The 121896-nt window shown below is 43.2% G+C and overlaps 2 protein-coding genes and 2 long non-coding RNA genes across 10 annotated transcripts; 3 read left to right on the plus strand and 1 right to left on the minus strand.

Annotated features, from left to right (window-relative positions):
• Nucleotides 1–14621: 14621 nt before the first annotated feature.
• LOC142829461 (uncharacterized) lies at nucleotides 14622–18852 on the plus strand. Its single transcript, XR_012903879.1, has 3 exons — nucleotides 14622–14757; nucleotides 17091–17246; nucleotides 18570–18852. It is a non-coding gene; the product is annotated as an uncharacterized LOC142829461 (long non-coding RNA).
• A 21205-nt stretch (nucleotides 18853–40057) lies between these two features.
• NMU (neuromedin U) lies at nucleotides 40058–75591 on the plus strand. Of its 7 annotated transcripts, none has more exons than XM_075930398.1 (10): nucleotides 40058–40536; nucleotides 46003–46061; nucleotides 49329–49379; nucleotides 49480–49539; nucleotides 57617–57646; nucleotides 57751–57801; nucleotides 60297–60371; nucleotides 71384–71437; nucleotides 73777–73813; nucleotides 75294–75591. In XM_075930398.1, the coding sequence occupies exons 1-9, from the start codon at nucleotides 40377–40379 to the stop codon at nucleotides 73807–73809; spliced, it is 573 nt and encodes a 190-aa protein (XP_075786513.1). In that variant the 5' UTR covers nucleotides 40058–40376; the 3' UTR covers nucleotides 73810–73813; nucleotides 75294–75591. The 7 variants fall into 7 exon arrangements, with proteins under 7 accessions (XP_075786513.1, XP_075786520.1, XP_075786517.1 ...); XM_075930405.1 differs by having other exon boundaries at nucleotides 40058–40314; XM_075930402.1 differs by lacking the exon at nucleotides 60297–60371.
• On the minus strand, nucleotides 66436–79873 carry LOC112544188 (uncharacterized). Its single transcript, XR_003087508.2, has 3 exons — nucleotides 79495–79873; nucleotides 73025–73081; nucleotides 66436–67245 (listed from the first exon to the last, which is right to left on the minus strand). It is a non-coding gene; the product is annotated as an uncharacterized LOC112544188 (long non-coding RNA).
• Nucleotides 79874–80128: 255 nt separating this feature from the next.
• PDCL2 (phosducin like 2) lies at nucleotides 80129–120369 on the plus strand. The gene is made up of 6 exons (XM_075930397.1): nucleotides 80129–80286; nucleotides 99255–99375; nucleotides 103545–103635; nucleotides 109348–109491; nucleotides 113570–113778; nucleotides 120108–120369. Exons 1-6 carry the CDS (start codon nucleotides 80281–80283, stop codon nucleotides 120281–120283), a joined length of 747 nt encoding a protein of 248 aa, XP_075786512.1. The 5' UTR covers nucleotides 80129–80280; the 3' UTR covers nucleotides 120284–120369.
• The last annotated feature ends 1527 nt before the right edge of the window (nucleotides 120370–121896 follow it).

Here is a 121896-nt window from a genome sequence, read left to right on the forward strand (position 1 = left end):
TGTGGCCAAAGGCCGGGGGGGGGGGGGGGGAGAAGGATGTTACTGCATTGGTCTGGTGGCAGGCAAGATGGTAAGCCCCGGCCCGGCTGGCCACTCTCTTGGTGGTGAGGCTGTCACGAGTGGTCTCTCTGCACTATAGCACTCCCATGTGCTCACTGCCCCATTGGCCATTCTCACTATCGTTTCCCTCCTCTCTGCCTTCTCCCTTGCCATGTTACAAAAAATAGTCCCATTTTAGAGATTTGGTTTTCCTGGCACAACCAAACCCTGACTTTGCTTTAAGTTAGAAGAAGAGGAAGCTACATGCCAAATTTATTACACCTAGTTCATGCCGGTTAGGAGGAGTTCTTGAGCAAATGGACTTGCAGACAGATTCATAGACAGACATACTCTAATAGATAGATTTCATAGAACTTGTCTTATGAAACATTGTTATGTAGGAAAAAACTTGAACTATTGTTAAACACCTTGGGATACAGTATGCGTTTCAGATCATATATCATTCTTTTGTAAATCTTGGCTGTAACAGGCCTAAATTTTACGCAACATGGATTACTTATATCAGTGCAATGGAAAATAAAAATATCTGTAACTATTAAAGTCACAGAGGAGCTCCTATTGTCTCCAATGACAGGTTAGTAAGTCACCCCAATTAATGTATGAATGGGAAATGTCCAGGGCTGGTAAGTCATTCCTTACTGCTTTGAAGTTCTCCAAAAGGTTTATCAAAATATTTGAATTTTAGTTCCTAATATTAAAATCAGCATAGATCAATGGTGCAATCTAGTATCAATGACTTTTCCTCCTCCACATAAACAGCTACTCTTTCTTTGGACTCCATTTGTGAGTGGTGGCCTTAGGTGTATGATAATGTATCTAAATAATAGTTCTACCGCTCAGTACTTTTCTGCACTGGTTTGGATATACACATGCTAGCTCAGCGCTTCAAAATCAGCAGTTTGATAGTTGGTTAGAGACCATTGTCATTGCAACATGAAAATTGCTTTCACTCTTTCATGTCAGTGATCTAGCACCAAAAGCACTTGACTTCCCATATTTTAGTGTGAATGATTTATTAGACTTTTCCATCACAAAAGAAGGAAGATGAGGGAAAGTGCTAAGAGCTCATAAAACATCCCTGGCTGTCCGGAAGGTGCTCTATCTCTGAAATACCCTCTCAGACTGCATATCAAATCTTCCCTGAGTACACAGGGGAGGAGATTTTATTATACATTGCTCGAAATGAATTTGAGGCTTACATGTAATCATGAAAATTTTAGATGATTTCTACAATATTAAAAAAGTCTGATGTGACATAAGTTATTTACAATCTCCAGTGTGGGATCGTATTTATAATATGGCAAACTCTGTACATTTTATCATAAAATTAATTGTCTAATTTCTGTTCCATTTTAATTACTTGTCCTGTCTAGAGAAAAATCTGAGATGAAATGTGGATCGAGGAGTTAAGAACTCCAGTTAAGAATTTTGTTACGTTGTGAAACTTCCCAGTGTGGCTGGAGAGATGGAGTCAAGTGGACTGCAGCAGTCACAACTGGGACATAGGTGGTCAAATCTAGTGGTTGGAGCAGGAGTTGGGAGTCAAGCCTAGTCAGTTACCAGGAGGTCAGAGTCCTAGTAGGTTAGAAGGCAAACTAAGAGTCAGGCATCAGAAGTCAGGCAGGGTCAGAAGTTGGAATGTAGAGCAGGTGTGGACAAAATATAGCCCGTGGCCCAGAGCTAGCTCACCAAACATTTGGATCCAGCCTGCAGCCCAGTGGGACTATCAGGCTGCTGTGGCTCCACACGCTGCTCAAAGCAGCCAACTGCAGGAGCCAGCGTGTATCTCTGTGCAACACATGCACCTTGGGTGGAGATGGGTCTCCATGCCCTTCCCCCACCCCCAGTAATATCCTCTCAGCCTCCCACTGGCCGGAAACTGGCCAATGGGAGCTGCCAGGCAGTGCTTGCAAGCATGTGCAGCACATGAAGACCCACTGCTCCCAGCGGGTGCCATGCAGGGACACATATGTTGGACCAGCAGTCAGCTACTCTGAGTGGCATTTGAAGCCGTGGCAGCCTAGAAGCCTGCCCAAGGGCCCTACTGGGATGCCAGCTGGGAGCTGCCTACTGCAAACACCTCTCAGCCACAGCCTGCACCTGGCACCCTAACCCCTCCTACACTCCAACTTCTTGTCCTAGGTCACAACCACCTTCTGCACCCAAAGCCTTTGCACCTGTGCCCCAGATCACAACCCCTTCCTTCATCTAAACTCCCTCCCTGACCATGCACCCCTGCCTAGGTCAGAACCCCTTCTTGAACCCAGACTGCCTCCCAGGACACTCCATGGCCATGCAGAAGATGGACAAGTCCTGTCCCTCCCCAGCCCAGTGAGGAGTTGGAGCTTGGAGCCCGCTGGATGAGACACTCCTAGAAGCAAGGGGAGATCAGATTTCATGAGAGAGGGCTAATTTCACAGTCTGGTCCAGGACACATTTTTCACAGCTGTGAAATTAGTAGGGCCCTGTTTATAGACAGGTGTATTGAGAACAAGACTCCACTGTGGTATGCATTTATAAATAGATTAATGGACCGTCTCTGTCCCTAAGACTTTACTATTTAAACAGACAAGACATACAGAAAGTAGGAGAGAGGGAAAACACTTTGTTAGTTCCACAATTATTTTTAATTCTTTGGGGTGGTTTAGTTAGGAGGAGGTTCACTAAACAGATATGAGGATGGATGTGAAGGGAAGTAAGACAGGGGAGACAAGGGAAGGAAGTGTCAGACACCTCCATGTACTTTAAAGAGAGGGTAAAGATTTAAAAGTTTGGGTTTTGTTTCATTTTCTCTCTTAAAAGGGGGTGTAGTATGGAGAGAAGGCAATGGGGCCTTGGCTGTCCTGGAGGCTGGAGGATGCTATTTCCCAATAGAAAAGATGCAGTACAAGGCTTGTAGATTTGTATTGTCTACATTCCAGAAGATGCATAAGTTAAAAACAAATGGTATCTATTGAAGAGAGGGGCACTGGCTTGGTTAATGCTGTCAGTAATATATCAGTCCCTATTTCTGTAACAGGGACATACCATTGCTGTGTTTTTGTTGCAATGCATCTAGCACTGAAAAAACTTGCTGTACAATTTCCAGGCCTTTTACTGAGGGTCAGGAAATGTCATTTAAAAAAAATAAAAACTAATGAGGTCTCCTTTGCAATATCTGTCCCTTGTAGAAGCTCCCAAGTTATTTGAGCATGTCTGCTCCACTAGCTCTTGCCAGACTTCAGGAACTTTGACATGTAATATCTGCACAACAAAAAACGCATGTAAGCAGTGCAAAAAGAAATTAAATTGCATTAAACAATACACTCCCTCAGCCAATATATTAAATATGTATTAGTTATGCCAAGAAAGCAAAGTATCAGAAAAGGTCAAATATTAGTCTGTTGAATCAAGACTATAATTCTGAGATAGTTTTTAGTATCCTACCATATTAAACAGAACAACTTAAAATGTTAAACATGTAAATGAATTATTAGTATTCTAAAGGAAAGACATTCAAACCATGTTTAAAATGGGCATTACTTCTATTTAGATCCACAACTCGTATTATTAAATCCCATAAATAGCCTAAGTATGACAGTGGTAAAAATGTTTGTACTTCTGTGACTGTTTTGGAAATCTCAAAAAAAGAAAAGCATCTCCTCCCTCCGCTGTACCCTTGCTTTCCTTACAGCTTATTGGAGGTAGCATGAAACCCATGGAAATTCATCTCTTTTTAGAGATTTCAAGTGGAGAAGAAAGAAGGAAACATGCTTGCTGGCACAGTGGAAAGCTCATTCTAGTAATGCAGAGTTGCTTCCTCTTTTCAGGTGTGCTTCTTTCATCAGCAAAGATGTTACTGACATGACTTCATACCACTCAGGAACCACTGTTTTAAAACCAGTGAACTGGCAACTACTCAACCATTGAAGTTCCAGAAAAAAAATCACTTAAATATCTAAAATACCACAGCATAGCAGAACTGATAAATAGTGATCTTTAGTTAGTAATCTTCAGGCAATTTATCTGTTAGTAGATGTGTGCATTCATACATTATATTATTTTATGTACAGATATATAAAAACATTATCAGGCCTCTTCCCTTTTGGCCAGTCAGTTCTCACAATGCCATGAGTGGTCTATACTATCTTGATTGCTGCATTACTATTGGATAGAAATTGCAATTCTCTATGGCTATGTCTAGACTGCAGGCTTCTTTCGAAAGAGGCTCTTTCGAAAGCATCTTTCGAAAGAGCCTCTTTCGAAAGAGCGCGTCTAGACTACAATGCGCGGATCGAAAGATTGATCCACTTTTTCGAAAAAGAGCGTCCAGACTGCTGGACGCTCTTTCGAAATTGAAAGCCACCCGGAACTGCTTCTGCCAGGGCATGGGGGCAGCATTTCCTTCCGGGTGCTGCCTGCCTGCCTGCCCTTTGCAGAGACGCGTGGTGAGAGGGACACTCCTGAACACCCGTTGCTCTGCTCCTGCAGCTGCCTTTGCTGTCCCTCGAGGAAGTAAGCAAGGCATTGCAGTGCTGGTTTGGAGTGCTCAGCTTCCTGGGACACCCCAGCAGCTTTTTTCTTTTGAGGTTTTTCGCTTTGAGACCCTTTTTTTTTGGCATGGAGTCAGAGCTGCCCCTGGGCAGGCGATGGCCCCACACCACCATACTGCAGCTGTTGCTGCATCTGCATGACACTGTCATGAGGCTACTTCCCGAGCTGCTCCCAGACCAGAGGTACGAGGGGCTCCTCCGTCAAGCAGCCGCACTGCCCTTGCCTCCAAACTTTTTTGTGGACAGGCGTGTTTGGAGGTTTGACACCAGCTCTGACTGGTGGGACCGGCTCGTGATGGAGATCTGGGATGACCAAGACTGGCTACGGAACTTCCGGATGAGAAAGACCACTTTCCAGGAGCTGTGTACCTGGCTCGCCCCTGCTCTGCAACGGCAAGACACCCACCTGCGGCCCGCCATCCCCCTGGAAAAGAGGGTCGCCATTGCTCTCTGGAAGCTGGCAACCCCCGACAGCTACCGCTCCGTGGGACACCAATTTGGCGTGGGGAGATCTACTGTCGGGGCCGTCTTGATGGAGGTAAGTCATTGTCTGGGGACAGTCACAGTTTGGGGTGGGGGGAAGGGAGACTGTCAGGAAGGGCCAAGTGGAGTGGGAGTGGGAGGGAGCTCCTCCACTCACCCTGAATTGTGGGGGGGGGGGTTCTGAGGAGGGGATTCCCGGGCTGTTTGAGAGGGAAGGTGGGCGGTGGGTTCTCCTCCTAAGAGATAAGGCACCCCTTCTAACATTTTGTTGTCTGTCTCGTTCTGCAGGTGGTGAGGGCCATCAATTCGGAGCTGCTCAACAGGCTCATCTGTCTACCAGATATGGACAGCGTCATGGCCGGCTTTGCTGCCCTCGGCTTCCCGAATTGCAGAGGAGCGCTCGATGGGACACACATTGCAATCCGTGCACCGCCCCATCGAGCAGCCCAATTCATAAACAGAAAGGGCTACTTTTCTATGGTCCTCCAGGCCCTGGTCGACCATCGTGGCCAGTTTTCGGACATTTGTGTTGGGTGGTCAGGGCGGGCACACGATGCCCGCATCTTCAGAAACTCGTACCTCTACCGGAGGCTTCAGGCAGGAACATTTTTCCCCCATCGCCAGTTTGCGGTTGGGGATGTGCACATGCCGGTGTGCATAGTGGCTGATGCTGCCTATCCCCTGATGCCGTGGCTGATGAAGCCCTACACCGGCCACCTGGATGCGAGCAAGGAGCAGTTTAATGCTCGCCTTAACCGGGCTTGCAACCAGGTGGAATGTGCGTTTGGCCGTTTAAAAGGCAGATTCCGGTGCTTGCTCACACGCCTCGACATGGGGGAGAGCAACATCCCTGAGGTGGTGGCCGCGTGTTGCGTCCTCCATAACCTCGTGGAGAGGAAAGGGGATGCCTTCCTACCAGGGTGGGGTAGAGCTGCTGATGGCCAGGAGAGGCTCTTTGCCCAGCCCCGGACAGCTGCCATCTGCCAGGCTCACCGGTCTGCTGTTGGCATCCGGGAGGCCCTCCGGGAGCAATTCTCCAGTGGAGGCCACTGAGACTGAGTGTACTGAGGGGCTTCTGCCTGGGGACTGGGCCCTGGCCCAATAGAAGCTTCCCTCCACAACCCATCTCCTGACCCTGTTTGGATACATCAGTTACACCAGGGTGTGTTTCAAAATAAAATGATCTGTTTACTTTTTGTACATATTATCAAACAATAGTATAAATGTTGCAAACATAACAAATTTTTTTTTCATTTTTGTTGTTGACAAAACTATTTACAATAAAGAAACATTTTGTTGAACCCTTTGTTTAACTGGGGTGATGGGGGTGCTTGAAACCTGGAGGGGGGAAGGGGACTGGAAACCTGGAGGGGGGAAGGGAACTGGAAACCTGGAGGGGGGAAGGGGATCAGGTTGCACGGGGCTTGCCAGATTTCCCTCTCCTGCCTGGGCCTCGTGTTTGGGGTGCTCCACGGCTGCGGGATCGGGTGGTGCACCTGTCGGTTGGCTGGCTGGGGTGCTCTTGGGACGTGGAAGCCTGGGGGAGAGGAGGGCCAGGGGGAGGGAGGGGCTGGGGAACTGGGGGAGCTGGGGGAGAGGGAGGTCCAAGGGGGGAAAGGGATGCTGTTGTGGAAGGGGGGTTTGGTGGGGTGGGGTCATGGGGTGCTGGAGGAGCAGGACCAGGCACAGGAGCAGGCAAGCCGCTGACCTCCCTCAGAGTGGCGCACAGGACCGTGCGCTGCAGGACCAGCTCGTCCATGAGCCCGTCACACCAGCGATCCTCTGCCTCCGCCCTCTCTCTGAGGATGGAGTTCAGCTCCTGCACGGCCTCAACGTGCTGCCTCAGGATGTGCGCATAGACACGCCTGTGTCTGCGGCTCCCATGTCCCCGAGATGGAGATGGAGGTGGGGCTGGGGTGCTGCGGCCCTCTTCCATGGCTGGTCCGGCTGTGGAGGAAAAGAAGAAGACACAATCAGTCCTACAAACTGGACTCTGTAGCACTTAAAATACTAACAGGATGGTTTATATGGGGATGAGCTTTCCTGGGCCAGACCCACTTCCTCAGATCAGAGTAACACGGCTACATTTCTATCACAATCAGTCATGTGTGCAACAGCTGTCCAAAAGGGCATGCCCTCTCCTTGAGACAGGGGAATCAGACATTCTGAAGGTCACACTGTGTGTGTGTGACCTGGGCATCAGCCTGAGCATGACAGGTTTCCCTTGTGCATCACCCACTGTGCACCCACCTACCTCCCCCCCCCCCCGCGGGTGTGACACAACCTCACTGTACTCACCTGCTGCTTCCTCTCCTGCGCCAGATGACGCCTGGGAGGCCTCTGAGGTCTGGGTGACTGGCTCCATGGTGAGGGTCGCCATCTCCTCGCTGTCCTCCTCTGGGACCATGTCCCCGTCTCCAGAGTGCTCTAGCTCCTGCTCTGGAGCGTCCACCATGGGGTCTGCCAATCCAGACTGTACGAACCGCCGTGGTGTGCGTGCTTCTCCACTGCCACCCAGGATCTGGTCCAGCTCGGGGTAGTAGGGGCAGTAGTGGGGGGCTGCCCCAGAACGGGAGCTCTCCTCCCTGGCCTTAACGTACCCCTGGCGCAGCTCTTTGACCTTGGAGCGCACCTGGTCCTGGGTGCGGGGGTAGTGGCCCTTCTGGGCCAGGGCTTCAGCCATGCGGCCATAAATGTCAGCGTTTCGCCGCCGGCTTTTGAGGGCCTGTAAGGCCTCCTCCTCTCCCCACAGCTCCAACAGGCTCTTTATCTCTGCGCCAGACCAGGATGGTGCCCGGCGCTTGGAGCCCTTGGCTGGGTCCCCAAAAGGCTCGGTGGAAGGGCCAGGACGGTCTTGGGGCTGGGACATGCTGCAGCAAAGTAGCCATGTGCTCTGGCTCCTTGTCTGCAACAAGTGGCTGTGAGGGTGCCTGTCCCTTTAAGGAATGGCTGCAGTCAGGAACCACAGACGTGCAACCCATGGCCCAGATTGTCCACCAGGGCTTCTTCCTGGAGGCCAATTCTTTCGAAAGAAAGGGCTCCCCCCGTCCACACTCACGTTCTTTCGACGGATCTCCCTCGAAAAAGGCGTTCTTCCTCGTAAAATTAGGTGTACAGCCGTCGAAAGAAAAGCCGCATTCTTTCGATTTACTTTCGAAAGAACGCGGCTTGAGTCTGGACGCAGGGGAAGTTCTTTCGAAAAAAGACTACTTTTTTCGAAAGAACCCCTGAGTCTGGACCCGGCCTATGTGATACATCAAGATCTCACATGGTTTCCATATTCAGGGAAACACTTCTAGTAGGTCAGTAATCTGGAGAGAGTGCTCCCTTTCTCCTGCTTGTCAAAAGAGGAAATAGAATGGGACAGTCAAAAGAATTCAAGGCTATACGGAGGAACTACAAGGAAACTTGGTTTCTCATTCTGTTGTAGTTTCTTCTAGGAAAGCTGTAGTTCTCAGGCATTTGGAATCCAGTTCTTTCCAGACCTACAAAAACATTATTCCTTCTCTGAAGGCCACCAAACATAACATCCTGCTTCCTTTCTTTTATTTCCTGCACCTTTCATTCTTATTTCCTGCAGCTAGAAGATACCTCCTGCCCCTTCCAGTCTTGACACCCGAGATAGAGGTTGTTGGGTATGTGGGCTTAAGAGCTGTACCCTTAAGAGCTTTTTTAGTTTTCCAGACAGAAAGTGTGGGAAAGAGAAGTTGAAAAAACATTTGGAACTCTGATAGGGTATGTCTACACTACCACCCTAGTTCAAACTAGGGTGGTTAATGTAGTCATACGAACTTGCAAATGAAGCCCGGGATTTGAATTTCCCGGGCTTCATTTGCATGTTGCCGGGAGCCGCCATTTTTAAATGTCCGCTAGTGCGGACTCCGTGCCCGCGGCTACACGCGGCACGAACTAGATAGTTCGGACTAGGCTTCCTATTCCGAACTATCTGTACGCCTTGTGGAACGGTTGGGAGAATTGACTGGTGAGCTGCAAGAGTTTGTTTACATTAAGCATCTGCAGTTCACTGTTCCCTGCTAACGACAGTTGTGGGAAGCAGTGTGGGCTGCAGGAACGTGCTGACCACTGCTTCCTGCAACCCTCATTGGCTGGAAATGGTGAAGTGAAGCCATGAGGAGCTGTGGGTGGCTGTGCCTATGGATGCTCGAGGACACAATTTCTGATGAGCAGGGGTGGTCTCACGAGTTGTGGACTTGGCATGCTCCAGACAGACTGAAAAATGGGGCTGTTGCAAACTGTATTTGCTTTTTGATGCTAATTTTAAAAACTCCTATTTCAAAACACACAGTTGTTACAACTTTTAACAACTGGATCACTTGCCTTTTAGGATTTGTTGCTCCTGCTGCGAACACTATTTTCACTTGTCCTGTAGAACTGAGGTTCCCCCCAAAAAGGCTTAATCAAAACAAGTATGTATTCACATCTACAGAGAAACACTCCAGGACTTGATATAGTAAAGCCAAAGTAGACCTGTAATAGGGACCTTTCTCCATCCTCTTTCCCATGCCCTCCTGCTACTTTCCAACTCATTTTCTCTCTCCGTTGCCTCTTCCCTCTACTTCCTCACCACACCACCATATCTCCCTCCTCTCTTGCTCTTCCTCTCCTGTCTGCCTGACTTTGCACACTCTTAAGATAAAATGACTGTCCACACTTACCAACTTTCTCTCATCCTCTGCTGTCTTGTTTATCTTAACTGTAAACCCTTCAGAATAAGAATAGTCTCTTACACTTGTAGAATTATGTACAAAATTTATATATTATCTACTATATATTTGAGAGCATTTGTGTCTATCTGTGAGTCTGTTTGTTCAAGAGCTCCTCCTATACAGTAAGAGCTAGGACCACCTAATTTGGTATGTAGCTTCCTGTGATCATAACTTAAAGCAAAGTCATAGTTTGGTTGTACCAGAACAATGGGATGTTCATGGAATGTAACAGTTTTTCATCAAACAGAGAGGGAAGGGTGTGGTAGTAGGGACAGTTATACTCATAAATGAGCACAAGGGAAAGTTATACCTCAGAATGAGCAAAGGGAGACAGCAAGTGCCCCAGAACCAGGAAGCAGTTGCTGGCCAACAGCATGACCCTCGTCACTCCTGGGAAGCAGCCACTAGCCAGCCAGCGTGCCCTGCTGGCTGCATGGCCCTTGCCACCCCAGCTGCTTCCAGGGAGCAAGCAGTGCACTGAACTGCAGATGCTCAATGTAAACAAAAGAAGCAACGTGATGAGGGAATCCCAGGAGCTTCCTGCCTTTCATTAACACCATGCAGTGCACATTTAGGATGGAAATGAGTGGTTGCAAAAAGCAGTGGTGTTTTGTGGGGGATGCACTGTGATTTCACAACGTTGTCAATGCCAGATAGCTGTATACTGAGGAGTAATATCTGGTACCTTTTCCAGTATCAAGGGGGATGGGAGATATGGAGCATTGTGTTTGCTCTTTTGCTGGAGGAGGACTCAAGGAACAACCAAAGCAAGTCAAGACAATCAAGCCCCAGGACATAACATTGCTAGACCAAATGGACTCACTGAGCTCTGACGAAAATACTGATATTTCAAAAGAGACTCACAAGTCTAAACAACAATGTAAGGCACCTCAGAGATTAAACAAGCATTGTTAGTAAATTCAGCTAACTGACCGGTTATAACTATTTAGAACTGTGTGTTATATAAATGATGTTCAAGTGTTGTTCTTATTAAATGTGAACAGAGTCTGAAGGAATATTTCTCTCGCAGCTAGTTGGGAAAGGGGAGAGACCCTGGGTGTCTCTATTTACTCCTGCTTTGCTGAGATTTTCTGGATATTCAGGAGATGGGAGTGCTATTTCACTCATTGTAATCAACTTAATTTGTGACCCAGCACCAGTTATGTTTGTATTAAATGTATGGATAGCTAAAATATAGTTACTAATGTTCTTAATTTTGTGGGAATACAGAAAAGCAGGACTATGCTAAATCTGTTCCAAAGGAAAGGGCTCAGAGTTAGCGTAAAGAACCTTGCTAAACAGTTGCTTGACTTTCAGAGCTCTATGAGAGTGTCAATCCTTCAGCCCTCCCCCGCAGGAGTGTCGGATGGGATCTCCCTCATACAAGAGACCAGGGCATCCCGTCCTGGGTTTAATCTAGGCCCCTGTCGGCTTGGGTGTGGGCCTACCTGTGCAATTGGGCAAGGCACTCGGCGCGGTAGCCCATTACTACCTGAGAGCCACTCGTACCTTTCGCTAACCGGCGAATCAAGGGTCACTTCTCTGCAGCCCCTTGGGGCGAAGTCCTGCAGTCTCTGTGACCGGAGAGCACAGTCTCAAAGCACGGAGCTTTGCCGGAAAAAAGCGCCAGTCTAGATGCAGATCTTTTGGAAAATAAAGCCTTTTCCGAAAGATCCCTTATCCCTCTTAAAATAAGGGATAAGGGATCTTTCAGAAAAGGCTTTATTTTAAAATAAGGGATAAGGGATGTCAGGCTCCTGTAGAACTTTATTCATAAGATTAGTCTTTTGTAGTTTGTCATTCCAAATGATGCACATCAAAGCTGTCCTCAACTGATCCAGATTCATAGTGACTTTGCCTCCTGGACAGCTGCTGCTGGCTGTCAATCACTTTCAGCTATGTTTATCAAAGCCCAATGAATTTCATAATAGTTCATATAAAGTGCTCTGGTGGCATTTCTCTGTGCTGACCATCTTGTTTCTGATCCTCTTTGTACAACATAGGTATTTTGCTTCATGTTATTGCTAATTTAGACCACCTTTAGGATGAAGCTGAGAGGAATGTAAAGAGTGACTGCAAAATCTCAAAAAAACTGACTGCTGCAAGACAACACTCAACAGCAGCTGATCCAACCAAATTCATACTATGGGCAGCACCTGGACCCGATTCAGCTAAACTGTTTTTGAAGAGATACAAATATTAAAAACAGGTGAAATATAATTTCAAATGTTTTATTATATAATAGAGTTAAGACTTTATTATATAATACTGTTGTTTACTATCATCAAGTTTTCTTTTTTTTAATTCTCAGGGTACCTTTGAATTGGATTGAATGTCAGATGGTTATAAAAGGAAACATGATTCTGGATATGTATGATTCTTTTGTAAAGCAAAAGAAAAAGGAAGAAAGGAACAAGCTTTAAAAAGATGATGGGTTCTCTGCTGAATTTTATGAGAGAAGATTTGAGTGACAATGCAAGCTCTCCCATCGATCCATCATCATCATGACTCCAGTACTCAGATTCAAGCATTTGTCTACTATTCACTAATCTTAAATTTGTTTTTAATGCTGAGATAGTAAAGGTCAATTTAGAGCCCTACTTCACACTACAAGCCTCAGGACCTAATCTTTTAAATAGTTTGAACACAACATTTTGTAATGTTTCCACTGCTTGTATATAGATTTTTAATGCCACACCTTTCTACTCTGTCAGGCTAAGAGATTTAAGAAATGTCTATGTGTTGCACTCAAGTCACAGCTGCAGGCTAAGCATCAAAGCTTAAAGTTGTTTTCTTATATAAAGCAGTTCAAAAGCTTAGACCTGCCAGGAGAAGAGATGTCAAATCAACACTTGACTTTTGAAATCAGTAGAGTCCAGGGGCATTATGTTGTGTTTGTGTGAGGGGTTTTTTTTAGTTTGTTTGTCTGACTTAGGTGGTGCACAAATAATTAGATTACTATATGTGCCTACAGAGGTAGAACAAGAAACCTAAACCTTGTTTTGTCTACTATTGATCAAGAAGTGCCCATGAGACATCTGAGATACTGAGTGAGTGATAAAGTTGATTGAAAACCTGAGCCTAGTATTTCACATTATTGGGTACACTTATTTCTAAAGTTATCTATTCTCTTAGAAAGTTTTTTTTCTCAGTGGGTAAAATTAAAGTATTATATAATGTCTTTTGCAGTCAGTCAGTAGCAATATACCAGGGATGAATTTGGCCCAATGTATTTAAACAGATATAGAGGAATTAATATATTAAAAGTTACTTTCAGAAAATGATTTGCAACAACAGAAGGCTGCTGTGGTTTAGTTGTTCTAGGGAACTGCAGAACTATGAGTTCTGGGACTATGGGTGCATGGAGTTATCCACATTTCTACCTCATTACTGGAAGCTCAAGTCAGGTTTCTGCTGAAGAAGCCTATAATGCTAGATGTTGTAGGAAGTACCACCCAGTGAAACCATTGTGGTGTCTTCCACAGCCCACTGATTGATTGATTGTCTCATGTCAGGATATAAACCAAGAGGCCTGTGTGATGAGCCAATTGAGCAATGATGCAGAATGTTTCCTTCTGCTCAAGATCTTGCCTTGCTGTGAACCCTGGATACCATTTCTGACCCCAGTTACTTGCCTGTTATTTGTAACCTGATACCTGACCCTGACTTCCTGGTATCATGACCTGGTTTGACACTAACTCTGCAACTTGCATCCCACTTGGCACTTTGTGCCTGACTGATTTTCTGGTATCCTTACCCATTTTGACCCTAATACTGCTGCTTGTCTCCTGACTGCAACTTGGTAACTGATCAATGCACACAGTCCAACCCTGGACTGACCCTGACCGTTTGGATGTATGTGACTTGTATTCTCTGAGGGCTCGTCTTCACTACATGGTGGATCGATGGAAGACACCGTGGTATGTACATTAACTTCAGCTACGCTAAGCACATAGCTATAATAGCATAAGATAGATCAATGGGGGCACTTAGTATAGACTAACCCAAGGTATTGGGATGGGGTTACTGGCAGATATCATTAATGTGGGTAGGAAAGTGTTAACTGAATTACACAAACCCACAGCCTTTATGACTGACTGATATTTTCTGCAACACCTTTACTAAGTCATCATGGGTACATAAAGATCTTGTGAAAACAAGCATTTTTAATTTTCTTATTAGTGAAAGACTAGACAAGAAGCTTAAGGCTGTCATTAGTTTCAAATATTAGTTGCCTTCTCTGTAGCCTGAGACAGCTTTACACTGGATAACAACAGCAATCATTGATATCTGTGGGTACGCCTATACAGCATGCTTATTTTGAAATAAGCTATTTCTGAATTTTTTTTCAGAAATAGCTTATTTTGAAATAGCACGTCTACACTACAGGGAAGCCTCAAAATTACTGTAGTCCGTAATGTGGACGTAATTCCCTAATGTGGATGTGCTACCCGAATTAAAGCTCCAGGAGGCACTGGGAAGTAATTACTTTGAATCACCCTGGGAAGGAGCTATTTTGAAATAGCAGCAGTAGAGCATCCACACTACCGCTATTCTGAAATAGCTATTTCGGAATAAGCATTATTCCTCATGGAATGAGATTTACAGATATCAAAATAAGCCATCTATTATTTCAAAATAATGGAATTGCTCTGTAGAAGCTTGCATTAGTACAATGTGATGCATAGTATCACATGCAATAGTACAAGACCTGATACCTTTGCCAAGAGTTCTTGGGACCAGAGAGCCTCACTTCTTGAGGTTAGCAATCCTTAAATTTTATCAGTGTAATTCCAGTTTTTTTCTTTCACAGGAACAATGGTAGGAACTGGTAGTATTGTCCCAGCATTTGATCAAGCAAACTGCAACTATGTTGTGTGCATTCTGCCACCATGAATTCATAAAGTAGAACACCACCTAGTAATGGTTATGCTGAACAAGCAGGGATTCTGCAGGTAAGGTCAAATGCTAGCCACAGGCGTACCATTTCTGCTAATCAGAATGGGAAGAGAGGTAAGAGAATCAATAAATAGAGACTGAAGGAAAATAAGTAGGTGGACTCCTTGCATTTAGGCACCTTTTTTTAGGGTTGCCAGCTTTGCCAACCAGAGAGACCCAACGCCATTGCCATGAATGGTGTCCAGTCTGTTCAGTTTGGAAAGTTGGCAACTCTACTTTTAAGTGAGATTGTTAGGAATGTTTTCTTGATAAGTAGTTTACTGAAGTTAAGAGGAGTGATGACCTAATAGGGGTCTCTATGAGCTACACTTTTATAAAAGTTAGTCATAAAAATAAAATCAGATAAAAATAGAGTATACTTTGGAGCAGTAGTCTGGAGCTACCCTGAAAGACTTTCCTGACCTCCTCCTTCCCAGTGACCTACTGGTAGTTATTCAATACCATCAAAGATTCTTAGTAATTATTTGGAATGGTCTAAGTCTATTGCTTATGTCTGTATGTGCTTAAATCTAATAAATTGTAGTTTTAGGTAAGAGTGATACAATTAAGTGTAATCTGTCATCAGCTGGAAGTGCTGTGTTCCCATTGATTTATTCCTGACATTGCCTGGAGTGAAACAATTAAGTTATCACTGCTTTGGGATTTGAAAACCTCAGGTAACAGTGGAAGAATCGTGCATAATCTAAGGCTAGATTCTGATATCAGCTTTTAATTCAATGTATTTAGCCTGGATTTACACTTTTGTAAATGAGAGCTGTCACTAAAATAAGCTAGCATGACTTTGGGCTTGATTCTTGTTTGCATTGATTGTGGCTACTTCATGCTACCAGAAAAAAAGGCCATTAACTTACATTTATACTCACTTTATGCTGGCTTTGAAGCCACTCAGCACTGCAAGAGTACATCTACACAGCACCATTATTTCGGAATAACTGACATTATTTTGAAATAACAAAGTGTGCATTTACACACAAGGGGTTACATCTAGACTGGCATGATTTTCCGCAAATGCTTTTAACAGAAAAGTTTTTCCGTTAAAAGCATTTGTGGAAAAGAGCGTCTAGATTGGCACAGGCGCTTTTGCGCAAAAGCACTTTTTGCGGAAAAGCGTCCGTGCCAATCTAGACGCGATTTTGCGCAAGAAAACCCCGATCACCATTTTCACCATCGGGGCTTTTTTGCGCAAAATGGTTCTCAGTTGTCTACACTGGCCCTCTTGCGCAAAAGCATTTGTGGAAGAGGGCTTTTGCCTGAACGGGAGCAGCATAGTATTTGCGGAAGAACACTGACATTAGATCGTCAGTGTTCTTGCGTAACTTCAAGTGGCCAGTGTAAGCAGCTGGCAAGTTTTTCCGCAAAAGCGTATGTTTTTGTGGAAAAACTTGCCAGTCTAGACGCAGCCAAGCAATTATTTCGACATAATGTTGAAATAATATCCAGCCGGAGGGCTTCTTACTCCTGTAACCCTCATTTTACGAGGAGGGAAGGAAGTCAGAGGAGGAGCGCTCTATTTCTGTGTAGAGGTGCCCAAATTTGAAATAAGCTATTTTAACTTAAAGCTACACAATTAGCATAGCTCTAGTTGCGTAGCTTATTTCAAGTTTAGCCCTGCTGTGTAGACATACTTCAAGAGAAGTGTAAAAGGCCCTGATTGCAAATGAAAACTACAAACCAGGCTGTTAGAGCCCTAAAAGGAAGTTAGAATAGTCCAGCACACCCACCACAGTGCACTATTTGCTGGACTGGCACAGAGCTCTGCTCAATGTTTTTCTAAACTTACAAAACGTCTTGTGTGCTGTGAATACTTGGTCATATTAGGAGGGCTGAAAAGGGCTTTTGTACTAGGGCCACAGCTTGTGACACCTAGTTTTTACATAGTGCTTCATTACATGAAATCCTACTGCCTTTATAAAGCTGTAAATACTTCATGATTTGACCCAGTAATTTATTTGGGAAGTGCAGATGCTTGATGCTCATCAGGATTTAGCCTATTAATACACTTCAGTGGAAGCTCTGAGTGAATAATAATTCAGTCAAGACTTTAGGTTTTGTGCCAATTGTTTTGACTATTTTTTAAAAAAAATACCATTCTTGGGCCTATGACGTGGTGAACACTCACTTCTTCCATCATCACAGGAAAATCTTACTGCGTTTCTACATTTTCATTTGATTATGTACTGAAATACAACAGGGGTTGCAAATCTGTTAAATCCTTTACATGGTCACTTTTCCTATACTCAAAGGATTTTTTTGTTTATTTCCTATGGTTTGTGTCCCCTGGAGTCATCTCTCACACCGTGTTTTAAAAGATCTGATCTATCCATTTCAGACACCTCAGAGAACCTGCTGCCTTTTCTGGACTGAATTCATTTGCAGATCAAAAAGAAAGAACTGACCTGTCCAGCACATTGCTCCTGCTTCTAATGGGGGCACTTACTGATTCATCTCCACCTGTGTTACCAACATGCACACCTCAAATCCCAAGGTGAGGAAACATTATGCTGCTCCTTCAATGAATGCCTCCTCCCCTGGAGCTATCAGGGAGGACACCAAAAGTTCCCTAATATATGTACCCCTCTGATCTTGGAAGCACATACATGGAAGGCAAAGAAGACTTATCTTATTCCATGACTTACTCAGGAGAACCTTTTACTTCATGGCTGTAGCTTCAGGAGGAGAAGAAAGGGTATCTAGATGCTGAACTTAATAATTAACATCAGTACACAAATACCTACTATTTAGGTTCAACCGTTCCTAACTGCAAGTTCATAGCCAATATCTTGTCCACTTTCTCTCTTGAAAATAGAATGGCTCTTCTGCTTTCTGCATCTCTAGATTATATGCTAGATGGCATCCACTGTGAAAGAATAGAGAGTGGTGGAAGTGTGTATCATGCCACAATTTTTAGACTACACTAAATTATTTAACTATCATCCTAAAACTAACTGGACTCAATATAAATGAAATTAACTTGATAAAATTTATAAGGAAGATAAATAGCAATTGTGTTGAATATCTGGCCACCACTAGTCTTCTTAGTGAAGATTAAAAGGCAATAGGCATTAACAGAGCTTGACAAATGGTGGTGAAAGCTGCTCGCCAGCCCCACACTGCACACACGCAAGAGCCGCGTTGCGCAGGGCAGTAAACAGGGCATGTGGCTGAAATCTACTCGCCACGGGTGAGTAGATTCTGTAGTTTGTTGAGCCCCGGGTATTAAACACTTCAACCTTCCTGATATCTGTTAGCTCACCTTCCTCTCTGTGCAGAGGATTTACACTTACCTTTGTGTTTCCCTTCCTAATAATGTATTTTAAAGTACCTCATTTTATCGCCTTTAATGTCTCTTGCTAGGTGGGATATTTTATGCCTTAACTTTTCTGATTTTGTTTCTTCATGCTTGTGTTATTTTTGTACCCATCTGCAGGCCCCCCCTCAGACGAGGCCAAGGCTCCTCCCCCACAAGAATTGCCTAGGGCTGTGCCTCTCTTCCCCCAAACCAATCTTCCACTCCAGGGAAAGCAGCAGCAGCAACATCTTTTGATTCAAAGATGCTTTGGATATACCCCATGCAGGTTGCTGGGCCCAGTAAACCCCACCCCAGAACCTGCATGGAGCATGTCAAAAGTGGCTTTGAATCAAAGCATTCTTTTCCCAGAGCAGGCCAAGATACAGCGGCTGGGGCTCCCAAGCTCTGTTAAATCACTATGCCCTCTGAGCAAATGCCCTATCCCTGTGGCAGGCCGGCCCATCTGTATCAATTTGTTCATGTCCCTTCTTTTTTGTAAGATTCCTTTTTGCCTTTCAGGTCACTAAAGAGTTCATGAGGGAATCATATTGGGCTCTTCCCAGTCTTCCTATCCTTCTTTGACATCTGGATAGTTTGCAGTTGCACCTTTAATATTGTTTTTGAAAAACTGTCAGAAGATGAAGAGAGAGATTCCACTACGCTTTCTCTGAGAACTGATGCAATCTACCGCTAGGTTACTGTGGATGAACAATGCAACAATACACATGGTACATCAAGCTCACAATAAAAAACTCTGTGCTGGCTCTGAAATAACTAGACGTAAAATGTAATTGTTTTTTTCTCTTCATCCCACAGTTCATGGCTTCTGAACTGGTGGCAAACAAATACCTCAGTAGCAGCCAGCTAGCAGGGATCTGGCTTGTTGCTTATCCACCTGTAGGCAATTTTAAAGGTTGGGAGGCAGGGGCTACTTTTTTGCTTTTTTGACACTTTCATTGTGCACTGAAAGGTAACTGCATCACTAAGACAAATGGATTCTTTGTTTATTATTCTTTTGTTAATATCCCTTTGTGAGATGCCCCCCCCCCAAGCATTCAGGTACATGTAAATGTTTTTTGAGCAGACCTTTGTAAACCTCTAACACTCAGATGTATATCAACAGGCAAATTTGTTCTAAAACAGAATTTTCAGTCAAATTAGAAATGAAATAAATTTTAAGAAAAAACATAATTACCAAAAATTACACTGAGAAAAAGGTATGCCTATAGGTGGAAATTGAAATTAGCTATCTCAGAATAATTTGTTTTTAGATGTTCAGGCTGGACAATGACCTAGTGAAATCATGCTTTCTAAATGCCACTGAAAACTGATTTCAAACTGCTTTCAGTTTTGACTCAGCAAAAGTAAGTTATTGATGCTAAAATCATTAATAAAGTGACTAAAAATTGAATCATAAGGAACAATAACATAGACAAAACAATTCCCATTATTTATGGTTTTATTTTTTAGGCAGAAGCTGGAGTTAAAATGACTAAAGAATTCTAATTTTTGTCTGTAGAAAGAGTCTCTTTTTTTCATGCTAATTGTGACCCAGAGCTGTCAAGTCTGAGTTGACAACCTATCTCTATTTATTGCCTTCAGTCTGGGGCCATAATCAGCGTTCAGTCAAATATTCTGGATCCTAAACTTTCATCTCCTTCTTTAAGGAGCACAGAAAAATCCTAAAACAAAACAAAACAAACATTACCGCCTCACACAATAGCAAGAACAAACATATCTAAACCAAACCTACTTTTGCTATCAGGGACAAAAGAGAACTCCTGGGCACAAGAAATAAGTGGATCCCAAGACATCCTTGTTCCTTTGCAATTTTTGTGGAGTTCTGCAATATTCTAAAAATAGATTATCGGCATTCGTTTTTGTTATGTATGTTGCTATCCTTTTTTCTTGGGAGAGATATTTCAATTCCTGCACCTGGCACAATCAGGTCCCTTAGCAGCAGCAAAGGGAGGAGCTCCCTTCTCCCCATCAATTCACCTCACCTTTGTCAACATTTTGAAGCGTGTTTGTGGCCAAGATTAAGACCAGCTAATTTTTTTTTGTACAGTAGTGTACAGACATATTAAGGCTGGATTCTGCACCATTGAATTCAAGGAGTTTTGCCAGTGACTTTGATGGGTTAGACCCAAAGATTGCTGTAGAATATGAGGACACTTGTCGACTAGCAACTAGTCTGAAACCAATAACTCATTTACTCTTCGCATAAGACACTAAAGTTATGTTAAATGACGACAACTTTCAGTCATGTTCAGTTTAAATTGAATTTGAACCAGTTACATAGAAGTGAAAGCCTCAGTATCTTAGGCTGTGTCTAAACTACATGGCTCCATCGATGGAGCCATGTAGATTAGGCTGATCGGCAAAGGGAAATGAAGCCGCGATTTAAATAATCGCGGATTCATTTAAATTTACATGGCTGCTGCGCTGAGCCGACAAACAGCTGATCAGCTGTTTGTCGGCTCAGCACGCTAGTCTGGATGCTCCCGCGCCGACCTGAAAGCCCTTTATCAACCTCCCCGTTATGCCTTGTAGGATGAGGTTTACCGGGGAGGTCGATAAAGGGCTTTCATGTCGACAGGGGAGCATCCAGACTAGCGCGCTGAGCCGACAAACAGCTGATCAGCTGTTTGTCGGCTCAGCGCGGCAGCCATGTAAATTGAAATGAAGCCGTGATTTAAATGAAGCCGTCGACGGAGCCATGTAGTTTAGATGTACCCTTAGTGCCAGAAATTCGCAGAGCTGTTGAGTTACTTTATAATACCCATCTTAGTTAAGATTTCATTGACGCCTGAGTAGTGTGTCTAATAATCCACCCAAATGCTCATATATATACCAGAGATTAGAGAGGAGAATTCAGGGGATTTATTACTAGCTTTTTTTCATCTTGAATCTAGATGTTGAATCAAGCTTTCCTCCAAGCAAATTTGATCAGGCATCTGAAAAAAATACAGTAGAGTGTGAAATGAATTTTATGTTTCACAGCATGAAAACCACATTACATTCAACTCAGCTTTGTGTTAAGAAAAAATAGACAAAGATCTAGGAAAGCATTTAGCTAGGCAAAAGCTATGCTATTTAAAAGATATATACGTTTGTGCCTATGACTATGGGAACAACCAAATGAAATTATCACTAACAGCCATCAAAAAGAGAACATAATACATGCCAAGTTGTGTTTTTCCAGGACCTTTCTGCTCCAGTGCAATGGAAGAGAGAAATATTTGTAGTGCCAGCCAGATCCTTAATGATCACGAAGTAAAATATGTTATAGCATACCTAGTCACCTTTCATATAACCTGGGAGAATATCAATAATGTTTATAGATCCTGGCAAATTATTAGAGTTCATCAGCAAAGAAGCAGTAGTGAAGGAGCTTCTGGAAACGGTCTGGTGCTGGAAACCATCCAGGGAAATCTTAACATTCCAGGGGAGCAAGATACAGGAGAAAAAGCACAAACTCAAATGAATAATACAAATACAATACTATTCAACTGAAGGCCTAAAAATTGAAAGGGAGGAATAATACTCTGTGTGTATTAAAATATTAGAATGGATGCAGATGTTTTGGTATTTTCACATTGTGGACTAGTTTTTGTGCTTAGCTGTACAAATCTGAATTTGGTGCCAGGATAATTATAATGTAAATGCAACAGCCTTTAAGGCACACTCTCAAATAATATATTGGTGACTGTGACCTCTGCTTTAAGAAGGAAATGTACACAGGTGTAGATATTTTTATTTCTCTTATTCACTGTCTCTCTTATTGAAAATAAAAAAGGTAAAAGACTGAATCTGTTAAGAAGGAGAGAAAGTGTCCCACACTATCTTCAAAAGAGTGCAGTGAGGAAAAAGGCAGGGGTGGTATAAGGCTCAATAGGGTTAACTCTTATGTTTTGTTTAAAAAATGGTTTTAGACTTATTAATGTTTAGTGGAACAAAGTTCAGGGCCTTTGCACTTTTATGCATAGTAGCAGTGAACAAACCCAACAGGGAAAAGTAAATTCCTAATAGATGTGGCTTTCAATAATGAAAACTCTAACAGGTCTTTCTCAAGTGCTAGGAGTCAGACCTCTCACATATGCCAAATTTTAGGGTACGTCTACACTACGAACCTCTTCCGCACGAAGAAATGCAAATGTTGAGCATCTTATGCAACAGTTCTTGTGCGAGAAGTCTTGTGCACACTGTCATGTGCGAGATGTGCTTTTGCGCAAGAACATCCATGGCAGTGTGGACACTCTCTTCCTCAAGAAAGCTCTGATGGCCATTTTAGCCATAGGGCTTTCTTGCTCAAGAAACCCCTGCCATGCTTCCACACTACCTTCTTGTGCAAGAGCTCTTGCACAAGAGAGCTTACACCTGTTAGAAAAGAACATACCACGTGGTACTGTAAATCTTCTTGCGCAAGAGTGGGTGGGCAGTCTGGACGCTCTGTGGATTCTTGTACAAGAACGGCCATTGTTACACAAGAACCCACCAGTGTAGACATAGCCTCAGGGTGTTCTTTTCCTGTAACAAAAACACTCATGAAACCAAAAGATATGTAACTGTCATCATACTTTCTTGATTTAGGCCTATCGGTAGATTTGTCATCAGCTTTTCGCTTACCACCCAACAAAAACCTTTCCATGTTGTAAGGCTAGAAATTTAAAATAACAGATAAATGTTTTTATAAATGTATAATAATTTATAAAAGAATGGAACTTCACATACCCTCCAAGGACTACTAAAGACATGGTACTAGTAAACACTACGGAGAGTTGGCAGAGACACCAGAGCCATACGAATATTTGCAAAATAAGCCGAACCCGACCGTTTCAGATCACGGGATCAGCATTTAGATATTGGAGACACGTGAACATTTGCAAGAGAAGCCGAGCCCGACTTTTGGTAATCACGTGATCAGTGTCAATGGATTGCTAGTTGAGATTAGGGTTGCCAGATGGTTTAACAAAAAATACCGAACACCCGCTCCCCTCCCCCCCCCCCAAAAAAACCCAAAAAACCAACACAACGGGAAAAATTCTGTCGAGGGGAAAAAAAAGGGGGGAGAGCAAAGTTGTTAAGCAAAAGTTGCATCACTTTGTCCAGTTTGGGACTGCACACTAACCGCCAATGCACCCACCCCTCCCCCGAGCAAGGCTCCCCTAGTGGTCCCCATCCCAGTGCACTCCCCCCTGCCTCAGACCCAGGCCCCCCTAGCACCCCTCCATCTTCGGGCACTCCCCCCCCCCCGAGGCAGGCATCCTCAGCGTTGGGAGCCCTGCTCTAATCAAATCTCCCCCCGCCCCCCCACAGAGCCAGGCACGGAGGAGCAATCTTACTTTTAACGTGGCTGCTTCTGCCACCCACCTCGGCTGACTCAGCTTGCAGCTTGTATGGGAGGCATCACGTGGCCAGCTGCCAGTCTCTGCTGGTTACATGGGCCAGAGTAGCATGTGTTCTGCTTCCACCCAGCCCGGTGCCCCCCTAGTGTGGCACCCGGCAATTGCTCCCTCTTGCCCCCGCTTCACAAGAGTCTGCGGTGCTCCTCACTCCCCTGCTCCTGCCAGATGTGGCCAGGGAAAATTGAGCAGACTGTCCGGAGATGCCGGGGAGACACAAATGCAAGAAAACAAACGGATCCAGCTGCGACCCCCCTGTAAGTTGCTGGAGGTTGCGACCCACAGTTTGAGAAACGCTGCTGTAAGGGTTTGAGCACACACCAGCACAGTGCCTCCTGCTGGTCTATCCAGGAATTAGACCTTCCAACCCTAGAGCATCCCCAGTATCTCACCTGTTTTTTCTCCTCCTCTTCAGGCACCATGACCCTCCCAATCTACAGTGTCCCTTTCCTTGCAGTATTTGAGCTTTCTGTCTGGGAAACAAATTGAGAAAATACCGGGCATAGAAATGTCCGGTATTTTCTAATTGCGTGAGTATGTCTACCAGCCAGGCAGTACGCAACTATGCAGTAGAGAGGGGGAGGGGGGACTGGGGCCGGGGCTGGATGGAAGCAGCAACCTGGGAACTGCGTGCGCCCAGGCCAGCCCCACTGCCCACCGGCTGGTTCTCCCACCTCCTGCTTCCCCCCTGGCCAGCCCCACTCCCCACTAACCGGTTCCCATCCAGCCAGCCCAACTCCTCCCAACCCCGTCCCAGCCAGCCCCATTCCCCTCAACCCCCTCCTGGCCAGCCCTGCTTCCTGCCAGCTGGTCCCCCCCCCCCGATCTCCTCGGGCCAGCCCTGCTCCCCCTGGCCCCCTTCCCCACCAGCCCCACTCCCCCCGACTCCTTCCCAGCCAGCCCTGCTTCCTGACGGTTGGTCCCTCCCACCCCCGATCTCCTCGGGCCAGCTCCACTCCCCTCGACTCCCTCCCGGCCAGCCCAGCTTGCCACTGGCCAGTCCCAACCCCCATCTGAGATCAAGTGTGTCCGGTATATTTTTTAAACCATCTGGTAACCCTAGGCCTATCTAGGCCCTGATTGGCTCTCGCTAACCCTTTTCTGATTGGACCATGGTCCCAACCCTTCTCGGGCTGTGTTTAACCCTTATTTCACTGGAGCAGGGTGACTGCCCTGCTACAAGCCCGTTCATGTTTTTAATAATTATGATTATTTAGCAAGTGAAAACTAAACAAGGAGCCAATTGTGTTGTCATTTATACCATTGCAAGCCCACTAACTCCAATGTAATTCAGAAGACAATTAGGGTCAAAAATTTTGGTGTGATGTTTAGTAGCCTGAGCCATGAGCCATTAGGTTTTAGGGACACTTCTTAATTCCCTGGGCCACGTCCTGAGCTGGTATAAATCAGGGTAGCTCCAGTAAAGCCTTTCCTTAGTAGAACTAGCGTGATTTGTACCAGGTGAGGATTTGGTCCATTTTTTAACTTTAATACTGTTAAAAGCCAGGAATCCTTTTAGTGATTTGAACGCCTTCTGATCCAGGGTGTTCATGACATCGGACTGTATTTTAGGAGCTGTCATAATGAACAATATGAAAATAGAAAAACTCTCTAATTATTATTGTGTATATATATATATATATATATATATATATATATATATATATATATATATATACACACACATTAAAAGCTTCTAAAACAGAGATAGTACAGAGTGAAGACTGATCCTCCAGTCTTTTATTCCAGTTTTATGCCAGTGTAGATTCACTCATTTTAATGGAATTTCACTGGTAACAGAGCAGAGACTCGGACCTGTAATACTACAGCAAATATATATTTTTAAACATTTCTTAAGGGGCTGATGCTGATGTAACTAAATGTTTTAAAATATGTTTTAGGAAGGCCATTATGCTAAGATATTAGGGGGAAAAACTGTCTCTGTTTTTTCTTTCTGTCTGGTTACATTGAATATAGCCTGTAAGATTTTAGTACTTGGAATGGGATGCACATTTCTTTTTTCTTTGTATATTCAAAGTCTCAAATATGTGTTTTGTTAACAATTATGTTGTGTTTGGATATTTCTCCCCTGAACTGACTTATTTTAAATCATTGTAATAAAGCCTTTTTTTTCTTTCCATCCTTTTGTTTTCTTCAATTCTTATTCCTTTCTTTTTTTTCTGTGGCATTTTTTCTCGCTTGGAAAAGGTCATAACATTTCAGGGTGCTCACTTTCTTTAGAACTGCTATGAAACCTGAATCCTTGAGGTAATGAGATGCAGCTGATCTGTCAGTGACAATATGCAGTGAGTGGAAAAGAAATACAGCAAACGTAAAGCAAAAAAGCACCTATCCTCAGTAGCTTATGATAGTATAATGGCTACTCAATTTCTGAACATTCTTGCAAAGTCACCCAAGGGGACAAAAAACATGATTATGTGTCACTTAATGTTATTCTTTTAACTTCAGTAGTGTTTCCATCCTTCATGTTAATGTTATATAGTGATTCAAACTTAAGAAAACTTTGCTTCCTAATAGCCCTAGAAAGTGCTGTGTTATTCTTCAGCCCTTTAGTGATTGTGTGTTGTATGTGTTAGAGCTTTTCCTAACTGAAATTTTCTGGTCATTCTTTTGAATGTATATGGCTTAGAAAAATAATGATTTTCACCGTAGAGGTAGCTAGAATTCAGCAGTGGTATCTGTAGAAAAAAATATGTGGCATGGTAATTTAAATTATATCTGTCTGGTACAAAGGTGCCTTGCCATTAGTGCCTTGCATTTTGTATGGACATTTACCGTAGTAAAAAGAGGGTATAAAATGCTTCAATTCTGAGTATGTAGCATCTTACACTCACTTCACAAATAACTGCATAAGGTCCAGACAGAAGTGAAGTCTGTAAACAAGCTACTTTGTAAAACAAGCTACATCTGAAAAAGCCAGATACTAAGCCCAAGTGTAGTTTGCAGTTCCAAAATTAAGCCCGGTCTTGGTGTCAGTAGGTGGGGCAGGCGAGATAGCCTTTCTCATAGTCAGGCAAAATCTGACTCCCATCCCTCATAGTATGCACTTGGGGTATCTGCTTCCTGGAAGTCTTTGTGGATGATTTCATGGGAAAATACTGTCCTGTGGCTTTTCAAGCATAGAAGAAACAATTTGACCCCATAATATATTATATCCCTTAGGTAATGCATCTCCACATATACTACTGTATTTTCTTTTTAACTGCTTTTGTGATTTGTGCACATGTCATTATCATATTATAAGCAGTGCCATCAAGATCTTCTCTTTGAGAGATGCTTTCAGTTTTTAACCCATTTACAAAGTAATTTAACCTGTATTCCTGAATATGCATTTAACTGGGACATTTCATCCTGCATTTAACTGGGACATTTCATTTACCCTACTACTGTACCTGGTATGAATACATCATTCATTCATCCTTTCTTTTTCTTTTGTGGTTCAGTCCTGTTTACTTTTTGTAAGAGAAATAAACTCTAGCAATTTTAATTATAATTGAAATGATCAGTAAATCTGTTTTCTTAAAGAGATTATCTTTTTGTACAGTCATCTTGTGTGAGACAAAAACAATGTTAAATCAAAAACACATTGCAAATGGAAAATAATTTTGGCAGGATATTCATATTGGTGAAGGTCAGACTGATTTTTCACTATAAGATGTGATATTATTATGCTGTATCTGACAGAAAAAATGAAGCTTTGTTGTCAGATCTTCAATTTTTAATTGCCTTTTGAAAAACAGAGAAAAGAATCTGTCATGATTTTCAGGGTTGTCCTGTTCTTGAATCTTTATCCACATACAAAATATTTCTCTTCCTCTTTACTGGTTATTTATTTCTTAGCTTTATCTGACTGCAACAACTCAGCAATGTCAGCTTTACTGTTCTTTGGCAAGAAAATGGCTGTGCAATGGGTTTACAGTAAATAATCAGTTGGTACCATCTCACTCTAAGGAAAGAGAAAAGATTTATAAAAGTACAATTATACCACTACTGGTGTATAGGTACTGATCTATGGCTCAGAGTGCCCGATGAGGCTGCTACTCTAGGTTCCTCTCTAACCTTGAAACTGATTTATTTACTCAATCATGGCTTCCATGGAAAATCGGTTGGCAGCTACCAGAGTGAAGCCTGTAGCTTTGCGCTCCTACTGCTGAGTCTCTGGATATTGCTTCTTCTCCACTTAGTATTCAGTTTTCCATATTCTAGTCAGCAGTTCAGCTTAATCCAGCCCAAACTTGCCTGTCATGATATCAACTATCTGTTGTGGCTAGGAGCGCAATCAAAATCCTGATCTTTCTCCCATTGATGTTAACAAGAAAAACACCTGTTGTGTGAGGCCAGATCTACACTAGGGGAGAAAGTCAACTTAAGATATGCAACTACAACTACGAGAATAGAATGGTTAGAGTCAATGTCCTTTAGGTCGAATTTCCATGGCATCCCCACTGCTGGAGGTCAACGGGAGAAACTGTCCCATTGACTTCCCTTACTCCTCGTGACCCAGTGGAATACCAGAGTTGTCAGGGGTGCCATCAGTGGTCAATTTAGCAGGTCCTTAATAGACCCACTAAATCAAACCCTGGGAGATTGATCTCTGCAGCAGCGATCTTGAGGTAAGTGGAGACAAACCCTGAAATGGTGCAGGATCTGATATAATCGAATGGGAAGGGACAACCACTGGCTAGTACAGTGGAAGTAATAGTGCCTGATCCGGTAGGTTATTAAGGACGCTGAATGACAGTATCTTAGAAAATTAGGCCCATAACTGGTATAGCTGACTGAAAAGGCTGGGAACCATAGCATTTCCATCCTGTGGACTGACTGAGAATGAGTCTTCTAATGCAAATTACTTTATTACAGCTCATGTGTGTAGCAAATTTAAGGTAAAAAAAGTAAACCTCTGAATGATGTATTATTAAGATTTTTTTCTCTTTTATAATATAGCTTCTGTGCAGTATCTGATGTGTAGCCCGCTCCAGGTTTTTATGAGATTTTAAAGCATTGGTATCCTTAACTATGCTTGCTTTCATGCAAAAAAGTGAAATTTTCCCCCGCTTTATTTAGAAAATACATTAAAATGACCTAGATAATATCAACATTTATGCTATTTACTGGATAGAAAAGACTACAGCATTAAAAGTGATTTAAAATTACTATTTCTATCCTTGTTTTTTCCCTTTATTCAAAAAATAAGCTGTCAAGTAATTTTTTTATGTTTTTCATTTTTTTCCCATGCTGTCATTTGTTCTAGTAAAACTTCTCTTGAAGTCTGAAAGTAAAATTTCTTTCCCACTGATTTTGTCTTTTTTTCATTTGGCAACTATTGATTTTTTTGCTTCTCTGTGTTTCAGGAGGCATTGAAGTTAACAATAGCAGCTTTCTTTTAACAATACCTTTGACTGTCATTGCACTTCTCATGTCGAAGTATAATTGTTTGCACACTAGAATAATCAATTTCATCACACCTCTAGGAATAGTGGTAAACACAGTTTTAAGAGATACTGCAATCCCAGCCAAGTGTGTATAACATATTGTTTTTTGTGTGTTCCACAAAAGCATTGGTCATTTAAAATAACATTCCCAGCAATGGAATGACCAATTAAAGGAAAACTAGCTAAATTATTAAACCCAAATGTTTAATATAAAAGTGTAATTATTTTGGTCTTAATGCACATTAAATCATAAACTCTTCAGGGCAGACAGTGTTGCCTATGTATTTATACAGCCCTGGACACCCTTGGGTACTCATTCTGATTACATCTTTATCCTTATTGGAGCACTAACACAATAAAAGTAACAGATGGTAATCATAGTAACTCCAGTGCCATCTCTTAAAATATAAATATGGACTGGACAGAGGCACCTATTTTTGCTAGCTTTTGTGATAAAAAAATGCCTTTTGAAATGACAGTAGTGGTAGCTCTACTTACATGGCCTTTATAAATACTTTTTTTAAAAGAAGCTAGTAATTGATCATAATCTTCCGCTTTACCTGTTTCTTATAAAGGAATTTATGTGTCTAAACTAAATAGCATGAGATTGACACTGGGATTTTTGCTAAGGAGAAAGTAGATAGTGATTAATGCCAATTCATCCTGACAGGTTGTTCTGAGCTATCATTTTAATTGCACATACTTTATAACCAGCTACATACATACACAGACACAAAAATGTCAGCTAATTGTATATGTGCCATTGGAAGTAAAATTTATGACCTTCACATTCAGAAACATAGGTACCATCACCACTATGACAGTGAGTTAAACTTGTAGTTCTTATTTCAGCCAGTAGTACAGCTTATAAACTGTTGAGCACATTCACTATATTGTTGTGACTTAAGAGCAGTCAGGATCCGTTGAATTTTTAGAAGGAAGGAAATGGATTTAGACACACAAATAATAAATGTTTCCAATCTTCTCTATGAGTGATATTGTCATAGTTTCCTGATGAAATATTTTATTTATTTGATTTATTTGTTTGTTTGTACTGTATTGAATTAAAAAAGGATCAGGATTCCATTGTGCTAGACACTATGCACTTATCTAGTGAAAAGATGGTCCAGACTTCCCAAAGCCTAGATTCTATGACTACGTCTATACTGTAGTCTTTTTGTGGAAAAGCATATGCAAATGAAGCGCAGCGTGGAATATCACTGTGCTTCATTTGCATAAGTAATAATCAGACCTTTTTGCACAAGAGGCAGTGTAGATGGCTCCTTTTTGAGCAAAAACCCCCTCTTGTACAAGAGCTGTTTTTCCTCATTACTGCTCGTTTTTGCACAAAAGCCTCTTACATACATAGCCTATGTAAGATAAGCTTCAGAGAGATAGCCATGTTAATCTGTTTCAGCAAAAACAACTAGGAGCCTGGTGGCACTTTAAAGTCTAACAAATGTATTAGGGCATAAGTTTTCATGAGTATAACTCACTTCCTCATGTGCTGAAGGGAGAAAGAAAGAAAGACAAAAAGAAAAAGAAGGATACAGAAATGACACTCCTGTTTCTTTCTTTCTTTCTTTCTTTCTTTCTTTCTTTCTTTCTTTCTTTCTTTCTTTCTTTCTTTCTTTCTTTCTTTCTTTCTTTCTTTCTTTCTTTCTTTCTTTCTTTCTTTCTTTCTTTCTTTCTTTCTTTCTTTCTTTCTTTCGCTGTGTCTACACCACACAGTTCTTCCAGAAAAAGATACGCAAATTGTGAACCGCAATTTGCGTAGCTTTTTCTGGAAGAGGTTCTCCAAATGTTTCTCAACATTTGGCCCATCTACACTGGGCCCTTTTACGGAACCCTTTTTCAGAACATCCCTTCTTTCTTGTAAAATGAAGTGTACAGAGATGCAGAAAAAATGCATCTGCTCTTCCGAAAAAAAATTCCAGTATCCTGGAAAAACTCTGGAGTCTAGACATACCCTTCCTTCCTTCCTTCCTTCCTTCCTTCCTTCCTTCCTTCCTTCCTTCCTTCCTGAGGAAGTGAGTTGCGGTTCATGAAAACTTATGCTCTAATACCCTAATTAATTTGTGAGTCTTTAAAGTGTCACTGGACTCCTTGTTGTTTAAGCAAGATAAAGTAGTAAACTAACATAGTTTAATGGACCAAGTTCGTTGATAAAAGAAAAGTTTTTGAGCTTACACAGAAGTCTTCTTCACGTTTAGGAAAGGTACTCAGAAGGTACCTCTACATTACAATAAATGACCCACAGCATGGCCACGGCTGGCCAAGGTCAGCTGACTTGGACTTATAGGGCCCAGGCGTCAGGACTAAAAATTGCAGTGTAAATAAGCTGGAGCCCAGGCTCTGAAACCCCATGAAGCGGGTGAGTTTCAAATCCTGAGCTCCAATATCTACACTGCAATTTTTAGCCCCATAGTTCAACCCTCACGAGCCTAAGTCAATTGACCTGAACTCTGAGACTTGGTGCCACAGGATTTTTTTATTGCAGTTACCTGAGTGTCACAGCTAAATAAAAGTTGGAACAGATCAGTGGCTCTCAACCTTTCCAGACTACTGTACTCTTCCAGGAGTCTGATTTGCCTTTTGAGCCCTCCAAGTTTCACCTCATTTAAAATCTACTTGCTTACAAAGCCAAACATAAAAATAGAAAAGTATCTCTTCATATTATTACTGATATTGCTGATTTTCTCATTTTTACCACTTAATTATAAAATAAATCAATTGGAATATAAATACCATATTTACATTTCAGTGTATAATATATAGAGGAGTATAAACAAGTCAGTGAGGGTGTGTTATTTCAGAATAATGGCTGCTATTCCGGAATAACTTTGAGAGAGTCTATAAAGCAAAACCGCTATTTTGAAATAATTTCAAAATAATGGCTGCCTTATTTTGAGTTCTGTAAACCTCATTCTACGAGGAATAGCACCTATTCCGAAATAGCTATTTCAGAATAGGGGCTGTGTAGACAGGGAATAGGGGCTATTTCGGAATAGGGGGCCTCCAACTCTTCCCAGGGTGCCCTGCTGGGCCGCTCTGTCCACACACAGGAAAACTATCGCCCCCCTCTCCCCTGGAGTCCTTAAAGCTGCAGACTCTGCAGACAGCCCTAAGCCACCCTGGAGCTGCCCCTGATTGCATTTAGGCTCAAAATGAGCCACTCTTATGCAGTCCCCCAGCCCCCCACTGCTCCCTGGGAGCATTCAGACAGCTCCCAGGAGCCTGCAAGGGGCTGCAAGAGATGTGCACCTTACTAGTCTGGTGCAGAGGTCCTGGACCTTCTTGAGGTTTGGGGGGACGAGACCAACCTCCAGGATCTCCACACCAGACACAGGAATGCGGAGATGTATGGCCAGATGGCAAGCAGACTGGCATCCAAAGGCCACATCCGCACCCAAGAACAGGTGCGGATGAAGGTCAAGGAGCTCCACCAGGCTTATGCCAGAGCCAAGGAGGGCAGCTCCTGATCCAGGACAGAGCCCCACACCTATCCTTATTTTAAGGAGCGTGACGACATCCTGGGGGGAGAGACGGCGGCGAGTAGAAGGAGGAGGACTAGGACCTGGTTGAGGCCAGCTTCAGCACGCAGCTGACCCAGGAGCCTCCAAAAATCAGTTGTCTTCAACTGTGGGGCCAACAGCCATCATGGGCTGGGGCCAGGTGTGGGGGAACCGAGCTCCACAACTCCCCTGCCCCCCCAGAAGGAGCAGGGCCAAGGACGGAAGGGGCAGGACCGAGGGCAGTCAGTCCTTAGCACTGCCCATAGCACAGTGTAGCATCCCCCGGAGCCCTCAAAGCTGCATGGAGCAGTGCTCTAGCGCTCCTGTGGCAATTTAAAGGGTCCTGGGGCTCTGGCTGCTGCTGCTGCCACACTATGGCTGGGAACTCTGGGCTCCTTCGAAACACCGGACCCCGGGACAATTGGCCCCTTTGCCCCCACTGTCGGCGGGCCTGGTCTTCAACTCAAGTGACATCTTGTTTCCATTCAAACACTCCTTGTTTATCCCGTCCTTGTTATTTGCTCTAGTCATAGTTTGGGGAACTGCAAGTGGGTCATTCCCCCCTGCTGAGAGTGGAGCCCCTGTATGGAATCAATCTTGCAAGGTTCTGAGTGTTATACAAAGCTTTAAAACTTGTGAGTGGTTCCACTGAGTAGGAGTAGTCACATGTTTAAAGTTGTATGTAAGTGCTTTGCTGGATGGAGGTCAGAGTGCTCAGCATCTTGCAGGATTGAGCCCTATCTGAAGAATAGATTAAAATACTTGACAAGACTGCCAGTTTCAATAAGATCTCTGTTCTTAGTGTGCCAAACTCAGCTCAGTGGGTAGCTTCTAATGCAGGGCTGCACAAGACCCAGGGATCAGATCCAGCCCTCCTAACACTTTGATCCAGCCTGTGGACAGCATCTGGCCACTTTCTATTTATATCCTGCTACTCATGCCACCACATTTCCAGATGGTAGTTCAAGCAGCAGGATCCTATTTAAATGGACCACAGCTCCCAGTTGAGATGAACTGCAAGCCCTTTGCTCTGTTTTTACTTTAAACTCTCCAGCCCAGGAAACTCTGTGGGTAGGCCAGGCCCTGCCCCTTCTGTGTGTGGGGGAGGGAGGAGCCCCCCTGAGAAAATTATTGCCCACCCCTTTTCTAACGAAACCAATGATTTTTGCCAAAATGTTTTAGAGTCCTGAAAGCAGAATTTCTCATGTGCCAGGTTTGCTCATGGAGAAAAAGATTTATTATGTATTTTGAGTAAAATTGATAGGGATTCTCAATATCATTTATGTCTTCTGAAGAGAAACAGCATTTCTTAAGTTCTCTTTAGTTCCAGTTCTGAAGTTCCAAATTCATGATCATCTGGAAGACAGGACAGTTTTTAGAGTAAATAGTCATTTTGTTTCCTGTTTAACATCTTATTAGTTATAAAGCCTGAAAACTACGGATCAATGTGAGATTGTTAGTATTTTAAAATAATATATTTTTCATTGACAGTATACTCAATCATTCGTTTCACCAGAGTAAAGCTAGTCAACTAATCTTTCTAAAGTCTCACTGTTGCTGATGTCCCTTGGGTTGTGTTAGACCACAGTATGATTTGTTCATATTCAGACTATGTCTCTGAGGGACCGTCTACACTTCAGGGCAAAAGTTAAATTAAGATACGTAACTTCAGCTATGTCAATTGCGTAGCTTAAGTCAAAATAGCTTAATTCAGTTTTTGTCACTGTCTACACAGCAGGAAGTCGAAGGAAGAATACTCTTCCTTCGACTTCCCTTACTCCTCATGAAATGAGTCAGAGTAAGAAGTCCTGTATTTCAACATTATTTCAAAATAATGGTTTGCTGTGTAGACGCACTCTCTGCTATTTTGGTATAACGTCAGTTATTCCAGTATAATGCTGCTGACGCTGTAGCCATACTCTGAGACATTTCAGTATTTTGCTCTGTTAGACATTTTTCCTACATCGCTTGGGGGACCACACCTAATTCATAAATGACAATGCCTGTAGATGTTCATTGTTCTACTCTGACTAAATATATTTACAACTTTTTTGTTTTAATATCAGAACTTCATAAAGCAAATAAATCATTCTGTTCCATGTTCTGTTTGGTATGTGGAATTAATGAGGAATGGTGGGGGGAAATTGAAGAATTGCTTGGTATAAATGGGGTGAGAAAAGTTTATGGCCCATGACCAATTCTGCTTTTAAACTGAATGCCAGGCTATGAAAATTATGTATTTTATTGCATATATTTCTGATGTAGTCTGCCTGCTCTAAAGATGGGGATTGCTTTTGATGGACTGGATGGTTCAAGGGATTATTAATGGATGCAACACTTTTCACTTCTAATAAGTGATTGATTTAAATCTGTTCCTGATAATAATGACGGAAGCTGTTTAGTGGCCTCAGTGAAGTCATTTTAGTTTAGTTCTTATTGAGCAGATATCTTCTTCATAGAGTCAGACACTAAGAAATGGCACTCTTTTTGTTGTCTCAGCAATGAGGCCAGTGACCTCCTGTACTCTGAAGGGTCCCTTCATGATAGGATTGAGGGACACTGGTGAACAGATTAGAGATATATGCACTGCCAATGCCCATGCTGTACATGTTCTGTGGATAGGAAATTTCAGACTCAGATGCGCACAACGGATCAATTAAAGGTCTCAAGTGATTATGAATCCATTGACTGTGGAAGACTTTCACCTACTTATGAGCTGGCTGAATTTGGCCCTTTGTGTATATTGTTACACAGAGTTATTTCACCTATCTGTGGGTTTAGTTATATCTTTCTTATCTAAGTGCCTGGAAAAATCCCTGAACATCTGGTGCACTCCATGGAAATGTTCCCAGAGATAAACCTCACTAGCATGGGATGCATCAGATATTAAGTCAGACAACAGCTGCCACAGGTTTAATTTCCATCCAGGATTCCAAGTCAACTCACAGAGGCACTCCTAGTTAGGAGCTTAGAGTTGCAGCTTTTAACCAAGTTCCTTACATTAAATAAATAATACTACTCTCAGAATGGAGACTTGAGGAGATCAAGGGTAGTATGTTATAGGGAAGCTTGGGAACTGTTGTCTGTACTACATTGTTGGTACTTTGTTTTTAAGTGCACTGTTCATAAGGAGATGCAACAAAAGGCTTTTTTCAAACTGGTGTCAGTTTGAGTTGAACCAGAGCAAAACTCAGTCAGAGATGCTGATTGTTCATATCCAACCCTTTAGTGAACTTCATGGCTCTACCTCTGGTCCCCTTTCTTACTCTTTTCTATGAGTATGCTGTCAGTAAGACATTGAGGAAGTATGTCAGACCCAAGTATTATTGAGCAGGGACTGACTGACCATCATGGTCTTGCCTATTCCAGACTTATTTCTCCAAAATAGCAATGAATTCTAATATAGACAGGATGTCAGTGTTTTAGGCATCCGGTAGTGTAGATCTGCTCTTAGAAGATTAGGCTTGAAGCTATCATCACTGAAGGCTGGTCTCCTCCGTTGCCCCCTGTTGTTACTGTTGGCGAGTTGGACTAGTGGTAGCAATGGTAGGAATTGTTGGCAAAGTAAACCCAACTGTATATACCACTTCTTTGTGTTACATTCCACTATGGGTGGAATGATTCCCTACTATATGAGTACCAAAGAAGTGTCAGACCCTTATAGGGTTCCCTATATCTGCACAAAATCTGGATAGATTCAGAGTTGCACCTCTTGGTCCAGACTCTTCTGGTGACAGAAACAATGGTGACTTCACATTCTGAGCTGTGTGATTTCTTTTCCATTAGCCATATTAGTGTTTAGTCAATCAACAATAGGAAAATGTTCATATTCCAACAAAACTAATTTCAGTCATCACTGCTCAGAAAGAAATAAACTCCAAAACATCCTAAATTGGAAATAGCCTTTTAATAAGGATGTGCCTTACTCCTGCAAGCTGAGTAACAGCAATTTCATCAAGCAATTAAGCCAAACAAGAACAGATACAGCATGCCACATTGTCTCCTCCTTCTATTACGGATGTCCTATTACTTGCAATTATGAAAGTTACCGTTACAGTTTTTCAGAACAAAGTTCATCATCATAAACTATGAAAGTTTTATGAAAACTAAAGATCAATTTCAAAGTACTTAGAGCTTTTTCTGTAAGGCAAATTACAGCTTTGCAAGCCAAAGTGTGAATTTACAGCACACAAAATTGATATGTAGTAATATTCCTTACAGGCTCTGCTACAGCACAGAGTGAAGCTTGGCTTACTGTGGTCACTTTTAAAAACTGCCATTGACTTCTGTAGGAATTTTGTCTCAGTACAGACTTCTGATTTAGCCTCTGGGAACATGTCTTTTCATTATTAATTGTGTGTGTTCTCTGGTGACATGATCAGAAAGATTATCCTTTCCGTCAAACCTATTCATATTACTCTGCCATCAGGAAAGAACAGAAATGCATTGATTCTCTTTATAATTAGTAAGAATATATAGGCTAAAATTTATGGATGGAGCTTTTTCTAAAAGAGTAATTAACTTTAGGTATTTTCTGTCCCCAGAAATACTGGAAGAATTTTTGGGATTCAGAAGAGGAGGAGAGGAGATAAGTGTTTTGTCAGCAGCATTACTTCAGAGTAAAAACAAGATTTCATGTTTAATTGTTATTGAACGTTTTTATGCATAAAATTCAACTGTTAAAAAAAATTGGGATTGGGACAGAAGATTTGGGAGATAAGACACAAAATCAAGGGTTAGGCATAGGAAGGTTCATATAGGTTCTACTGCAGATCCATAGGAAACAGAGAGATGAGTGGGCAGATTATCTTACTGGAGAATTTTGTAATAGTTGTGGAAATCTCATTTAATATATTCTTGTTTTACCAGATTCAGTAGAGTGAATTAGGATCTTAAGCTTTTATTCAGATTTCAGATGAAACTCAGTTATCAAAACAAACACAATTTCACAAATAAAGTATTGAAGATTGATGGAAAATTACAGAAATGTAGGGAGAGACTGTGGATTTGAAGACACTGCCTTGAGTAGGGGACAGCGTGAAGCTGTGCCATCACAGAAGGTGGAGCACAATCTTTCTATAGATGCTCCTTGCATGCAGGTGATGAAGTAAGTAAATTGTTTCATCCTTTCTATAGGACAGATTGTGGTCCCTGATGCATCTGCCTTTCCATGTGCTGTGCCTTGCCATCTCTTCTCTGCTTCCCAGGATCATGTTCCCTTAGAAGTATGTGTGATCAACCTCTGTACTTCCCAGTGTGCAAGAGCTACAGAAGGGGTGGGCAGACTATGGTTTGCAGGCTGGAATCAGCCTGTCAGGCTGTCACATTTGGCCCGTGGCCCAGCGGGAGCCCCTTCTGGACCCTGCATCCTCTCCTGCACTTCAGTCCGCTGCTCCAGGTCACAATCCCCTCTTTCATCCAAACTCTTTCCCAGATCCCACATCCTTTCCTACACCCCAATTTCTTACCCCAAGATCCTTTTTGTACCAAACCTCCACTTCAGACCCTTGCACTTCCTCCATTAATATTAAGGAAGAAAGAGGCCCTTGACTATTTACCAAATTCTTGGAGTGGCCTCCCATCAAAAATTATTGCCCACCCCTGTGCTAGGCAGAAAGAAAATTTCTTATATGTCCCTGTGGGCAAGTTAAAACTCTCCTTTACTTTGATGGGAGCAGAGTTAGGATAACATAAGTGCTTCTGAAAATCTTATTTTGAAGTTCTACTGGAAGTCTATAAAATGGATGAATATCACAGATGGTAAATAAGGCTATGTCTACACAGCAGCATTATTTCAGAATAACTGATGTTATTTCGAAATAACATAGTGCATAGCTACACTGCCAGACATTATTTCTAAAGCTGGAGGACTTCTTACTCCGACTCCTGTAACCCTCATTTTACAAGAAGTAAGGGAAGTTGAAAGAAGGGTGCTCTTCCTTTGAATTGTAGACTGTACCAAAAACCAAGTTAAGCTGTTTTGACTTCAGCTAAACAATTGATGTAGCTCAAGTTGCATAGCTTAATTCTACTTTAGCCCTGCTGTGTAGATGTAGTCTAAGGCTATGTCTACACTATCAGTTTTTACCAGAAGAAGCAATGCAAATGCACTGATTAGCATATTATCACGCTTTATTTGCATAATCTATTCCAAGCCGTTTTTGCACAAGGGGTTTTTGCGCAAAAACAAGCAATGTGCATGTTTCCTTTTTGCGCAAAAATGGCTCGGAATAGATTATGCAAATAAAGCGTGATAATATGCTAATCAGTGCATTTGCATTGCCTCTTCCCGCACAAGCCATAGTATAGACAAAGCCTCAGAGTATATACAGGATAAGAAATGAAGTTTCAGGGAAAACCTTGTTGATTAGAATCTATGTGATTTTAATCCACAAACACTGCAATTTGCATGTGTTTAACTATATATCATTTTTATTTTTATTTTTCTAGCAACACTAGGAGTGATCATTTTTGTTGTTAAAATGGTTTCCATTATGAAAATCTATTTTTAGACGCTTAGAACTAGAGTTGGTCAGAGAAACTATGATAGAATCATATTCCATTGAAATCAAAATGCTTTACATCAGTCCAGTTTCACCAGAATTTTTATTTGTGAGTTGTATTATAACATATAATGTAGTTTTTAAAAGTAAAAATTGAGACTTTCTATTCAACCTGAACCATTTTTTATTTTGGCCTTTTTCTTCTTAGAAAATTTCAAAATTCTGTTTCCCCTCCAGTTCGGAACAAAGCCATATTTCAAAATCTTGAAATTTTTCATGAAACAGAATTTCTTTCCATCCTCCTCACTGTTCTCTTTAAAACAGTTCTCCACCATACACTTTAAAGATGAAATTCACCAAGACTGCTCTCTTCTTAAAGATGATTCTTGAGGAGAAAAAAAAACTACTAGTTCTTTTAAAAGTACACAAGTGTGAGGAAAAATATGTTTGAGCAGGTGCCTTTTGCACAAGCTCTGACAGGTGAGAAGACAATACTTCAAGTTACCCACATGCTTAAGTAGCTTCCTGAACTGGGAAGCTAAAGATCTTAACTCTGCCATTCTGCTTTCCCTTTTGTTGTAGGGGAAAGTAGAAGGTAAAAGTCAGCTTTAGATGCTTATTTTCTATGCCTCTTTTCCAGTTGTGTTAGGGCTTGTTTGCACAGAGACCGGCATCCACATAACTTAATTGATTTTCATTTACCCTGTTAGTTACTTGGGTGCAAATCTAACCCACTTATTTTGGGTTAATGGTGGTGTTAGATTTCTTTAAAACTTAAAACTTGTCATTTTTACAAAAACACTCCATTTCAAATGCAACACCCTACAGTGCAAAAGATAATGTTTTAACCACGCACAAATGACTCAACAGAACGGAGCAGTCACCCCGGAGCACTCGCAGGGAGCAGAATGTCGTTTCGTGTGTCCCCCTTCATAAACCCAGAGGTACTGAAGTTGTTTCTTACGGGAAAAGTCCCTTGAAAGCGAGGATCCAAATTTGAGACTGTGTGTGTGGGGTGGGGGGAAGGTGTTTTATTGCTTGATCCCTTCCCGCTGTGCTGTGCGTCCAGTGGAACCGAGGTGCCCCCAAGCGGCCGTGGCTTTTCTTCTGCACTTCCCACCCACCCAGCAGCAGCAGCAGGAGCTCCGCGCTCGTGCCCTCCTGGCGGTGGGGCAGGATCCCTGGCCCGGGATGAGTCACGCGCTGCCCCGGCCGGGCTCGGCGGGACTGGGACCCGCGTGGATGCGGAGGAGCGGGGATGACGCGGAGTCTCCGTGAGTCAGGATGACGCAGGCCACGTGTCCGGGAGATTTAAAAGTTTGGGAAGGGACGGCGGGCTCCGCAGCGTGGCGGCTCCGGCGGGGGAGTCGGGACCTCAGCAGCAGCAGGTGAGGTGGGGAAGGGCTTCGCGGCGCATACTCGGGGCCAGCCGGACCCTTCAGCAGGCGCCATGCTTGGGGACTCTGGCCAGCAGCGGACCCCGGTTCAGCAACACGCCGCCGGCTCCCGCGGCAGCCAGCCCGGCCTGAGGAAGCAGCCGGCGAGCCTCAGCGGCGCGTCGGGAGCCCTGCTCCTGCTGCTCCTGGCCTCCTGGACGTGCGCCAGCCAAGGTGAGAGCTAGCCCCGGTCCTTGCCCCTGCTCCTGTGGGTGGGAGGGCGCCTCCCCTGCCCCGGTCTAGCTGCACCTCAGCCCCTCTCTGCTTCCCGCGGCGGGGCGCTGGCTAACAGAGGGGTGTCCCCGCCAGTCCCTTTCGCCGGGTGCTCAGGCTACGGGCGAGGCCAGGTGGGTGAATGAATATCTGTGGCGGGACCAGCTGCCTTCTTTTGGTGAGAGAAAGGGACAAGCTGCCCAGCCACGTTGCACCCCTGGTTTGGGCAGGGTAAGCCTTCGGGGAGGTGAATCTCTGCCCCATCCCCTCGCCCAGGGCCTGGGACAGTTGCTTGAGGGATGCAGCTACCTGAAAGGTACGAGAGTCCAGAGGCGCAAAGCGCCCGTGGAGTGGGAGCCCCCCCTCCTGCTATGTGCTTTGCCTTGGCACCACCTAGCCAAGGTGCCGGGACAGAAGGGAGAGTGGCATTGAACCTAGAGAGACGTTTGAGTGAATCGTCCCATTCTGAACATGCGGCTAGAGAGGCAATGGCTACCGCCATGCATTAATACTGAATACAGAAATCCCTCTCTTGAGGTCAAGAGTCATGAAATTGGGAGTCCAAGCAGATGAAGATACCTTATCACTCACTGGAACACAGAGAGGTATTCTCCCCATACTCTGCAAAAGCGACGAGGAGTCCTGTGGCACCTAATAGACTAACTGAAGTGTAGGAGCATAAGCTTTCGTGGGCAAAGACCCACTTCGTCAGATGCATGTACATGCATCTGACGAAGTGGGTCTTTGCCCACGAAAGCTTATGCTCCTACACTTCAGTTAGTCTATAAGGTGCCACAGGACTCCTCGTCGCTTTTGCAGATTCAGACTAACACGGCTACTCCTCTGATACTTGTCCCCATACTCTGACAGCACATTCGTATGGAGAAATATTTTGGTACATACTACCATTTGCCTTTGAAATCGGGGAAGTCTTAGAGAAATGATCTGTGATGGCACAAAGTCCTGTAAATATTGCTAGTCACTGTTTTGTTTGAATAGCTATTGTATTTTCAGAACAGTACTCCAAACCATGGTACCTGCAGTACATCTTGCAGTATCTCAGGACATCACAGCAGATTATAGACAATGCTCTGGCAACCTTAAGTGACTTTCTTAGCGTAGGTTTAATTCTGATTTGCAGTGTTTAATTAATGCAATTTTTTTGTAGATGAATTCCCTTTTATGTGTACAGAGGTCCCAATTTCAGTTCCACCTGTTGGTGGTTATATACAAAATTTGTACAATTTCTTATTCATGTTACAGCTTATACGTTTTATTCATGTGAAGCAAGAATAATGTAACAAATCTGATTATATCATATTGAAAGGTTACAAAAATAAGTACAGGTTGAATCTCTCTAGTCTAGCACTTTCTGATGTGGCTACATTCGTGGTCTGGCATAGGGATGTTAAACTGCAGTTATCTGACTAATCATGTAGTTGATTAGTGGTACATCACTGGTGGCTCTTACTACAACTACATTTAAAATGGAGAGGTGCTGCATCCCGAACCAGTGCAATCCAGGACTGCCCGGTCCCAGCTCACGCTGAGTCCAGCAGTTCCTGTTCCCAGTGGCTAAGGCCCTGTCTGCTGCAAACAGAGGCTGCTCCGGCACCACACACAGAGGCGGTGGCTCAGCAGCTTCCCCTTCTCCTTCAGCCCACCTGCTGCCACTGATGGGGGGGGGGGAGGGCAAGGCAGCACCATAGAGCTCCTGATTTCCTTCCCCTTGCTCCCTCTGATAGAGGCAGCAAGAGGGGGGAAGCAAGTAGTGGACTACTCGCTAACATCCCTAGTCTAGCAAGATTTTAGTTAGCTGGATGTCCACTTACCATGAGTGTGGCCGAGTTTCTTGCAAGGTATGAGACATTATAAATGCTTAATTTTTAGGTTTAAAGGAAATGCTGATAAGTAGTATTGTAATAGAATATAGCTTTCATTGTATAGTCTTTTCCTGTTCTTCAGATCTCAAGGTGATTTGCAGTGTAGCTTATAAATTTATAAATGCTTAATTTTTAGGTTTAATGTCTCATACCTTTCAAATAAAATCAGATTGCAGAACAGTTTTTTTTTCTGTAAAATAGTTTGAGAACAGAGCTCTTTTTGACTCAAGAGTAGCAATAAGAAATAAGTATTTCATGCCTTGTCCTTTGCTTTCATGCCATGTTTTTGGTTCAAAATAATTACTATATTTACTTTTTTCAGCATAACTCTGAATTTCTTGAGCATTCAGTCTGTTTGAAGTTTTTGATACTTTTTCCTTGGAAAGCGTCTACTTGAAATAAAATGACATTTACTTTACCCTCCAAAGGATTATGGGACCCATTCAGTGGTGTGTCTCCGATTTCAGCTCATGGGAATTGCATGCATTCAATACCTCACAGGATCAGGGCCTTATTGTTTAGTGTTGCCATTAATCTTTGCTCAAAGAAGACTGGCGATCTTTAGCTCTAGTACCTAATTTGTGTACTTAAGAGACCATAGTTGTTAAAATATATTCATACTAATTGTTACACATGATCAAATATTCGATTAATGAATATCGCCATTGATTTTAATGGGAGCAGGGTTATTCTCTGAATCTAAAAAGGGCATAGTCTTATGTTCTTTGTACAACCAAAATTCCCCTTGACCTAAATATATATATATATATATAATCTCATATTACCAAAGTATAAAATGCAGTGGCTATTAGAGATTGACTAAGCATAAACTTGTTATGGTTGTGCACAGATATGTTAAAATTTCTGTGAATCCTTTGTGTTAAACGAAATTCCACAGTAGTCTTCAATGGTTAGTCATGTAGGGCCCATAGAATCGTTTAACAACACCAATATAAAAATAAGCAAGGCTTTAAGTACCTTTCCTTGTCAATATTGTGACTTTCACCTTTTTATCTCCATTTTATGTACTCAATATAAGAAGACAAGTGTTACGCGTGTGATACTTATACAAAATGATTCTCAACAACCATCATGATTTAAATGGTAGAATTCCACTGCAATCCTTGTTTGTGCATCCCAAATCTGAATGCGAAGTTCTCTAAATCAGTGTTTCTCAACCTTTTTTTATAAACTACCCCTTTAAAAAAAATATAAGTACCCCCAGTACCTACATTTTTCAGACACACACATTTTTTTTCTACCATTGCAGCACATTTGTTTAAATAACTGAATCGTAGCAGGGCGGGTGATGAAATTTTTGGGTGTAGAAAGTACAAAAATAATAATGCGCTGTAAAACTTAAAACAAATTCAGTTTTCTCCAAATTTCAGTTATGTTGCTGTACCCTTCGGACTTCCCTCGTGTACCCCTAAGGGTACTCGTACTGCTGGTTGAGAAAACATTGCTCTAAATCTTTTTATTTTCCAGTACAATAAAATTTCGTACCTACAGTAGTTTTTTTTCCCCATTAGACACTCAAGAAAGCTACATTTCATTTTTCTTAACAAAAGGGTAGCACTTTAAGGTTTAAAGTTACTAAATTCCAGAATTAAAGTGTTAAAGTTAATTAACGTATATTCATATTAATAGACTTGATCTGATATCACTCAGCTAGTGAAATAGTTTATCTTCTTTACACTGTAAAGTCAGTTTATTTATGTTAACTTGGAGTACTTGCCACACTGAAATGTGAATCCTTTTGGTTAATAAACTGAGATGATTTTGAAAACATATTTAAAATACATGTATTATTCTTTTGGAAACTGCTGCTTGGAAGTGCAAGAGTGAGGTTCTCGTGGGTGTTGGAATCACTTGCTCACTCACTGTACAAGTTTAGAACCAGTGTTGAAATCCTGCCATCCTTGTTCATGTAAGCAGTCCCAGGGTATGTCTACACTATAGTTGGAGAACTGCAGCTGGCCCAGGCCAGCTAGCTTAGGCTGGTGGATCTCTTGCAAAGGGGCTGTTTATCTGTGGTGTACATGTTCAGGTTCAGACTAACCAGAACTACTAGATCCAGCATCAGCATGTAGACCATCAAATAAAAGTTTAAAGAGATTGGTAAATACACTATATACAGAGTAGAGAGAAATTATTTAGGGCTAATATTTATTTTACATTTATTAATGTAAAATCTGAAGTGTGATATTCTGACCACTCCATCGTATTTTCAGGTAAAGCAAGATTTAAATCCTTAAGGTGTTTGTTTTTTTTTCTTTGAAAATTATCATTCCCATGCTTACATTTCTGCATGACTGAACATTTACAGATCTCTCCTTTTAAAAATAGAATTCTTACAACACTTAGATTTCAGACTTCATAATTATCATGCTTCATTAGCTCTCCCAAATAGACTCATTTTAAAAATCAGTCTTCTAAAAAACAAAAATGTTAGTTATATTGTTTGATGTTTATCTTCTCTCAAATGTAGCTAATGGAGAAAATATCCCTTGCAGGATAAAGGTTCTCCCACATTTCAGCTATTTAAATAATTCACTGTTTCACTGGCTGAGCTTGTCTTCTCAGTATCTCCTAACTTAAAGTCTTCAGGATGATATTGATGTTCTTCTGCCAACTTCCTAATGGCTTTAGAAGATATGTGCACCACCAGGTGTTCTCCTGGACTTTCTGCACACTTTGGGAAAAATCTCTTGCCAAGTGCTCCTTCATCCAATGCCCTTTAATCTCCAGCACCCATCTCCCAGAGTATCTTCTACCATATTTACATGTTCCTGGCTGTAAATTAAGGCCCTCTTCCCCCCTCCCCCAGGAAAGCATTTAAGCAACTAGTTAGCTCAATATTCAAACCCCAAGCATTTAAAAATCATGCATCAGGACTCCCAAAATCAATAGATTAGTTGAAAATGATGTAGTTTTTAATATAAAATACAGAATTGGGTTTTTTTTGGTTTTTAAGTTTAAGGTGGGCTATTCTTTCAAACTTTTGTCAGGAGGTATGAGGACTAGAAATTTAATTTCAGCTTTCATTTAGAAAAGTCATACCAAATACCTCCAGAGGCTGTGGGTTTGTAAAATATATATGTATGAGCGAGAGAGAGCTATTGTTACTATTTTCTAATCTTTGATGGATGCGTTCAGGATGAGATGAGCTATGAGACTTGATAGATTTTTAGGAATTGGATTTTTTTTTTTTTTACACTGGGGTTTTAGGTATTTAGGTCTGCTAGATAGGTTTTTTTTTTTTGTTTGTTTGTTTTTCAATCCTGCCACATGCAGCTGAGCAGAGTTACATCAGTGTGAATGTTGATGGAACTCAACTGCAGGATAATAATTTTTGAGACCACGGACTCCCATATACTATAACTCCCTATATTTCAGAAGCTCAGCATCTTTCACTTTTACACATTCTGGGCATCAAATCCTTAGGAATATAAACTATTTGACATACTATATACAAGAAAAATAATTACAAACAGAATAATTTTAACCCTTGTTCTTTGGTATCTGCCCTTTCTGTTTCTAGGTGTCCCAATGCCATCTCAAGAATTACAGACAGAACAAGATTCGCAGCTGTGGCATGAAGTAAGCAGCAATATCTTCAAGTGCTGGCTCAACCATGTGTTTCAATAATATGCTATTAGTGTTTGACTGTTGTGGATGATTTATTGTATAAGGGGCAGGTATAGATAATGCATCAGTGGTGTTGTGATCATCACAAAGCCTATCCACACACAGCTATATACTCCATATGATCCTTATTACATGGCAGGAGTTTGAGAGCTGCCATTGTTTCTTGACATCCTCAATTAGAGAGATGGTTTTTTTTGTTGTTTTTTTGGGCATTCCACATCCTTTGCACAAGTATTCCCCCACAGAAGAAAACACTGAATTACACAAACTAATCAAGCCATCTCTGATCATAAGCAGTGTAGATTCAGATTGGAGATCACAGAAAAGAGTTCTTTCTGCTGCTCCCACATGTAACCATCTTATATTTTAAATAGTCCTGACATACAGGAGGAGTCTTTCCTCTTTTCATTTTGACCTTGCCTACATAAATTGTATACTTCTATATTATTCTGGGGATGGGATGTAACCACTTTTTTCAGATTGCTGAATATTAAACATTTCATCTAATACAAATATCAGAGTAATCATTAGGCAGGGAGTCGAAGTCATTAGAGCAAGGAGAAAATTGTGTTGGCTCATGCAGAAGTAGACTTAGTATGCCTAATCATTGCTAGTTAAATGAAAGCTCATATCTATGGGCCCCATAGAAAATATGTATAATTGTAATGTAGAATAAACAGTGTAGTTTTTGTTACAGGAAAAGAAGTTAAGTCTGTAAGCACGGTACACCGTACAAAAACATTTAATCAGTCTTATATTTTGGTTCACTTAATATTGGATTATGTACTGCTTCAATTATATATTTTGGGTGCTGACTGATGTTACAGTATGTTGTATTCTTAATTCTGGACATTTTGATTTATGTACATGTATTTTGATTACAATATGTGACTTGGGTGTTAGGTGGCCTGAGAGTATTGTCCTCTGCTCTGTAATATGGACAGAGCATTGTCATATAACATTTGGAATATTATTACATTTGTCACCTTTGTAAGGTGCTATGTAATATTAAAAAACAAAAGCCTTATCATAGGAAGAAGATGTATTATATACATGTAGTAAACTTACTGTTCAAGATGATTCTTCTAAAATGATGCTCATAGTACAACAGCAGCCATATACTTTCTTGCAGACTTAAACCTAAAGAAAAATGCAAGATTTGTCTAATAAATTAATAAATGTAGGCTCTGTTGGTCTAAGGGGCTGGGGCGAGAGAGTTCTAGTCACAGGCCCCTTGCCTTCCTGCCAGCCTCTGCTCTCTTTTAAATCCAGGAATCTTCTAGTAAACACTTGTACAGATTACAACCATTATGATATTGATCATATGAGCTGATGGGCAATCTCTCAGGAAAATGAGTCTCAAACCACATAGGGGTTTATATGAAAAAAACATTTAGAAGACATTATTTTCTATATCCTTGGAATTGTAACAAAAGACCTGCGTCTAGTCTCAGGGAAGACAAAAGCAAAATTTCCATTGCCCTCAATGGATTCAGAATCAGTCCATAATATAACAAAATCAATTACCAGCTGTGTTTTACACCAAAATTAATGTGGGATTGAATTATATATGGCAAAACTGCAACTAATAAAAGGTATCTCCTGGTGGTAGGATTCTTCAAATCACAGTTGTTGTCCTGGTTATGAGAATAACACATCTGCTGCTGCTGGAAGGGATTGTCCTGGGTGGGAATCAGGCTCAAGGCTTAGAATCCCAAAATGTGTGGTTTTTTTTTTTTTTTTTTAACTGGTCTGTTTTAGCCACGTTAATTCCAATTAGCTGAAAATTCCAGTTTTCTGAAGCCACATTGGGTATGTCTAGACTACATGCCTCTTCCGACTGAGACATGTAAAATAGGCTACCTGACATAGTCAATGAAGCGGGGAGGGTGGCTGCATTAAAAAAAAAAAAGGCCACCATGCTATGCCGGCTCAGCTGATCGTCCGCCTAGTGCGAGAGTCAAGACACGGCTCAGTCGACAAGGGAAGCCTTTGTCGACTGCTCCTGTAAACCTCATTTCCCGTAACTTCTGCTAGCCTTGACTGTCGGCAGAGGCATGTAGTCTAGACATACTGCCAGTGTCCACCCATGTAACCCTATATTAATCACCAGCTAATAAGGTCTCAATGCTAATCAATAGCTTTTATATATGTATAGTGTTTCTGAGCAATTGAGGAGCAATAGCATATTGGTAGGACAATGTCAAAAATAAAAAAAGATCTGCTGGATCTAAAAGATCATTCTTAAGCAAACAGCACGTTAATGCCTTCATTCTCCATATGTGTGTGTCGTCATAACTGCAACTCAAAATTGTGCTTCCAATGTGGATGTGCCCCAGACCATTTGGATAAAGAGAGTATACTGTATTCTTGAACTTTCTTTACTGAAAATTTTAATAACTTAATTTATATGCTTTTTAGTCCCCTATTTCCCTTTCCTTACTCTCCACTGGATTACTAGAGAACTGATCAATAAGTGTCTGTTACTGTCACTGGTGTTGTATGAATAGCAGGTGGTACTCGGTTCGTAATCAGTTACACCTCCTGCAGTGCTCTTTGGTCTGAATTCAGCTTCCTTGCAATGTATCTCTCATTGGCATTCTGATTTCCATATTATATAGCATCCCCTGTGAGGCATTGAGTCTTGTCAGTGTCAGCTGAGATCAGTGGAGTCATTGAACATGGAGGGTGGCATATATACCATAGTTCCAGTGAGATACACATATTGTAAATCCCCAGGAAAACTGAAATTCAGTTTGAAAGGCACAGTTGTGGAGCTAACATTGTGTATTTCCTGCATGGCATTATTATTTTATTTATAGACTTGAATTCCAAAATTTTCCAGCTACTTCGGAGGCGATATCACAACCCCTACCCAGAAAGTTTATAATTCATTTTTAAGATATGACTGTCAGTGAGGTGAGAAACAGTAGGATGTAGAAAAAGAGAGAAGAAATATGACTATGTGGTTACTGACATTGGTCATGTACATATCTTAGTTTTTCAGTCAAAGTTTTTAATTCAGTAAAAATATATTTACATGCAGGAAATATAATAAAGAAAATAACCCAGGTTTGTGCCTCAGCGTGCATGCAAAGCATATACAAACCATATTTTAATAAACCCATCACATCTTTTGCTATACTGAACACTTTGAAAACATGTATATTTTGTCTGTTCACTGTCTGACTTTCTAAGATGCAATGCCAATTTTTACAGATAGACGATGCATGTTCTGCTTACCTGTCCATCATAGATCCTCACCCTGAGGTGAGTCTAGTTAGAAAGATATTGTTTTAATTATATATTGTTTTTCAAGTGCCATTAAATAAGAAATCTGTTATCTGTTTTCATGTTTCCTTTTCAATAGGCATCCAATGCACTGGAAGAACTTTGCTTTATGGTCATGGGATTTCTACAGAAACCTCAGGTAGTGCAAATTCAAAACTATTTTACATTTTGAAGCGTGGTTTTCAGTATACAGTAAAACTCCAATAGTCCGGCATCCAATAGTCCGGCACTCCTGATAGTCCGGCATCAAAATGGCAAGAGCCTAGTGAGTGAGCTTCGGCAAAAAATGATTCACAAGGTAACAGCGGCAGCAGCTGAACTGAGCAAAAAGGGTAAAAAGGCTTAAAAAAACTAAAACATTACAGTATACTGTATACAGTATGTACAATAAAAAGGGTTAAGAACACTTTATATACAGTATATAATGTATACAGTATATATATAATCATCTTATAGTACCTCCTGATAGTCCGGCATATTTGATAATCCGGCACCACCTAGGTCCCATAGGTTCCAGATTATTGGAAGTCTACTGTACTAACTTCCTGAAACTTTAGAATAAATTGAGGATCCATGCAAGCAATAACAACCTCCAGCTTTCTGAGTTGAGCAGTCCTTGGATAGTTATGGATATTAGCTTGCCACAGCCTTCAGTTCCATAGGCTGTGTCTACACTGGCCACATAATCCGTAATAGCTATGGAAATGAGAGAAGTCAGAATAGGGAAATGCGCGGGGGATTTAAATATCCCCCGCGGGATTTAAATAAACAGGGCCTCCGCTTTTTTCCTGCTTGGGGAAAAGCCGGAAAAGAGCATCCAGACAAGTAGGAATAAGAGATCCTCCGGAATAGGGCTTTATTCCGGAGGATCGAGCCAGTCTGGACGCTCTTTTCCGGCTTTTCCCCAAGCCGGAAAAAAGCGGCGGCCCTGTTTATTTAAATCCCGCGGGGGATATTTAAATCCCCCGTGCATTTCCCTATTCTGACTTCTCTCATTTCCATAGCTATTATGGGTTATGTGGCCAGTGTAGACACAGCCTATAGTGTGTAGCTTTGCTGCTGCTCAAGGAGGAATAGTATAAATCCATACCTCCCTCACTCTGCAGTGCCTTGTGAGGATGCAAATCCCACTGAATGCATCTGAAAGACTTACTTTGATTGGTTATGGACCAATGTTTGGGAAGCTATCTGTCTTTCGCACTCTGGTTATACAAGCTGTGGAGTCTTTGTAGCTCTAGGGTTAGAATAACCACACTTTCTTCTTCAAGTGGTCCCCATGGGTGCTCTACTCATATTGTCAGGCTCGTCCTGGCGCCGCAGCTCGGAGGCTTTGCATAGCTGTATTCAGCTGGGATGCGCATGCGTGGTGTGCAGCATGTGCTGTTCGTGCCTTTGAGCTTCGCATGCACCTGGCTTACCTGTCAGTTCCTATCAACTGTCCCTGGCCATAGAGGGAGCTTCGATTCTCTCATCCCTTCAGCAATTCTCCTTCTCCTCAGGGGATCTTTTTAGTTAATTGAAAATAGTAATAGAGATGTAGCCCTGTTAGTCTGGTCTTGCTCAATCAAAAGACAGGACTGTGCAGCACTTTAAAGACTAACAAGATGGCTTATTAGGGGATGAGCTTTCCTGGGCCAGACCCACTTTCTCAGATCAAAATTGTAAATAGCCTTTTCCCTCACTGTTCTTCTCTTATCTTAAAAAAGAAAAAGAAAAAGAATAATAAGAAGAAAAGAGACTTGTTAGCACTTCATTGAAGCCTCAGCTTCCCCAGCTTCCTGCTGTCACTGACTAAGCTTAGCCTTGGGGAATTTAACAGAAAAACTTGAACCCAGTCATGCCTGGATCTCCAGGTTTTAAAAAGTGTGCCCTATGCAGTGAGCCCATGCCCGCTTCTGATGGGCATTCAGCGTGTATATGCTGTTTAGGGAAAAACCGTGTTCCCCCAAAATGCGGGCACTGCTCAAAAATGACAGCCCGTACTCGCTGGGACAGGGAAATGTGCCTCAAGATGCTCCTTCGGGACAAGGCGCTGGACCCCAATACTTTGAATGCTGGACAACTTGGGGAGACCCAAAAGAGAAGGGTCTCTTCCTCCAAACCGCTGGCAGATAAAAGAAAAAAGATCTCCCCTGCCAGATTGCTCCCACCTGAGAGGATGGCGAGAGATAAGCCAGGGTCCTCTGGCTCTGTCCCGCAACCCTCAGTACCTGGGTTGGGGACAAAAATGAAGAAGGCTGCGGCGTCCGAAAGAGCCTCTTCGGTGCCGAAAGCAGCCTCAGTGCCAACAAGCAGCGCCCACACTACAAGGGCGCTGGCACTGCCCCGTTCAGCTCCACAACCAGCGCCGGAGCAGCAGCTACCTGTGCAGACTGCAGTGGCACCGGAGGGAACTCTCCCGGCACTGGCAACACAGCAAGCACCGTTGCCGGCGCTGTGTTGTACTCCCATGTTACGAACAGCCCCGGCACTGGCAAATACAGGGTTCTTCAACTCACTCAAATACCGGCACCGGAGCAGGAGCCGGAGCCGGAGTCGGAGCCAGCATTGATACAAGCAGAGCCCCCCGCGAAGGCATCTGTTAAAATGCAGAGACAGGGGACCCCCCACTTCCCTTCTCCACGATTTTCACCAGGTCCTTCCCCTTCTCCTCCAATGTATGTGTGACCTCTGCACCATACCTACCAGCACCACAGCCCAAAACAGCAGACCTATCACAGACGCTATTCCCCATATGGGCACCCATGCTACAGCGACTACTACAGTCACCGATCCTACTCTCCACCACGCTATCACTATTAGGCCATATAGATGGTCACCACACTATCACTATTCTCCGTGTGCCAGCTACAAGAGACGACATACTAGTTGTAGGTCATCCAGGTGTTCGTTGCCTCACCTATTGGATCGATATTACGATCATCACCATGATTCTCCGTACTCATTGCATTTACACTCCCATCACCAACAACCCTCACATGACAACCCATCGACAGCAGGGCACTCTTCGCCACAGCAGCACCATAGTCATCGAACTTTCTGGGTGTCTGGCTGGTGAGTCTTGCCCACATGCTCAGGGTTTAGCTGATTGCCATATTTAGGGTCGGGAAGGAATTTTCCTCCAGGGTAGATTGGCAGAGACCCTGGAGGTTTTTCGCCTTCCTCTGTAGCATGGGACACAGATCACAGCTGGAGGATTCTCTGCATCTTGGGGCCTTCAAAGTATTTGAAGGCTGCAATATCTGAGACATAGGTGAGAGGATTATTCTAAGAGGGGTGGGTGAGATTCTGTGGCCTGCACTGTGCAGGGGGGTCAGACTAGATGATCATAATGGTCCCTTCTGACCTTAAAGTCTTTGAGTCACCTGACTTCTCCAAGACGTAGCCTGGGTGTCACAATACAACAGTCAGACTTGGAAGATGGACAGTTGTCAGAAGCAGAGGACCAGAAGACTGAAAATATAATTCCTGACCGTTCATCCTCTTCACCAGATGAAGCGGTTTTCCCAGCGGACACGTCTCCGCTAGACGACTTCAAACAGTTCCAGGACCTCTTCAAGTGTGTGGCCCAGTCCCAGGAAATCTAGCTAACAGAAGCACAAACGAAACAGCATCGACTGCTGAAAAATTTGCACCCAAGGCAGAGTGCGAAAGTTGCCATCCCTATCGATGAAGCCATTATGGAAGTGGCAGACATCATCTGGCAGACACCAGCTTCAGTGCCACCAACCTACAGGAGAGTGGACAAGAAATATTTTGTCCCTTTCAAGAATCTAGAATTCCTTTTTAACCACCCACCGCCGAATTCGCTGGTGGTAGACTCAGCACAACAGCGGGCCAAAAGAAAACACTAGATATCAAAAAGCTAGATATATTCAGCAGGAAAGTATACTCCTCGGCAACCTTGCTCCTACGTATTTCTAGTTATGCCACCTTGTTATCGAATCACAACTTTGACAATTATGAAAAGATAGCATAGCTTCTTCAATACCTGCCAGTAAGCAAGCGCCCCCTCTTAAAGTCCCTAGTGCAGGAGGGTTTTGCGGCGGCAAGAGCGAGTTTGCTAATCTCACTGGATGTGGCGGACACAGCAGCCTGCGCAACTGCAATAGTGATGAGATGCTCATCTTGGCTTACTTCCGCAGCAGTTCCAAAGGAGCTTCACGCAAAAGTGGAAGACCTACCCTTCGACAAAAACAAGTTGTTCGCAAAAAAGATGGATGAGGTCCTCCACTCCGGAAAAGATTCCCAATCTACGCTCCGCACCCTGGGGATGTATACACCCCCGTTTCGACACAAGAGATACTACCCATACCAGAGGAGGTACAACTACTCCTATCAAAGACAACACAGCAGCAGAGACCCATAGACCAATCGCGTGCAAGACAATGACCGCAATGTAGATGACCTCAACCATCCTGTATGGGCAATCAACAAAATTCCAAGCAGCAAGTTTGATGGTTTGGTCCAGGGCATGCAACAAGTCTTTATGGTGACGGAACAACAAGTCACTCACCTTTTCCACCATCAGCTTTGACCTTTTCAAGATCAATGGGCAGCGATTACATCAGACCGCTGGGGTATTAAAACTTGTGGTATCCTAGCTCACCATCCCCTTCACCACCATGCCACCCGCAAATCCACCAGCCCCATCCCACTTCAGGGACCCATCTCACGAGACCCTGTTGAAGGAAGAGGCCCAGCGTCTGCTCTGCATAGGAGTCATAGAGCCCGTTCCTCCTCAGTTAAGAGGAAGGGGATTCTATTCACGGTATTTTCTCACAGAGAAAAAGACCGACGGATGGAGGCCTATCCTCGACCTCAGGAAGCTGAACAAATTCCTCCGCTGTCAAAGGTTCGAGATGGTGACCCTTTCCAAAATAATACCGTCACTAGAGAAAGACGATTGGTTTGCAGCCCTCAACTTGTAAGATACATACTTTCACATAGCAGTACATCCCAGCTCTCAGACATTTTCTCAGTTTCACCATCGGAAATGATAATTTCCAATACTGAGTGCTACCATTTGGACTCGCATCGGCTCCCAGGATGTCTTCAAATACCCTGGTGGTAGTAGCTGCTCACCTACGGCGCAGGGACGAGATCATATTTCCGTATCTAGATGATTGCCTTATAAAAGGCAGGTTGAGACTAGGTACTGCACATGCTTGCAGTAACCAGGCAAACATTTCTATCGCTTGGGCTCATAATCAACGAGCAGAAGTCGTCTCCAGATCCTGTGCAGAGTATAAATTGCATAGGTGCACGTCTAGATTCCACCACGGCCCGTGTGTACTTACCTCAAGAGCGCTTTCAAATTATACACGAGATGGCCACGGTAGTCATCCACATAAGTCACCGTACTTACCTGTCTCTGCTTCATGGGGCATATGGTGGCCACCACCTTCGTAGTTCAACATGCGAGACTTCACTTTCGCTGTCTACAGCACTGGCTGGCATCGGTGCATACTCCAACGAAACACTCCACACACAAGGTGATAATCCCAACTGCTTTAGTCCGCAGATCCCTGAGTTGGTGGTTGAACCCCAAAAATCTGCTAGCAGGGGTCCCATTCAAACGCCAAAAGCCATTGGCCCAGCTGACTACAGACGCCTCCCTTTTGGGTTGGGGGGCACACATCAATGGCATGTCCATGCAAGGCAGATGGTCTGCTGCGGAGGCAGTTTCCCATATCAACCTCCTAGAACTAAAAGCGGTATTCCTCGCATGCAAGCATTTTCACACGTACATTATTGGTATGACCAGCCGCGTGCTTACGGACAACATAGCAACTATGTATCATATCAATCGACAAGGAGGAGCACGATCCCAGCTACTCTGCCCACAAGCAGTCCACTTATAGAACTGATACGTACGAAACTGCATCACTCTGGTAGCGTCCTACTTACCAGGCACAAGCAATGTCATGGCGGATGCTCTCAGCAGATTTTTTCCCTCAAGATCATGAGTGGGAAATCCACCCCAATGTCCTGGACAACATCTTCCGAGCTTGGGGATCGCCGCAAATAGACATCTTCGCGACCTACGGTAACAAGAAATGTCACCTTTACTGCTCCAGAGGAGGCAAGGGCAAAGGCTCTCTTGGAGATGCAGTGTTAATCCATTAGGAAGACCTCTTCTCTATGCGTTCCCACCAAAAGTACTTATTTCAAGAGTAATCCAGAAAATCAGAGGACTCAGCTCAGGTCATACTACTAGCACCAGCCTGGACAAGACAACCGTGGTATCCATTCCTTCATAGGATGTCCCTTGCCACGCCTCCCAGACTTTTTTTCTCAAAACCAGGGGTCCCTGCTACACCCCAGACCAGAGACCCTCCACCTGACAGCGTGGCTTCTATCTGGTTCGGACTAGAAGAGCAACTTTGTTCAGAGGCAGTGAAGACAGTAATGTTGAACAGTAGAAGAAAAACTATAAGAAGGACTTACCTGGCAAAATGGACAAGATTCGTGGCTTGGTGTGAGAAAAGTGACATCGAACCACACTTGGCACAATGCATAAAATTCTTGATTATATCCTTTCCGTACACCAAGCAGGTCTTTCGATCTCTACTCTGAGAGTTCACCTATCAGCAATCACCACCTTCCATGCCACCATCGAAGGTCATTCCATCTTTGCTCATCTCATACCATAAAAGTCTCTTAAAGGAATAGCAAGCCTCGAACCATCGCAAAGACCCGTGCCTCCCGCTTGGAGCTTGGATTTGGTCCTCGACACGTTAATGTACCCACCCTTCGAGCCACTAGCCACCACATCGTTATCTATGCTCAACATGAAAGTGGTATTCTTATTGGCAATTACATCTGCCTGTAGAGTTAGCAAACTGGCAGCAATAATGGCAATGCCACCCTTCACGGTTTTCAACAAGGACTCAGTCACGTTGCATACCCATCCAGCCTTTATCCCTAAAGTCGCGACACAGCTTCATGTCAACGAACCCGTCATTTTACCCATCTCTTACCCGAAGCCACATGTCTCTACTCGAGACTCGCTACTCCATACCCTTGATGTACGTTGAGTTATAGCATTCTATATAGACAGAACACGGACCTGGCGCAAGACCAACCGCCTAATAATATCCATAGCGGACTGCTCCAAGGGCAATCCATTGTCTTCCCAGTGTCTGTCCAACATCATAGTCTCTTGCATCACCACATGTCACTCGATCCACAAAAAGCCCCTTCAGACTGTACCTAGGGCGCACTCCACCAGGGCAGTGACAACATCCACGGCATTTGTCAGAGGAGTCTTACTGCCGAAAATCTGCAGGGCAGTCACATGGTCGTCAAGCTTGACTTTTATGAACCACTGCGCAATAGTGCGGTGGTGTATGCCCGAGTTCTCGGTGAACACTTGAACTCCAGGAATGCAACGTGAGAACTGCTACAAAGGCACCGTGAGTGGAGCACCCACAGGGACCTTTTGAAGAAGAAGAAGTTACTGACCTTTGTGCAGTAATGATGGTTCTTTGAGATGGGTCCTCGTGGGTGCTCCACATCCCACCCTTCCTCCCTGTTTCAGAGCTGTTTCTTTTTGTATCCTTACAGATACCAAACGGTGAGAGGAACTGACAGATAAGCTGGGTGCATGTGAAGCTCAAAGGCGTGAACGGCGCGTGCTGCACACCACACATGCACAACCCGGCTGAATATAGCTATTCAAAGCCTCTGAGCTATGGCACCGGGATGAGCCTGACACCATGAGTGGAGCACCCATGGGGACCCATCTCGAAGAACCATCGTTACTGCATGAAGGTGAGTAACTTCTTCATCTCCAGTGCAGAAATGAGCCAGTTTCTTTGTTAGTTACCTGGGAGGGGAATCTCCTGTCCTCCCCTCATTGATAGTTTAGTTTTAGTGGGGAATGAGCTCACACCTTGCTGAATCCTTTACATATATTGGTGTCAAAGCAATGAAGTTCTTCTAGTCTGAATAGTGGAAAGAAGAAAGTAGTGATTTCAAAGAAGCATATTTCATGTTTAAAAAGGACATGTTTAGTCAAGTTTTCTGGTGGAAAGCAAATCAGTACACAGTACAGGTTTTGAAAGCAACAGTTAACTTGACAGCCAAATAAATATAATGTTGTCAAAAGAGTACAATGTTCCAAGAAAGTAGAAAGATATTTAATGTTACTAAAACTGACCTTGGCTTGTTTTAGAAATTAAAGCTTTACATGCCAATTATTGTTCCCTCAGAATTTAGAAGAAAAAGACAACACCAAAAGGGTAAGGTTGTCATACATATTTTGGTCACACTTATTTTGTCAAGAAAACCATAACCCATTAACCTGTCTTGTAGTAAAATCCCACTTCTAATTTTTTTCAAACAGTTCTTATTTCATTATGCTAAGTCTCATGACTCAGGCAATTCAGACATGATGGTAAGTTTCATCACTCCTACTTGTTAATAAATGTATGCTTGTACTTAAAAGCAAGAGAATGGAATGTCCAAGGAATGGTGTCTGTGTCTGAACATTGTAACTGCAAAATCTAGGAAAGATGCCACAAGACACATGTTTAGCCTAGAAAAATATATTCATGTTCCTTTCTGGTATTTTATAAACAGCATATCTAACATAATTACATGTTGAAATTAAGATTTCCTATGCCTGATCCTCAGCTATTTGATTGGTGTTGTCCCAACAAAGTCAATGGAGCTATGATTTATACTAGTTGAGGGGCTCTCCTTAAATGTTGAAAACTATTAAATATTTTATTAAAAAAAATAAGATGCTTATTAAGATTTTTGATTGCATAGTAAACAAAAAATAGAATGAATCAAATATTCTAATGTTCTGATATTAGAAATAACACTTCATTCAACAAATAGATTACATTTTGATCAGCTCTTGTTTTTAAAACGCAGACATAACATGGGTATTTGTTTTCTTTGTGCAACAATGCTTTTTCATTGTGCGTTACTGAGTTTTGGGAGTGCAACTTTTCACTTTTTGGAAATCATTCTGTCGTGTTTATGTTCATTGTTGTCTCGCTTTATGTTTCTATTGGGAATAAACTGCATTGTGGCTAGAATTTAGAACAAGTTATTTTCTAAACCTCCAGTGAATGAGTGTTAAAACTATAGCCAGAATGTTTTCTGAATCCCACTTGATTATCATACATTGATTCAAGGCACTTTTGCTGATAGCACTTTACTAGCTGCTTTGGGACTTCAGCAGCACATGCTTAGGCTTGATTTTTTTTTAATACTGCATGAAATGCTATTTTCTCTAAGTACCTGCTCTCTTTATGTACCCTACAAATGTAAGAAAATGACAGTGTCGTTTTGCCTATTAAATATGCCATAACTTTAATTACAATAGCAATGTAATCAATCACCTTTTTGTTGCATATTGTATAAAAGTAATTATTATATCAGATATGTACCGTTTTTCATGTTGTCTGTTTAAACAAGGATAGAAATTTGGACTTAAAAATTAGTTGAATGAATACAGGTAATTATAATTTGAATTATTTCTGGGAACAGCGAACTCCTTATGGAAGAAATACGTTGAGCGTTGATCTCTAAGGGTTTGATCCTTTGATTCACTGAATGGGGCCCACTATTATACCCTCATGGAGCCCATTGAGGGTACGTCTACACTGCGGAGCTATTTCAGGATACCAAAAGTATCCCAAAAGAACTATTCCACATCTTTTGATCCAGTCCATTATTTTGAAATAGATTTTGAAATAATGGGAGGCTTATTCTGACATACTGGTAACCCTTGTTCCATGAGGGTTAAAGGGAATTTCAGAATAACATGTTATTTCAAAATTTGGCACTGTGTAGATAGCACCAAATTATGAAATAAGCTATTTCGAGCTAAGGTTACTGTCTAAATGTACCCTGAGTTCATTAGGGCTCTGTGCAAGCACGTCAAAGTGTCTGAGCATATGAATTACATATTATGAACCTTAGATTGTCTCTCATGAAGACAATGACCTACATCATATTTGCTGATTTTTACTTCAAATCCTCATAGGAACATTATTAGAAATTACTTTTTAATAGAAAATCACTTTTACCAAGCTAACATTACCAACCTAACATTCAGTGAAGGTTCCAACAACTCTCTGTGTGGATTCTTGTGTTAGTTCCCTTTGATCCTTATCTGCTTCCTTTTAACTATCCAATCTTCAGGAGCTTATAGACACCAGCTCTGCCTACTTGTTTTTCCCTTTGATATTTTCCTTCCCTCTGCTCCTTGTTTCCCGCACCTTCTGTTCCCCCCCCCCCCCCATTCTTTCTTCCCTATTTATTTTGGGTCTGCACATCCTACACTCATAACTCCGGTCATCTGAAGAAGTGGGCTGTGCCCACGAAAGCTCATGATACCGTCTACATGTTTTGTTAGTCTATAAAGTGCTAGCAGACCTTTTGTTGTTTTTACTTTTATTCTTGTGATTCACACTATTTTAAACATAATAACTTTTGAGAGTGCCAGAAAATTTTGAAGTTGTCTATGAGATTCTTAGGAACAGTAGTAATCAGAAACTTAGAATAAAAGCTTCCCAAAAATGTTCTCTGCATATTCAAATCACAGAGCTAGCAGTGCACTCTCATAAGCTGATCAAAGTCAGAATTGGGACTTGCCCCTGACATAACAATATACAAACTATAACCTATAATGAACACAGTTGAGAAGGTTCTCTTCATTTCACTGCTCTTGTAGGTGCATTCACGGACTAAATAAAAAGCTGTGCCTTTCAGGTATAAATTCAGAATACCCAAAAAGTTAACATTCAATTAACATCTTCAGTCCATTGTTTTGCATGTTCTGACCATAAACCAATGGTATTTTAAGAGACATTCTTTGCATCACAAGACCAGGATATCATTGTTGTTCATATGTCTGTGTTCATGTCCTCTCAGTCGTCTGTCCTGCATCCTTTGCTGCAACTTGTTCCCCAACTTCATGAGAGAAGACTGAAGAGATACAAAGCAGACGTATGTAATTTTAAACTATGTATGATTGCTGTGACCATTGATGTCCGGGGCGGGGGGGGGGGGGGGGGGAGGAGGAGAAGGAGGACATGGAGAGTTTGAAAAAAAAGAAAAGAGAAAAACAAGTTGCTGTCTCCAGTAGCTGACCACCCAGTCTCTCTCTCTCTCTCACACTCACACTCACACTCACACTCACACACACATATTTTTCCAGGACACAAGAATCAATCATCACCTTAAAAAGTGATTTTTATTAACAAAAGAAAAGATATACTTGATAAAGCTACTTTGTTGCTATATGTTACAGAGCAACTACGAAAGAACAAATCAAAACACAAAGAACTTAAATGGTCAATGGAGAAGGGAAGGCATGGATTCACACAGAGAAGTTTAAACCAAACAACCCAAAATAAAGAAAAATATCCTGATCATGACTAGATACACATTTTTCCCCCTGGCTGTGTCTACACTGGCATGAATTTCTGGAACTGCTTAAAACGGAATATTATTCCGTTTTCAGTTTTTCCGGAAAAGGAGCGTCTACATTGGCAGGCTGCTTTTCCGGAAAAGCCCTTTTTCCGGAAAAGCGTCTGTGGCCAATGTAGACGTGCTTTTCCGGAAAAGAGCCCCGATCACCATTTTCGTGATCGGGGCTTTTTTCCGGAAAAGACTACTGGGCTGTCTACACTGGCCCTTTTCTGGAACAGTGTTCCGGAATAAGGACTTATGCCCGAGCGGGAGCAGAATAGTTTTTCCGGAATAGCGGCTGATTTTGTACAGTAGAGCGTCGTTGCTTTTCCGGAAATTCAAGGGCCAGTGTATACAGCTCGCAGCTTATTCCGGAAAAGCGGCTGATTTTCCAGAATAAGTGGCCCAGTGTAGACACAGCCCCTTTGTTTACTCATGATCCCTTCAGTACACTCCCATGCCCCCAAATTTCTTGGAGCCATGGTATTCCTCTTGGGTTTAAATCATCCTGTATACTCTCCCACACAAAGAAAGCAGGCAAGGTGTTTGATACAATTCAGATTTCAGCACCATATCCCCATTGGTTCTTCTATCCCCTGCCAACACCCTTGCTAGCTACCTGAGTTTAACCCCTTAGTCACTGAGTGCTGGCCAGCACTCCTCCTATCCATCACATATGCTTATTGGCAGTTCTTATTCACTAAACTAAGATTTATTTTAAAAGAAAAGAGCATCTTTTAACCAAAATAATAGATACAGATATGAATAAAGTTCTTAGGTCAGTTTCATAAAAAAGATGGTGAGCTGCTGAGTTTCAAAAAGTTCTTTCCAGAATCAGTTCATCAGGTTATAGTCCAAATAGGGGATCCATAGATAGAGTTTGTTCTAATTCTTCCATGAGACTTAACAGGGTAATCCAAACTGGAGTTGGAGACCTCAGTTTTATGATTCAGATTTCTCCTGACCAAGCATAAGTAGATCTGAATTATGGGACCGGAGTCTTAGTTCTTTTATAGATCTCTGGCAGGCTATCGATAGCCTCTTGACAGCAGGTATTCCCCGGATAAAGCATTGTAGCTTTGAAATAAAATCTTCTGTTTCCTATGCTTACATAGGTAACTGGTTGCATTCATCAGCAGTTCTTAGAGAATTTACTCCAAACCTTCAAAGAGAAATATAGACAATGATATTATTACACAGAAGTTTCATCTAAATGTTATTCCCTTTTGATAGCTGAATCAGTAGGGGTATGTCTACACAGCAATATTATTTCAAAATAACTAACATTTCGAACTAACTTAGTCCATGTCCACACAGCAGGCAGTTATTTCGAAATAATGTCGAAATATTGTCAAGCTGGAGGACTTCTTACTCTGACTCCTGTAGCCCTCATTGTGCAAGAAGTAAGAGAAGTCGGAGGAAGAGTGCTCTATTTCTAAATAAGTGCTATGTAGATGCTCCCAATTTTGAAATAAGCTATTTTGAAATAAGCTATGCAATTGATGTAGCTCAATTTGAGTAGCTTATTTCGAGTTAAGCCCTGCTGTGTAGATCAGTGGTCTCCAACCTTTCGGGGCTGCTGGGTGCCCAGGGGCAGGGTCAGCCCAGATGAATCGGCAGGCGCACATAAATGCCCTGGTGGGTGACATGGCATCCACGGGCACCACGTTGGGGACCACTGGTGTAGATGCACCCTCGAATATAGTAACAAACAGGAGCCATCTGGTTACAATGTTAATCTCTAACAAGATATAAGTAAATACAGACAAAGGAGTCTCAGAGGGGTTATCATGTTAATCTGTATCTGCAAAAACAAGGAGACTTGTGGCACCTTAACTAAGAGATTTATTAGAGCTTAAGTTTTCATGGGTAAAATCTTCTCCTTGTTTTTACAGACAAATAAAATTACCGTCTTTTTCTCTAACAATACAAATCCACAATTCAAAGCTCTTCTAGTCAATGTAACAGTATCATCAGCTTTTATAATGAATAGCCCTAATTACCATTTACATAATATGTCTTTCAAAGTAGAATTTGAGTTATTTAGCCTGCTACTTGGGTAACCCTTTCTGGCTCAGTGTCACACATTCACTCCCAAGTTTTGTGGTTTCATTACCTTTCTGAAAACATCTTATTTAAATGTTTCTGATCATAGCTCTTTTTTTCAAGGTGCATCATCATATCAGTATACTATTTAAGTGAGGTTTTGTATGTCCTATTTACTGGAAAATACTCATACTTTGAAGGGTTCAGCTTGACCAGCCTTCCCCTGCCATCCCCTGTCTTGCTATGAGGCAGGGGGTGGTATTTATTCTGTTTCCTTTCCTAGAGTTCATCCCATTTGGCTGGGAGAATGAAGAACCTTGCTCCACCCATTATGCAAGGCCCCATGGCCCATGAAGAGACAGTAATGGGATGCTTTCTAAATACTACTTACTCCTGGGACCATTTCTTCTCTCCCAAAGCCTCCTTGGTCTTTGCCTTTCAGATGTCCCAAAATCTTAAAGGGGCCACACCAATCAGTGAGGCTGAGCTGACCCCTAGACATCACTGTCCATAAGGGTGCTGATCATCCTGACTTTAATATGTAGATGGGTTCAGTCCTGAAAGTTACTTGGAAATCTCAAATCCTAATGATTCAGCCAATTGCCGAATCCGGCCCTTTAATCCTTGCATATCTCTGAACTCTGTATAAATCCTTTGGGAATGCTGTAAAATTAATGTTCCTCTTGGATACCTTGTTATATTATTTTTGTAACCAGTTTAGATCTCAAACCTATAAACACTTACTCATGCTTTTAATTTTAGACAATGGAGTAGTCCCAATGACTACAGTGGGATTTGTCCCTTCATGCTCTGTTTATGCAGCTTTTTCAGATGCTGTTCTTGGAAAACATTGTACTATGCTACTATCTTGAGGAAAGCTAATCATTGGTTAAAAACTGTCTTCAGGCTGAAACAGAAAAAAAAAGTCCTGTTTGTTTTTATTTCACTAACATTATTCCTAATGGACTAATGTTCACTATCAAGATAGTGAGCGTCAGAAGTCTTCTACTGCTTTTGCATTCTAATCAGATTAAATCAACAGGACTTCTGTTCCAAAGTCTTTGAGGACTGATTTTGATCTTTTTTAGGCTTGTGTTAAATAGGAGTAATTCCACAGCATAAAAGTGTAATAAATTTGACCAGAATCAATTCTTATACTCATACACAAATATAGATTGCTATCTTTTTTACATATTCCAGAAAATGTTCAGTTAAAAGAAAGAAATATTTTCCAATAGAGGAATAATACTTGTAGGGCATAAAGTACAGCTGGTCCCCGAGTTGTGAATGGTCGACTTACAACCGTTCGCAGTTACGACCGAAGCTGTCGTAAATGGCGGACCCCAAGTTATGAACGCGATCCGCGCTTACGAACAGCACGGTCACGTGTAACTCTATGGGGTCTGACTTACGAACAAACTGAGTTATGACCAATAGCTTGATCTGTAACTGGTTTGTAAGTCAGAGAGAGGCTGTATCATCAAATTGGATATTTTTGTAGTAAATATGTGCTAGAAGTGGTTCCATAACAATACTGCAGAGCTGAACTCTGAATATAGTGGCTTTAGAGCTTAATTTATCAGTAAAGCTTATCTCTATAACAGGCTAAAAACTCTATAAATGGGCTAAATACTGATCCCCCAACACAGTGAAATGCAAAGACTGAGATTTTGATTTCAAATCCCTGAATTCTTTTGGACCTAAGATTTTGATAGGCCTCATCTCAATATAAGAGACCAATAGTAGCATGCCTAGTGCACCATAACTCAGAGGCAAACTTTGTTATCATTCCATTGGGAACAATAAATTGCATTCTGGAGGATATATTCCTCTACAGAGTTTTTAGGTCTTTGGAGAGACAATATAGTTCATCCAAGGGAATTAAAAAAAATTTTTTTTATTAACTTGTTCCTAGCTAGCTTTCTGACTTACTGATGAGACAATTCTGTTCTCAGCATCTGACGTAGATTCTGTATGAAAGGTTTGAAAATGAAGAGGAAATGACTGGAAAACAGGGACTTTATTAACAGATTTTTACCTCCCTTTTTAAAAAAGCATCTCAAAATATTTTCAAGCAAACAAAATACTCATATAGCAGTATTAAGCATGAGTGCTTTACACTTTACGTGAACTATGCCATTAATTTATATTAATTCTTACACAGAGTTGTCTATGCACATTTCTGTTTCTCTTCTTTATAAAGTTTTCTAGGAAGTGGTCACATTATAAAAATCGAATTTTATTGCCTAATATTAATTCCTGTTTTGATTCTAATTGTTAGCCCAGATTCCATTATGCCATCTGAGTCAGACATAATATTGGCTGCGTCTAGACTGGCAAGTTTTTCCGCAAAAGCAGTTTTTCTGGAAAAACTTGCCAGCTGTCTACACTGGCCACTTGAATTTCCGCAAGAACACTGACAATCTCATGTAAGATTGTCAGTGTTCTTACGGAAATGCTATGCCGCTCCCGTTCGGGCAAGAGGGCCAGTGTAGACAACGCGGTATTGTTTTGTACAAAAAAGCCCCGATGGCGAAAATGGTGATCGGGGCTTTCTTGTGCAAAACCACGTCTAGATTGGTACAGACGCTTTTCCGCAAAAAGTGCTTTTGTAGAAAAGCGTCCGTGCCAATCTAGACGCTCTTTTCCGCGAATGCTTTTAATGGAAAAACTTTTCCGTTAAAAGCATTTGCAGAAAATCATGCCAGTCTAGACGTAGCCAATGTCTCTATATTTCATTTTTCTGCTTTCCCCTAGTCTGATGATTTTGTATAATTTTTTCTTTTCTGTTTTGAAATATCTTCAAACATGCATTTATAATTAACATTTCCAAACAACTGATGAAAAGACATTTAAAATAAATCATTTATATTACATGATTTATTACATATTAAAGATTTCTCTTCCCTGTTTCTTAAAAATTGTTCACTTAAGCTACCTCCAGACTGCATCTCTGTCGACAGAGCGATGCAAATAAAGCACTTGGAAAGTGCAAATGAGCCCGGGATTTAAATATCCCGGGCTTCATTTGCATACTCAAGTTCTGGTGCTGTGCTGCGCCATTTTGAAAGTGAAAGTGCTGTTTAGCCGCGGTTCTGCCAATAGCGGGGAGCTTTTTCGACAGATCCTGTACTCCGAGTTGCTCCACTGCACTGGATTGCCAGTGGTGGTGGCTCCCTGGGGTAGATTCGGTCATGTTAGTTCCCTGTGGCACCTAGGGTGATGGTGACTCCCCAGGGTGACCAGGACTATGCTGGCTCACTAGGCCGTGCTGGGTCACTGGTGGCGGCAGCTGCCCGGGCCACACTGGGCCGCCAGCCACTCCCTTGTAGTCACTCTGCAGTATAACTGTCCCTCCTAGCAGCTCACTCCCTTTCCATGTTATGGAAAACAATCCCATTCCAGATACTTCCCGTTTTCACAGCACAACCAAACCCTGATCTTGCTTTAAGTTAGGATAAGAGGAAGCTTCATTCCAAATTTGGTGGTCCTCCTAGCTCTTACTGTTTAGGAGGAGTTTGTGAACAAATGGACTCACAGACAGATGCACATTTCTAAAATATATAGATAGATTTATTTATTGGTAATGTGATGGTACCAGGATTACAAGTGGCATTGCCTAGTGATGAGATCACTGGGCCTTTAGTTTCCCTTATCAGTCTCTAATACAGTGGTCCCCAATGCGGTGCCTGCAGGCGCCATGGTGCCTGCTGGGGCATTTATGTGCACCCGCCTAGTGACAAGGGCTGCCCCGGGCCATTCTTGCGCCGTAGGCCCTGAGTGCCCAGCAGCCCCAAAAGGTTGGGCACCACTGCTCTAATGCATCCTGTTTTCAACTTTACCAATTCTCAGACAGCCTTTCAGATGAGTTTCCAAAATTATCTCAATTTAACAATGTTCAATGAACTGTAGATGGCTTTTCATCCTTATGACTAGGGTGTCCATATTTGCCTAAGGGAAAATGGGATACCTTGTGGGACTAGCCTGAGCAACATCCCCACAGGGCTACCTGAGCCACTCATCTGAGCCCTTTCTTCCACCTTGCACATGACTGGCATCACAGCTTGCCCTCCCGCATGTTTTTTCACACCCTACTTTTTTGACAAAAGTGAGCATTTATTCTGTTTACTTTTTCCAGCTGCTCAATTGGCAAGAGCAAATGAGACATATACCCACTTTTGCCCCTCAGTTCCTCAAATCTGGAGGGCCAGGACAAGGCTTAAAAAAAGGGAGTGAGCTGGCCAAAATGGGATGTATGGTCATGCTTCTTATGACAGAGACAGATGCTCAGTCTATTTCTTGGCCTCTGTAGGTAGCTCATCCTTGCCGTGACTCTTTCATTGTCTCTATTTTCTTTTTATTCCTGAAAGAGTGAAAATAAGAAAATATTAGATTTTATCCAACCTGTTTTGCTGGGTGGAACATTACATAAACTCTCAGTATACTGGGAGCTTCTGATCAGATCTCCATTTATTACCATGTATGTTATTACCATTTCTAAGACAGAATGAAAGATGGACATTGATACTAGATATTTCTAGCAAAGGAGACTAAGAATATTATACTGATCTTTTGAGACCTTTGCAACAATATTATTTTAAAGTGCAATACAGAAACTTTAGTGCATATTAGCATGCTTTGCATGGACTAATTAATGCACAACACAATTAGTGCACTTTTGGAATCACAGCCCACAGTGCATATTGCAGCTTCCTATAGACAAGCCCCCAAAGTGTGATTTAAAAAAAAAAACACAACAGGTTTGGCTAAATTGATGGAACCCCTTTGCACATTCTTATTTTGGTTTAATAACACTTTATTTTACTGTAGCATAAGTGATTTTGAAACAGGCTTAAGCTAAACTAAAATAAGCCATTCATAAACTGAAAAAAAGGGGTCCACACGTGAGTTTGCACTAGTTACATGAAATTGGGTTAAAACCTGTTGAAGTTAAATTAGTGCAATTACTATTTTGTGCATTCCATCTTGGAGAAGTGGAGCTGAGGAAAACTACTGAGGCTTCTTTTTTTTCCCTCTGGACCTCCCCTAATCCAGCAAAATCCCTCATTCAGGACCCATCAGGTCTTGCGGGTGCCGGATGAGGGAGGTCCAGCCTGTATTGTACTTACGATCAAGAGTCAAAACTGTTGGAGAACATAGTGTAGGATGGGCCTGTTTGCTGCAATCCTCTGTTATGCACTGACGTCTGGGGATACCTAATTTAAATGGATGTATCTGATCAACTACAGTCAATTGAAGAGAAAAACAGCCATGCTGTTTAATGTCCTTGCATCTGGAACTTACTGAACGCTGATTTTTAAATGAGACCTGTTAAGCAGAAACCCTGAAAAATCCTGTTGAGAACCACTCTGTATATTTAGGCTGAGAGCCGATGCATTACTTGGGGCTGCACTATGTGGTAATGTACACAACACTTTAACAACTATTTGATTTTTATTGTTAATTATTGTAATCATTATTTTATCCTTGGGTTGCTATTTTAAAGATTGTTGTTTGATAGCATGTACCTATTTTTATTATTGTGTCACCTGCTCCTGAGAACTTAGTGCTCTTGCTGAACCTGTAAATACCACAAGCTTATTGACTTTAAATTCTGTGACACTTTCATTCATTGGCCCCCAAATTTTTTGAAATAATGCAAATAATTACTTACACAAACATTTCTAGTTCTTGGATAAAACTCCTAATCCATTACCATTGTGGAAGGAAAATACAAGGTGAAATCAAAACCCTGTTGAATAAGTGGGAGTTTTGTAATTGTTTTCAGTGGGGTCAGGATTTTCTTTACTGTTAGCACCGTCCCCTCATTTGCTAACAACTTGATGCTCCCTTGAAAAACTCTACCTCTCAAACAAGATGGAGGAAGGATATAGAGATGGCTTGATACTGGTATCATATATCTATTATTTTAATTACTTTACAGCTTTCTTTCTTTCTTTCTTTCTTTCTTTCTTTCTTTCTTTCTTTCTTTCTTTCTTTCTTTCTTTCTTTCTTTCTTTCTTTCTTTCTTTCTTTCTTTCTTTCTTTCTTTCTTTCTTTCTTCTGAATCTAGTTCAACATACATTCTTGCAGGACAACTCATATATATATATATATTATCCATTTAAAACATTGTTATTTTAGCCTTTAAAAAAAACCTAGTATAGTTGATATAAATATATGTAACTATAGAAAGGATATGATGTAAAGAAAACCATATAGGCATTCTCTATATGTCAAAGCACAGCTGATCCATGGTGATATGGTGTACCTTGTGACAATAAAACAGGGCCTTACCATGCTTTAAAAGACTTGAAAATGATGTACAATTTACTTTCTTAGAGAGGTTCCTGGGAATTGGGAAGTCCTATGGCTGGAGGTGCCTGGGTTCATCTTGGTCAAAGAAATCTTAGCGCTGTTATAGATGCTAATGACATCAGAAGCTAACAAAGCATGTTTTTCTATTGGATAATTCTGATTTATGATTGTAGCCTCAGTGATAGCCAGAGACACGAAGAAATACCAGAGGTGACTGAAAGAATTAATGATAAATATGTGACTCTAGATCTAAGAGTATTATGGAAAGCATTTTGTACTTGAACTGTGATTGGAGTACAGTTGCACAAAAATATCTATGTGAAATATATGCTTTCAAAATGGACTCTACAAATATTGGGCTCAGTCCTCTTGTCAAAGCCAGTAGCAGTTAGCTACATCTAGTGGGCAAAATAGAACTCCATGGTCACAAGACAAAGGTCAAGAGTTAGCTGGGCAAGGAAATCAGAGGTAGGAGACAAACTGGAGATCAGAACTGGGAATCAGAGTCAGGCTGGGTCACAGTCAGGAACCACAAGTCAAGCCACATTGGAATGCCAGGAAATCAAGGCTAGAGAGCTGGAGCCCCATTGTTTGGACAGCTTCCTGGTCCTGCTGCTAGCTTAAAAGGGCCAGTGAGCCAGTCAGTTTTTTTGGGGTTCTGCCAATAGGACCTCAGGATCAGAGATTAAACTGCAGCTGGGCTTTGTGGTCCTAAAAAAAGCAGACGTCAGTAGGCTACCAAATGGAGGGTTGGACCAGGATCATTCTCACATAAATCAGAACCAAGATTCCAGCCCATGGCTCATGACACCTACAAGTTCTCTATACATATCATTTTCAGGGAAGTTAAAGGGAACTCCATGCCTGGAGGGTTTTTAGGACTGTGCTTTATATGACAAATTAGAATGTGTTTACTCATTAGTCTTTCTTACTAGATAGATAGTGGTCACCAACCAGTAGATTGGGATCTACTGGTAGATCTTGGAACCTTTGACAGGTGATCCTGAGAGATTTGGCTGGGAGGCTATCAAGTGTCAGCACTTCATCTACCCCTCTCAGCACTGCCATGCTGCTCCTGCCCTCTGCTTTGCAGGTGCTCCTCACCCCTGGGAGCCTCCTGCTTGCTGTGCAGGGCATGGGAAGAAGAGGAAGGGGGGGGTGCTGATGTCAGGGTGCCACTCCCTCTACCCTGTACCCCATCTCCACAGAGCAGAGGGGAGCAGGGATGGAGAGAGTTTGCTGGCTGCTTTTGGGATTGGTGCAGGACTAGGGTCGGGGTGAGCCTGCCTTAGCCCCCTGCACCATCACCCAGAAGCCACCTGTAGTAAGCGGTGCCCAGCTGGAGACCACATTCTGAACCCCGGCCCCAGTCCTCAACCCTCATGTGCTCTGAACCCCTGCCCCCAGCCTGAAAAGTGAGAGAGGATGGGGTAGGGAGTATGGAGTGAGCAAGGGCAGGGCCTTGGAGAAGGGGCAGAAAGGAGGCGGGGCAAGGGTATTTGGGTTTGAGGTAGATCCTGGATTGCACTTAAATTCAAAAAGGGATCTCATGCTTAAAAAGTTTGGAGATCCCTGAGCTAGATTATTAGATCATGAGTTCTCAACTTGTGGGTCATGAACAGTTTCAGAGGTCACAACAACCTTCCTTTTCTTGATAGCTAGATGTGGGAAGGAAGGGAGTGCTAAAGGCCACAAATTTTGAGAATTCTTGAGGTGTCCTCAAAGCACAGTCACAATTGTAAATGTTGTAACTTGGAAAGTCAAAGCCAAATTCTGTCAGCTATGTTGGTGTATTTCTAGAACAATTCTGTCTCAATTGAGTCAGAACTGGAAACAAAATTTGACCCTCAAGTGTTAAAAGGTTATTTCTTGTCAAAATTATTTTTGAAGATGAGTTGTTTCATTTTGTTTAAGGAGAGAATTATACATAATGCATGCCTATTGGAGCTTCAGAGGATACAGTGGTACTGTAAAATGTTTTTATTAGGTACACGAAGAGCCTTATATGTGTATTAAAGGGAAACTGTTAGAAACCTTCTCTTTCCATCTCAATGTTGAAATGAAATTAATACAAATAGTGTACAATTTTATTCGCTGGTGAATTCTGAGAATTGTTGTATTGGGACGATTTTCTGTATCATTTGAGTTATTCAAGTTTGTTTTGAAATGCATTGTTGTTTCAGGAGGAACTTCAAGGACTTGGAGGGATTCAAAGCAGGGGCTACTTCTTGTTCAGGGTATGGTTGTTGTTTTCATCATTCCCCCCTCCCCCCAACTGATTGTTAGATTGCAAAAAGTACAGTATTGGACATCAGTGAGAGACACGGGAGCTTGTTTCTGTTGCAGTATTCATTACAGCTAAGGATCTATCTGCATTTCAATGATAAACACCTAGAATTTCCAGAGGTGCTTTGGTAAATTCCATAGGATCGGGAATATGTATTTGTACAGTGACTAGCAGAACAGGACTTGACTAGAGTCTTTGTGAGCTACAGTAGAAATATTAAATATAAATTAATAAGTGCTGTCAGTGGTAAGCATATTTCAGGATTAGATAGTAATTGGATTGTAAATATTTGTCCATGATAGACTTGTGTGTCTGTCTCAACATGGAAACATTTTCTCCTACACACCAACTGAATTTTTTTTTAATCTACTAAATGGATATTCTGAGATCATATCTAAATCTGGCTTTATAAAACTTTTACACCAAAAATACAGTAAGAAAGTAGGCATACTATCTTAGTGTCTGCTGAATGGACATGTTGCCATGCTGTTTCTTTATAAATAATCAATTATCATGTATAGAACTCTTAAACTAATAAGGATTTAAAGCACATGCAGATAGATATGTCAACCTTGTCTACCTAGTAAATAAAAGCTTTTTTCAAATTAGTATTTTACATGTTAATTTAATACATGCAGTGCCATGATATATATCACTAGTAGTTTTTATTGCAACAAGATACTCTGATTTTCCACTTTCCTAATTTTGTATTGTCATTTGCACTTCAGCTAAGAGGGTGTAAAAATATCTAATTGGAATATACCTAGTCCATTCCTAAACTTAAGTTGTAAGCTTATTTTGCAGTTTCTTAGCATAATGGATTAAGTTAAGTATGGCAAGTCATCCTTAATATTGTCTTTTCTGGATTTTGTTGGGTAGTCTTACTATTTTTTCTATTTATATACTAAAGTGGTTGACAAACAGTACACCTGTTTTATACGTTACTTTTCTCTTTATAAAATTTGGAGTTAGAGAGTTAAGATTAAGTGAAAGGACCTAATCAAATTCAGGGGTAACATAAACAGTGGTGTACTTTGCATGTCAGAGGAAAGGTAGTCATTCTGGGCTTTAACCAGCTGCTGTTACCATCAGCGGGAGATGATCCATTGATTTTAATGGAAATTGAATCAGCCCATTTTGAATATGCAAAATTACTGAAGTGTACACCAGTGAAAAGGGTGTAGCAAGAAAAGAATTAAACGAGTGGTGCAAAGTTAATGAGACCCTGCCAACTCTGATATACTACACATGGCTTTGGCCTAGTATGATTCACAAGCGTGGTACCATTGAGACTGAAATTGTAACCTTTCTGAGTGACTTTCTTTATATTTGTCTAATTTGCCTTGAACACCACAATAATAATAACAACTTAGAATCACATTTCTATCTACTATGAATAGAATGAAGAATAATAGAGTCAAAGATAGGAGCTATCTCCATTTTTGGATGATTTTAACAAAACCATAGTAACCCAAATGCTTTTAATGAAATATGGTAGAACTTAGAAACAAGGATTCTGATTTACCAGTATACCCACCAGTTGAGTTTACAGTTATGTCCTTGCAGTGTGTCCTAAAGTCACCAAAGTCAAATTCTAGAGGAATAAGAGAGAAGTGAATTTCAAAGCCAGTGATGCCCCATTGATAATTCCATGCTGCAAGCACCTTTCCATTTATAGGGGACTTCAACTCAAGTGCTTCATAGGACCTGAACTGTACCTGTTACACATGATCTGGTAGCTATCTAATAGATAGATCTCAAACAATTCAAGGTTTTAAAATAAACAACAACATCTTACAGTTAATCCATATGAGAGAAAATAGGTGTAATGTACTTTATGTTGTGGGTCTGTGTATTCTGCACTGGCAGCACTAGATGAATAGCAAAGGTTTAGTCCCATCTGCAGTGTGTTGAAATTATCTAGCCAAGAGGTAACAAATTCTGGATAACCATGATGAGAGCTGTGTGAGGATGGAAAGGGGAGGAAAGAATCTCTTTGTATTCTCTTCTTCCCTTTTGCAAATTCAAACAGAGATGGGTGTGGTCTGGCTCTCCATTTTAAACAGTATTAAATTTGCCGTATAACCAGTTTTCAGAAGTGAAAAAGTATAGACAATGTTATTTGATCATTATCCTAATTTTAATTGAGAAATTATTCTGTAAAATATATGGGATAACTCAAGGGATTTGCAAAATACAGTCAATACAATATTACTATGGTGAATTCTTCTTTAAATCCTATACTGTTTTACAGTGTTAATTTCTTATGACTTATTTATTGATTTCTAGCCACGCAATGGAAGATCAGCAGGTTTCCACTGAAAAGGTATTTCTTTCATATTTTTAACCAAGGTTCACATCCAAATCCTGCCCCCTTTATACAAATAAACAAAGATCCACATCTTCAAAAATAGTCCACTAGTCTGGGTGACACCACTTTAGAGTAGCCAAATTGAGATCCCTATGGCCTGATTTTCAGAATTGCTAAGAAATCACATCTAAAATTGAAGTCAATGGGCACTTCAGATACTTCATACCTCTAAGGCTATGTCTACACTTGGAGCTCCAAGTGTGGTTCCTAGCTCAAGCAGACATACTTGGTGCTAGCTGTCATCAAGGCTAGGACACTAAAAATAGGGCAGCTGTGATACCATGGGCAGTGAGTGGCACAGGCCGACAGCCCTGAGTATGAACCCACCTAGTCATGGTGAGTACATACTTAGGATGAGTAACCCAAACTACCACAGCTACACAACTATTTTTAGCATATTAATTCAATGAGAACTAATACCGAGAATGTCTACTTGACACCGGAATCACATCCTCCTGCTCCCGGTATATAGTAGTAACCTAATAGGTCAGCTCATAGTTAGTCCTCGGGACCTTCTGGAGTATGCTGTGCTACTACCCCCCACCCCCACACACCTTCCAGGCAATCCTCAGAGCCACCCAGAGTGCCATAGGTGTCTCAGCTAGGCTATAGATATCTCAACTAAAAATCTGAGGCACTCAAATCTGTGGACAGTTTGGAAAGTTATTAAAACTAGGAACCTAAAAATCAAGTTAGTAGAGCTAGTGCTAGTGACAGTTTGGGGGGAAAAATTTAGAATTGTAATCTGTGAAAATTCCATCCAGAAATAATTTTAAAAGAATGAACAGGAAAACCCACAATTATTATTTATAATTATTTTTCTGAGTAAAACTTCATTACAAATCTCATTAGCTTCAAGGAGAACTGCATGGCTACGTCTATATTGGCATCCCTTTCCGGAAAAGGGATGCTAATGAGACGAGTCGGAATTGCAAATCCGCGGGGGATTTAAATATCCCCCACGGCATTTACATTTACATGGCTGCCGCTTTTTTCCGGCTTGGGGATAAGCCGGAGAAAAGCGCCAGTCTAGACGCGATTCTCCGGAAAATAAGCCCTTTTCCGGAGAATTTCTTATTCCTACTTTCAAGGAGCACGGCGCATGCGCGGGGCTTTTTTAAGCGCGGGGCCCGGGGCGGCTGCCTCGTTCGCCCTGCCCTACATCCCTGCCCATATGTATACTGCGAAGAGAACAGACCTTTGCTTAAATCCAGAGACACAACTCACAGTGAATCCAAGCCAAGTAAGGACTACAGGATTGAACCCCAAAGAAGTTAGCTAATTAGAATCTTTGGTGTGGTACATAAGTCCCCCCTGTCCTTTACCAATACTGTGATTAAGTGTTTGAATATATTTTTATTCCTTTTGTTGTATTTGGGGTATATAGAATCACATCGTGTAACTCTATTAACAACTGCTATTTTATTTTCTTCAGAATTTTTACTCCTTACCTAGAACTAATGCTGTGGGAATGAGGAATACATGGACATAATGTTTTACTCAAAAATTATACCTTACTACTTGTACAATTTTAAAAAAATCACTAGACTGTAAATGTTCCTAAATCAGATTTTGTTAAAACTGCAAATGTTTCTTTAATTTTGAGTATATTAAAAGCATCTTAAAATTATTTGATTCCTAGTGTCATGATGTATACAATTGTGTGGAATAAAAATGTAAACAAAAAATTTGTGTGAAATCTTTGCATGCAAAAAACTTTGTCCCTACCAGTACTGCTATACATAATTATTTTTGTTGTAAATAAAGATACTCAGTTGAGTTGTTTTAAATGAGAATATTTTATTAGGAATTTTCTATTTTTACATAATACATTTTTTTGAGTGCAGGCATTTTTAAGTTGTTAAATTAACACAGCATATTATATAATATATAAAATATAGATTAGTTCCTATGTCGATTCACAGTCAGAGGGTATGTCTACACTACCCTCCTAATTCGAACTAGGAGGGTAATGTAGGCATACCGCACTTGCAAATGAAGCCCGGGATTTGAATTTCCCCGGGCTTCATTTGCATGAAGCCGGCCGGCGCCATTTTTAAATGCCGGCAGTTCGAACCCCGTGCCGCGCGGCTACACGCGGCATGGAGTAGCTAGTTCGGATTAGGCTTCCTAACCCGAACTAGCTGTACTCCTTGTGGAATGAGGAGTACAGCTAGTTCGGATTAGGAAGCCTAATCCGAACTAGCTACTCCATGCCGCGTGTAGCCGCGCGGCACGGGGTTCGAACTGCCGGCATTTAAAAATGGCGCCGGCCGGCTTCATGCAAATGAAGCCCGGGGAAATTCAAATCCCGGGCTTCATTTGCAAGTGCGGTATGCCTACATTACCCTCCTAGTTCGAATTAGGAGGGTAGTGTAGACATACCCAGAGAGACTTATCTCTGTACATTGAATATGCTCTTGTACCTGGTAAACTAAGAGTAACTCAATTTAAGTCAAGGAACTTACATCCTTGTAAAACATGTGAAAGAGGAAAATAAGCCCCTATGCTCGGGGGGAAGGGCAAGAGGCTGCCAGTGGGCTGGATTCAGCCTGCCAAGCCACTGAATCTGGCCCACAGTTACCTTGTCAGAACCCTTAAGTAGAGAGCAGCTCATGCTTTTTAAAAAGCCAGCTGCTCTATGCTCTGGACTGCTGGAGAGGGAGGAGGGAGGAGGGAGTCTTCACATGCTGCCTCTGCCCTCCCCCCTCCCCCCAGCAAAAATCTCTTGCTCCCATTAGCAAGTTTCTGGCCAACAGGAACTGAGACATTTTGCTGGGGCTAGGAGCAGTGTGAGAAGCCTTCTCCTTCCCTCTACCCCCTTATGTCTGGAGCAGAGCCACGTGGAACAGCCAGCAGCAGATAGTCTGCCTAAGGTTCCTGCAGGTCTGCTGGCTGGGAGCTGCCTAGGTAAGTACCTTCCAGCCACAGCCTGCATCTAGCACCCCATCCTCTCTCACTACCTGCCTCAGGCCACCACCCAAATCCTCTGTGCCCCTTTCACCCCTTCTCATAGGTCACAACTCCCTCCCAAACCCTGCACCCCTTCCTATAATCCTCCCACAGGTCAGAATCCTCTCCTACACCCATACCCCCTCCCTGACCCTGCATTCCATTCCCCTAGCCCAGGTCATACCTAAATCCTCTGCATCCCCTTCTCCCAGGTAACAACTCCCTCCCAGACCCTGCACCACCTCCTATACTTCTCTCACAGGCCAGAATCCTCTCCTGCACCCATACCCCCTCCTGGACCATGCACCCCAAGCCTCTACCCCAGATCACAACCCCTTCCTTCACCCAAACTCCCTCTCAGACCCCTCACCCCCTTCTTCCCCCAGTCCCCTACTCCAAGCTCTCTTCCGTACCCAACCTCCATACTATCTTGCATACCACCGCCATAGAAGTTCATTCCTTCACCCCTTGCCAAAATCTTGGAGTGGCTCTCCTATTAAAAGTTATTGCCCACCCCTACCCTATATGCATATGCATGCACAGACATATATACATAAAAAGCAAGGCAAAAATGCTGATTTTTCTAAAATAGCATATGAAATCTTTCTTAAAATACTATTATTGTTGCAGTGCCATTGTTTATAAAATGTACTTGAAGAGTCATAAAAGTACAATACAACTGAAAAGAATGTAAATACTTGATTACTTGGAACATGCTCTTCTTGGCTAGAACTTTGAATTACTTCCTGATATGGGCTGGTGTGATTAGAGATTAATTGCGTGAAATAATCTGTTCAAATTGCTGTTAATCAAAACCAAGCATGGTATCAGAACAGATACTCTTTTTTTAAAAACAAAAGTAATAAAACAAATATTTTGAATACATTGGCTGCTGGTCTGCACTAAGGGGTAAGGTCTAATTAAGATACACAACTTCAGCTACGTTAATTTCATAGCTTAAGTCAAAGTACCTTAATTTGAATTTTGGCGCTGTCCACTCTGTGGAAGTTGAAGGAAGCACACTCTCCTTTCGACTTCCTTTCCTCATAGAAGCAGGACTACCAGCATTGAGAGGAGCGTCCTCTCAGTTCGAATTAGTGTGTCTTCTAATTCAAACTCTGGAAGTTCGACTGCGGCTGCTTCAATCTTACCTGTTGTGTAGACATGGCCTGATAGACCAAGTTGTGGTGAAAGGATCTAATGAGCTATTTGTAGCAAACAGCATAAATCAAAATACCATGCTATTTTCACCCTCTTCTTTCCTCTTTAGTTATTTGTTTTATGTAGCTGTGATTTCTTGAAATGGCATTTCATCAGAAGAGTGGCCTAATATCAGCCATTGTATATATTTGATACATGTTTCAGACATAAATATTCCCCCTTTAGGTGCATAGGGAATAAAAATAGCTGAAACAGGGATAAAATGGGCCAACATCTGTTTGAAATTGAGTAGCTGCCATGCTTAGGTTGTTTCATGTATTTCTTCTTGAAGAGAATGGTGACTCTTTGATAAGGTCAGCTGAGACTTGGGGTATCTTTAGAAAGAAGATCCTGAGTTGTAAGGACATATTACCTGAATGGCCTGTGAAGCCACCATGAACAATTAGTTCTAGTGCTATAAAGTATGTACAGAAGTTACAGTAAAAATGGCTAAATATTAATCACACATTAGTTTGTTATGAAATCCTTGTGGGGGGGCGGAGGAGGTGTCTCTGAGCTCTGCCCCAAGTGCTAACTTTGCAGCTCCCATTGGCTGGGAACTGCAGCCAGTGGGAGTTGTGGGGGTGATGTCTGTGAACTGTGGCACACAAAGACCCCTGTCTTCTGGCCAAGGAGCTGCTGCCAGAGGAGTGTGATAGTCACTTTCAGGTAGTGTTGCTAGGTGTCCGGTTTTGAATATTGGACAGTCCAATATTTGAGCTTTCTGTTCCAGAAACAAATTGAAGAAAATATAAATGTCTGGTATTTTCTAAATAAGATATAATGTAAATTGTGATGTAATGTCAAGTATTTTTGTTGAAACCGTCTGGCAACCCTAGGTTCAGGAGCTGCCCCAGATAAGCACTGCCCCCAGATCTGCACCCCAATCTCCTGCCCCAGTCCAGATCCTGACCCATCACACCTTTCCACACCCAAAGTCCTTACTGGAGCTTGTACCCCACAAACTTGCCTGTCCCAGTCCAGAGCCTACACCCAAACATCCTCCCAGAGTCTGCACCTTGCATTTCCTCCCACTCAAAATCCTTTGCAGAATCTGCATCCTGCACCCCCTCCACAATCCAAACTCCTTTCTAGAGATTCACCCCACACCCGTCCCACACCCCAACTCCTTGCCCTAGCCTTGTGAAAGTGAGTGAGGGTTGGGGAGAGCAAGCATGGAGAGAGGGTGAACAGTGGCAGGGCCTCAAGGAAGGGGCGGAGCAGGGGTGGGGCCAGGGTCATTTGATTTTTCTTGATTAGACAGTTGGCAAGCCTAGAGGGTGGGCATGTGGAAGCCTTGGCTGTGCTGGAAGAGCAGGTGTAGCAGTGCAACCGGTAGCTTGCTGGGCTCGGCAGCGCATGCACAGCATGGCGTGTGTGTGGACTGACTGTTCGGGCCAGGAATAACCATGCCAGGCAGGTTCATTACAGGAAGAAAGATAAAGGAACATGCCACCATCAACGTTAATGATCAGGCAACCTACTACATGTAGCTCTTTCCACTGAGCGCCACTCTCACACGGGGCCCTTGCGGTCCCAGGGAACCAGCTGGATGGACCATTCGTCGTCTCCCTCTGACATATTCCAGCGCCGGGGGTCTGAGCGCAGCACAGGGGAGGTGTCAGTCTTTGGTGCATCTAGTAGGCAGGGAGGGGCCGGTTATTTACACACTGACTCGCTCCGCATTTCCACCGCGGGCACCGCACACGTGGCGCGTCGGGGCGCTGGCGGAGCGGCGGCCCCGTTCAACTGGCTGCCACTGCTGCAGCGAAGGCGCGAACCCGGTTCTCCTAGAGGCAGCGGCAGCTCAGCTCCCGCGGGGTTCAGGCGCGTGCGCACGCGGCAGAGAGGAGTGCGGCAGCCGAGCGCCCCCTGGGGGACCCGACGGAGAGAAGAGCGGCAGGAGCTCGCGCAGCGGTCGTTACACCTCGCGCAGGACGCTCTTCCGCGCCGTAGCCTGGCGAGGTGCTAACGGCCGCTGCGGCAGAACCAGTACCAAGACTACAGTGATTTGAATGCGCAAGTGGTCGTTCTCATGGCTCCGCCCACTCCTCTGTGTCTAAGCAGAGGCCGTTCTAAGACGGCAAATAACGGCCCGGCCTGGCGGTTGCTTCACATTCAGGGGCTAAGCGGCAGCCCAGGTGGGGGAAAGGTCTGCCCTGCGACAGGGACAGTGCACGTGGCCCCCGCCCCTCCGTCCGCAGGGGCCAGCCCTGACACGACCCGCGCCGTGAGTCGATCCAGCTGCATCGGTGGAGAGAGCGCGTGCCATGCAGGTGAGGGGATGCGGGCAGCAAGCAGAGCCCGCCTCTGACACTGCCGGAGAACTGGGGAGAGTGGGGGGTGAGCCCAGCTGGAGCGGGCAGGGGAGGGGTGGGAGAGATGTGAGCTGACCTGGGGTAGGACGGGGAGGGCGCAGGGGTGGGGCTGGGAGCCGCCCCATGCGAAAGTGAGACTGGGAGCTTCGTGAAGGGGAGGGAGCTGTGGGACGTGCAGGCCCCTTACACTTACAGCGGGGATGGGGCGGGGATGGGGGCGCTGTGAACTGTCAGGCGAGGGGCTGCCAGGCCGGCAGCAGCGCTGTGACGATGCAATGGGGGAGGCAGGGGGCTGCCGAGCAAGATGTGAAGCTGTGCAGCAATATGAGTGGTGTGCACAGAGGGGTGGGAGCAGATTTGCCAGTGCGTGGAAGCTACAGTTCAAGTCAGGCAAACTGGCACTGGGGAGGGAGTGTCACAAAGATCAGGAGGTGGTGGGGAGAAGTTGCAAGAAGGTGTTGAAGCAGTGACTGGCCAGAGGAGTTGGGTGTAATGGTTATCAGGGAACGGAGCACTATGAGGCTCCTAGTTATCTACTGCCTCTAGTTATATGGATTCTTGCCTATGGTAACTGGACCCATTCACTATGGTAACTGGACCCATTCACTGCCTGACAACACTATCCTCAAAGTCACTCAGTCTATTCCAGTCTTGTTTTTGACTTGCAGAGTAACAAGAGGTGCACCCTAGTAGGGACCTGTAAGCTTGAGGCATATACAGGCAGTCCCCGGGTTACATCAATCCGACTTATGTCGGATCCCTAGTTACAAATGGGGGGGCGCAGCTGGTGTGGGGTGCCTCCTCCACTGTCGCCACCTCCGGCGGCGCAGGGGGCACTTCCCCCCCAGCAGTCCAGGGAGACGCGGAGCTAGCGCCCCCCCCCCCCCAGCAGTCCAGGGAGACGCGGAGCTAGCGCCCCCCCCCCCCCCCAGCAGACCAGGGAGGTGTGGAGCAGCTTTTCTCGCCGCGGAGGACGCGGGTCTGCTGGGGGGAACAAGACACCAGCCAAAAGGGGGCACCCCAGAGCGGAAAAATTAATTTCCTAGGGAACAGCAGGAGCAGCAGGCAGTGAGACCCATTGTGTTACAGTCCCCACCTTGGGAGCAACAGCTCTTTCCCTCTTCAGCACTAGAGCTGCAAGTATCTTGTTAGCGTCACGTGAAATTAACAAGTCCCTTCCAACCTGGCAGAGGTGAAGCTGAAAAATTATCCAGTGGTGTGGGTGGGCAAGAATGGGGAGGAGCAGGACAGAAGGGAAGAGGGGATAAGCCCCAACCCCATACCCTGGCTGGAGCGGAGCAGGGTAAGCCCCAAGGGGATGGGTCTGGTTGCAAAGTGGGTGAGTGGACAATGAGGACCCACCTGTGGCTAAACTCCTGTTCCCAACACAGAATTTTTCTTTAAAATTAATCCTGCGGATAAATTCACACACACACTTCACAGGAAGGGATTTCCATTTTCTGCTCAGCAGAATACAACAACAGCTTTGATTGTATCAATATTTCACTGTGCTCTCCAATGACTATTGATTACACTTAATACCCATTTCACTGAACCATCTGTAGCAAATTCTGTTTGGAACAGTGAATAAACTTTTTTTAGTTATAAAAAACAAAGATTCTGACTATTAAATGAATAACTGGGATCTTTCACGTACTCCAAAAGGAAGATTTGGATATAGCATGAAACACTGAAACTTATGATCAATTTTTAATTAAAATATCAACCAAAAAAACCTTCATATCAAAACAGTATGTGTTTTTCTTAGAATAAGGAAGTTGTATGAGAATCAGGGTCTTTTCCACCTAACTCCAGCTCCCCGCTTCCCCGCAAAATATGTGTAAGTTCCGACTTACATACAAATTCAGCTTAAGAACAAACCTACAGACCCTATCTTGTACGTAACCCGGGGACTGCCTGTAGTTAACCAACCTTAACCATTAGCCCCATCCCTTTTCAGGAATCCTTCTCACAAGCACCTTCTGAGACATGAAGTAGACCATCTCCCAAAATTTAAACCAGTACCAGTACTACACTGAGGGGAAGGGCTTATTTTCTCATTAACCCAGAAGAAGACTGAGGGTTGGAAGCTTTTCTTGACTTGAGAAACCCAAATTAATAAATTAAAATACAACAGTTCAGGATGGGTACTTTAGCAACAGTAATTCCAGTACTAAAATGAGGGTACTATTTCTTGGCCCTTGACCTGCAAGATGCATCCTTTCATATCACCATACAGCAGAGACAAGCAAAATACAGCCTGTGGGCCAGATTCGGCACACCAAGCCATTAGATCTGGCACGCTGCTCCGCAGGAGCCTCGGGCAGGCTCCCTACTTTCTGTGCCCTGTGCATCACTCAAAGCAGCTATTTGTAGGGGCAGTCTTTACTCTGCATGCCAGAGTGAGGTGGGGCTCTGTGCTTTGCCCTTGCCCCTCAGCACACTCTTATATCTCCCATTGGCCAGAAATCAGCCAATGGGAACTGCCTGGGAGGTTCTTGCAGCATGGACATTATGTGGAGGCTCCCTCTTCCCCAGGGTGCTCAGTGTGCAGAGAATATATGGCCTCTTCAGCCAGCCACACTGAGTGGCGTGGAACACAGGGAGCCAGCCTGAGGGTCCTGCTGACTGGGAGTCCCCTAGGTAAATGCCTTCTGGCTAGAGCCTGACTCTGGCACCCCAACTCCTCCCTTTTCCCAACCCTCTGCTCCCCCTCCTGCAGCCCTGCACTAAGTCACAACCCAAACCTTCTGCACCTCCACTCCTACACCCATACTCCCTCGTGGACTCTTTACTCCAATCTCCTTACCCAGGTCACAACCCAAACCCCTGCATTCCTACACCTCACTCCTACATCCATACCCCATCCTGTTTCTCTCCTCTAGGTCAGAATCTTGTCCTGTACCCATACTCTCTTCTGCATCCTCCTCCTGCACTCCAATACCCTGCCCCAGGTTACAACCCCCATCTTCACCCAAACTCCCTCCGGGTATGTCTACACTGCATTCCTCTTTTGAGAGAGGAATGCAAATGCAGCTGAGCGAAATTGCAAATGAAGCGTGGGTTTGAATTTTTCCATGCTTCATTTGCATAATAGCATCCAGGCGCTATTTCGAAATACCCTATTTCGAAAAAAGAAACAGTCTAGACGTGGTTATTTCGAAAGAAAACCCTTCTTTCAAAATTACCCTTAAACCTCATTTTTTAAGGAGTAAGGGTTATTTCGAAAGAAGGGGTTTCTTTCAAAATAACCACGTCTAGACTGTGGTTTTTTAATTTCAAAATAGGGTATTTCGAAATAGCGGCCGGATGCGATTATGCAAATGAAGCATGGGAAATTCAAATCCACGCTTCATTTGCAATTTTGCTCAGCTGCATTTGCATTCTGCTCTCGAAAGAGGAATGTAGTGTAGACGTACCCTCCCAGACTCCACTTTTCCTCCTACAACCCATTCCTTTCTCCAGAGCTTCCTTCTGCACTCAACCTCCATCCCAAGCTCCACACCTCCTCCATTAATATCATGGAAGAGTGCTGCCCTTGACTACTGATCAAAGTTTTGGAGTGGCCCCCCTCAAAAATTATTGCCCACCCCTGCCATACATCCATTACACATGCGGTTTCTCCAATTTGTATTGGGACAAGATCCCTATCGTAACAAGATAGTGTCGTATGGGCTCTCATGATCCCCCAAATCTTTTTCACAATTCTAGTATATTTAGATAACTGTAACAAGATGTCCCATATTTAAAGCCCTCCTGCAGGTCCCCAAAGGGTCTGAACTGGGACCAAACCTATTCAACTTATTTATAAATGATCTAGAGAAAGGGGTAAATAGTGAGGTGGCAAAATTTGCAGATGATACCAAACTGCTCAAAATAGTTAAGACCAAAGCAGACTATGAAGAGCTTAAAGTTCTTACCAAACTAAGTGGTTGGGCAACAAAATGGAAAATGAAATGTAATATTGATAAATGTAAAGTAATACACATTGGAAAAAATAATCCCAACTATACATAAAATATAGAACACTGGAACTGGAAGGGACCTTGAGAGGTCATCGAGTCTAGTCCCATGTCCTCATGGCAGGACACAGTGCCATCTAGACCATCCCCAATAGATGTCTATCTCACCTGCTCTTAAATATCTCTAGATATGGGGAATTCTACAACCTCCCTAGGCAATTTATTCCAATGTTTAGCCACCTTGACAGTTAGGAAGTTTTTCCTAATGTCCAACCTAAACCTCCATTGCTGCAATTTAAGCCCATTGGTTCTTGTCCTATCCTCAGAGGCCAAGGAGAACAATTTTTCTCCCTCCTCCTCATGACACCCTTTTAGATAACTGAAAACTGCTATCATGTCCCTTCTCAGTCTTCTGCTTCCAGACTAAACAAGCCCAGTTCTTTCAGTCTTCTTTCATAGGTCATGGTCTCTAGACCTTTAATTCTTGTTGGTCTTCTCTGGACCTTCTCCAATTTCTTCATCTTTCTTGAAACGTGGTGCCCAGAACTGGACACAATACTCCAGTTGAGACCTAATCAGCATAGAGTAGAGCAGAAGAATGACTTCTCGTGTCTTGCTCACAACACTCCAGTTAATGCATCCCAGAATCATGTTTGGTTTTTTTGCAACAGCATCATACTGTTGTCTCATATTTAGCTTGAGGTCCACTCTGACCCCTAGGTCCCTTTCTGCAGTACTCATTCCTAAGGATGTTAAAATGTGGTTAATTAACTAGTCAACTAGTCAAGGGAATTTTCATCAACTAGTCAATAGGCACTTCCACATTTCTCCTTCAAAACATACAAGAGCCTCTGCTGGGGCTCTTGTACATTTCAAAGGAGGAACGAGGAACTCTGCATACAGCCCAGGGCCAGTGGGAAGTCCTAGCGGGAAGTCATAGTCCCCCGCTGACCCTGGACTCCATGCTACGCTGCATGTAACTAGGACCCTGGGGTCAGCTGGGGACTCCCCAGCTGACCCCGGGTTCCACGGCTGCCCCTTTAAATCATGCAGAGGCGTCGTTTTAAAGTGGCAGCCCACTGCACAGCTGATCCATGGATCAGCTGTGCAGCTGCCTTGAGGTTTCAAAGTGTCAGTGCCTCTAGCATGACATCACCCTTGTTTACTATCCCTTTTTGCCTGACCCAGAGACTCTCAACACATCTGTCTTCTGTGTCCATCTGCACCTCAGTCCAAGTATATACATTTTTAATATATAAGGCAACACCACCTCCCTTTTTTCCCTGCCTATCTTCCTGAGTAAGCTGTACCCTTCTATACTTATATTCCAACTGTGTGTATTATCCCATCAAGTCTCTGTGATACCAACGATGTCATAGTTGTGTTTGTTTATTAGCACTTCAAGTGCTTCCTGCTTATTACCCATACTTCTTGCATTTGTATATAGGCAAATAAGATACTGATTTGATCTTGCCTCCCAATTCTGCCTTGTCCCTCCTTTTTCTCTCCTATTATAGGCCACGCTCCCTCCCATTTCTGGCCCATCTCCCAGGTTTCCCATGTTCTTTACTTACCTGTGGGCTTTGGTCACCTGCCCCCATGTAGCCTAGTTTAAATCCCTCCTCACTAGGTTAGCCAGTCTGCATTCTAATACGGTCTTCCCCTTCCTCGAAAGCTGAACTTCATCCCTGCTTAGCAGTCCTCCTTGGAATATCATCCTGTGGTCGAGGAAGCTCTCCTGGCGACACTATCTTCGCAGCTAGGCATTCGCCTCCAGAATGCACCTGTCTCTGCCTGGGCCCCTACCTTTGACAGGAAGGACTGAAGAGAACACCACCTGCACTCCAGACTCCTTCACCCATACTCCTAGAGCCTTGTAGTCACTCTTGATTGCTCAGTGTCACACCTTGCAGTATTATTATTGCCCACATGGATGAGTGGTCAGAGGGCCAGTTAATCCTCGACAATGCCTCTGTAACATCTCGGATATGGGGCCCCGGGAGGCAGCATACATCCCAAGATGACATGTCAGGGCGACAGATGGGCGCCTCTGTTTCCCTCAGAAGAGAGTCTCTGACCACCACTACCTCACATTTCTTCCTCGCAGTGGTGGCAGCAAACCCAGCTTTGGGGGTACGAGGCTTCTCCTGCTCAGCTGTGGAGAGTGATTCCTTATCTCCTGAATCAAGAAGAGCATAATGGTTTCCAAGTACCACGGTGAGAGGGTTGGAGCACTGCCTGCTGCTAGAAGTGACCAGTTGCCAATGTCCCCTCTCAGTCATCTCCTCCTCTACCAGCGCTGTGTCAGCAGTCTTGTGTAGTGAGACAGCTACCTCAGCTGTCTCCACATGAATACTGTCCAGGAATTGCTCGTGGATTCGGATGTTCCTCTGCCTAGTCACCTCCTCTAGCTCTCGCACCTGCTTCTGAGAGATTTTACCAGCAGGCACCTTTCACATTGGATGGTTTCTCCCCCCGCCTGTATTTCTGTAAGTGAGAATTGCAAGCCACAGTCCTTGCAAAACCACATCAGGATCTGGATAGAGGCATCCATGGTCAGATGGTCTGTCTGGCTACAGAGGCAGGCGGAGGAGAGAGAAGCAGTGCTGGTACAGGTGTTGCGGGTGTTCTTGACCACAATAGGCCTCCCTCTTTCAATCTCCCTCTTAAACTCCCCGTCTGCTTTGCTCCCCTAGTCACTCTGCCTCTGGCTTTTAAAGCCTGCTCATCTAGGTCAAGCCTACCCCCTCGTTAGTCACATGAGGAAGGCTGATCTTGAGGCTGATCAAAGGAACGAAGGATCAAACACTCCAGACACACCATCCCCACTGCAACAGTAACTAAAACAGAAATCACCTGAAATCAGAATCAAAATTCAAACAGTTAAGCAAAATCACTCACACCAAAAGCTACTATGCTCACCTGGTAGTCTGTTCAACAGTGGGATCTCTTGCTCTCCCTCTTATACTCCCCTGTTTGCAGCCTCCTGCCCACTTGATGGGGACTGATTTGACTACAGCTACTCAAGAGAAAGATCTTGGAGGATTGTGGATAGTTCTCTGAAAACATCCATTCAATGTGCAGCGGTGGTCAAAAAAGAAAATAGAATGTTAGGAATCATTTAAAAATAGATAGAGAATAAGAAAATATCTTATTGCCTCTATAAAACCATGGCATGCCCACATAGTGAATACTACATACAGATGTGGTCACCTCATCTCAAAAAAGATATATTGACATTGGAAAAGGTTCAGAAAAGGGCAACAAAAATGATTAGGGGTTTGAAATGGGTCCCATATGAAGAGAGATTAAAGCAGTGGTCCCCAACCTTTTGAGGTTGTCGGGCGCCAGGGGGCGTGACCGTTCGCCCGCCGGGTGCCAGGGGGCGAGGACACTTGCGCGCCCGGGGGCGGCCCCCCCCATAGCCTCTTGCCCGGGGCTGGGGACCCCCCCCATAGCCACATGCCCGGGGCCGATGCCCCCCCCCGCAAGCACCCCGCAAGCGCTGCACGCCCGGAGCCGGCGCTTCCCCCTCCCCCCTGCAAGCGCCGCGCGCCCAGGGCCAGGGCTTCCCCCTCCCCCCTGCAAGCGCCGCGCGCCCAGGGCCGGGGCTTCCCCCTTCCCCCTGCAAGCGCCGCATGCCCGGGGCCGGGACTTCCCCCTTCCCCTGCAAGCGCCGCGCGCCCGGGGCCCACGCTCCCCGCAAGTGCCGCACCATGTGCCCGGGGCCAAGCCAGCCCCGAGCACCTGGCAGGCGCATGCAAGTGCCCCCGCAGGCGCCATGGCGCCCGCGGGCACCGTGTTGGGGACCACGGGATTAAAGAGAATTGAACTTTTCATCTTAGAAAAGAGGAGACTAAGGGGGGATATGATAGAGGTCTATAAAATCATGACTGGTATAGAAAAAGTGATTAAGGAAAAGTGATTTACTTATTCCCACAATATAAGAACTTAATGAAATTAATAGGCAGCAGGTTTAAAACAAACAAAAGGAAGGGTTTCTTCTCTCAGTGCATAGTCAACCTCTGGAACTCCTTTCCAGAGGATGTGGTGAAGAATAGAACTTCAGCAGGGTTCAAAAAAGAGCTAGATAGATTCATGGAGGTTAGGTCCATCAATGGCTGCTAGCCAGGATGGATAGGAATGGTATCCCTAACCTCTATTTGTCTGGAAATGGGTGACAGGAGAGGGAGAAAGTGAGGATTACCTGTTGTGTTCCCTCCCTCTTGGGCATCTGGTATTGTCCACTTTTGGCAGACAGGATACTGGGCTAGATGGACCATTGGGCTGACCCAGAATGGCTGTTCTTATGTTTTTAAAGACAAATTATCCTGTATTTTCTGCCTCCCTTGCCTCCCAACTCCCCGTCAATACTAGTAAGTCCTGCTGCTGTCTGGATCCTGCTTGCCAGCCACCTGACCACCAGTGGTGAGTGGGTGGTCCAGTGGCTGATGATGGGGGTGGGTGTGCAAGACTGGAGGTGAGCTAAGATGCAGCACATGGGGGGCAGGTCACTCCCCCTGCTGGTCCCATTAGTACCCCTGATGTGATAGCTCTCAGCCAGCAGGGCCCCACCCCCTGTCCCATTTTTGTCTGGCACTGGCTGTGAGCTGCGGTGACTGATGCCAGAAGGAAACTAGTTTTTTACGTCAAATGGTCCAAACCATTCAGAAAAGAATCAAAACTCTTTCAGCTTTGCAGAGATCTAAAGGAGAAACTACATCTAAGCAGAGAATCTCCAAATGGCTTTCAGAGTGCATTCATCTCTACTATTGTCAACACAAATTGCAAACCCCACAAGGAGTTGGAACACATTGTACCAGGTTGCTTTCCACACCTGGAGTGTCTTGGGGAAACTCTATGGGAAGTAATACTAGAGGGCATGTCTCACATCAATTGCGTAGCTTAAGTCAAAATAGCTTATTTCAACTTTTGGTGCTGTTTACACAGCAGGAAGTCTAAGTTAGAGCATTCTTCCTCTGACTTTCCTTACTCCTTGTAAAATGAGGATTACAGGAATTGGAGTAAGAAGTCCTCCAGCTTAACATTATTTCAACATTATGTCGAAATAACTGGTTACTGTTTAGACATGTACTGTGTTATTTCGGAATAATGCCAGTTATTCTGAAATAATGCTGCTGTGTAGACATAGCCAGAGAGAACAACTCTCCTCAGGCCCTTTTCTGAACTCATTTGTGACCATCCAGATGTGAACAGATTATTCTTCTTTGAGTGCTTGCTCATGTCCATTCCAGTTAGGTGTGTGTGTGCCGCGTGCACGGATCTCCGGAGCTTTTTTCCCTTGGCAGTACCCGTCGGGCCAGCCAGGGAGCCCCCTGGAGTAGCGCCAGTATACCGATGCATATATGCCCCTGCTGGCCCTCCACCTGCTCAGTTCCTTCTTACAGCCCATGACGGTAGCTGGAGCGATTCTCTAATTGTTCTTCCCTTAGTGTTTGCATAACCATTAGTTTAATTCATTGTGATTAGTTTAGTGTTACTCTCAGTGGGGATTTAGCGTTACTCAGTGCGGATTCACCAATTTTTCTCTTATGTCTGGGGAAGGTAATGCCGGGGTCACATGGCTTCAAACAGTATTTGAAGTTCATGAAGCCAATGCCTTGCGGTGACCCACATGACACTTGTTTGAAGTGCTTCGGGGAATGTCACCATATAGATAGTTGCCAGATCTGTAGAAGCTTCAAGCCCCAGAACGAAGCGGGAACATGACTCCTGCCAGAAGCTCCTATAAATGGAGTCAGCTCGCCAACCGATGGCACCAGATGCAGTACTGAGCGTCCATAGCACACCATCATCACTTGGAGACCTGTCGGCACCAAGACAACTCGCACCAACAAGACCTTTGTCATCGAGGTACCAATGTCAATCACCGGTGCACTCAAGGAAGAAGCATAGGGGAAGGTCCCCAGTGAGATGTGGCCAGAAGGTGCGCCAGAAGGATTGGCACCTTGCTGAGGACCCTCTCCATCATGCTCTCGAGCCGCATAGGCACCGGTTGAGCACAAAGCATACGGAGGGTCCAGTATCCGATCCGGAAATCGAGGAGCTCCATCAGCTGTCTACGCCAGAGGCTTTTGACACGGCACAGCAGTTGATGGAACTCACCGTGGCCCAAGGGCCCGGTTTGGTCATGGGTGTAGGTCACCACCTCTGGCACCAGAGACTCATGCACCATCAGGGCAACCAAGGACAGCCCCAGGTGTGGCGCCTGTACTGAGGTTGGCGCCGGTTTTGCCTCCAACTACATGTCATCTTGCTGCTCACCGATACCGTTGATGGCACCACCCTGATCGGCTTCTGAATACTCTTCTGAGTCAGAGGCCGAATCAGCACACTCAGGGCACTGGTCTTACAGATCAGGATCCTGGCACCAGTCTCAATCATCATACTGATCTAGGCGTCACAGCTCAACTTCCCTCCAATCATGGCCAACACAGTGGCAACCTAACCAGCAGTGGCCCTTCTGGATACCCTGGGCATACCACCAGGCCCAAGGACAACAGCAAGTAGGACATGCTTCAGTCCCAGCACAACCCAGGGGTGCTCCATCGGCAACACTGTTAACCAGACCACCAGAGTCGGAAGCGGGTCATTCGGCCTACACAAAGGTGGCCAGATCAATGCAAGGCCAACAAGGGGTCCCACAAGCTCCCCCACTGGTAACCACGGAGCAGCAGCAGGTCCCTCCCCCTCAAGGGGATTCCTCATCGTTGTCACCGGACGAAGCTCTGGCCGACCCAGCCCCCGCAATGCCAGCCATGGATGCTAGGGCACATCAAGACGTATTCCGTCAGATGGCAACTAATCTTAGGTGTTCAGGCAGAAGAGATAACTGAGGACGTGGACCCCATAGTTGACATTCTTACAGCGGACACTCCAGCGAAGGTGGCACTGCCACTGAATAAGACGGTGTCCAAGTTAGCAAAGACTCTACGGTACACCTCGGCCTCCATCCCTCCTAGCCAAAAAAGGGGTAGAGAAGCAATACTTCATCCCGTAGCTAAATCACGAACACCTCTATTCCCATCCAGCACCAGGCTCGCTTGTGGTCCAGAGAGAGACAAGGCCCTCCAGGTCCCACACTGAAAAACAAGGAATCGAAAAAGTTAGACCTTCTGGGCAGGAAAACCTACGTGACAGGGAGGCTCCAACTCCGAATCGCAAACCAACAGGTTATGCTAAGCAGATACGCATATAACACGCCATCAGCAATGGACAAGACAAGAGGAGAGGCAAGAATTTGAGGCCTTGCTGGAAGAGGGTATAGTAGTATCCCGCACAGCACTCTAGACCGGATTGGATGCTGCCAATTCGGCTGCTCATACGATGGCCACGGGGGCGGTCATGATATGTAGTGCTTGGCTGCAGGTATCGGGGATACCACCTGAAGTCCAGACCACCCTGCAGGACCTACCATTTGAGGACACAGGATTATTCTCGGAGCAAACCGATTAACGGCTGCATATCCTTAAAGATTCTAGGGCCACTCTTAAATCTCTAGGGATTCATACCATGGCCCCTCAACATAGGCCTCTGCCCCCTAGGCAGGCCCAGAGACCCTTCCAACAACCCTTTAGACCAGACAGAGGCAGGAGGAGGGGATACAATTTCAATGGCAACACCAACAGGAATAGGCATAGGAGGTCTAGGTCAGACCCTGAAAGAGGGCCCACCCAGCCCTCTAACCATCAACCAAAAGCATCCTTTTGAAATCACGCTTGAGGACTGCATCCCAGCCTCCATTATATCCCCACCGTTTGGGTCCTGGCTTTCCCATTTCCTCCCGGCCTGGTCTAAAATTACCTCGGACCATTGGGTTCTTGGCCTAGTAGAAAAGGGATATGCTATTCCCTTTCTGTCCCACCCACCTCTTCCCGTCCCTCTTTAGGGACCTCTCTCACGAGACCCTGCTTGAGCAGGAAGTGTTGACCCTGTTGTTATTGGGGGCTGTAGAACCTGTTCCAATGGGTTTTAAAGGGAAGGGGTTTTACTCCAGATATTTTTTGATCCCCAAGTCCAAGGGAGGTCTGCATCCCATCCTGGACCTAAGGAACCTAAACTCCTATGTGAGGAATGTAAGCTTCAGAATGGTAACTCTCGCCTCCATCATTCCATCCCTAGAAAAAGGAGACTGGTATGCCACCTTTGACTTCAAGGATATGTATTTCCACATTTCAATCATCACAGCCCACAGAAAATTCCTCAGGTTTATGTTGGGCAAACACCATTTTCAGTTCACGGTGCTACCATTTGGTCTTTCTATGGCCCCTAGGAGATTTACCAAATGTATGGTGGCCGTGGCTGCATTCCTGAGGCAACACAGAATTCAAGTTCCCCTACTTTGATGACTGGTTGATCAGGGGGTCGTCCAGAAGTCTAGTAATGGCACACATAGGCTTTATCAGAAATTTATTCTACAAACTGGATCTCCTCGTAAACTAGAAGTCTACACTCAACCGCACACAAGGCAAGTCTTTATTGGGGCACACCTGGACTCCACAGTTGCGAGAGCATCACTGCCAAGGGCCATGTTCATGGTTATCAGAGCGATTATAGAAGGCCTCAGGGCTGTGCCGCTTATGACGGCCCGCACTTGTATGAGATTACTAGGTCACATGGAGGCATGTAACTTTGTAGTACAACATACCAGACTACTGGTATGACAACTTTAAGTGTGGCTGGCCTCACTCCACAACCCAGCCCACACACCACTGGACGAGCTCCTCACGGTACCAGAGGATGTCTTTCAGTCTCTTAGTTGATGGCTCCAAGAACAGGTGGTGTCCATTCACCAGGCAAATTCCATCAGTGTGACTGGTGATGGATGCATCAGATGTCAGATGGGGGGCCCATCTCGTGAACCTCAGGACCCAAGGAATGTCGTCCCACAATGAACGCAGACTACATATAAATGTCAAAGGTTTCAGGGCAGTCAGACTGGCCTGCCTAACGTTCCTACCTTACCTGGAGGGCAAGGTGGAGCTCATTCCTCTCCCCTGTGCAAGGAGGCCCTCCTGCTATGGAATCTGTGCATCGCACACCAGATTCACTTGGAGGCATCTTACCTCACGAGGAACCAGAATGTGCCAGCAGACAAGCGCAGCAGATCATTCAAAACCCACGAATGGGCTATCAGGAGAGATATCTTGCAAGCTGTTGTTTTCCAGAAGTGAGGTTATCTCCTTTTAGACCTGTTTTGCCTCCCAAGGGAACTCCAAATGCCCGAGTTACTGTTCATATCTGGGACTAGGGATGGGCTCATTAGGAGATGCCTTACTGGTGCATTGGCCCAGACAACTCCTGTATGCATTCCCACCCTTTCCCCTTCTACACAAGGTAGTCCTGCTGATCAGGAGATGGGCGGTGGAGGTCATTCTAATAGCCCCAGTGTGGCCGTGCCAGCACTTGTACCCCATGCTCGTGGACATGGCGGTGGAAGAGCCCTTTGTACTACTGCTAGTCCCGGACCTGATCACACAGAATCTGTGGGAGGGGAGGTTATGGCACCTAAACCTCCCATCCCTCCATCTGGTGGCCTGGAACCTCCGTGGTTAGCGGGCCAGAAGCAACTTTGCTCAGAGGAGGTCAGGAGAGTCCTGGTGGAGAGAAGGAAACCTTCGACCAGGGCTACTTATGAAGCCAAATGGAGACGTTTCTCCCTGTGGCTGAGTGCGGCTGGGATCGACCATCTTAGGGCCCCTATACCTATTATCCTAGACTATCTCCTCCACCTCCATCAGCAGGGGCTATCAACCTCATCCTTAAGGATATACCTAGCTGCTATAGTAGCCTTCCACCCAGGTGAAGGGAGTAGGTCAGTGTTTGTAAATACATTAGTCAAACGATTCCTCAAGGGTGCAGACAGGCTATACCTACATGTAAGACAGCCACTACCAACGTGGGATATTAATTTGGTCCTCACAAGGCTTATGAGCCCTCCCTTTGAACCCTTAGACACTTGCTTCTTGAAACACCTTTCGTGGAAGGTGGTGTTCTTGGTGGCCGTCATGTTGGCCAGAAGGGTATCAGAACTAGGGGTATGTCTAGACTACATGCCTCTGGCGACAGAGGCATGTAGATTAGACTACCCGGCATAGGAAAATGAAGCGGCGATTTAAATAATCGACCGTTCCGCGGTCGACATCAAAGGCATTTGTCGACCTCCCAGGTATGCCTCATCCCAGGAGGCATACCTGGGAGGTCGACAAATGCCTTTGATGTCAACCGCAGAACGTCCAGACTACCGTGCTGAGCCGACAAACAGCTGATCGGCTCAGCGCGGCAACCATGTAAATTTAAATGAAGCGGCGATTGTTCAAATCGCCGCTTCATTTTCCTATGCCGGGTAGTCTAATCTACATGCCTCTGTCGCCAGAGGCATGTAGTCTAGACGTACCCTAAGGGCCCTCACTTCTGAGCCCCCATATACAATATTTTTCAAAGACAAGGTTAGGCTTAGGTCTCATCTGTCATTTCTACCCAAGGTAGTGTTATATTTTCACATGTCACAGGATATCTACCTCCCATTCTTCTGAACTGAGGGGGTGGAGGGCCAGCAGGGGCATATATGCACCGGTATACTGGCACCACTCCAAGGGGCTCCCTGGCTGGCCTGACGGATACTGCTAAGGGGAAAAAAAACCCGGAGATCCATGCATGCAACGAGCACACACCTAACTGAAATGGACATGAGCAACACAGCTCGAAGAACAACAGTTACAAGGTAAGTAACCTTTTCTACGTGTGTAGGCTTGACAGATTTTGTTTTTGTTTTTATAATTTAGAAGGATAATATAAATGTTTATTTTAAGCACTCTTCTGTTTTAATCAGTTTAAATTTTCACAGTTGTGGATGTTATGGGTAGTGGTCAGACAAATATTTGTTGACTGTAGAGATTGAGAATCAAAAAGTTAAAGCTTGATAACCATTAAAATACCGATTGTCAGCATCACATCAGAATGTACAAGTAAATACCTATAGACTCTAATTAGAAAAATGTTGCTTGAGAACTTACTTTGTTTATCTGTAAATTTCTGTTATTGATGGAAACTTTTGTTAATTTGTGTGTTCAGTAAAATCTATGTTTACTGATGGAAACTATAATCTTTCAAAGTTTATGTATGTGCCTCTGCAGTTTTGAGAGTAGGGGGTGATGCCACCCAAGCTTAGCCCTTCCCTGCTCTCACATTATGGCTCATTCTTGTAGGCCTGCTGTTTTCCTTCCCTCTCTAGGTAAAGCTGCATTATTTGGCTCGTTATTGAATACCCTTTTATTATGTCTCCATAGGTTATAACCTAAATTGCCCAAAATGTTTTGGGCACGTGTACATCAGTGTTCCCTCTAAGCTGTGCGGCAGCACAGCTTCACAGGTGATTAATTAGTCTCGTCCAGTCAGTGAGCACTGGTCTACACTACAAAATAATGTTGAATCTTAAATGATTGATTTTCTACCACCCAATTTTGCCAAGTTGGAGGTCTATGTCCTCACTGCAAAGAAGAATGAAATGTAGTCTCAAGTAGTGTGTCCCCATTAGGGAGCCTACTGTTGACTCAGAGAGTAAGGCACTGTGGTCAGCTTTGAGTTCTGGGCTATGCTCATGGTGTCCTCTGAGCCCAAACTTCTGCAGAGGGTGGCTAGTGGGGCTCATGTCAACAGCATCTCATTAAGCACTCATCTAGTCCCTCCTTCCTCATGTGAGATAAAGGAGCGACAGTGTGCTCGTGCCTTTTGGTCCATGGTCACCTGCGGACACTTTTCCACAGAGTACCTCAATCGCAAGGTGTACTTCTCTGTGGTGCTGCAGATGCTCGTGGAACACAATAGCCATTTCACCGACATCTACGTGGGATGGTCAGGAAAGATGCATGATGCCCACATTTTTAGGAACTCCTGCCTTTTCCAAAAGATGCCTTTTTTAGCTCAGTGGGAGATCAGTAGAGGTGTAGGTTCTGGCCAGAATGGAAAGCTGTGTGAGGCCTCCAAGAGGCCAATAGAGTCAACTTTCTGGCAACACTGCATCTACACTAGTTTAAATTCAATTGAGCAACGTTGGGAATAGTGTTACTCCTTATGAAAAGCAGGAGTACTTAAATCAATTTCTGTGGTAATGCGACAGTCTTAGTAGTGTGGACACATCACTTAGAAAATCGATGGATGGGGCTAAAAGCGATGTAAAGTCCTAGTATAGACCAGGCCTTTGTTCTGTTCTGAAATATTATTGTAATTTTTCCTACAATACTAGAAATTTTGTGGAGAAAGTGTGATTATAGAATAGAAATGAAACACTAGTATTTTCAGTGATTCATTGTGAGTCAGTATTTAAAGGTAAAAAGTGGACTTGAATTTGTTTAGAAATACATACCAACAACAAGAATAAAAATTCTCATTTACTTTCCCATTTACTTTAATTTTTGTTGTGAGCTTGTAGACCCCACTTGAGAAATCATGAATCAGACTGATTTTTAGTCGCAGCAGAAAGATGAAATGTTATTTATTCTTAAATGCTCACTTACAGTTCTACTGCACATGAAAAGTTAATAGAATTTGCTAGCAAAATTGGAAGACTTCATAAAAAAACAACTAAATTCAAAGAGGGGAAGAAAAGTACAAACACCGATCTTTCAAGTGGCATAGCTACCTATTAGAGTGAAATTGTAGTTCTTAGTACAAAATCTGAATACAAAGACTTTGTAATGGGAACCAATACAAGGGAATTAGGGATAGATTCTTTCCCTCAACTTAGTGGCTGGGCACTAGATATTTGCAAGAGCTAGATTTATAATAGTGGCTGCAGCCTCCTGAGATGTCTGGGTTCATTGATCCTTAGATTCCAAGGCCAGAAGGAACCATTATTATCATCTATTTTGACTTGTTCTACTATATATTTTAGATATGTTTGGTTGACCATTTGAGAGTCCATTTGTGCAAGAACTCCTCCTAAATGGTAAGAGCTAGAAACACCAAATTTGGTTTGTGGCGGTTTCTTCTTATAACTTAAAGCAAGGTCACTATTTGGTTGTGACAAGATAATGGGATGGCTGGCCTTGGGGAGAAGCTGGAAGGTGGAAGCCCCCCAGCAAGCCTGGACCCAGGCAACACCAGGTAAGTCTTCTAGTATTCTATGGGCTCATCTAGACTATGCAGAAGATTCGAAAGAGGATATGCAAATTCCCAAGGAATTCTCATATTGCTTTCGAAAGTGAAAGTAATCAAGATGCGGGTTTTTTTCCGGCAACTTCCCCTTTTTCGAAAAGCTGCTTTTCCTCAAAAAATTAGGTTTACGCGGCTTTTCGGAAAAAAGGGAGGTTGCCGAAAAAAAGTCTTGTGTCTTGATTACTTTCACTTTCCATAGAATTTGCATATCCTCTTTCGAATCTTCTGCGTAGTCTAGATGAGCCCTATAATTCTAGACCATAGAACTTCACCAAAATAATTTTTGGAACATACCTTTTAGAAAAAACATCCAGTCTTAATTTAAACATTGTTAAAAGTTGTCATTGTTCAAATGGTTAGTTACTCTTACCATTAAAAATGTACACCTATTGCCAGTCTGAATTTGTCTAATTTCAACTTCCATCTATTGTATCATATTATACCTATCTCTGTTATACTGAAGAACCTGTTATTAAATGTTTGTTCCCTATGCAGATAATTACAGAAAGTAACCAAATCATCAATTAGCCTATGGTTTTTAAACAGATTGAGCTTTTTGAAATGCTCACTGTCAGGCATGTTTTCTTTTAATCATTCTCATGGCTCTTCTATGGACCTTCTCTAATTTATCCGACAAGATTCTCTGAGAGTTACATTGACTATTACTACACACCTGCCACTACTTAATCTGCAAAACTCTTCTGTGCTTAGAGATGATGTGAAAAGGTGCTCAAGGTTCTGTGCAGTCTCTCTATTCAGACACTCCGCTTTCTTTCTTTTGCGTGACGGTACTGTTGCATTTCCTGCCTTTTGGGGCTTTCTTAGGTATATATTCCCCTGCACCCTCAAGGAACTATTTCACCCTTGGCAAACTATTTGAGAGAGAGATATTTTAGCGTTTGAGTTGTGGGGTTTTAAGACTGACACACTTATGTTTACCCAGCAAGCAAAAAACTAGGTAGAATTATAGGAAAGCTCTTGTGTTCTGTTCTTGTCCATAGGTATCATATTCCTTTCCAGGGATTCTATGTTGGTTCAAGTGAACAGTGTTTATGAAGCACTTTTTGTATAACCTTTTGTCTTATATGTTAAAACAGAGCTATTTATTTCTAACTTACACCTTTGTAGCATTTACAAATAAGGTAGTATATCAGAATCAAATGTGCATGTTTTAATTAACTACCTAATTTAGCAATCTGTTTTGACAGTAAGTGAATATTTTGTCAGTATCTGAAGGTATTCATCAATTGTCCTATTCAGATATTCCATCATTCCAAAATAAATTGTTATAATTAGATTCTTCTAATAGCATAGATAATCTCAATTAAATAAAAGTATCATTTTGTCCAGTTGCAAGCAATTTCTTTCTATTGAGTATCCTGTTGATGTTGCCATATTTTTTTACATTCACATGTGCTATATTATAAAAAAAATAACAATTTGTGATAGTATGGTGGTTTATTAATATTAATACTGATTTAAAAGGAAATTTATTTTTGTTTTCAATTTTCTAAGCTTAATTTTACATTTAATATTCATGACTTCAATATTTCCTCCTTAGCTATAAATACAGAAGTTGTAATATCAAATGATCTCCTGAATAGAATAGTCTATGAGAGTACTACTGTCTTTTCTTTGTCCATGCTTGGTTATCGTTTTGACCTATTTTACTGTAATGCCATGCCCTGTATTATATGTCAAAGTAAAAAAGGGAACATTCTTGTTTAAACAAAAATATGTGAGTAGATGAACCTGTGATTTTTGTTTTGTTTAATAATTTCAAAATAGGATCCTAATGAAGATACAGAATGGAACGACATATTAAGAGATTTTGGAATTCTACCTCCAAAAGATAAGCCAAAAGATGAAACTGAAGAATTGGTTTTGCGTTTACAGAAAGAAGCAGAAGGTAAGTAAAGTTCAAAATTTATACACTTGATATATCATAATATGAAGATCTGAAGATTTTTCAGAAACATTTATCCTTACACGAAAGCTCTAATGTAATTCCACTCTTAAAAATAGAATATTTTGGTTATTTTATTTGATAGGTTTTGATTTTTATTTTAAATTTATTTGAATTTGAGACGGTTACTTTATTCAGTATAAGATACTTATAATAGAACAATAAACTATAAATATGCGCTTATAACAAATACTATTGTACATTGTATCTACAATGACAAATCATCTATTCACCATTGGAAAAGGAAAGATCTGCTTTCAGTTTTTACCACACATTCTGTGTGACATAAGCACTATTGATGTTCAAACAACCTACCTATCAGTTAGCCACCTACACAGGCTGGTAAGAACAAAGGGTGTCTAATCAGAAAGTCTTTTGGAGGGAACTGTGTTTCAGAAAGTTATCTCCTTATAACTGCTTTCCAGTACTCAACACTCCCCAGGTGTTTTGTGTATCCAGAAGTTAAAAACAAATTTTTACACAGTGTATGTGACCCAAAATAATAAGGGCTTAATTTTCAAGAGACCCCCTGAAGTTGTGTCCACTGTTTGGAATATCAGATATTTTCATTCTTCATTACCTCAGATGTGGGCATGCAAACTAGGTCTCTATTATGCATGTGTTTAACTCTGTGTGAGGAGGTTTAATAAGACTATTCATTGTGCAGGGTTAAGCACATTTTAGTATTTGCAGGATTGGGGTCTGGGTAGTTTATGATCTATTCAATATGTATACCCAGGGCTCGACAAATTATACAATCTACTTGCCTGCGGCTAGTAGATTGTTACCTGGAAGAGCTGGGTTCGGGTGATCTGCGCATGTGAAGATCGCCGGATAGCGCAGCTGGCAAGCAGGGCTTGCTGCGGGTCAACGAGCCCTGTGTATATCTAAAGCAAAGGTTTAGGAGCCTCAGAATATCCATATGCACATCTGCTAGTGCCAGTATAGATACTTAGTATAGAGGGTTCAGTGCTGCCCTCTTTTTCAGCCCTGTTTGATATACGGTTTGGGAGGCTGTCAGGAAGTTATTTACAGTTCTCTGATTCTGTGCTAGCTCTTAGCATGAATTAGAGCAATCTAGGCCAGGGGTTCTCAAACTTCATTGCATCGCAACCCCCCTCTGAAAACAAAAATTACTACATGACTCCAGGAAGGGGGAACTGAAGCCTGAGCCTGAACCCTGCCACCCTAGGCATGGAGATCAAAGCCTGAGCTTCAGTGTGCCCTGTGTGTGTGTGTGTGTGGGGGGGGGGGGGGGGGGGGGAACAAAGCTGAAAGTCAAGGGCTGAGGGCCTGTAATCTGAGTCATAACACCCAGGGCCAAAGCCCTTGGTCTTCAGCTTTGGTCCTGCATAATGCAGCTCAAACTTCAGCTTTAGCCCATAGCCCAAGGAAGTCTAAGACAGCCCTTGCAATCTGATTAAAATGGGGTTATTACCTTTGGGGTCCCAGCCCACAGTTTGAAAACTGCTAATCTAGGGTTCTTACCTCCGTTCATTTGTGGAATGGAGCACAGTTATGTCCTGTCCCTCCCTCATTCTTACTCTGCCTCCTCCAGCTCCTAGCATGCCCTTTATATTGGTAGCAGAGATGCAGCTAGTGTAGTAGCTAGCTCAAGTTGCTTTATGATAGTGGGAGTTTCTCCTGTTATAAGGAGAGTTCTCTATTGGCTGGTTTTGGCCAAATCCAAAGACTTTGTGTTACTTGAAAAATACAAAATCACTGGAACAAAAAGGGAAATCTGGGGCTCCTATGAAAATGTGATCTCAGTACAGCACAGGTGTTCCTAGCTTTGGGAGCAGTGGCAGAGGTTCCTTAGGTAACTCAGAGGCAAGGGATTTTACTCCAAGTACTTCTTTATCCCAAAGGCAAAGGGGAGGTTTCAGACCCGAGAGAACTCAAAACATTTGTAGCCAATCAGAAGTTCTGTATGGTCTCTCTGAGCTTCATCATTCCCTCTCTGGATCCAGGAAATTGGTATGCTGCACTCAAATGAAGGATGCTTACTTCCACATTGCCATCAGACCAGTTCACAGAAGATATCTCCATTTCCAACAAAATGTGCACTATCAATTTACAGCCCTCTTGTTCAGCCTCTTCACAGCTTCCCACATCTTCACCAAATGCATGGCAGTAGTGGCAGTCCCTATCAAATTCAGGTCTACCTCTGCCTGGACAATTGGCTGCTCAGAGACCAATCAGACCGATTGTCAAATTCAAATGGTCCAGATGATCTTTACTCAGTTAGGTGGACTGCTTACCCAAGGACAGATTTGTTAGTGTTATGTCTAGACTACAAGCCTCTTTCAAAAGAGATCGTCTAGACTACAAGCAGATTTTTTGTAAAAGCGAGCCATTTTTTCGAAAGAGTCTAGATGCTCTCTTCAATAAAGCAGTTTGCATTCAATAGCACCTTTTTTTCAAAAGAGTATTTTAGAAAAAAATGTTTTTCCTCATAAAATGAGGTTTATCGCAATCGAAAAAACTGCCGTGTTCTTCCGATTTACTTTTGAAAGAATGTGGCTGCAGTCTAGACACAGGGGAAGTTTTTTAGAAAAAAGGCTACTCTCAGGGGTTAGAATTTATAGGAATTATCCTGGACACCGCTTGGGCATGGACATTCCTAACTGCACAGCGGTTCTTGATCATGTCAGAGATGATTCTGTCCCTCTCCAAGTTTCCCACCAGCACAACCATATGTCATATAACAATATGGGTTTTCTGTAGCCATATCGGAAGACCTGTAGCCATATTGGAAGGCCGAAAGCCTTCCTCTGCACCAGATTGAAAAGCAGCAGCCATTAGCTATAAAGCTTGGGGTCACATGCTCACATTCCATCTAAATTGCATTAAAGTAGTGTCACACCAGCCTGTTAAGAAAGAGACACAGTCCTAATGGCACCCTCTGTCACCAGATAAAGAAACAGATCTCAAGATGGGTAAAGAGAACTTAGTTTACCGTGTTTTGTCTGGCAAGAAACTGTTTATCAGTAGTTGAGGTTATGGACTCCTCATTTCGTGATTATGGCCCTCACTTTCATATTGTTTGTCTATATGATCTCTGTCTAGTTTTTATTTCTGTCTGTTTTATAATAAGTTTTGCTAGGTGTAAATCAACTAAGGTGGTGAGGTACGATTGATTAGGTAATTTTGTTATAGTATGTTATGATTGGTTAGTAAAATTTTACTAAAATAATTGGCTACGGTCTAGCTAAGCAGGACTGAGGTTTCACTATATAAACTGGGACCCAAAAGGATGTTAGTTGGGAACTAATTCCCGGACACAGCTCCAAGGTCAGACCAGTCAGATCTCAAACCTGTGCCAATAACACCGTGTTGAAACAAGTCCCCCAGATTGACCTGATCTCACTAACCATCAAGATGAGTTCCTCTGTCTCATTGGGAGTGGTGAGCATTGTATGCCTGGGGTGTGCATATTTTTTTTTTATGATTGTTAATAAATAGAGATTAAGTAGGATATTACTATGTAATGCTCGTTCACTGTAAAAAACCTTACAAACCCGCAAAGTGTAAGGTTACGCATAAGCCTGCAGAAGGGTAAGGGTGGGTGCCTATATTGGAAAGATTGTGCCTGAGTCCTAGAAACAGGTAAGGGTGGGTGCCTACGGTGAGAGGGTTTTGCCTGAACCCTAAGAATGGGTAAGGGTGGGTGCCCCTAGAGAGTGTGAGTGTTTTGTGTGGGCAACAGTCTCATTCGTCAGACTCAGACTGCTGCAAATCTGGTTAGCCATCAGTATACTACCCATGCTGCAACAGCATATAGATCAGGGCTTCTCAACTTTGTAAGCCCTAGGGGCCACAATGATACCCACAGTACATGCCAAGGGCCGCAACTTAAGTTGTATATTTATACAAATATTTATGCAAAGATATGCAAATAGCTTCTTTCATATTGATGGGCATGAATACAAAGATTAAGGCAAGAGTACACAACACGCAGGCCCCATTTAAGTCAGTTCTGCTAACATTAATAAAATGCAATATTTACCTGATTTCTGCTCTTATGACAGCATTTTTAATGAGCAATGACAGTCCAGGAATTTAAGTTTTTTTGGTGGACAGAAGCTGACTAATTATCTTGTTCTTTCTAGTGAAACCATATGAAAGAATGACTCTTAAAGAACTAAATGAAGCTGAAGATGACTTTGATGAGGATGATATGAAAGCTCTTGAAATGTATAGGTATGGTAAGATGTTTCTTGCCATATTAACTGTATATATTTAGGATGTTACACACATATAGGATAAAGAAAAATGCCACCTATAAACTGAAAGAAAACTTACTACATATTTGAAAATTAAATGTTCTGCTAAAAATTATTGCTGTTAGTTAGAAAAATATTACTTTGCCTTCTGGATGATTTTAGTTTGCAGATAAGGGTAAATGTTTTTAAGATACATTTTTCTTTATTGCCAGAATATATCTGTGAAATGTTCGGTCACAGAGATACCCTTATGACTATCACTTGATGTGCTGAAATACCATAGATCCTACTTTCCTGTCCTTGTGGGCACTCCTCAACCCTCTGTTCTGCTGAGTCAGGCCCTCTGGACTCCTGCAGCACTGGCACAGAGATGGGGTCACAACCCTCAGAAAGATAATACAGACGCTGAGATCGGCTCAGCTTGGGGAACACCCAGTTAAAGGGACTTGCCTCAGCACTCAGGTGCATGATCCCAGTGGGATTTGACCCCAGATAAAGCCATCTTATTCTGTCTTACTAAAATTTTATACAGAGTAAACTCATGTTGTTTGCCTCCTTTCTTATGTAAAGAGAAATACTCACATATGCTTCCTTTCCCCAGTAACAATTATTTATACTGGGTTTATTAATAAGCAACAGTGATTTTATTAAGTATAAAAAGTAGGATTTAAGTGGTTATAAGTAATAGCATACAAAACAAAGTAAATTACTAAGCAAAATAAAACAAAACACACCAGCTAAGCTTAAGCTAAGAAACTCGTTACATGTAACACCTTACTCTAAGAAGTAGCTCTAATTATCTTTCACAGACTGAAAAGCTTCCATTCTGGGCCCCAGCCACCTTAATGTTCAGTTTCAGTTGTTTCCAGCAGACATCTTAGATGGTGAAATGGGCATTCTCAGGACTGGCAGCTTGACTCTAGGGCAGTGGTCTCCAACCTTTTTATGCCCAAGATCACTTTTTGAATGTCAGAACAAGCCAAGATCTACCCCATCATTTCCCCCAAGACCCCACCCCTTCCTTGAAGCCCCGCCCTCTCTTCTCCTCCTCTCCATCACCTGCTATCCCCAGCCCTTATACACTCTCAGGGTACGGCTCCACAACCGCTTTTTTTCAATTCTTCTGTAGGAAGAGGTTCTTCTAACATTCGGCCTGTGTAGACTGGGCCAAATGTCAGAAAACCCCTTCTTTTGGAATGGAGAATACAGGGGTTGCTGAAAGAGCATGTTTGCTCGTCTGTTAAAAAAAAGAGGAAGAACAAACGTGTCCCTGGATGCGGAAGTCTAGCTGTACCTTCACTGGGTTGAGACTGGATGTGTGGGCTCTGGGGTAGGATTGAGGGATTTGGATGTGGGAAGGGGTGAGAGGTGCAAGCTCTGGAAGGGAATTTGGATGCAGGAGGAGGTGGAAAAGGGGGATGCTGGCTCGGGGAGGGGGCTCCAGGCAGGGGAGTGTTGGGGTCAGGTTGAGAGTTGGGGTGCTGAGCAAGCCACAGGCTTGTGAATGTGAGGGTGCAGTAGTTCAGGTTGGATTGTGTGAGGGGCTCAGGGCAGGGAGGTTGTGAGTATGATGGGCTCAGGACACAAATTTGCAGTGTGTGGATGGTGCAGAAGTATTGTGGCAGAAGACTGAGGATGTGGGGGTGCAGGAGTTTGGGGATGTGAGAGGCTCAGGACGAGGTTCCAGTGTATGGTAGGCTCAGATTTGGGGTCAGGGAGCAGTACAGGAGTGTTCTTCTTCGGGTAGTCCCCGTGGGTGCTCCACGTCTGGTGTCGGGCTGGTCCCGGCGCCGCGAATCGGAGCTTGCCATAGCTGTCATCGACCGGGTCGCGCATGCGCGAGCAGCCTTCGCGCTTTTGAACAGCCGCGCGCGACCCGGTCCCCGCCAGTTCCTCTCATCCGCCCCTGGTCGCGGACGGAACTCTCCTCATCTCCTCATTACCTCACAAAAAGTCTAAGAAAGATTTGCAGAATAACTTCTTTTTAATGCTTTGCTCTTTAAAGAAAGGAGAAAACAAAACAACCCGGATATATTTAATCTTTAAGACCGATAGTTCAAACCGCGGCTCTCGACATTCTCGCCACAGCAGCCTTTAGCCTCGCTGGCTCACTTCCAAAATAATAATAATAATAATATAATATAAATAGAAAATAAATTGTAAGAATAAAAGTAGTAAAGAAACGGGAGCAAGAGAACAAGTTAACACAGAGAGAGACACGAGACAAACCCCTCTCAGCCTGTTAAAACGCCGGGTTCCCCCGGTTTCAAAAAATGTTCCATATGCAGAGAGTCTATGCCGCTCTCGGATGGTCACTCTGCCTGTGTTCGCTGCCTTGGGGAGGCACATATTCCCCAAAAGTGTGTACATTGTGCGAAACTTACAACTAGAGCTCGCAAGGAGCGAGAACGGCGGCTCAAGGAAATCCTGTTTGACAAGGCACTGATGCCTTCTACTTCAATAGGATCCTCTGCCTCAGACCCCACTTTGGAAAAGCAGAGGGCTCCTTCCCCGAATGTACCTTCCCCAAAGAGGAAGAGAGCCTCTCCTGCTAAGTCCCTGCCAATAGCCCCTCAGTCGCGGGGCAGTGCAGGAGGGAAGCCGGGTGCCTCTGGTTCCAGGGCAGCCCGCGCACCGACAGCAAAAAAGCCGCCCGGCACGTCCAAGCCTCGGCCGCCGCCGGCACCGCAGGAGCCTCTTAAAAGGCCAGCTCCATCGGCACCTACGCTCCCGGTGCCGACTCCACCAGCCTCCTCAGTCAATTCTCCTCGCAGGGAGCTGTCCTCAGCACCGTGCGCACCGGGAGTGCAGGCTTGTAGCCAGACACAAACCCCATCTTGTTTTTCCACAAACCCCATCTTGTTTCCCCCCTCCCCCCGCCCAGAGAGCAAGAGAAAGGCAGTCAGCCTTTGATGCCCTGGGAACACAGGTGTGCTGCCTGTCCCTGACTCTACCATAAACAGAAACCAGACAGTAAATGGGCTAGCTGATGACCCGGGGCCTCCCGTCGCCCTGATGGCTAGTACCAGTAATTGACACGCCTGCACTGTCCCAGGAGAGGAATCTTCACCCATCACATACCAGAGGTGCCCATTGTCTGCATTTTCCCAGGTGTAAATTATGCTTTGCACCCTTCGTGGGAAACTTGGTGTTCAAAGCCATTTTTCCTAATTGGCCACTTGAAACCAGGAAGAAGCCTTCATGACCCAAGGGGTATAAAAGAGGTTCAGCAGCCCACCCCATTTGAGCTCCAATCATCTATACCTGCTGGCAGGTATTGATTGTCTCCCGAGGTCTGTGGGACACCCAACCTCGCCCTACTTCTTCCCGAGGGATTGAGAGAAAGACGCTGGCCACGCCAAGTCTGGAACGCAGGGGTGAGAATATATACCTACTATGTGTCTATTTTGCATGCATTTAATAAGAGCTCAGAGAACCAAAAAGGTTTCATGGTACCTGTAAGTGACTTATTAGTGTAATTTCTGTCCTGTCCTTTGTAGTGGCTGTGTTATCTGTAACACAGCAGTAGCATTTAACAACTAAGTTTACCCTGTAACAATAAAATAGTAACTGTTTAAGCTTTAACCTGACTCCTTCAGTTGCTGTAACAGAACCAAGCACAATTTAAAAGAACTTCAGCCGGTCATAAGGGACTCACTGCCCTGACTGTCGGCTGACAATCACGAAGCGCCCACCGCTAAGCAGGAACACTGCTGTATAGTCACCTCGGTGGAGCAACCACGGGGACCCTCGAAGAAGGGAAGGTTACTCACTTTGTGCAGTAACTGGAGTTCTTCGAGATGTATCCCCATGGGTGCTCCATACCCACTTTCCTCCCCTCTGCTCCAGGCTAACGGAATCCAACGTAGAGAAGGAACGGAGGGAACGGCCACCAGCACATGCTTAACTGTCAGCCTAAGCAATTGTGCAATAGTGCAGGAAGCGCTGGTGGCTGGGGACTGCTACCAAAGATCTCCAGGCCATGTGTACAGCAGTGCTGACACACCTAAGTGGGGCACCCATAGGGACACATCTTGAAGAACTCCAGTTACTATACAAGTTGAAACAAAATACAGGACTATGTAGCACTTTAAAGACTAACAAGATGGTTTATTAGATGATGAGCTTTCGTGGACCAGACCCACTTCCTCAGATCAAATAGTGGAAGAAAATAGTCACAACCATATATACCAAAGGATACAATTAAAAAAATGAACACATATGAAAAGGACAAATCTAATTTCAGAACAAAAGGGAGATGCGGGGGGGGGGGGTATATGTCTGTGAGCTAATGATATTAGAGGTGATAATTGGGGAAGCTATCTTTGTAATGGGTAAGATAACTAGAGTCTTTGTTAAGACCCCGGCGTAAAGTGTTGAATTTTAGCATGAATAACAGTTCAGAGGATTCTCTTTCAAGTGCAGTCTTAAAAGGCTTTTGAAGCAGGATGCAGGTAATTAAGTCATTGAGACGATGTCCTTTCTGGTTGAAATGGCAAGAAACTGTTTTTTCTTTGTGATCCTGTCTAATATCTGTTTTGTGGGCATTGATCCTTTCTTTAGCACTTTTATTTAGCACTTTCTTTTTAAAAGTCATCTGCAGACTTAAAACAATGGGATGGTTTATTTCACTAATATTGATAAAAGTTGCCCCGTAGCTGTGTATTTCACTCATTTTCTACATTGTTGTTATTTTTATAGATGAAGACTGCCATCTAGTGCTTTTCAGTTCAACTAAGTTTAAACTCTGGTTTACTTTATTCAATATATAATTTTGTTTTAAAAATCATAAAAACCCATTTTGGGCATTTTTTTGAATTTGTATTGCTTGCCTTGTCTTCACTACATTATCAATATAGATATTATAGTATGTTTGTGGCTTTAACATTCTTATTCCTTAATATTTTACAGTTGGTCCCCGAGTTACGAACGCATCGACTTACGACCGTTCGTATTTATGACCAACCTCCAATACTGCCGGTCCCCGAGTTACAAATGAAATCCACACTTTCATTCACTTGACATACAGCTGTTTGTAATCCAACTTAAGAGCAGATCGAGTTATAACCTAGTGTTTGGTACGTAACTCGTTCGTAAGTTGGGGACTGGCTGTATATCCTTAATGTTGCTTATAAGTACATATAGTTTCTTTCCTATTTTCAAATATTGACTAAATGCCAGCACTAAAGTCTTTCTATAACAAAATTATTCCAATAAACTTTAAGGCATTCAGATATAGATTACAGCCTCTTCCCGAGTTACGAACGAGTTACGGACCAAACAGTTGGCTGTAACTCGATCCGTTCGTAACTCGGACCCCATTGAGTTACACACAACCGTGCTGTTTGTAAGCGCGGGTCGCATTCATAACTCGGGGACCACCTTTATGACTGCTCCATGGGAGCTTTGGTTGTAAGTGCGAACGGTGGTAACTCAACCGTTCGCAACTCGGGGAGTGGCTGTATTTAAAAAATTGATACCTTATTTCAAAATCAGTTGCCCCTTTCCCAAAATGTATAGCAGTATCTCTCTAAAAGCTGGCTGAAGTATTAAAAGTTGAAAATCATGGCTGTGACATTTCAATTATAGATGATAATGGGCTTAATTCAAAGGAACTAAGAGATACAACATTTATATTACTGTAAAATATATTTTAAAAAATTGTACCAATGTGTTGTTTCTGAAATAGGCAACAACGGTTACAAGAATTGAAAATTCTTCAGAGAAGACAAAAATATGGAGAGCTGAGAGAAATTTCTGGTGAACAATATGTGAAAGAAGTTACAAATGCTCAAAAGGATGTGTGGGTTGTAATTCATCTATATAGATCAAGGTAATGCTATGATTATATTTTTTCAAAATGATTTAAGATTCTAAAACATTTAGCAAAAAAGATTCAAGGTAATGAGATATTAAAGATGATATATACAAAATAAATTATGTCATTGTTTACTATATGTCCACTTGGGGGGAAGAAATTGTAGGGAAAAGAATTCTTCTGCGTTGGTCTTCCTTGCTCCATCAGTGCAGTACATAGGATTTCTTCACTTTTGACTCTCACAAAGATAATGCAAAAGATCCTTCTTGCTAGGTACTATTGGCAGACATGAAATGTGCTGGAGGGCAGAGTTCTTCTGCAGCCCTCCTCTGGGTTCCTCTCTAAGGCCTGGTCTACATTAGTTTAGATCAAATTTAGCTGTTTAGTTAATTTTCTAAACAGAGATCCACACTACCAAGGGCTATGACTTTAAGGGCCATTGAAATTGATTTTAGTACTTCTGCTTTTCATAATGGGGAACATAAAATTCAACCTGTCATGGTTGAATTCCTGGTAGCGTAGACCCAACGTAGAGAAAGTTGAGGTTCTTGGCCTCCAGGAGGCATGACACAGTGCCCTGCTCTTTGCAGAACTTGTGTCTCTACTGTTCTCCAGGTGAACAGGAAAATCCCTGGGAAAGTTTGAATTTCATTTATCACGTGGCCAGCGTTGAGAGCATACCTCAGAGCAGGCAGCACACATGACCATTTTCGCAACTCGGTTCGGTGATGTGATGGGAGCCCCCAGGGGTTAAAGCCGACTACCCGGTGAAAACTACTGGATGATGGTGAAACAAATTATTTTTTTATTAAACAGAATGGTTCTTTTATAAAAAATCAGTGACTTTTAAATGAATTTTAAATCAAGCAATTGCCTAATGCTTTTACAGGAGGGGAAAACTGAACCAAACTGCACTTAACTGATTACAAACTTTATGATTATAATTTGATTATATTACATTACTATCTCTAATTCGCTTAAGGCAGCGCAGCATGCAAGCAAAAAATACAAAACCAAAGCCAATATAATGATGATAAAAACTCCGTCCACAGCCAGCCCCTCTATGGTTATTTTAGAGCAGCTGGTGGAGTTAGTCATTAATCTGCCTCTACAACTTAACAACTCCTGGGTTTCTGTTTCTAACACTTATACTTGGCCTAAATACAACACCACTACATAACACAAGATTATACAATTTACACAGTGTGGTTAATAGAACTCAGTTACACTCTACAGAATTACACAATGAAATTAACATGATTCAAATATTAACTAAACCAATAACTAATATATTTAAGCAATACTTACAAATCCAGCAACGATAACAGCGTAAAGATACACTAGAACTTGGAGCATGCTCAGAACTCGCGCACTCCTATCTTTGACTCGAAGGGTGGGGAGGCAGCCTCAGGGTGATCAATCCTTCAGCCGGGCAAAAAGACACGTGCCCTCAATACACGGAACCTCCCTAAACAAAGGGGTCGAGGGTCTTTTATAACATAACCTGATATCCGGTACATTATTAGGGTCTGTTCCCTGGCTGGGCCTGATAGGCTGGTAATGAGGTAATGTGCAATATTGCCCTATAGGATTTTTCATGACGTCTGCCTGATGGCCCCGTGGACAGTGCCGGGTACAGACATGGTCAGTGTGCATGGCAGTTGTCTTATCTTCCTCTTCCTACCTCCCTACCTTCAAGGACCGGTCAAGAGAGTCTTATTTATCTCTTGCAGCTGTGCTCTATCTTTTCATGCTCACTTCCCTGTTCTCAGATGCCTACAAGGTTAAATTCCGTTCACAGAAAGCTGCATTGTGCACTTACAAGTTATGCTTTCTCAGAGTGTGTCAGCGGCCTACATTTTCTGTGAGGGCTCTTTGTGTGGCAGAATGGGCAATGCGCACGCGAGGCCGTGGTCAAAAGGACCTATTCTGTGACAACCGTGACATCCAGGAGTTCATGGACCATGAGCTCCAGTTCCTAGGGATGCAAAAGAGTGCCGGCATGAAGTGTTCAGGAGATCTGAGACCTCATCAACATGTGGGGAGAGGAATCCATTCTCTCGGAGCTCCGAAACAGCAAAAGAAACTATATCTATGCAAAGATAGCAAAGTATCTGGTGGAGAAAGGATACTCCAGGGATTCCCAGCAGTTTTGAGTTAAAATAAAGGAGCTGAGGCAGTCCTACCACAAGACAAAGGAGGCAAATGGACAGTCTGATGCATCTCTGAAAACAAGCTGCTTCTGTGACCAGCTGCATGTGATCCTTGGGGGGGACCCAACCAGCTTCCCAAGCCAGACTGGAGTTTACCCAGTATTCTCTGGGCTGCAGTGTGGAGGACAGCATGGTGGTGGAGGGGGAGGATCTCTCCCTTTGAGCCACTAGCCACCGTCTTCCCACAACATCTAGCTGGCCTTCATAGTGGCAGTTACTTCTGTGAGAAGGGTAAGTGAAATAGCAGCCCTGATGGTTCAACTTCCGTATACAATTTTTACCAAGGCAGACCTCATCCCAAGTTCCTTTCTAAAGTTATATCGGACTTTTATCTCAATGAACCCATCTACCTTCCCACCTATTTTCCAAAACCTCACAACTCCCTGAGGGGGAAGGTGCTAGTGATGAGGAAGATGATGGCCAACACCTTGGTTATTCTAGAAGAAATGGTGTGAGTATACGGTATGGAAATATAGATGTACATTCCCTATTGATCACATGAAATTGGAGTGTTTATGACTCTGCTAAACATATTAATAAACTATATTTGCAAATATACAAGAGTTCCTGTAGTATAAGTGTCACATCTGAGCACATCAGGGTTCCCATCCATAGAATAATCAAACACTGGGCTTGATCCTGGGACAAAGGACCTGTCAACCGTAAAGGTGGTGATTGGAAATTAATAAGCAATCTTAGATCAGGCAACTGTACAAAAGGTGAATGTGAAGTGATTAAAGAGGTAGCAAACAGAACAAAACACATTACTAAGGATACGTTTACACAGCAACATTATTTTGAAATAACTTTTCTGCGTCTACACAGCAGGCAGTAATTTTGAAATAATGTGAAAATACTGTTCAGCTGGAGGACTTCTTACTTTGTCTCTTGTAACCCTCCTTGTACAAGGAGTAAGGGAAGTTGGAGGAAGAGTGCTCTGTTTTGAAATAAGTGCTGTGTAGACACTCCCAATTTTGAAATAAGCTATTTTGAAATAAGTTACGCAATTGATGTAGCTCAGTTTAGCTCAGTTTGGGTAGATTATTTCGAATTAAGCCCTGCTATGTAGACGCACTATTAAGAAAATAAAGCAAAGCACATCATGCTAAGCTAGATTAACTAAAGAAACTGGTTACAAATAATAATTCCTCACACTAGATATTGATATAGATAGATTCCTTCACAATACAGGTATCTTTCTAGCTTGGGTCCAGCCATTGCACTCCCCTGCCCCTTCAGTCCTTTTGTTTCCAGATGTTTTCATGTATCTCTTTCAGTAGGGTGGCGGAAGAAAAGCAAACTGAACACCTTGATTGTTTTCCTTCCCCACCTTATATAGCACTTCCATAAAATGGGAAATCATTGTTTGATTCTACCACTTCCCAGTGGAACAGTTCAGCAGTCTAAGATGGAGGTTAGTATCTGATGACCAGATCACCTGACCGTGTAACATCTCGTGTCCACGAGTCAGTGATGGTCTGCAGGAAGGTCTTGCCTTTTGTCAATACATTGTCCTCACTGTTGGGCCATCTTTTCCACTGTTGAACCTGAAGAATTAATGGTGGATGTCACCCAAAGTACCATAGTTGAAATACAGATACATGGTTAATATTTCTAATTTCAGATACAAAAATAATGCATGCATTTAAATAGGATAATCTTATTCAGTAAACCATAACCTTTCCAGTGATATCTTTTTTGAGCTCTTACATAAAACATTTCTTAGTTATGTCATATTCATATCATATGCATATTTTCATAAAAATGTGGAGTGTAATATCAGTCATTTCTTAAAAGGTTATTTGAATAGGTTCTAGTATTTTATTGAATGCTACCTACTATTGTCAGAACTTTCATCAAACCTATCCATTCTTTTCTAGCATCCCAATGTGTTCATTAGTTAATCAGCATCTCAGCCTGCTAGCCAGAAAGTTTCCAGAAATAAAGTTTGTCAAAGCCATTGTGAATAGCTGTATTCAAAACTACCATGACAGATGTTTACCCACAATTTTTGTGTACAGAAATGGTCAGATAAAAGGCAAGTTCATTGGAGTTACTGAATGTGGAGGGACAAATCTTAAAATAGAAGGTAATATATCAAATATGTTCAACATAATTTTATAGTAATCTTAATGTAGTTAATAATTACTAGTTTATAAGATCACTTCTTGGGGTAAAAGTCTTTTATAGTGTTTTTGTGCACTAAATAGGAAACATTAGGAATTAGCTGTTAATAAAGCTTATGTATTTCTACTGTAGCACAAATATCTTATTGATAGCTTGCAATGCTATACATAAAGTGGGTACGGATGGTACATGTGTAACATCTGATCTTTGCTATGGGGAGGATTTGATCTAAAAAAGGATATATCTTCTTTGTTAGGTGTGAGTCCCCAGCCCATTTCCATGAGACCAGGTTATACAGGAGCCTTTCCCCTATACTATCCCATTTCACACAGGGCTTTGTGACCCTACTAGGAGAAAACCTCATTGCCTGTATGACGATCTGAGGAGTAAGATGTCACTTGACAAACATTTTTGTCTTTTTGTAAACTATCCAAGTTCATTAATATATACTCTGTGGCTATTGCAACACTATTCTGTCTCTACATTGTAGGTACTTATATGGCCCCCATTACCATAATAGCTGAGCAAATCACATTCTTTTAATGTATTCTCATAATACTGCTCCCCAGTGCTATGAAAATTTGTGTTTTTGCCACAGAGTAACTAACATGCATTTGCTATTCCATTGTAAAAACATACTGGAGACAGGACACTGTACTTTCACCAAGAGTAGGGGAGAGAAGTGTTGTACTCCCCCCCCTCAACAATGCAAAGGAGTCATAGAATAATTCATTAAAAAAATTCTTTGATTTTGGCATTACAAAATAGTAAACTAAGGCTACGTTTAGACTGCATTGCTTTTCTGGGATACCTCTGGAAAAGTAATGTTGCGTCCAAGGAACATGTCCACTTTTCTGAAAAGTTTTTTGAAAAAGTGGATGCGCTCTTTCGCCATCCCTTTAAACCTCATTCTACAAGGAATAAGAGATGTGTCAAAAGAACACTTTTTTCTGAAATTTGGTGCTGTGTAGACACGCCACTGAAATATACCCAAAAAAATATGTAGCGTACAACAGCATATAAAATTAAAAGGAAAAAAGATGTATGCAACAAATGAAGTAATAAAGTATGTGTTTCAATGTTTGCATGATGAGGAATTACTTACATAAGCAAGAACCTGTAACAAATTTTCAATTAGTGTGTGTGTGGAGGGGCTGTTGCTAGAAGTCCAAAATGGTATTGAATATTATAGAAATGTACTTGCATATGGATACTTTGGGAGATGGAACAGGGGCGCCATTTCAGATTTGAATATGGGGCAGGGGACTTGTGCATGCTGTGAGGGGTTGAAGGAGGCGGGGAGAGAGAGAGAGAGAGAGAGCATGGGAGGCAGATTGAGGACAGTGATTTCAGCAGTGTTACTGAGCATGCTCAGTATATGCCAAGCACCAAATATGGGGGGTGGGAGGGGAGGGAACAACCAATTCTTCCTTCTTTGACGGATGTCCTTGTGGGAGTTCCACATTAGGTCAGTATGCCGCTACTGAGCCATTGATCAGTTTTTAGAGAAGTGAGCCTGGGGTGCACATGCATTCATCGGCATCTGCATGTTTCTAGGTGGCAGGCATCACACATGTGTGAACCCACCCCATCCTCAGTTCCTTCTTTCCCGCCTTCAGCCAGAGACAGAAATGATCAGTGCTCCCTATCTCATTCACGTTTTAGATAATAATCCCTTTTAAAACCAATTTTTTTCTCCCTAGTTGATTCCTCGGTAGCCTACTTCAGTTTAAAAAAAAAAAACAACAACAAAACAAACCCTGGAATACAGTAGTTTTTCTCCCAGTTTATCTCCTCACCTGTGGTTAGATAGCTGTTTGGCACCATGCCTGGCTTACTGGGTTTCAAGTGCTGCTCTACATCCAAAAATCCTATCTCCTTCACGGACAGGCACACACAATGTGTCCACTACCTTGTAGAGGCACAAGTTGCTCAAAAATGCCTGTATTGTGCAAAAATGAAGTCGCAGGCTTGACAAGACAGAGACCCGCATCTCAAGTTAATTCTCCTTGAGAAATCTCTCAGACATGGGTCAACAGCCCGAGGAACAGAAATAAGGCGGAGGCAAAAAGCCTGCCAAAAAGCGAGCCTCATCCTTGCCTCAGGAGAGCTGGCACCAAAGTGACAGTCTCCCAAATAGCCAGTGCCGAGACAGGCGGTGGCACCACGCCTAAGCACTTATGATGCTCCCAGCGTCTCAGGAGCCACTAGCGCAACTAGCAAAGTGGGGCGCTCAATATCCCACTCTGAGGCATCAGACCTTAAGTTGCCTGCCTCATCAGCTGGAACAACTGATATGACTTTGCCGATGCAGCATGAGAGCACAGTACCAGCCATATTACCTGGCACCAACATTTACACTACAGAGGTACCTAGCATGGCTCTAGTCCGCTCGGCATTGGATTATGCCTCAAATGCACCAGTGCTTCCTACTATGGCACCGTCAATGCCAGCTCAGCAATATAAGCAACTGTGACGTAGAGAGGATTGTATTGCTGTGTTGCTTTATACTGTGTGTGGTTCCTATGGGTTTTGGGCACAGCAACATTGTTTGAAGGAAGGGGGATGACTCACTACAAAAGTGTATTTGGTCTCTCACTCCTGAGGGCCAAACATAGGAGATAACTCCTGCCCAGGAGCAGGGCCGGCCCGAGCCCTTTTGGCGCCCTGAGCCCGGGTGCACAGCACCTCCCCGGAGCACACGGTGCATGCGTTGGCCCGCCCTCCCCCCGGGGAGCGCGCCCCCCCCGGGACGCATGGCACATGTGCGGGCCGGCCACAGCCACTGGCGCGCAGTCCGGGGCCCGCCCCCGGGGCGCATGACACATGTGCTGGCCGGCGCTGCTAGCGCGCGCTGGGCCGTGTAGGGCCCCTCGGCCATGGGGGGAAGGGCTCTGCTGGGCTGGAGCCGCAGGGCTGGCGCCACGGGAGCTGGGCGCACAGCTCCTGATGGCAGCTGTAAGGGACGCCTCGTGCCCCTTACAGCTGCCATCAGGTGCCCCCCATCGGTTGGCAGTTGCCCGGCTCGCCCATGCCTCCGTCCGGCCCTGCCCAGGAGGGAGACAAAGGGTAGGTGGGGCTGACACCAGGCTGGGGATTAGGTCCTGGGGAATGAGTCAGTCTCAGCTGGGTTAGGATGAGAGAAGGGGCTTAGAGCAGGAAAAGTGGGGAGAAGGGCCCGGGATCCCTTTTCCCAAGAGGAACAATGCTAGCTGCTCTTTGTTCCAGTGTTAACATCAATCCTATGCTACGCTGTGTCCCTGTCCACGAATAAACTTTCTATTCTATCTGCTGCCTGAGAGTTGCATCTGGCTGCAGATGGGGGTGCAGGGCCTGGTGACTCCCCCACACTCCGTGACAGCAACATGCAGACTAGTAAGTCTCTTCCACATTCAATTCACCATTTCTCAGATCTGAACATTCTCCTGCTATGTTAACATCACAAATGACATCTCAGGAAAGTTTTTCATACAAATTTAAAGACGACCTTTATGTGGGGTTCTCTCCAGAAAACTCTCTCCCCCCCATCAGTTTATTTACGCTTCCAGATCATGCTTTAATTATGGGAACTTTTCTTCATGGTATGGCAATCCCTGGGTATCTCCACTTATGCCATACCCACAGTGGCAATATTTGAACTGGCAACCTCACAAAAAACCACCACCATAGCCAGAAACGACATTTAGTGCTATATTTCCCGTCACCACATTCCCCACCTATGAAGCAACACAGCAATAGGAACCACCCATCCAAGTTACAGACCTACACTTGGAGTCAAACGAACCTGCTCCAGCACATCATGTGCCTCCAACTACCTCAGATGACTTTGGACATATTTAGATCTTTTTAAATGTGCGGCTACTGAATTAAATATCCTCCTCCAGAAGGTCACCGAAAATCAGCATGAATTAATGGACAAATTCCACTCAGTAACACTGTCTAAAATTGCACTACCAATTAATCCAGAAATAATGGATGCAAAGATGGTGTGGCAAATCCTGGCATCAACCACTCCTACTTCCAAAAGAGCAGACAAGAAATACTACATTTTGCCCAAGGACTCTGAGTTTCTTTTCACCCACCCAACACCTAACTCTCTCATAGAGGAAGCTGTACAACAAAACTAAACAGCAACAATTCTGGTCCATCCCAGCGGACCATGATAGCAAGAGACTTGATTCATTCTGACAAAGTTTACATATCCTCCACTTCACAATTTTGTATTTCCAATTATGCTTCTTTATTATGTAAATATGACTACAGAAACCACCAAACTCCATGAATTTATTGCGGACAGTTCTCAGGAAAAAAAGACATCAGTTCAAAGCACTGACATCTGAGGGTCACATGATTGCCAGAACAGCTTTGCAGACTGTGTTAGATGCTGCTGATACTATCCTTAGGCCAGATTTTAAAAGATATTTAGGTAACTAGTGGGATTTTCAAAAGCATCTAGGTGCTTTCAACCTGGTCTTTAGTGAATAGTTATATACACAAGTGGTGACATGAAAAAGCACTAAAGTGCTGCCCAGAGAATCGAAATAAATTCACAAAGGGCATCTTATTGTCAGATCAAAGAAAATGTTGACACCCAATCCAGAAAGTCAGTCACCCTTTAAATCAAATAACTGTAAGGAATAAATTGCTGCTTTGGAAAAACAAAAATGTTGACCCAAAAATTATCATTACAAAATCACAATAAAAACCAGAAGAGTTTATATTAGAAACATATTCTTGATGATGATTCACTATTAAAATCTAAGTTAAATAGCATTCAGTCCTCCATCTGCACCATTTACAAATGTAAACAATGAAGGCTAAAAACTAATAAGAGCATCCTTTGAAGAAGTAAATTAAGACTCTAGTGAGACTTTCCTTGTCATCAGAAAAACGGTGGACCCAAGTCCGTCAGTTGCTACAAGGCTTTAGGCATCCTAATCCCAGGAGGATGGATTGTTTTTAACACTAAAACAAATGAGGCTTGCCAACTGCTGGTCCAGAGGATCTGTACGATATTTGACCAAACCCGGTCCCCTTGCAGCTCAGTGCAGAACTTCAGCTGAAGTGGAGCTGCCCTGTCTGGCTAACTGGAGCCTTCAGCCTGGCTGAGTAGTGCCCTGCCTGACGGGGCCAAGGCCCTCTGCCTTGCCTCTCCCCCTTCCCCTGCAACCAGCTCACCCCCAGCCCTGGTCCGGGTTGCCGCTGGGACTTTCCCTTAAATCAATTGTTGCCTGGCTGGGACTCACCTGGGAGTGCCCAATTCCAGTCCAGCCTATAGCAGAGCCCAACGGGCAGTAGAAATCCAAACCCAGTGTGAGGGGAGGAGGCTGTGCAGTCACTCAGGTGTCTGGGGCCGGTTCCTGCTCCCTCCTGGCAATGGGGTCCAGCCCACCCATGCCCATCCCGGGGCACCTGGCACCGCGCTGCTACCAAGCCCATTGCCCCTGATTAGGGCTGCCAGTGCTCCACGCGGCTCTAGCTGTGGGCCACCCACCATTTGGCATCTGGCTGGGGCTTCCAGAGCAATTGCCAGCCACTTGCCATATGGCTCCAGCTCTGGACTGCAGCTACAGCCCTAGAGAAGGGTTGAAGCTACTGCTCCCAAGCCCCAGTTCCCCAGCATCCAGACCTCCTTGTTGAGCCCCAACCATATTCATCAGAAACCCCCAGCAGAGTCCCATCGCTCCTGCATCTGGGGCCTCAGCAGAAGGGGCAAAGCTGTCGGTGGGCCTAGGTGGGGAGATTGCCTCCCCTAGCCCTATCTTCACCAACTACCCATGTCACTTTAGAAGATTTGACAGGGTCAGGCCAGAGGGGTACAAGAGAGTTACAGAAAAGAGATATATTAGTCTTAGATTAAATAAGTTTCTTTTCCCAAGGTAAACTGTCAGAGGCTAGTCCAAAACCAGTGGGAACTCACCAGAATAAATCAGGGCAATTAAGCACATGGAGCTAATTAAGTGGGTTTAAAGAGTCAAGCCAAAACTAATTGGAACACCTGGGGCCAATTAAAGAACCAGTTGAAACTGGTTAAACAGAGCTTGTGGGGAGCTGAGAGGACAAAGGGAGCTCTGCAGAGGATTGAGGAGGAGCAAGCACAAGCAGTACTAGAAGGAAGAGCCTGTGATAAGGAAGGAGTGGAGAAGTTGCTGAGTGGTTTTGTAGCTGTCTCACAACTTGTATTGGAGACATTTACAAGCAGCTGCTTGTACAGGTCCCTAAGCACACTGTATGAAAAATGCATATTGTTAATTTTTTTCTATTCTGTTTTAAATCATTTTGTTGTTACAGAGCTTGAATGGAAATTAGCACAAGTTGGAGCAATAAAAACAGACTTAGAAGAAAGTCCCAAACAAAACATAACGGATATGATGATGTCTTCAGTTAGAAGTGCTTCTATTTGTGACACCCACGCTTCTAGAAGGGACAATGGTGAAACCAAAAGTTACTTGCATGGGCATTTTTAACACTAGTACTCTGTGCTGATGTGTACATGTGTTTGGTCAACATATGTATGTTTATTACTGGTTTCATAAATCTGAAGCAATGCAAAGATTTGTTCTATATTTATACTTAGTTTAAACTTGTAGAAAATAATTAATATATTGTAAAAAGGCCAAAATCTTCCCTTGGATATACACACATGGCTCATACTGAAGTGGAGGGGCCTTGATTCTCCACTTCATCTAAGGTTCCACTCAACTGGAATGAAGAGGTGGGGTCAGAGGGAGCTATTGTTGCTTTCTGATTCAAGACTGATGGGCATCAGTGCCAGTTGCGATACACAGGGGTAATACCAACTAATGTCATTGGTGTAGCTGAATTCCACTCTGCCAAATTTCTTCCTCATTTTTTCCCATAAAGAAACTGGCCCTAAGTGTATTATTATATGCACACCCATCCAGGAGCAGGATTTAGCCCTTAATCTGTTGAATAATGCCCATATTTTTTAGTACCTGAGAACTGCTTAGTTATCTTCTCCAAGGTCACATATAGTCCTCCAACTGTTTCCAATACTGACATTTAGTCCAAGTTTTCTTGAAGAGAAATGGATGCTTATTTCATAATAGTATGGTACAGTCGTGGATGAACAAAGCCTAAAAGTTATGGATATAAATGTGGGGAAACACATCCTAATTAGGTACTATTTATTGAGGCTATTTATTCAAATAATAATGTACTTTTCTCATGCAGTTCTCCTACCCACAACTGACAAGGTCTCACTGCACTAATGACAACTTCCCTGTATAGTCTACTCAGGGGCATATCTACACTTAAAACATTGTATTGATTCAGCTTTACTAATGCAGCCAGCTGTGCTGCTATAGCTCATTAATGAAGATGCTCTTAGCCAATGCGAAAGCACTCTCCAATTGTCTTAACCCACCTTTCAGAGAGGTGAATTAATTAAGTTGGTATAATTATGTTCTGTAGGGGTGTGGACTGACACAAGTTTGTAATGTTGACCAAACCTAAGATGGTTCATGGACTATTTATGCAAAAATGTGCAGCATTCAGTTTCCAGTCAGCACCTGTATGATTGTAGAGATAAATGAGAGAGCGAAAACTTAACAGGATGGACAGCTTCCTACTGGCTGCTTCCTGAAGCTAATTTGATTCAAGAATACATTAATAAATTTGCACATATTAATCTAAATAATTTCATAGTGGGTTTGCTCATACATTCCACGCATCACAGCTCGTAGCACTTTCTATGCAAGCAGCTAAGAACGGCCCATTGGTATCTGAGGTATTAGTGCCTTATCTCTCTCACTCCAGGGTGTTTTGGACATTTTTCTATTAGTATTCAAGATGAGTCCCAAAGACTCACTATTGCTTTCCTTTAAGACACTTATTTTAATGATCAGATGGTGACTGACTTAGTTAAACTGTCTTTCATCAGCTCTTTCTTCAGTTATTTCCAGAAAAAACATATTTTTAGTTTCCTTTGGAATTAGGGATGTAAAATTTAGAGCCTGAAGTCACTGACTATCCTTTCCCCCACCACAATATCACCAGCCTTTCCCTATGTTGATCAAGGCCTACTCCACTAAAGCTCTAGCTTTGTCGCAAGGCTTCT

Source organism: Pelodiscus sinensis, chromosome 5 (assembly GCF_049634645.1).
Source record: "Pelodiscus sinensis isolate JC-2024 chromosome 5, ASM4963464v1, whole genome shotgun sequence".
Classification (NCBI taxonomy): Eukaryota; Metazoa; Chordata; order Testudines; family Trionychidae; genus Pelodiscus; species Pelodiscus sinensis.

Coding starts and splice junctions, on each gene's coding strand:
- PDCL2 (XM_075930397.1), top strand. Junction 99,376..103,544: donor TTTACAGAAAGAAGCAGAAG/GTAAGTAAAGTT, acceptor TGTTCTTTCTAG/TGAAACCATATGAAAGAATG. Junction 103,636..109,347: donor AAAGCTCTTGAAATGTATAG/GTATGGTAAGAT, acceptor TTTCTGAAATAG/GCAACAACGGTTACAAGAAT.
- NMU (XM_075930398.1), top strand. CDS start 40,377: ATGCTTGGGGACTCTGGCCAGCAGCGGACCCCGGTTCAGCAACACGCC. Junction 57,647..57,750: donor AAAAAGACAACACCAAAAGG/GTAAGGTTGTCA, acceptor TTTTTCAAACAG/TTCTTATTTCATTATGCTAA. Junction 57,802..60,296: donor CAGGCAATTCAGACATGATG/GTAAGTTTCATC, acceptor ATGTCCTCTCAG/TCGTCTGTCCTGCATCCTTT.